Source organism: Pongo pygmaeus, chromosome 13 (assembly GCF_028885625.2).
Source record: "Pongo pygmaeus isolate AG05252 chromosome 13, NHGRI_mPonPyg2-v2.0_pri, whole genome shotgun sequence".
NCBI classification, from domain to species: Eukaryota; Metazoa; Chordata; class Mammalia; order Primates; family Hominidae; genus Pongo; species Pongo pygmaeus.
Genome location: NC_072386.2, coordinates 16,749,187 through 16,883,089, shown reverse-complemented (window position 1 = coordinate 16,883,089; position 133,903 = coordinate 16,749,187). Strand labels below are relative to the sequence as shown.

The window sequence follows — 133,903 nt, the reverse complement described above, 5'->3', positions numbered from 1 at the left end:
CAAAGTGGGGACTATCAAAAGTAGATTGAGTTAATCATGCATAATGCAAAACGTAAATCAAGGCTCTGCTTGTTTCATGGTAGTATGAAAGATAGTATAAAAGTTACAATTTTTAAAGATAAACACAAAGTAAACGACAAACAAACAAAGCTCAGAGGTTGGAAAGTTTTCTGTGAACCAGAATTAGTAGAACTTGTCCTAAATGTGAACTCCGGACCTCCTCATAAGTAACTTAGTCACGCAACAACTGTGCTGAAGATAAACAAGCATAAATGTTGAGAATTGTTTGGTTTTCAAATGCAGAATCAAATTAGCTGTAAAGTCATTTCATTATGTAAGCTACGCTGTGTCTCTCCCTATGGTAGTGTATATATATGATATTATGGTGAAAGGAAATGGAATAGAGCAGCCTTAAAACCCTTGATTGAATCCAACAAGTCTGGGACAATTACCTCATTCCTCAAATATTTTATTTAATGTCCTGGTGGTATTCACACTCTCATCCCCTAATGTAATTCTGTTTTATAATCAGTATTATCAATGATAAATTGGTATCTTTAATCATAATGAGAATTGTAGGCAAATCTTCTCCGTGCTTCAATAAGAAATCTAATTTTTCTTTTAGAAAACAAAGGATGTTTTCCCCTAGTGATACATATAACTACACTTATTAAATAATTTCAGCTCTCTTGTGTTTTCTAAGCTTTCATTTTGCAGTTCAATAGTACTTAAGATAGGATTGAGTCCCACATCTGTGTTAGCATGCTGGTGCCGCCAAAGTACCACAAACTGGAGGCTCCAGACAACAAAAATGTATTAACTCACAAGTTCTAGAGCCAGAAGTCCAAAATCAAGGCTTTGGCAGTGCTGGATTCTTCCTGGAGGTTCGGAGGGTGGCTCTGTTCCCTGCCTCTCTCCCGGTGCTTCCCAGCAATCCTTGGCCTACAGCTGCACGAGTGCAGTCTCTGAGCCGTGGTCCATCATGCTTTTCCCTTAGTATCTCTGTGTCTCTTCCTATGAAGACAGGAGTGATCGGAGGAGGGCCCACACTGATCCAGGATGAGCTCATCTTAACTTGATTTTTCTGGCAAAAACCCTATTTCTCAATAAGGTCCTAAGCTGAGCTTCCAGCTGAACAGGAGCTTTGGAGGGACACTATTCAACCCACACGACCTCCCTCTTCTGAAACCAATTTTTAAATAACCTTTCTTGTTATATTTTCCATTGATTTCTGGTTTCTTGCTTCAGTCCATCCGTGTGGTGGTGGATGAACAGCAGTGGCCGAACAGTTTCCATGATCCTGTTAGCACTTGTTCTTGTTACACTCCCTGTCCCTTTCTCTTTCATAGCCTTTGCCATTGTTCAACAGTCAGAGGACCGATGCTAGGTGGACCACCAATACAGCCTGTCCACCAAACCTCAGTGGTCCATCCAGATGAGCAGGGGCGAACTAGAACCCTTACCTGGGACTTAATCTTAGAATTACACAGAAAAGCCTTTTTTCTCTCATCAAAAAGCCTCAACACTTCAGCTGCTATGGCATCAGCCTTATGAAGAAGCTGACCTGGGAGAATAAAGCCAGCACAAGAGAGAATCATATATGAAAGATAAGAGAGTCCCAACAGCACCCATGTTCCTAACTTCACACATTAAAGCCAGTTTGAAATGACCTAAGATCTATCCACTTTTTTTCTTAGTATTTGCTAATTGCAACCAAAGAATTCTGACTAAAATAGACATCGGAGGTGTTGTGTTATGTTTTTCCAGGGTTGCCACAACATATTATCATAAACTAGGTGGCATGTAAACAGAAATTTATTGGCTTACAATTCCAGAAGATCAAAGCCTGAAGTCAGGTGACAGCAGGGCCATGCTCCCCCTGAAGGCTCCAGCGGGAAATCCTTCCTGCATCTTCCTGGCTTCAGGTGGTTGCCAGCAATTCTCAGCTCACAGCTGCATCACTCCAATCTCTCCCTTCATCATTGCATGGCCTTCCACCCTCTCCATGTCTCTCTGTCTTTCTGTGTCTCCAAATCTCCGTCTCCTTGTAAGGACACCAGTCACTTCATTTGGGGCCCACCCTAATCCGATATGACTTCATCTTAACTTCATTACATCTACAAAGACCCTATTTCCAAATAAAGACACAATTCCAGGTTTTGTGTCTATTACATTTACAAATGACGAACACGAAAATTTGACCTTGGCTGATTCAAGCTGTGACAGAGAACCTTGAATAGGCTCAAGGAGGCAAAACTACTTTGCTGCTTAGTGCACTGTGCATTAAGCTCTTCCCTTTTGTCACTTGGGAGTCAATCCCCCTGCATTCTGAAATGATTTAGGGGATCTTGCAGAAAGTCAGTGCAGTCAATTGTGTCAACTACTTCCTAAGAAATTCAGTAAGACGCAATGGAAGCTTTAGAGAAAAGAAGCCACAGGCTCAGTCAACCTGCCTAGACACAGAAATGGAACAGGTGAGCAAACACGCATGGGGAGTAGCATTTAGCCCATGTCCAAATAGCCAACACCATTTAAGGACAATCATGCAATGACCAGGAATGAGGACACTCAGGAAGCAGCAGAGTGGACTCCCTTAGGCAAAGGGCAATGCAGCTGCTGCTGTCAAGGGGCAGAAAAATCCCAGGCCAGTCCAGACTCAAGATGTGGTTTGTGTACTCTCCTTGCTGTGGGAGACTGGATTATGGTCTATCAAAGATTCACTCTATTCTCTTTAACATCCATGACAGGAGCATACTTCTCTCCCCATTGATGTTGGGGATATGGCCATATGACTTGCTTTGGCCAATGAGCATTAACAGACTTCACCCGAGCAGGGGCTTGAAATGCTCATGAAATGCCTGTCCCTTGTGCTTCTGCCATTGCCCCAAGGAGAGCACATGCTAAGCAGCATGGCACAGGAACAGCTACATGAAGCTGACTTGAAACCCACCTGCAGCCTGGAGCCAAGCCCAGCCCTGACTTAATCAGCTTAACTCCAAGCAACCTGCTGATGTGCGAGCAAGAAATCAATAGTTGTTGCCATAATCCATTGAGTTTGGGGGTGGTTTGTTATGCAGCATATTTGTGAGAATAGCTAACTAATAGAATAGCTAATAGAGGTCTGCTCCCCAGATAAAATGGATAGACAACTGATTAGAGCATTAGAAATTGTATCTTTTTCCAATCCTGGCAAACAGGAATTCAAACCTTATTGTAATTATATTTGCTGAGCCAGAAACATTTCTCTGCCAAAAAATAAGTTTAAAAATGAATATTCTTAGCGATCCCTGGCCCAAATAAAGCATGATACACATGCTGAGCTAAGTTGCATGTTCTTTACACATTGCTAAATAAGAATTTTCATTATCCTGTTTTTCCTCTACTGTTTCATTTCAGATGGTTGGGTAGCTCAATTTGATATGTGGCAGGATCCCATGAAGCTATTCATCCAGAACTGACCCAGAAAACAAACCTTGGCCACAGTTCTGAGTTCAGAGTTAGACCCGAAGCTGCCTCACTTTGACATTCATCCTTCCTCATCCTCAGCCTGCATGTTCCCTGGAGGGTGCTCCTGTGTGCCCTCCTTACGTGGTGCTTGCTTGCCCACCTGCACCCCAGCAGGAGCTCCCAGCTGGCCTGTTCCAGCCCCATGTCACCTCCTGCCAGATTCTGCCTGGGGCAACCCAGAGAACCTCCTCTCAAGCTGGTGAGCTGCAACCACACCTCCAATGAGGTCGGAGGCCCAGTCTTGGGGAGTGCGGCCCCTTTTCAAGTTTGTTTCTTCCTTGGGGACTCTCCCAGAGCCCAAATATTTTCTTCAGGTATCCCTTTATTGTTAACCCCATGTAACATTTGATATTATTTATATTGATTTTCCTTTCCAAATTACTATGTGGTTTCTGTTTCCTCATTGGATGTTGATTGATTCAATTGCAGAAACTGATACAAGTTTTTCCTAAATAAATATTAATTTTATTAGTGACAGTTACTATTCTCTGGAAACCTAAATGACTTAGTTTTCTTTATTAAAATGTTTTGTTTAACAGCCTAAGCTAGGTAGTTTCACGCTTACTAATTTTCACTACATTTTATTTCAAATACACACTGGTGTATGCAATCTCTCCATCTCAGACTCTATTTAGTTCTCCCAAGCTCCACCGGCCTCACTGTCTCCCTCTGTTTCTAAAGTGGCTAACTCACAGCACAATGTACACAGAGTTTGCGAACACCCTAACCATACTGATCTGAGGAGTAAAAGGAACTAACAAAATTTTTTTGATTTCTATATTGTTGTTTAATTTCTATAACAACTCTACATAATAAAGTTTTATTGTGAAAAAAACAGCTTCAGATTAATTTGCTCAGAATCATGTGATCATAAGCAAACCTCTATCCTTCAAAACATTTTTTCCACTGTCATGCAACTTTTAAATTAATATTATTTTTAATTGAAAAATCATCATTGTACACATGTATTGGGTACAAAGTGAAGTTCTGATATATGTACATGATGTGGAATGTTAAATCAAGTCAATTTAAATATTCATAATGTCACTTATTATTTTCTGTGGTGAGACATTTGAAGCTTACTCTTCGAGCATTTTGAAGTGTACTTTTAAAACGGTGGGATCATCATCTGTGACTATACAAGAAATCTGTCAGTATGGTTATAGTTTCATAGAATTCCTTATATGTGCACCAAGCAAAGAGATGGGAACAGAGTATTATTAAACTGGTGACTAGCACATAGTAGATTCACAATAAATACTTATTGAATAAATAAAAAAAACAGAAGAGTACAAAGTGAATCTTAGAAGTTACAAAAAAGGTAGCAAATTTGGTCTGGAATCCAAGCAGCAGAGGAACAGGTGGATAATACGCATTGTTAATTTCAGTATCTGAAACTCAAGGAATAACGAAAGCAATAAAAACAAAAATGGCTGCCACTTATTGAGGCTTTACATGTGCCAGATCTCTGTCATATTATTTAACCTTCAATGAAAACTTATTGGAACATAGCCTGTTATTATTCCCAGCCTGCAGATGAGAAAATTGCAGGACATGACCTACCTGGAGACTCAGATTAAGTGGCAAAGTCATGACTGAATCAAAATTCAAACGTTTGGCCAGGTGTGGTGGCTCATGCCTATAATCCCAGCACTTTGGGAGGCCGAAGTGGGTGGATCACCTGAAGTCAGGAGTTCGAGACCATCCTGGCCAACATGGTGAAAACTTGTCTCCACTAAAAATACAAAATTAGCCAGGCGTAGTGGCACATGCCTGTTATCCCAGCTACTCGGGAGGCTGAGGCAGGAGAATTGCTTGAACCCAGGAGGTGGAGGTTCCAGTGAGCCAAGATGATGCTCCATCCAGCCTGGGCAACAAGAGCAAAACTCCATAAAAAAAAAAAAAAAATCCAAACTCTTAGCTACTGCCCTTATACTAATTGTCAATAAAGAAGAAAACACAACCCAAATTCTTGAAAGGAACAGGGTGTGGGCAGCCACGGAGTGCTCCCAGGTGTGTGGGCCCAGCGGCACCAGACTCTGCACACAGGAGTGCCTCCTTTCCACCCAGGCCTGGTTTCATGGAATGCCTGCTTCACCTGCCAGCATTTGCCTCAGACACATAAACTTCCCATGGAGTATATGAGTAAGCTCTGACAGCTCCATTGTTGGTGAGCTACTGGATAGCAGGAATTATAACCCAATTAAATTCAATACTCTATGGAGAAGGAAAAGGCAATGCAGTCCATCTTACTGATAGACAATTTTAGAATAGGTGTCTGTGATAGAACACACACATTATTTAATCACCAAATAAGGGTAAAGTTGTAAAAGACAGTAAACCATAGCAGGCTCAGATATTATCTCTAAAGATTTTATTTCATATCCAGGATCCAAGAATGAAAAACATCCAACAATTATGAAACCAGCTTTTGCAGTGGCTATCATCACCCAGGAAAAGGCATTGTTTAAAAATCCAAAGAAAATGGAGCAATGTTAAAACCAATTAAGCATTCAAGAACAGGTAAGAGATTAAATAAATAATGGTGAATCCATGTTATGAAATACTGGAGCTGAGCAAATGATATTTCAAGTAATCTTTATGACATGGGGAATATTTTCACTGTATAATGTCATCTGAAAAAACATGCGTAACGCCAATCTGTTTACACAATTTCATCTCAATTATTGAAAAGAACACATATCTATAAGAAAAAAAACCTAAAGGAAGAGGCAGATTCCCGTGGAGGGCAGTCGTGCCAAGCAGAGGCATGGCCTGATGGGCTCATTGGCACCACAGACATTACTCTGTGGTGGGAAGAGGAGGCTGGAGGGCCAAATTCTATGATGTATGGCTCTCTGCATATACAGCTATGCTCACGCACACACACACACACACACACACACACACACAGGATTTTCAACAGAGATGCAATCTACAAACTTCCTAGTGACAGGTATCATGTGGTGAGTAAACCCCCAAAAGGTTCTTATGCCCATGAGACAGGAAATTACAGATTTATCAAACTTTCCCAATTATCTGTATGTGTCCCTGACCCTTTCCTCCCCTGTGCAGAGGATGTCTCATGCTTGTCTTCTCAAAAAATGACAGTTTTGGAAAGGCCCAATGGCTTCATCCGTGAGTCACTAAGGTGCCAGAAACCTTGCAGAATTTCCCGTGGTCTTCTGCTTTTTCAGTCTCTTTGAGTTCGTATTTAGGGGCAGAAAAGCAGGAGAGCCTGAACTTGACGCCCTGGAGCTGCTGTCAGTAAACCTGGAGAGAAGGGCTGTGTGTCTACACTCCGAGGTGCTAGATCATTATCCCCTTCAGTCTGGGTGTCTGAGAAGCTTGGTCTATTAGTCTAGCAGAACAGACTGAAGATTCCACAGGAACTCAAGGGGAACTGACTCCCGTCCTCCCTCCAGCGCCCAAGCGTGAGAGGGCATCACTAAGTCCTCCTCGGGCTCTGGCTAGAGTTCATCTGCGAGGTCTTAGGAGACTTAATTTTTCCAAATTCTCCTTCTGCTTTTACAGAAAAATCCCAAAGTTGATTTTTTATTAAAGAAAAAAGATCTATATTATAAGGGTTCTTACATAATTATTACAAAGTTAGCCTATATAGTGCAGAAATTGGAATTTGATTAGTATAAATGCATTTTTATCTGAATTTTTGAAAAGCAAGTTCAATAAGCCAAGTTTGATTTGTTGATATTCAGTGTTTATAATTTTATGGAGACGTGTTTTAACTTTTACTCTATTTCTGTGCTCAGAGAGTTATTTGATAAGCCTGTGCAACTTGACTTCGGAGTTTTATTTCAAGCATATGTAGTTTTTATCAGGAAATCATATTTTTTTAGAATTATGTATTCATCATACAAAAATCCTTAATTAGCAGTAGTCAAGAAAAACTCTTAGACTGAAGACTGATCAGCCTAGCCTCCAGAGGAAATGTACGTTAGTGGGACAATGTCCTCTAATAAAGGAACATTCAAGTCAGAAATCGCAGCAAAACACCTTAAATTGTTAACTACGAAGGAAACAGCGCCTCCAAATTGATAAGGCATTTAGATCTGTCTAGGCGTTAGAGAAAGTTTCATAACTGCCCACACATATATTGCAAATATTGAATCATTAGCAATTACTTTAAATATGTTCTTTGCATTTAAAGTGAGAAGAATGCTTTCTCCCTGTGGCATGCTTACCCTGGGTTCTTGGAGAACTTTAGATCAATGATGTGGCCAGCGAGCCCCAGCCCAAATCATGAAATTCAAAGACGTGAGTGTATGCTGGCACTTACTGCGTGCTGGGAGGGTCTCTCAAAAGCAGAAGGAACTCAGTGGTCACCTGCGGAATCTTACACACAGCAGCTCTTGTGTGCAAAGAGAACATAGCGCCACTGTTTATTTACTACACTGATTTTTTAATTTTTATTTATTTTTAATTTTTGCAGAGCTGCCCTTGCTGATTATAAAGGAAAATTATCTATTAAGATTTAAAATATTAAACTCATAATTTAAACTGGTTTCTCAGTTAACGCTCAGTATCCTGTAGGAAAAAAACCAGTCTGCCAATGTTCTAGGTTACCCAGCCTCCCTGTGACTAGTCAAGAGGGCATCAGAAAGGCATCATAGCTCACCAATAGCAAATGTGTGTGTGTGTGTGTGTGTGTATGTGTGTGTGTGTGTGTATATGTGTGTGTGTGTATGTGTGTGTGTGTATGTGTGTGTGTATGTGTGTGTGTGTGTGTGTGTGTGTGTGTGTGTGTGTGTATGTGTGTGTATATGTGTGTGTGTGTGTGTGTATGTGTGTGTGTGTATGTGTGTGTGTGTGTATGTGTGTGTGTGTGTGTGTGTGTCCACTCTGTTCCTAGGCACTGGGGACACTATTGGAAACAAAATGTCAAACTCTTTGTTCTCACACAGCTCATATTTTAGTAGGGAGATGAAGAAAGAAAATAAACAAATACATGTGTCATATGGTGATAGGTGTTAAAAAGAAACACGGGACCAGGGGCTGTAGTGAAAGTAGTGCCGGGAGAATGATTTTAGAAGAGGTGGTCGGGGAAGCCACACTGATGTGGTGGTGACTGGGAGCAGAGATGTGAATGCAGTAATGGACTCAGCCACCTGGCTATCTAGGCTATGTGGGGAACACATTCCTACAGAGCAGAAGACATGATATCTGCAAAGACCCTGAGGTGTGAGGGCGCCCCCACCCCGGGTGTTTCACAGAAAATCTTCAGGGAAAGCAGTGGGGCTCATGGGATCTTCAAGCCAAGGGGGAGAGTCAGGATCCTGGGTTGCCACATCTGGGACAAAGGACCTCCCCATGTCATTGCTTCTTGCCTTGCTGACATTCTCTGCTAGGACAAGGCTGGATGCTGCTCATGATTTATTTCACTCTGGCCCAAAAACTCAGCAGCCTTCCTGGCTGGTGCAGCCCTACTCAGGTGCACCCTGGCCCTACATCTGATATCTGGCTGCACCTCCAGTTCGGATCTAGACCAGGTGGGCCACTCTTCAGCCTCTTCATTTCTGCCAGGGTGACCCCTCTTGATCCCATATGTGTCCAGGAGCCAAGAGAAGCTCAAGCCCTGCACCTCAGGGCATCTCACTTGTTGGCTGCGCTACACCACCTAAGGGCCTTGGCTGAGCCTGAGTTGGTGTGGGGGCTGCTTCAGGAGGCCAGTCTTTCCCCGAACCTGAAACATGAATGGGGCGAGGGCCACCCTCCCCACACCAGGACCACAAAGGAGTGGGCTTCCCTTGCACTTCCCCACATCACATCCTCCACTCTTACAGCACCAGCTCTGTGCTGAGAGCAAATGAAGATATTTTCTGCACACATTTGTAGAATGTGTAGGATCGGAGTCTTCCAGGCTTAGCCCACCCTCATCCAAAGGAGGCTTATTATACTGTGAAGCCTCAGCCAACAAATCAGAGGCCAAATATGACATTGTTCAGCTTCAGTTCCATTTGCAAAATATTTCTGCCTTTAGGCCGCACTGCCTAGTGAAGTGTGCCCCATTCCCTGCCTGTGGCACCTTTTGACTAATAGTCACACATGGACTGCTACATATTTTTTATTAGAGAAGTTACAGCCCCATTCTCACTGTTATTTTAAATTTCAAATTATTACTTCAATTTAAACCTTTACAAGAATTTTAGATATGGTCACATTGGTGAAACAGTGCAATAAACAATTGTGTAAGAAACACTGTAAGTATGTATACAATCTTAAGATTTTATATGTGTTGCATATAGTTGATTGTATCACTTAATGAACTCAACTGTTAAACTGAAATTTGCATATATATGATAAACGATAGAAAGATAAATGATAGAGAATAGGTTATATATGTGTGTGTACAAATATATATATATAGATAGATATATATAGAGAGAAATGTATATAATTCACTGAATGATTTCCTTCAGTTAGAAGGAATCTAGGCACATCTATTTTTTTCCATCTTGCATTAGATGGAAGTTGCATTTTTTCCTTAGGTGTCACCATAAAAGGATAAAAGGAGATCAAGGGAGGCCAGAAGGGAGAGTGTCTGTGGCTACATTCCCAATAAGTTCTTTCCAACTGCCACTTAGGCAATTGCTAGGCAAACTATCAGCAAAGAACGGGGCTTGCTTTGGCTTAAACTGTCAACACTAAGTTGTTTGGGTCCTCACGCTGATCTGTGCCAAGGTGCAATGCTTTATCAAGGCTGCAGACACCTTTCTAGTGGAAGCGCCACTTCAGCCTGGAGGAAGCAGCAGGGAGACACCAGGGCAGGACCTCAAATACCACAGCCATTCACAGGCCCTCAGGCAGCAGCCACCAGTCTCCCTTACTGAGAAATGACTTGCAGTTGTTTGCTTCTGTAATTCTGTCTTGGAAGCCACGTTGTGGTTCTTACTGGAGTCTGACTCATTTATATTCATGTTTTAAAGAAAAAAAAATTTTTTTTTGAGATGGAGTCTTGTCCTGTCCCTCAGGCTGGAGTGCAGAGGTGTGACCATGGCTCACTGCAACCTCCGTCTCCTGGGGTCAAGCAATTCTCCTGCCTCAGCCTCCCCAGTAGCTGGGATTACAGGCATCTGCTACCACACCTGGCTAATTTGTATATTTTTTTTCGTAGAGACGGGGTTTCACCATGTTGGCCAGGCTGGTCTGAGGAACACCTGACCTCAGGTGATCCGCCCGCCTCAGCCTCCCAAAGTGTTGGGATTACAGGCGTGATACACCGCACCTGGCCAGAAAACTTTTTTTAAGTATAGAAAAATGAAATCAACTGCCATGATTCAGGGTTGGAGGAACTGAGTCAGTTGCTTTGTTTTTAAAAGTCTTGTGTTACCACAAATGTGTAGGGAAAGCATCAGAATAAGAGGCCATTTCTATCCACTCAAGGATGAAACAGGGCAGATGTTCAGCGCCTGCTGCCTCCATTCCAATTCAGCAGCTGCCTGGGGTAACAAGGCCCATATTTCTTTATCTTCTAAATGAGAATAAACCTGCTTTGAGCACCGCAGATGACTTCTTCTTTTTTTTTTTTTTGAGACGGAGTGTCGCTCTGTCGCCCAGGCTGGAGTGCAGTGGCGCGATCTCTGCTCACTGCAACCTCCGCCTCCCGGGTTCACGCCATTCTCCTGTCTCAGCCTCCCGAGTAGCTGGGACTACAGGCGCCTGCCACCTCTCCCGGCTGATTTTTTTGTATTTTTAGTAGAGACGGGGTTTCACCTTATTAGCCAGGATGGTCTCTATCTCCTGACCTAGTGATCCGCCCGCCTCGGCCTCCCAAAGTGCTGGGATTACAGGTGTGAGTCACCGCACCTGGCCGAGCACCGCAGACTTCTAACCATGACTGGGCATTCTGAGCACTCATTCCCCAGCCTGACAAGAGGAACCAGGTGCGCCAAGCATGGGGGGGATGGTCACTATTGCTGACCGGTCTCCCTCGGGCGCTCCACTCTGGGCACCTGAGCACTCTGTGAGGAGATGGGGCAGAACCACCCCAGTGACCACACACTCCCACTCTGTTCCAGGCATAGCGTCCAGCCTCTCTGGGCTTCCTCTGGCAAAGCCCGTCTAATACTGCATGGGGCACAGATCCTGGGGCCACCTCTCTCTGCAAAGCCCTCTCTCCTTGTCACCTGAAGAAATCTGGAGAAATTTACGTAGACCTGAAACCCTGAAACCTACACTGGCCCCTCTGGGGTGCCAAGCTTATTTCTTCTCAGTGGCCTAATTTTTTCTTTAAATTCTCTTTACCACTTAAGAATGGGGAGAGGGAAGAGGAGGTTAAGGACAATCAGGATATCAACACCTTAATACCTGAGTGGACTCTCCTCACACTAGATTTACAAAGAAAAATTAAACTACTTTTTAGTGATAGGATCATTTTAACTTTTCTTCCTGTAACGTTTTCAAAAATGATATGTAAAAAACAAGGAGCTTATTTCAGGTGTTTTCTGCTGGCAGCCTGGGGAAGTAATTGTTATTCTACTATTTTTACTGTTATTTATACACCCCATAATATTTCAGGGAATCTGAGATGAAAGAAACTAGTTTATAAAAACCAATACACATTCTCATGATTCAAATAAACTGTTGGCCAGGCGTGGTGGCTCACACCTGTAATCCAAGCACTTCAGAAAGCCCAGGCAGGTGGATCACCTGAGGTCAGGAGTTCGAGACCAGCCTGGTGAACATGGCGAAACCCCGTCCCTACTAAAAATACAAAAATTAGCCGGGTGTGGTGGCACATGCCTGTAATCCAAGCTACCTGAGAGGCTGAGGCAGGAGAATCGCTTGAACCCGGAAGGCAGAGGTTGCACTGAGCCAAGATCATGCCATTGTATTCTAGCTTGGGCAACAAGAGTGAAACTCCATCTCAATAAATAAATAAATAAAAATTTTAAAATAAACTGTTATAAAATTTCTTATTCTAATAATTTAACTCAGCACAGTTACAATTAAATAGTGTAAAGATCTTTTGGATTTGGTTTTGGTTATTTTCCTCAGATCACTCTGGGTGGCTCCCTGTTGATGTTCAACCATGTCTGGTTTGGTGGAATATGTAAGTTGAATAGAATGGTATTGGTAGTGATTTTCTGTCAATTGGTAAGTTAAGAAATGATTTAATTATGCAAAAAGCAGACAGTGCTATGTTATGAAAAGATCTCCTTGAGGGCTTGAGGTCTTTTCTTTCTCAGCACTGCTGAAACAGTGGATACCTAACAAGCTTGGGTACAGTGTCCAGCTGAGGCTTCCAGGGCAAACCTTCCAGCTTACAGAGCAAACCTCACTGCTATGCCAGAGGCTTGTCGGGAGAAGAGCTTGGATCTGGGATACACAATTAAGAACTCATTTAAAAGAAAGATCCTGCAATGTTAAACATCAAAATATCTGTGCATTTGTATATACAGTTACATACTTAGTATGACACTGGTTACCAACTTGGCTGAGTCTGCTGAGATAGAACACAAACACACACAAGTCATGTACGTGGATTTATTACTTACAGATAGGCAGCAAGGGCCAACAGCACCTGGGATTCATGGCAAACTAGTCCTCCAAGGCTGGGGAAAGCTGCTCGGGGGAGGTGTAGTCCTGTCTGTGCATGCCACACTTGTACCTCAGCTAGGGACCCGCAGAAGCAGCCCACCCTGGGTTTTATACTCCAAGGTGAAGTTACCCCCTGGACAAAGCATTGAAAGACATTCAGTTTCCAAGGGAACTGGAACAGGACCTGGGCTGTTCTAGCCAGTCCTTTCTTCTCTCAGGATGTTGCATTCCCAGTACATTCTACAGTTATTCTTCAGAACTACAAAAGAGAAAGGGGAGAGAATTGGGTTGGTCCAAGGCCACCCAGAGAACTGTCCTGCACTTAGATTATTCTAACCTTTGCAATTAAGATAAATGCTGCTAATTAGTCAACCTTGTGTTATGATAATCATCCAAACATAGTCTTAAGTGCATTTATTATGTAACTAGAGAAATCAAAAACAAATAAACTGAGCATTCAACCCAAGAAGCTGGATGAAAATGCAAAAAAAAATAAGGGAAAGATATTAAAAACAAGTTTATAAAATAAAAAAGAAAAATTTTTCAATGACATTTTCTGATTTTTTTCATGTTCATATCATTTGAATATTTTTCTACATGAATATTTGTAGTTTTAGTACTGACTTGTAGGAGCTGTAAATGGCAATTTATTGTTATATAGGATACAAATGTTTTTCATGTATTTATTCACTTTTCTATAAAGTTTATTTACACCATTCTCACTGATAACATTTAAAATTATAACATAGAATTTAACATTCTTCAGATATACTCATCATAGCTAAATTTGATTATTCTCTTCTGTGTTATATAACCATCTTCTGAGTTCTCTGTTACTGGACATTTGGATAAATAGCTTCAAGGGCATGTGTTGGATATATTAAATAAATACTTACTGAGGTACATTGTTAACAAAAACAAAAGTTCAGTGGAGCTCATATTGACCAGCCAGTTTTCCACAGCAGTATCTTCATTCTGTGGATGAAATAAAATCTAATCCTCCAAAAATACTGTTGTGTTTTTCCCTACATGTTCGTTCCTGACTTTAATAAAGTGTTTAAATCCTTCTAAAAGATTCTGCCTTATATCAAATAATAGAAACAAATACCCAGATTCTTCTGTTTTTTTAAAGAGTTTAAAGTCAACTGCTTTTTATTTAATTTTTTTCAGAAATGAAAAGTAGGATGTTTTAAAAATACTTCTTAGGGCCGGGCATGGTGGCTCACACCTGTAATCCCAGCAATTTGGGAGGCCAAGGCAGGCAGATCACCAGGTCAGGAGATGGAGACCATCCTGGCTAACACAGTGAAACCCCATCTCTACTAAACATACAAAAAAAAAATTAGCCGGGCTTGGTGGCGGGCATCTGTAGTCCCAGCTACTCAGGAGGCTGAGGCAGGAGAATGGTGTGAACCCGGGAAGTGGAGCTTGCAGTGAGCCGAGATGGCACTGCACTCCAGCCTGGGCTAGAGAGGGAGGCTCCATCTCAAAAAAAAAAAAATACAAAACTTTATAGGATGAGACCACTACACTTTTTTCAAGTGAGATCACTAGATCATTCTTATCATTGTTTTTACTTAGCACTTTCCCACTGTTGGGATGTAGCCACTCTTAGATGATACGTGCCAATAGAGCAAATCATCAAAAATGGAAACTCATCTGTTTCACCAATATTTCAGTTTCACAATTAACTACTTTCTGATTTTAAGATGATGGCTGGTACAAAATAAACCCATTCCATTTTATTATACCATTTCCTTTTTGAGAGAAGTCAAGCATCAATGAAGATCTGTAAAACTTAGTTGAGTTTTCATTTCTCATACAGAAGAATTTCCAGGGCTTTATAAACTTAAGAGAGAGCATTCTACTAATCAGTCCACTAAAATATGCTTTGAAAGTAGTTCCAAAATACCTTTTATAAGATTATCTACTATAAGTTTATTCTGCATAAGTTTGTATATAACCTTTTTAAAAATTATTAAGAATATATCATCATATCTTTCTTTAAATTCATCTTGAACTGATCCACACTATATAATACAAAATGAGAAACAACTAAAGTTGACACAGACAAAAATCTGTATCCTTTGGTACTCCTTTTATTAACCAAAAAATGGAAAACAAAGAAATAAGTTATTTTATGAAATTAGGGATGCTATTATGAGGAAAATGTAGTAGTACTGGACCTGCCTGAGGTGAAAAGTTCAAAGAGAGAAACTTCCATCCACAAGCTAAAACCCAAAACGGCTACATAGCCAGTGTGTCAATCTCATTTCTGGAGTGCTGTAAGAAAATAACTGTCAGTCTAGAATTCTATATCCAGCACAAATATTCTTCAGGAATAAAGTGGAACATCAGGAGGAAAGAAAAAACAATAAAAGAGCAAAGCTTTGGGTAAATACAGGTTTTCCTTCTACTCTTGAATTTCCAAATTATGTTTGACTATTGATGTAAAAATTATAATAACATCTGATGTGATTCTCGATGTATGTAGAAAAAAATATTTAAGACCGTTATATTATTATTATTATCATTTATTTTTTTTGAAACAGAGTCTCCCTCTGTCACCCAGGCTGGAGTGCAGTGGCACAATCTTGGCTCACTGCAAGCTCTGCCTTCCAGGTTCATGCCATTCTCCTGCCTCAGCCTCCCGGGTAGCTGGGACTAAAGGCACCCGCCACCACGCCCAGCTCATTTTTTGTATTTTTTAGTAGAGACGGGGTTTCACCGTGTTAGCCAGGATGGTCTTGATCTCCTGACCTGGTGATCTTCCCGCTTTGGCCTCCCAAAGTGTTGGGATATACAGGCGTGGGCCACCGTGCCCAGCCAAGACCATTATATTATAAATGGAGGAGGGAAAGAGACACAAAAGGGGATATAATTTCTATACTTTAACCAAACTGGTAAAATATTGATACCAGCAGAATATGCTGTTATGTATGTATAATTTAATACCTAAAGGACTCCCAAAAAGCTATACAGAGAGATATACCCAGCAACACTAGAGATAACAAAAAAATGGAATTCAAAAAAAAAAAATGAAGTAGCCCACAGTGAAACAGGAGAAAGAAAAACATAGATGTAAGAAACAAAGAATAGACACAAAACAAAAAAAGGAGACTTAAAGTCTAAAATATCAATAATTACATTAAATGTAAATAGTGTAATTTAGAAGATTCTCATAAAAAAACCCACAAAAAAAGTACACAAATGAAGAAGAAATTTGAGCTTTCAAGGGATAGGAATCATGGAGGTAGGAAGGTGACAATAAGGGGTTGCATGAGGGAGATCTCTGTGGTGAGGGAGATCTCTGTGGTGAGGGAGATCTCTGTGGTGTGGGAGATCTCTGTGATGATGGAGTATTTCTGTATTTTAATTGCTGTGGTGGTTACACAAATCTACACATGATAAAATGACAAAGCTATACAAATCATATTATGCCATTGTCAAAATCCAAACTTTGACATCGTGCTACAGTTATGTAAGATACATCTATTAGGGGAACTGAGTGAAGGGTATGAGGAAACTGTTATCTGTGAAATTTTCTGCAAACCTATAATTATTTCCAAGTAGAAGTTTAAAAGACTCCTACAAAGAAACACAGAGATAAAAATATCAATGATTCAATAAAAGGATGGCAAATATACTCTCAGATAAACAAAACTAGGAAAATTTTGCCATGATCATATTATTCTACATCACTAAAGGAATTTCTTATAAAAAGAAGGGAAGTGACAACAGATGGATGTTCCAGAATGCAAGAATAATTAAAGCACTGAGACTGATAAATATAGGAGTTAATCTAAGTGAACGTTGGCAATTGAAAAGCAATAGCATTTTACACACCTAGTAACAGATCCTCAAAATAGATGAAAGAAAAGTTGACATAACTGAAAAGATAAATATGCAATTCTACAATAATAATAATTGGAGACTTCAACACCACACATTCAATAAGAAATATATAACAAACAGAAGATATGTAAGAAAATGGAGGACTTGAACAACACTATAAACCAAGTGGATCTAAGAGGCATACACAGAATACTCTACCCAACAACAACAGCAAACAAATTCTTAAAGGCACATGAGACATTTCTCCAAGACAGACCATATGTTAGGCCACAAATTAAATCTCAATAGATTTTAGAAGATAGTTGCCATACAAATGGTATCTTCTCAGACCACAACAGGATGAAGTTAGATATCAATAACAGAAAGCAAACAAAAAAAAAATGGAGATGTGCTATTACATGAAATGGACACTGCATTTCAAAAACTTAGTGTAATGGGAAAAGTTTCCTTATCCCCCAGCAGGGTGTGTGATGGGGGTGTGGCTCACTTCTTTGGTGCCCTGCTACTCGTACCTCTAGGGGAACCATGCAGACAGGCAGGTCATGGGAAGTGCTGGCACCATGGCAGCCTCTAGAGTTGAGTGTTTACAACTTCTGAAGCCCCAATGGGCATATATTACAGTTAACTCTTTCAGTTTTGCGGTCTGCACGTGGCTTGTGTTAATTAGCTCAATTAGACGCTGTGCCTTATTTCAAGGACAGAGGGCTTTTTGTATCCTGGGTTCTTGCCTTGGTGTACCAAAAAAATTAGATCACACGTGGGTTTGGAGAATGAGTGCAAGGTTTTATTGAGTGGAAGTAGCTCTCAGCAGATGGAGGGGAGCCAGAGGGGGGATGGAGTGGGAAGGTGGTTTTCCCCTGGAGTGGAGCCGCTCAGTGGCCAGACTCTCTGACTGAATTCCCCTCAGCGTTTCGTCATTCCACTGGTGTCTGCCAAAGTGTTCTTCTGCCTGTGTGTTCCTCTCAATGTCCAGCCATTTGAGTGTTCCTCCACTGGTTTGTGTTCCTCTTGATGTCCAGCTTCCGTGTCTCTGCCCGCTAAGGTCTCAGGGTTTTATAAGCACAGGATGAGGGCATGGCAGGCCAAGGTGGTCTTGAAAAATGCAACACATGGGAACAAAAGCAGAAATACCTGTCCTCACCTAGGCCCATGGGCATGGGCCTGAGGGTGGAGCCCTAGCCAGGGACCTTACCCTTCTCTACCCAGCACTGCCCTGCCCCCCTCCTGTATCATTAGTACAAAAGAAAGAATGTAAGATATCTCGATATTAATTTCTTTCATTGATGATGTATTGGAATGGTATGATAATACTAAGAATATATTAAGCTAAATAGAGTATACTATTAAAAATATTTTTAAAGAAGGAAAACTAGAAAATTCAAAAATCTGTGGAAATTAAACAACACATTCTTAAACAACCAATGGATCAAAAAAGAAATTGCAAATGAAATTAGAAAAGAGATGAATGAAAATGAAAACACAACATATCAAAGCTTGTGGGATGCAGTGAAAGCTGTGCTCACAGGGAAATTTATAGCTATAAATAACTATATTGAAAAGGACATTCCAAATCAGTAACTTAACTTTCCACCTTAAAGAATGAGGAAATAAAGAACAAATTAAACTCAAATCTAGAAGGAAATAAACAATAAAGATTAGAGCAGAGAAAAACAAAATGGAGAATAGAAAAACAATAGAGAAAAAGCAATAAAATCAAAAGTTGGTTTTTTGTAAAGATCAACCAAATTGACAAACTTACCTAGAAAGACTAAGAAGAAAAGGGAAAACATGCAAATGACAAATATTAGACATGAGAATGGGGACAATACTAGTGATGTTATAGAAATAAAGAATTAAGAGTACTGTGAGCAATTGTATGCCAAACAAATAACCTAAAATAAATGCATAAATTTCTTAAAACACACAAATTATCTAAACTGACTAAAAAGAAGAAACCAAAGTGATTAACAAATATAAATTTTAACAGATATAACAAATAAAGAAAGAGAGAGAGAATTCTGGAATGGCAAATTAAGAAGCACCAGGAAACTGTCTCCCCCAACTAGACACAATTGCATTGATAGAATATGTCTGATGTAATTCTTTTTTTTTTTTTGAGACAGAGTCTTCACTCTGTCAACCAGGCTGGCATTCAGTGGCACGACCTCGGCTCACTGCAAGCTCCGCCTCCTGGGATCATGCCATTCTCTTGCCTCAGCCTCCCGAGTAGCTGGGACTACAGGTGCCTGCCACCACACCTGGCTAATTTTTTGTATTTTTTAGTAGAGACGGGGTTTCACGGTGTTAGCCAGGATGTTCTTGATCTCCTGACCTGGTGATCCACCTGCCTTGGCCTCCCAAAGTGTTGGGGTTACAGGCGTGAGCCACTGCACCCAGCCTGATGTAACTCTTTTGGAACTCTAGAGTCTGTCAAAGGTTTGCAACTTCCAGGGAAATGTTGGATGGTAAATTGCATTAATTTTGTCAATTTCAGCTCTTAGCACAGTAGCAACTATCCATCCCTTACCTCCAGTCACATGGCAGGTAGCTGTGCATGCATTCCAATAGCAGTTTCCATTCAGCTTGCAGAGGCAGGGTGGCCAAATAGTATCCTGTCCTCCAAATATCAGAGACCTATTCTCTGACTGCTAATTGCTGCTTCTGATCTCAGATATTCTGATAAAGGATTAATATTCAGACTATATGAAGAACTCTTAGATCAGAATATCTCAGACATTCTGATAAGGGATTAATATCCAGACTATATGAAGAACTCTTAATACTTGATATGGTTTGGCTCTGTGTCTCCACCCAAATCTTATGTTGAATTGTAATCCTCACATGTCGGGAGGACCTGGTGGGAGGTGACTGAATCATGGCGGTGGACTTCCCTCTTGCTGTTCTCATGCTAATGAGTGAGTTCTCACAAGATCTGGTTGTTTGAAAGTGTGTGGCACTTCCCCCTTCACTCTCTCTTTCTCTCCTACCACCATGTGAAGAAAGTCCTTGCTTCCCCTTCACCTTCCGCCATGATTGTAAGTTTCCTGAGGCCTCTCAGTCATGCTTCCTGTTAAGCATGCAGAACTGTGAGTCAATTAAACCTCCTTCTTCATAAATTACCCAGTTTCGGGTAGTTCTTTATAGCAGTGTGAAAACAGACTAATGCAATACTCAGCAACAAAAAACAAACAAACAAACATTTAAAAATGGGCAGACAACTTGAATAAACATTTCTCCAAAGAAGACCTACAAATAGTCAATAAATACATAAAGAGATGTCCAACATCATTAGTAGATAGAAAAATACAAATCAAAACCACAACAAGATACCAAGTCACACCTACAAAGATGGCTATACAATTAATAATAATAATCATAATTGAAAAATAATAAATACTCGTGAGAATGTGGAGAAATTGGAACCCTTGTGCATTAAGGGTGGAAATGTAAAATGGGGTGCAACTGCTTTGTAAGATAATTTGGCAGTTTCTCAAATAGTTAATCTAAAGACTACCAAACGACTCAGCAATCCCTCTCCTAAGTATGTATAGAAAACAATGGAAATCAAGGACTAAAGCGGGTATTTGTGTACTAATGTTCATAGCGGCATTATTCCTAACATCCAAAAGGTGGAAGCAATCCAAGTGTCCATCAACAGATGAATAGATAAAGAATATGTGGCATTGTGATGGAATACTATTCAGGTATAAAAAGAAATAAAATTTTTATATTTGCTACAACATGAATGAACCTTGAAAATATTATGCTTTGTTTAATAAGGCAGATATAGCAGGACAAATATCGTACAATGCCATGTATATAAGGTACCTAGAGTACGCAAATTTACAGACAGAAAGTAGAATCAAGCTTACTAGAGGATAAGGAGTGGGGAAATGGGTACTTATTGATTAATGAGTACAAAGTTCATGTTGAGGATAATAAAAATTTTTGGTGTAGGGGACAAGCACGGTGGCTCACGCCTGTAATCCCAGCACTTTGGGAGGCCGAGGCAGGCGGATCACGAGGTCAGGAGATCGAGACCATCCTGGCTAACACGGTGAAACCCTGTCTCTACTAAAAATACAAAAAATTAGCCGGGCGTGGTGGCGGGAGCCTGTAGTCCCAGCTACTCCGGAGGCTGAGGCAGGAGAATGGTGTGAACCTGGCAGGTGGAGCTTGCAGTGAGCCGAGATGGTGCCACTGCACTCCAGCTCGGGCGACAGAGCGAGACTCCGTCTCAAAAAAAAAAAAAAATTTTGGAGTAGATAGTAGGAACAATAGTTCTATAACATTGTAAATATATTTAATGCTACTGAACTGCATACTCACAAATGGTTACAATGATAAAAAGTATGTTATGCATATTTTACCACAATAAAAAATGTAAAAACAGGCATCACCTTGTAGAATGTTTAAGATAAAAAATGAAATTTTATTAACAGCAGAATAAAAAGAGAGGAAGGAAAATAAAGTAAAAGAGTCTTCTAATGCTCTTTTATCATTTGGTATGAGGTCTAGATACAAATTAACTGAGACACTGATCAATTAAGTGCTGTAGCGCTCAATTTTATGTGTTCAACTTTATTGGGTCACATGGTACCCAGACATTTGGCCAAACATTATTCTGGAGGTGTCTGTGAGAGTATTTCTGGATTAAATTAACATTTGAATCAGTAGACTGAGTAAGGCAGATTGTGCTCCCCAATGAGAATGGGCCTCATTCAATCAGTTGAAGGCCTAAACAGAACAAAAAAGCTGAACTTTTTTTTCATGCCTGACTGTTGGAGCTGGGATATGAGTCTTTTACTGCCTTCAGACTTGAACTGAAAAATGGATTCTTCTTGGGTCTCAAGACTGCTGGCTTTCAGACTGTGTGTGTGTGTCCTGTTGGTTCTGTTGTTCTGAACAATATGGATATTAATATAGTATCTATGTTATAATTATTACAATAAAAATAAAAATAGTATACAACTTCTAAATTATAAGGGGGGAAATTAGATAAGAAAATATAAACAACCTAAGATAAAAGGAAATGGAACACGGATAAACTACGAACACAGATATAATGGAAAATACACACCTATATATATCAGTAACTGTTTTAAACATAAATTGACTAAACTATTTATTTTAAAGTAAAAATGAACTGACTATAACACAAAACCCAATTTGCTACTGTTTTCACAAGATATATATAAAACATTAGGATACAGAAAGGTTAATGATTTAAAAAGTAAAAAGGCATACCAGGAAAATATTAACCATAAAAGCTAATATAGACATGTTACTATTAGGAAGATACAACAATTATAATATATATACATCTAATTACCTAGCGTCAACACGCATAAATAAAAACATCCCTAGAACTACAAAGAAAATCCTCTACTCTGATTATTTTTATTTTTAACACATTTTTATCACTAATTAATAGAAGAAACTAAGAGGATTTAGAAGATTTGAACCTCATAAAACTGTCACTCAATCAAATGCTGCCAAAATACACATCATTTTCAAGCACATACAGAACACTTATTTAAAAAGAAGCATACACTGAGCCATAAATAAAATCTCAACAAATTTCAAATGATGGAAAATCTACAGATATTTTCTGACAAGGAAGCCATTAATCTGGAGAAAAATAAAAACAACATCAAAAATATCTAGAAAAATATGGAAATTAATAAACATGTGCTTCATTTCCCCATAAGTCAGAAAGAAATCTAAAAAGTAGAAAATATACAGATGTCTATAAGAATAATTAGTTCAAAATTACTGTAGGAAAATGTATATGGTACATCTCGCTAATAAAAAAATGTACAATAAAAATCCCCTCCAAGGGATGGGCCAGCCAAGATAGTCAAAAATAACAAAAGATATCCAGATTGAAAAAGAAGAAGTAAAAGTATCTCTACTTATACATGACCTAAGTTTTGTATACAGATAATTCAAAAGAACACCCCAGAAAACTATTAGAACTACTGAGTTCAGCAAGTTTGAAGGATAAAAATCAATATTAAAAATTAATTTTATTTTTATATATTAACAATGAACATTCAGTGAATGAAATTAAGAAAACAATTTCATTTGACATGTGAAGTAATTCAGGAATGGAAAACCAAATACCATATGTTCTCACTTATAAGCTAAGCTATGGGTAGGCAAAAGCATACAGAATGGTATGATGAACATTGGAGACTCAGAAGGAGAAGGGATAAAAAACTGCTTATTGGGTACCATGTACACTCCTCAGGTGGCAGGTGTACTAAAATCTCAGACTTCACCACTACACAATCATCCATGTATCCAAAAACCACTTCTACCCCTAAAGCTACTGAAGTAAAAAATATATATATACACAATTCCATTTGAAATGACATCAAAAAGAATAAAATACTAAGCTATAATTTAACAAAAGAATTGCAAGATTTGTATTCTAAAAACTACAAACCAGTTTCAAAAGAAATTAAAGATCTAAATAAATGGAAAGATATTACCTAGACTTAATATTGTTTTTGTTGTTGTTGTTGTTTGTTTGTTTGTTTTGAGGCAGAGTTTCACTCTTGTTGCTCAGGCTGGAGTGCAATGGCACAATCTCGGCTCACTGAAACCTCCCCCGCCTCCCGAGTTCAAGCGATTCTCCTGCCTCAGCCTCCCAAAGACTTAATATTGTTAAATGACCATACTTTGTAAGCTGATCTACAGATTCAACACAATCTCTATCAAAATCTTAGCTAGCTCTTTTTCAGAAACTGACAAACTGATCTTAAAAGTTCTGAAAATTCAGGGACCAAGAATCCCCAAAACAATTTTGAAAAAGAATAAATTTAAAGGATTCACGTTTAATGATTTTAAAACATAACACAAATCTATAATAATAAAAACAGTGTAGTATGGCCATAAGAATAGACACATAGATCAGTAGAACAGAATTGAGAATCTAAAAATAAATTGTTATATTTATAGCCAATGAATTTTTCAGAAGGGTTCTAATAAAAGTGATTGGAGAAAGAAGAGCCTTTTCAACAAATGTGGCTAGATAACTCAATGCCCTACCTCACACCATACACAAAAAGTTTATTCAAAAAGATTAAAAACCTAAGTATAAGCATAAAAATCTGTAAAACTTTTAGAAGAAAATAGAGGAGTGAAATTTTCTGACCTTGGGTTTAGGCAAAGATTTTTAAGGTACAACAGCAAAAGCATGAGCAATGAAATAAAAAATAAATTTGACTTCACCAAAATTTAAAAGTTTTGTGCTACAAACAATACCATCAAAAAAAGACAAAACTTGCAGAAATGAATAAACTATTTGCATGCCATATATCTGATAAGGGTCTTATATCCAGAATATAAAGGAATCATACCACTCTCAATAGTAGCAAGGCAAATAATCCAAATACAATATAGGCAAAGGATTTAAATAGGCATCTCTCCAAAGAAGATGTACAAATATCCACAAACATATGAAAACTGGCTCAACATCACTATTCATTACGGAAATGTGAATCAAAATCACGTCTACAAAGACAGCTATAATCGAAAAGGCAGACAGTGAAAACTTTTGGCAAGGATTTGAAGACATTTAAACCCTCATACACTGTTGATAAATATGTGAAATGATGCAGCCATTGTGGAAAACTGACAATTCCTCAAAAAATTAAAGATAGAATTACAATACGATTCAATAATTCCACCATTAGGTGTGAAACATGTTCACACACACACAAACGAGTACATAGGCCGGGCATGGTGGCTCACACCTGTAATCCTAGCACTTTGGGAGGCCAAGACGGGCAGATCATGAGGTCAGGAGTTTGAGAGCAGCCTGGCCAATATGGTGAAACCCCATCTCTACTAAAAATACAAAAATTAGCCAGGCATGGTGGCACGTGCCTGTAGTCCCAGCTATTCGGGAGGCTGAGGCAGAAGAATCACTTGAACCCAGGAGGCAGAGGTTTGCAGTGAGCGGAGATCATGCCACTGCATTCCAGCCTGGGCGACACAGCAAGACTCTCTCAAAAAAAAAAAAAGTGCCCATGAATGTTCATAGCAGCCAGAAGTGGAAACAACCCAATGTCCAAAATGCCCATTTATCCTGATGAATGGATAAATAAAATGTGGTACATAAATACAATGAAAGATTATTCTGTCTTAAAAATAAAAGAAGTATTGATATAGGCTACCACATAGATGAAACTTGAAAGCATTATACAAAGTAAAAGAAGCCAGCCACAAAAGACCATATATTGCATGGTTCCATTCTATTAAATGCCCAGAATAAGCAGGTAGATTAGTGGTTACTTCGGGTAGAGAGGTGAGGAGTTGGTGAAGTGGGGAAGGAGAGGAGAATAGCAAGTGACTGCTAATGGGGATGGGGTTTCTTTTAAGGGAAATAAAAGTATTCTAAAGTTGAATAATGGTAATGGCTTTACAAAACTGTGAATATAGTAAAAAATATTAAATTACATACTTTAAATGGGTGAATATTATGGAATGTAAAATTATATCTCAATAAAACTGTTTTTTTAAAAAACCTTTTCTTATAGAACATATCTTCCCACCTTTCATTATAAAAACTCAGTGCTTAGGCAGGAACTAAAAGGAACTCTGTGTTTGTTTAATGTGTGATTGGGCTTAGGGAAAAGTATTGAATGAGCACAACAGATTGTAACATCAGTTACTTACAGATTACCCAAATTTTGTATACATATAATCCAAAAGAATACCCCAGAAAACGATTAGACCTAATAAATGAGTTCAGCAATTTTGAGGGATAAAAATCAATATTAAACAATTAATTGTATTTCTATACACTCGCAGTGAGCACTAAGTGAATGAAGTTAAGAAAACAATTCCATTTGAAATGTGAAGTAACTCAGAATAGAAAACCAAAACCACATATTCTCACTTATAAGCTAATATGAGTAGGTAAAGGTACAGCGTGGTATAAAGGACACTGGAGACTCAGAAGCAGGAGGGGAGAGCTGATGTAAAAACAGGAAATAGGATAGAAGAGGGGTGTAGAATAATTTTTGTTTGTTTGTTTTTTGAGACGGAGTCTCCTTCTATCGCCCAGGCTGGAGTGCAGTGGCGCGATCTCAGCTCACTGCAAGCTCCGCCTCCCGGGTTCACGCCATTCTCCTGCCTCAGCCTCCCGAGTAGCTGGGACTACAGGCTCCCGCCACCACGCCCGGCTAATTTTTTGTATTTTTAGTAGAGATGGGGTTTCACCGTGTTAGCCAAGATGGTCTCGGTCTCCTGACCTCGTGATCCACCTGCCTCGGCCTCCCAAAGTGCTGGGATTACAGGCGTGAGCCACTGCGCCCGGCCTAATAACATTTTTTTAATCATGTAGAAAAGAGAAGATATAAACAGAATATTAACTGAACAGGAAGAATATAAAATTCCGTGTATAATATCTGCAAGTGTAAAAATGTGCAGAAACAAAAAGCATACAGTGTACGCCCTATTAAAATAATTATATAGCAAGTTGGCTGGTTTTGTTTGGTTAAAATTCAATAATTAGCTTGACAAAAACTGAGTTTTTTTGGCCTATTCATGTAAGATCTTTTTTAAGAGGCATATACCACTGAAGTTTTTTTCTCTAAAAAGGTTTAAAACCCAAAAGAGTATATGTAGATTCAAGAGAGTAGATAGGAAGCATGCCTTTCATTCGACTTACCCCTGAAATGCCACTAAGATGACAATAAGGGGGTTGTCTTTGTAAAAAACATAATAAACCCATAAGGATGAAAGAAGAGAAAACAGGAACTTGGGGATCTAGAAAAAAAGATGGATATATGCCGTTGACTTAGTAGTTATATCACGTGTAGAAGAGGTGTGAATTATACGAAATGGTCCCACTCCCAAAGTTCAGGAATTGATGACATTAGGTACACTTGAGAGAAAGGGCCGTGTAAAGGACATTGCCAGGAGTCACATTACCAGGTCCCCCTCCCAGCTCTAGATAGCTGCCTTTCCCCCAACATGTGTCCCATCTCAGGTCCTCTCAACCCCCTTTGACTTCAGCCATGGCTGCACTACCCTGAATGCTTTCTGCAATGAGCTTTACTGAAATTTCTCAGGACACAGCACTCAGGCCTGCATAACCTGGGAGTTGAGAGGCATTAACTCCAAAGAAACAACCTGCTTCTGTTGGAATACAGTAGCCATCAAGAGGATGCATTTCATGTAGTTCCTCAAACAGTTCCAGCAGTATTCAGCCCTATCTGCAGAGGTGAACCCCTATGTATTTTTTTTTTTTTTTGAGACAGAGTCTTGCTCTGTTGCCAGGCTGGAGTGCAGTGGCGCAATCTCGGCTCACTGTAATCTTCTCCTCCTGGGGTCAAGCAATTCTCCTGCCTCAGCCTCCCAAGTAGCTGGGATTACAGGCACCTGCCACTACACCCGGCTGATTTTTGTATTTTTAGTAAAGATGGGGCTTCACCATGTTGGCCAGGATGGTCTCGATCTCCTGACCCTGTGTATTTTTTAATTGGCTTTTCCTTCTCTCTGTCATGTTCTCCAGGCCCTCATATTACTGTATCCTACAGTCACTTCCCAAATAAAATAAAATGCCTACATACCTTTGTACTAGGCTCTGCTTTTAGAGAAAACCCAGGTTAAGAGAAATTTGGTTTAAATATTAGTAATAATGTATAAAAAGAAAGTATAGCCCCCCCAAACAAGCAATCATTAATCCCAAAGGAAAGAAAATGCTGTTCTTGAAAGGAAGAGTAATCATAGTACCACACACAGCTAAACTTAAAGTAGCAGGTGGGCAGTCATCACAACAAAGGCTGAATGGTAATCTTACTTCACTGTTGTATGAGAAGATTCGATTGCTGCAAGAATGCGGATGAGAAGTGTGGATGACTGTTGTATGGTACAATAAGAAACATATCATACCTGTAAGATTAATGATGGCCATAAAGCGCACTCAAACATCTCATGGGACCTACACTATGTGTCACTTAGCAGTATGATATAACCTGGCCTGGGGATTTCCAGCCCTGGCTGGGGGATGATTACTGGGTCCCCATGAAAATAAGACCTAAAAACCCTGATTGCCTAGGCCTCCTCAGCACATATGCCACTTTCATGAACCCTAAAACAAAGCTTACCCTTATACCATTAAAATTCCTCTATGAAAGAAACACCTAATGACTGAACCCAGATTAAATACAGGAATAAAAAAGGAGGAAGAATCCCCCAAACACTGAGAAGGGTCTGTGGATGAAGATCCTCCCCATCAGGTGGTCATCTGACCCTGACTCTATCTGGCCTGTCCTGCTCCCACTATCCATCTTATAAGAGCACTGCCAGAATAAATTGCTGGAGCATCAGACAGTGCTGAAGACTCACCTTGGATGCTGAATGGACAAAAGGTGAACAGCTGCGTCTGGAGAAGCTGGTTAACTAGGACCACCTGAGACTACTGAAGGTGATAACTGGATACAAGAATGAGATTTGTGCAAGCAAATGAGTAACCACACCCATTCTCATGGGAAAAGTAGGAGGGTAGAAAGGTGAAAACAAAAATAAAACTTTAAGAAATACCCAAAATTAAGATGTGTTAACAGGTTGCCATTGCTTCATTGTCCGGAGTTGGGGCAAGTCATTTATCCATGATCCCAACTTTTCTCCTGGAATATAAAAAGAGTAATTATTGGCTGGGCACGGTGGCTCATGCCTGTAATCCCAGCACTTTGGGAGGCCAAGGTGGGTGAAGTGCGAGGTCAAGAGATGGAGACCAGCCTGGCCAACATGGTGAAACCTCATCTCTACTAAAAATACTAAAATTAGTTGGGCGTGGTGGTGGGTGCCTGTAGTCCCAGCTACTCGGGAGGCTGAGGCAGGAGAATGGCGAGAACCCAGGAGGCAGAGCTTGCAGTGAGCCTAGATTGCACCACTGCACTCCAGCCTGGCGACAGAGCAAGATTCCGTGAAAAAAGAAAGAAGAAGGAAGAAGAAAGAAGAAGAAGAAAGAAGAAAAAGAAAGAAGAAGAAAGAAGAAGAAGAAGAAGAAGAAGAAGAAGAAGAAGAAGAAGAAGAAGAAGAAGAAGAAGAAGGAAGAAGAAGAAAGAAGAAGAAGGAAGAAGAAGAAGAGGAAGAAGAAGAAGAAGAGGAAGAGGAAGAAGAGGAGGAGGAAGAGGAGGAAGAAGAAGGAGAAGAAGAAGAAGAGGAAGAAGAATTATTATTGTGAAAAGGTTATATTGTGAATATAAACAGAGTAATTATTTTGAAAATATTTTCTCACTTTCCATTTTATCTTTTAACTCTCTGCAAGAAAGAAGAAAATGGCACAGACCTAAATCATTCTATCTACTCTCCATCATCTATCTACTCTCCACATCACTCAAGAGTACTGCTTCAAGCCTTTTAAAATTCTGTATTCCAAAGAGAACCAGCTACCAAAATATGAGTGATTAGGTCCTCTGAGTCTTGTTTGACATTTGACAACATCGGATACATTCCTCCAATGGCAACAGACAAGTAGAATCTTTTTAGGAAAAATAATCCATGTCTATTTTTGTTGTAGCTGAATTTTTGCATCCTCTTTTTTACCAGAAAAGGGATGTTGATACAAACCCCAAGAGAGTGTTCTTGGATCTCACACAGGAAAGAATTCAAGGTGAGTTGTAGAATAAAGTGGGAGGGGAGAGTTTATTGAAAGCCTCTAGGTTATGGAGTAAGGTACCCTCAGAAAGCAAGAACAGGAATGCCCCATCTTTGTTTTAAGTTTTTCTTACATAGACGTCTTCTTTATGTAAAGAATAAACTAAGCTGTGCCTATGTGCAGGTGGGCTGACAGAATGACAAAATTTATTATTCTATTGATTTAAAGAAAATGATCCTTGACATTTTAGTGTATGAGTACATCAAAGCATAACTATAATTATCTTGAAAGCATATATTGTTATGGGCATTGGGACATCTGGACTGCCTGTTATTGTAGGAGTTTGTCCTTGCAGGCATTACCAAGCTCTTTCCTTAGCTGTAAACATGTCAGGACCATGAGTCATGACTGGCAAGGAATGTACCTTGCTAACTTAAAGATGGAGTTGATGTTAAAATAGTGTCACTCTGGCTCTCCTAGGCTTCCGCTTCCCTAACGCTCTTGAGGTGACTATTTTATTCTTGAGTATAAACTGTCAAATGCAAAAATAAATGAAAGCATTTTCTGAAAACAGGATCCACTCTGTGGAATACACCCAAGTCATTTTCCTTCCTCATTCCCATGACCCTGATTCTAAAGTTCCCACAGCAGAGCTGCCTGGACACTGGTCCTTCTAAGTCCACCTTCATTGATCTTTTTTATTTTTTATTTTTATTTTTTACAACCATTGAATAGCCTCACACCTCACATTTTCAGGCAGTGAGCTCTGCTTTTTTGCATCTAGTAGGGGTTGATTTCCCATCTCAACATTAATCCCAAACTTTGTAAAGTACCTTTGTAAGGTGAGGCAGAAAGGACAATTTCATCAGTTAGCCCAGGTAATCAAAGAAAATGTAGGCATTTATTTCTAAAATGATTGTATATGTTTAGGAAGATAACTTTTGGATACAGTTACTGTCAACCTCAAACAATACTTGCCTGAAATCTCATTGCATATTGGCTAGAGGGAATCAGACACTCCAAAGTTTGGGAGATGATGGTCCTGAACTCTCACAGGAATGATTTAGGTTGATGTCATTTTCTGTCTTTGTTGCAGACAGTTAAAAGCTAAAATGGGCTGGGTGCGGTGGCTCACACCTGTAATCCCAGCACTTTGGGAGCCCAAGGCAGGTGGATCAGGAGGTCAAGAGAATGAGACCATGCTGGCCAACACGGTGAAACCCCGTCTCTACCAAACACACACACACACACACACGCACACACACACACTAGCTGGGCGTGGTGGCACACACATGTAGTCCCAGCTACTTGGGAGGCTGAGGCAGGAGAATTGCTTGAACCTAGGAGGCAGAGGTTGCAGTGAGCCGAGATTGTGCCACTGCACTCCAGCCTGGTGACAGAGCGAGACTCCATCTCAAATAATAATAATAATAAATAAATAATAAAATAGAAAGTAAGAAAATATTTTCAAAAGGTTATATTTTCTAGCAAACAATAAATGGATTACTTGAACTCTCCAGAGTTACAAAAGGAAGGGAGCTCTCCATTGTTGAATGTGTTCCAGAAGAGGCTGGAAACTGAATAGAAAATTCATGAATCGACTGGGTGCAGTGGCTCATGCCTGTAATCCCAGCACTTTGGGAGGCTGAGGTGGGCAGATCACGAGGTCAGGAGATCGAGACCATCCTGACTAACACGGTGAAACCCCATCTCTACTAAAAAAATACAAAAAAAAATTTAGCCGGGCGTGGTGGCAGGCGCCTGTAGTCCCAGCTACTCAGGAGGCTGAGGCAGGAGAATGGCTGAACCCAGGAGACGGAGCTTGCAGTGAGCCAAGATCGTGCTACTGCACTCCAGCCTGGGCGACAAAGCAAGACTCTGTCTCAAAAAAAAAAAAAAAAAAAAAAAATTCATGAATCAAAAGTGCAGTTGCGCTTCCAGCACATTAAAGCCTCTTCTAATCTCAAGACTGAAAAGTTAACAAAACCCTCTAACAATTTCATAGGTGAGAAACAAGCGACTCCTATGAGAAAGTAGTTGGTAAAGTGGGGAGAGCCATGCAAATAAAACATACTCTTGTCACCATTCAAGGGCACTCCAAACCATAAGCCTATTCTGGAGGCTCCTGGATTAACTACAGAAATTAAAAATGGACAAATGCTTTCCCCACCTACATGCACAGATTAAATAGAGTGTTTTGATGCACCAAAGAGGCATTTCTTTCTCTTTCCTGTTTTTGTTTTTGGCATCAGCCTCCATTCTCCCTACTTTTCCAGCCATGTTCCTCAAGCAGGAACTCAGGAAGAGGCCTCCTCCCTTTGGTTGATGAGTGTGATGAATGTGATGGGGTGACTCCTACTCAACCCCAACATGATTGTCTTTGATTACAGGCTTCCACTGCTTTTTTAAAAGGGGGAGCCAAAAAATTGAATACACTTTCCTTGTTATCCAAAAACATCAGAATGGGCAAGAACAGCAGAGCTGCCCCATGAGGTGAGGCCAATCTTCCCACCTTATCTGTCAGCCGCTTTTCTTATCAGAAGCACTGATTGTCTTAGGAGTGCAGGCTTATTTCCTCCTGGGTTATGACCTCTTCAACCTGACAATCTTCAGGAGATTTCTTAAGAACCTAATTGATTTACTGAACATGACCCGTAAAATTTAACAGCCCAAATAACCAAAACGTTTTTGTGAGCTAAGCAGGATAATATCTTTTTTTAAAAAAATGTCTGGTTATAGTACTTCTTATTGTAAAAAAACAGTTGACATATGCTGTTTTTTATATTTCAAAGCAATGTTGTTTTAAAGAGACATTTAATATGTCTTCCATGAAGAATGATACTGCAGGGATGGGGAGAGGAAACTGGAGAAGGAAAGCAAAGTTGAGAAGTTTATTCAGTTTATTCAATACAGAAGCTAACACATGGTTTTATTATTTCACATACGGGTATGATAATGGCAAGAATTCCAGGATGCGGTGGCTGGACTGCCTGCTCAGTCTCACAAGGCTGAAATAAAGATGTAAGTTAATGTTTTCTTCCCTAGACCCCAGGCTCCTCTTCCAAGTTTACTCCTGCTATTGGCAGGATAAAGTTCCTGACATTGGAGGACTGAGGTCCTGGTTTCCTTGTTGGCTGCCAGCCAGGACCTGCCTTGTACCCTTCAGGCCACCCTCATTCCTGCTGTCTTGTCTCCCTCTGTTTCTGAACAGCAGTACACACTGAGTCATTCTCATACTCTGAATCTCTCTGACTTCTTCTACCAGTCAAAAAAAAACACTCTTCTCCTAAATTGTGTGATGACATTAGGCCCACCAGATAGTCTCCCTACTCTACAGTGAACTGTGCCATATGACTCAACATAGTCATGGGATTCCCTGTTCTCATGGGCTCTGGGGGATTCGGGTGTGAAATCATGGGGTTACATTGCGAATTCTGTCTACCACACATATGTAGAGAAAATATTTATCGGTTCACTTTATTTCTTATCAGATTTTTCTTTCTTCTCAATGAAATGAATCCTCAGTATTTACTGTGCAATTGTGATACACCCCGCATGGATCAAGGGCTCTGCAGGAAAATCCCCACTGACGTATTTTACTGCCACCACCACAGTACGTACTCACAGATCACAAAATAGACCTCAGCAAATGTATTATAAAATGTGACCCAACAGTCTGGGCGCGATGGCTCACGCCTGTAATCCCAGCACTTTGGGAGGCTGAGGTGGGCGGATCACGAGGTCAGGAGATCCAGACCATCCTGGCTAACACGGTGAAATACTGTCTCTACTAAAAATACAAAAAATTAGCCGGGTATGGTGGCGGGTGCCTGTAGTCCCAGCTACTCGGGAGGCTGAGGCAGGAGAATGGCATGAACCCAGGAAGCGGAGCTTGCAGTGAGCCGAGATCCAGCCTCTGCACTCCATCCTGGGAGACAGAGCGAGGCTCCGTCTCAAAAAAAAAAAAAAAAAAAAAGCAGAACTGCTCACAGCTGTCCTAAATCCTCCTCATTGCCCATCAAAGCCTCCACATGTGCCTCCACCAGGAGAGTGTGTTCTTTCCACATGCTTGCTGATATCACAGACAAGCTTCAACCTCAGGCTCTGAGGTTCACCCTGTCCTTCATCTTCATTTCACTGATCAACTCATGTCTCTCCTTTACTCCTGTATGTAGAGTCCTATATGTGGAGTCCTATCATGACACACGTTCCCATGTGTCATGATAGGACTCCACAGGACATGAGAGCTGTTTAACAAGACTGTGCTGGGCAGGCTGGGCATGGTGGCTCACACCTGCAATCCCAGCACTTTGGGAGGCCAAGGCAGGCAGGTCATGAGGTCAGGAGATGGAGATCATCCTGGCTAACACGGTGAAACCCCGTCTCTACTACAAAAAATACAAAAACAAAATTAGCTGGGTGTGGTGGTGGGCTACTCGGGAGGCTGAGGCAGGAGAATGGCATGAACTCAGGAGGTGTAGCTTGCAGTGAGCTGAGATGGCACCAATGCACTCCAGCCTGGGTGACAGAGCGAGACTCTGTCTTAAAAAAAAAAAAAAAAAAAAAAAAAAAGACTCTGCTGGGCAGTAGTGATGCTTGTGCATAGGCAAGCCTGTATTTCCCAGCCCTTAACATTATGCAGGGCCTCATGACTAGTTCTGATCAATGAAATGTGAGCAAAAGTGAGGCCGATGCTGTCAAAGTCCCAGTGTGGTTCTCTGTTCTCTTTCTCCTGCTGCAGCGACCAGAAAGGCCACAAATTCCACCAGAAGCAGTGACAAGAGGATGGAGCCGTTGTCAGCCTAGACTCCTGAGTGTCAGTGTGAAACAGAGCTCCCCATTCACCCTCACTGGACATCTAGCATGAATGAGAAATAATCCTTTTTTTTTCTTTTTTCTTTTTTTTTTTTTTGAGACGGAGTCTTGCTCTGTCACCCAGGCTAGAGTGCAGCAGCACAATCTCAGCTCACTGCAACCTCTGTTTCCCAGGTTCAAGCAATTTTCCTGCCTCAGCCTTCCAAGTAGCTGGGATTACAGGCACCCGCCACCACACCCGGCTAATTTTTGTATTTTTAGTAGAGAAGTTTCACCATGTTGGCCAGGCTGGTCTCAAACTCCTGACCTCATGATCTACCCACCTCGGCCTCCCAAAGTGCTGGGATTACAGGCATGAGTCACTGTGCCTAGCCCCTTTGTTGTTTTCACCTACAGAAATTTTGAAATTGCTTTACCAGTGCTTAATGTAAATTGTCCCCATTAAAATAAAAACTAAAGAACAGTAATTATTTAAATGTGACATAATCAAGCATTCTCTTTTACCTATGGAAATATTTTAAGTGAATTTTGATAATCCACAATTCATGTAATGCTTTAAATTTTAAATTTCACATTTTGTTTCACACTTCTCTGATATACTTTTTTTCTCCATAGCTCAGCATACTGATTTTCACAAAGACATGTAATGTATACAGTAACATTTTAAACGTGGCTTTGAGAGATGAGATGAGAGGTGAAGCAGAGAGGTGCTAACGGCTCCAGTCACTGAGGGGCAGTGAGAAAGTAGATTGAAGGGAGGAGGATGAGTGTGACGGTTACCATCATGTGTCAACTTGACTGGGCCACAGGATGCCCAGATAGTGGGTTAAACATTTCTGGGCATGTCTGCGAGGGTGTTTTCAAAAGAAGTATATATCTCTTTAAATTTTTAATTGGAGTACTGAGTAAGGCAGATTGCCCTCCTCAATGTGAGTGGGCCCCATCCAATCCACTGAGGACTTGAATAGAACAAAAATGTCAGAGGAAGTGAGAATCCTGCCTCTCTCTTTCCCCACCTGACTGCTTGATCCAGGACATTGCTTGGTTTCTGTCCTTGAACTCAGACTTACACCATCAGTGCTCCTGATTCTCAGGCTTTCGGACTCAGACTGGAACTATACCACCAACTTTCCTGGGTCTCTGTCTTACAGACACAAGACAGAAGATTCTCAGCCTCCACAATTACAGAACTGCCCCCAGTGAGTGCTGGAAATCTCTGATCAAGCGATTTCGGAGTGGTATACTGCCTAAGACTTCGTTGTGTTGGAAAACCACTCACCATTACCCCTAGCAACTCAGTAGCAAATGTTGACTTCCTGTTTTCACAATCTTATGCTCTACTATAGAGGGTATAGTAACTACCTAGAGGTTATAGTAACAGAGGGATGAATGCTCCCACTAGGAGACGCAAGAATGATTCTACTGAACTGGAAGTTAAGAATGTCACCTGGCCACTTTGGGTTACTCATGCCTCTGAATCAACCGGCAAAGAAGGGAGTTATTGTGCTGGTTGGGGTGATTAATCCTGACTACCAAGAGAAAATTGGACTACTATTCCACAATGGAGATAAAGAAGAGTATGTCTGCAACACAGGAGGTCCCTCGAGGCACCTTTCAATATTATCATGCCTGGTGGTTAAGGTTGATGGAAAACTACAACAAACCAATCCAGGCAGGAACACTCATGGCCTAGACCCTTCAGGAATGAAGGTTTGGGCCACCACATAAAGCAAAGAGCCATGTAGTGCTGGAGGGCTTACTGGAGGAAACAGAAATACTGAACTGGTAAAGGAAGAAGCTAATTATAAACACTAACTACAGCCACAAGACAAATTATAGAAATGAGGACTTTGTCACATGTATATCTTTCTTTCTTTCTTTCTTTTTTTTTTGAGATGGAGTCTTGCTCTGTAGCACAGGATGGAGTGCAGGGGTGCGATCTCGGCTCACTGCAAGCTCCGCCTCCCAGGTTCACGCCATTCTCCTGCCTCAGCCTCCCAAGTAGCTGGGACTACAGGTGCCCACTACCATGTCCAGCTAATTTTTTTTGTATTTTTAGTAGAGACAGGGTTTCACCGTGTTAGCCAGGATGGTCTCGATCTCCTGACCTCGTGATCTGCCCTCCTCGGCCTCCCAAAGTGCTGGGATTACAGGCGTGAGCCACCGCGCCCGGCTGTCATATGTATATATTTCTTATTTAATTATAAATACATTTGTGTGTGTGTGTGCAGGTGTGTGCGTGTGTGCATGTGTGTCCTATTGGCTCTGTTTCTCTGGGAAGTTCTAACTGGGTAATATGATAATATTGTGCCACTGGTAAGTGGTACAAACATCAGAGGCACCAGGCTTTTCAAAGGTAGAAAAAGAAGAATTGATTTGGAAGTCGTAATGAGGCCTATGGAATTGGAGGGGGGATGATGACTAGAGAGAGGCCAATTTTCAATTAAGGCAAGAAATGGGAGAGAGGGTTTAAGTAAAGGATGTCTATATGGAAACTATACTGATCAGGAATTCCAGAGAGCACAGAGAAAGGGTTTGAAGAGGAGAAGACTGATGGAAGATGGAGTCAGATTGAGGAACATTCACAAAAGAGGTGAAGGGTAGGGGTGAGAGAGGGAAATTCCAGGAGCCTGTGACAGCAGTAGGTGGGGAGGTGAGGGTCCAGATCTGTTTTCATGGGGAAAGAGCGTAATAGGTTTATCATTAATGTAAGTACTCAGCCTGCTGGTGTGGCTGCCTTATGGTAACTGTGCCCTCTAAAACACCACGTCTCTAATAAGCACCAAGAGTGTTTTGAACATGGTAGGCAAAAACTATGAGTGTGTTAATTTGAATTTAATTTCTTAGCAAACTTTGTGAAAAGATGAAGATGATTAATTCCACTTTTTTGTATTTTCTTGTGGGAGGGAAGATCCTCCCAACTGCATATCCTGCTGCAGTATTTCCTCCCACTGTGAGCTCACAGGCTTCTCGGTGTAATAGAATGACTCTGTTACAATTCTGTTGGCTGGAGGTTTCACCTGAGTTTCACAGGGAAGGCCAGGAGGAACTTTTAGTCAAAGCAGCAGATGTTTTTCTTTCCTGTATGTAAGTGGGAGTTTGAGTGGATCTTGGGACCTCATTGCACAAATGAAGCCAACTGAGACACTTAAATATATATAAACATATGCCAGATGATTTTAACTTTTTCCACACTGGGCCAGGAGACCTCCAAATCAAGGTAGCACAGCAAGTTCATGCTTCAAAATTTCCCCTTCTTTGCAAACAACAATAAATAAATCAAAAGAGGACACTGTCAAACAGATAGCAGGTCCAAAATGCAAAATAAAATGCCTGTGCCTTGGGATAGATGTGTGGAGAAGGAAGGGAAAGAAGAGAGAAAAAGAAATGCCCAAAACACTTACCAATTAAAATCCATTTATATGGTATTAGCCAACCAAATATAGTATGGGTATTTTTTTAGAACTCAATAAACAGAGACCCCTAGAGGTATTTTTTCCTTGGTAGGTCCTTCATAGTTTTATGACAACAGTGTCCCTCCGTACCCCGCCAGTCCTAACTCACCTCAAAAATGACTAAATATTTTCATGAACAAAGTACCTAATTTTGGCCATACCACTAATTTTATTTGCTTGCTTTTACATTTCTGGGCCTCGGTTTCTTTCTCTAAATGAGGATATTGGACTAGAATTTTTAAATATTTTTTGAGCACTCTAATTTTATCTTTCTACATTCATAATGATATTAAAATATTTCAAATATGCTTGAGATTCTCGTGGTTGTTATTTATATGTATTGGTTTAAGTAAGAAGAAATATGGTAAAAGTATTAAATATACTACAATAAAATGATTGTTTTAGTATTCCCAAACAGACAACAAACATAATTACACTGCAAGAAACTCAAGTGAAATACAGATTTGAAATTCTTATTACTAATCACATCCAAATTGAGATTAACTTCTTAAACAAGTAGAGGAAAATCTCAATCTATCCAAATAAATAATATGCCTCTAGCAAGAAGAAAGACTTCATTTTGGGTTGAGTTTTACAGATTCTTCCCTTACTTCTCCTTAGTCAATACGTATTTAAAGCAGATGCATCTGACTCATTTAAAGTATCCAGTCAGAAATATGAAGGCCAAATCCATATCTTCCAAGCATGAAGCAAGCAAATAAAGTATAATGATTTTCTGTCAATGAAGCTCATGCATGAAATAAAACTGGGACTCACCATGTAGACTCAAAGCACACAATGACCAAAGGGCCAGAGATCGATCCAAGGTGACTACAACACAGCCCACAATGAAAGTCAGGAAAGTGCCTCCATAAATCCATGCAAAGAATGAGAAAAATAGAAGGTAAAACAAAACTGATGAGTAATAGTATTAAACTTTGCACAAGTCCTGGAAATACAGCACAGTACAACCATGGATCCAATTAGGGGCATCTGGGCTTTTCTTTCCTCTTGAGTTAGAATCAGTTAGAACAGTATTGGTTCACAAAAATTGCATACCTGGCCAAAAAAAGTAGCTCTTGGTAATTATTTCCAAATGGCTGGAGAAAAGAAAGAGGTAACATAAAACATGTGATTGAAGAGTACTGCAGCCTTGGGGCAGAAGGCTGTAAGCAAGATGGTGAGTAGGACTTTCTAGCTCTTGTTCCCCTGCAGAAACATCAATTGGAACAACTATCCATGCATAAAACCACCTTCACAAGAACTAAGGAAACCAGGTAGGAGATTACAGAAAGGATGCACTAAAGAGATAGAAAGGACAGTTGGGGTAGTAGCCCGACCATAGCTGATCAGTAGCCCCAGACTTTGGACTAACCCCAACTCCAGGTTATCCCCCACAGACTCAGGCTCCAGGCCCACCCCAGGGCCAGGGAGCCAAAGGCTCTGGACTGCTTGCAGCACCAGGCTGGTCCCCATGGCCCGAGGATTCAGACCTACCCAAGAACCAGGCCAACCCCTACAGCTCTCATCTCCAAACAGGCACCCACAGACCCACTCTTCAGATTTTCCCCTGCAGCCACACATTACAGCAGACCCACAGCCCAGTCCCTTCCTGGTAGACTCCAGCACTGGATTAGCCCCCATGGACCCAGGCTCCAAGATGACCTCTGTAGACTCAGGTTTCAGGCCAGCACCTGGAGCCCCCAGACAGAGGTCAACCCTAATGTTCCTAGCCTCCAGGCCAACACCCACACATCTAGCCCCTAGGACAAGATTGTTTAAAGAAATAATCACTAAAAAATTCTTAAACCTGGGGAATGATATCAAGGTATAAGGACCAAATGTCTCCAACCAGATTCTATCCAAACAAGACTATAACAAAATGTATTATAATCAAACTATCAAAAATCAAAGACAAAGAGAGAATCCTAAAAGCAGCAAGAGAATAGAAATAAATCACATATATGAGAGTTCCAATAAGGCTAGCAGCATATTTCTTAGCAAAAACCTTACATGGCAGGAGAGAGCAAGATGATATATTCAAAGCCCCAAAGAAAAAAAATCTGCCAACTAAGAATACTGTACTTGCCAAAGCTGTTCTTCACAAATAAAAGTGAGATAAAGACTTTTCCAGACAAATAAAAGCTGACTTGTCTCACAAGAAATCCTAAAGGAAGCTCTTCAGGCTGAAAGAAAGAAAAGAATGCTCATTGTTGTCATGGAAACATGAGAAAGTATAAAACTCACTGCTAAAAGTAAGTACACAGTCAAATTCAGAATATTCTAATACTGCAGTGATGGTATGTAAATCATCTGTGTCTTTAGTATGAAGATTAAATAAATAAGTATTAAAAACAATAGCTATAATAATTTGCTAAGGGATATAGAATTAAAAATATAAATTATGACATCAAAACATAAAATGGGGGCAAGGGGATGGAGTAAAAGTGGAGACTTTTTTCTATGTGATCAAAGTTAAGTTGTTACCAAGTATAAATAGTCTGTTATAAGAGGTTTTATGTAAGCCTAATGGTAGCTACAAAACAAAAACTTATAGTAGTTACACAAAGCAAAAATAAACAAAGTCAAAAATTGTTACAAGAAATGAATTAAGGTCATTATATATTGATAACTCGTAAATTTATCAAGAATATAAAATACTTATAACTGTATAGATACCAAAAATCAGAACTCCAAAATACATGAAACAAACATCAATAGGCTTGAAGGAAGAAGCAGATAGTACTACGATAATTGTTGGAGACTTCAATACCCCACTGCATTTGGCAAATTATATGCCTCATATCGTTTGAATGTGGTTTGGCTTTGCCAAGGCTCATGTGGAAACTTGATCCTCCATGTAACAGTGCTAAACGGGGGAGCCCACTGGGAGGTATTTGGGTCAGTGGATGGATCTCTCTCTCTCTCGCTTTCTTTTTCACCACATGATCTCTTTGCACATGCCCACACCCCATCCACTTTCTGCCATGAGTGGAAGCAGCATGAGGGAGGTCCTCACTAGATGCAGCTGCTCAATCTTGAACCTTGAAGTCACCAGAATCATGGGCCAAGTAAACCTCTTCTCTTTATAAATTACCCAGTCACAGGTAGTCTGTTACAGCAACACTAAATGGACTTAAACACTCACTTTCAATAATAGATAGAACATCTAGACAGAAGATCAATAAAGAAATAGAGGACTTGAAAAACACTGTAAATCAACAAGACCTAACAGACATATAGAAAATACTCCACCGAGGCCGGGCGCAGTGGCTCACACCTGTAATCCCAGCACTTTGGAAGGCCGAGGCGGGCTGATCACGAGGTCAGGACATTGAGACCATCCTGGCTAACACAGTGAAACCCCGTCTCCACTAAAAAATACAAAAAAAAAAAAATTAGCCAGGCGTGGTGGCGGGCGCCTGTAGTCCCAGCTACTTTGGAGTCTGAGGCAGGAGAATGGCGTGAACCCGGGAGGCGGAGCTTGCAGTGAGCCGAGATCTGCGCCACTGCACTCCAGCCTGGGCGACGGAGCGAGACTCCATCTCAAAAAGAAAAAAAAAAGAAAATACTCCACCGAACAATTGCAAAATACACAAAGCACGTGGATCATGTGTCAGGGTAGGCCATAAAACAAGTTTCAATAAATGTAAAAAGATAAAGTTATGTAAATTGTAAATTATCTTCTCTGACAAATACAGAATGAAACTAAAAATCAATAACAGAAGAAAAACTGGAAAATTTACAAATATGTAGAAATTAACACAATCTTAAGCAGCCTATAGGTCAAATAAAAAATTACAAGGGATATTAGAAAATATTTTGAGCCAAATGAAAATGAAAACATGATATACCCAAATTATGAATGTAGTCAAATCACTGCTCAGGCCAGGCATGGTGACTCATGCCTGTAATCCCAGCACTTTGGGAGGCCAAGAAGGGCAGATCACCTGAGGTCAGGAGATTGAGACCAGCCTGGCCAACATGGTGAAACCCCGCCTCTACTGAAAATACAAAAATTAGCCGGGTGTGGTGGCAGGAGCCTGTAATCCCAGTTACTTGGGAGGCTGAGGCAGGAGAATCTCTTGAACTTGGGAGGCAGAGGCTGGAGTGAGCCGAGATTGCGCCACTGCACTCCAGCCTGGGTGACAGAGCAAGACTCCGTCTCAAAAAAAAAAAAAATTACAAACTATTTTATGCCAACAAGTTAGATAACCTAGATGAAATCAGTAAATTCCTAGAAACACACATCTATCAAAATTGACTCGAGAATAGAAAATCTGAATAGACCTATAACAAGTGAAGTAATTCAATCAGTAATCAAAACTTACCACCACCAACAAAAAAGTTCAGGACCAGATAGCTTCTCTGATTAATTCTACCAAACATTTAAAGAAGGATTCACACCTAATGATATAATCATATAGTTTTTGTTTAATTTTGTTTATGTGATTTATCACATTTATTGACTTGTGTATGTTAAATCATCCTTGCATCCCTGATATAAAACCCACTTGATCATGATGCATTATCTTTTTCATATGCTGTTGGATTCAGTTAGCTAGTATTTTGTTGGGGATTTTTGCATCTATATTCAGGGATATTGATTTGTAGTTTGTTTGTTTTCTTATGTCATCTCCTTTTGGTATTAGGGTGATACTGGCTTCATAGACTGATTTATGGAGGATTCCCTCTTTCTCTATCTTTTGGAATAGTTTCAGTAGGATTGATACCAGTTCTTCTTTGAATGTCTGATAGATTTCAGCTGTTAATCCATCTGGTTCTGGATTCTTTTTTTGTTGGCAGTGTTTTTTTTTTTTTTTTATCACTGATCAATCTTGCTGCTTGTTATTGGTCTGCTCAGGGTTTCTATTTCTTCCTGATTTAGTCTAGGAGGGTTGTATATTTCCAGGAGTTTATCCATCTCCTCTAGACTTTCTAGTCTGTGCATGTAAAGGTGTTTATAGTAGCCTTGAATGACCTTGTGTATTTCTGTGGTATTGGTTGTACTATCTCCAGTTTCATTTCTACTTGAGCTTATATGAATCTTTTCTCTTCTTGGTTAATCTCACTAATGGTTATCAACTTTGTTTATCTTTTCAAAGAACCAGCTTTTCATTTCATTTATCTTTTGTATTTTTTGTTTCATTTAGTTCTCTTCCATCTTTGTTATTTCTTTTCTTCTGGTGGGTTTCAGTTTAGTTTGTTCTTGTTTCTCTAGTTCCTTCAGGTATGACATTAGGTTTTCTATTTGTGCTCTTTCAGACTTTTGACGTAGGCATTTAATGCTATAAACTTTCCTCTTAGCACCAGTTTTGCTGTATTCCAGAAGTTTTGATAAGTTGTGCCATTGTTCTCATTCATTTCAAAGAATTTTTAATTCCTATCTTGATTTCATTGTTAACCACCAAATCATTCGAGAACAGATTATGTAATTATCATGTATTTATATCATTTTAAGTGTTCTTTCTGGAGTTGCTTTCCAGTTTTATTCCACTATGGTCTGAGAAAATACTTGATATGATTTCAATTTCGTTAAATTTGTTGAGACTTGTTTTGTAACCTATCATAGGTTATCTTGGAGAATGTTCCATGTGCTGGTGAAAAAAAAAGTATATCCTGCAGTTGTTGGGAAGAATGTTTTGCAATTATCTGTTAAGTCCATTTGTTCTAGGGTATAGTTTAAGTCCATTATTTCTTTGTTGACTTTCTGTCTTGATGATCTGTCTAGTGCTGTAAGTGGAGTATTGAAGTCCCCCACTATATTTGTACTGCTGTTTATCTCATTTCTTAGGTCTAGTAGTAATTGTTTTACAAATTTGGAAGCTCCAGTGTTAGGTGCATATAAATTTAGGATCATAATATCTTCCTGTTTGACTAATCCTTTTATCATTATATATAAATCCAGCATTCCTTTATAATAAAAACCTTCAACAAAATAAGCATAGAAGGGACATATCTTAAAGTAATAAAAGCCATATATGACAAACCCATACTCAACATCATATTGAATAGGGAAAAGCTGAAAGCATTCCCCCTGAGAACAGGAACAAGACAAGGATGCCCACTTTTACTGCTTCTACTTAACATAGTACTGGAAGTGCTGGCCAGAGCAATCAGACAAGAGAAAGAAATAAAGGGCATCCAAACTGGAAAAGAGGAAGTCAAACTGTTGCTGTTCACTGATGATATAATTCTATACCTAGAAAACCTTAAAGACTCATCTGAAAAGCTCCTAGACCTAACAAATGAATTCAATAAAGTCTCAGGATACAAAATAAATGTACATAAATCAGTAACATTGCTATATACCAAGAGTGACCAAGCTAAGAATCAAATTAAGAATTCAATTCAGCCAGGCACGGTGGCTCGTGTCCACAATCCTCAGCACTTTGGGAGGCTGAGGCGGGTAGATCACCTAAGGTCGTGAGTTTGAAACCAGCCTGGCCAACATGGCAAAACCCACTCTTTACTAAAAATACAAAAATTAGCCGGGCACATTGGTGGGCACCTGTAATCCCACCTACTCAGGAGGCTAAGGCAGGAGAATCACTTGAACCTGGGAGGCAGAGGTTGCAGTGAGCTGAGATTGCGCCATTGCACTCCAGCCTGGGTGACAGAATGAGACTCTGTCTCAAAAAAAAAAAAAAAAAATTCAACCCCTTTTACAACTGCAAAAGTAAAACAAAATACTTAGGAATATATTTAACCAAGGAGGTGAAAGATCTCTACAAGGAAAACTACAAAACACTACTGAAAGATTCATAGATGACATGAACAAATGGAAACACATCCCACACTCACGGATGGGTAGAATAAATATTGTGAAAATGACCATACTGTCCAAAGCAATCTACAGATTCAATGCAATTCCCAACAAAATACCATCATCATTCTTTATAGAACCAGAAAAAGCAATCCTGAAATTCATATGGAACCAAAAAAGAACCTGCATAGCCAAAGCAATACTAAGCAAAAGGAACAAATCTGGAGGCATCACATTACCCAACTTCAAATTATACTACAAGGCTAAAGTCACCAAAACAGCATGGTACTGGTATAAAAGTAGGCACATAGACCAATGGAATAGAACAGAGAACACATAAATAAAGCCAACATACTTACAGCCAACTGATCTTCAACAACACAAACAAAAACATAAATTGGGGAAAGGACACTCTATTCAATAAGTGGTGCCGGGAAAACTGGCAAGCCACACGTAGAAGAATGAAACTGAATCCTCATCTCTGACTTATACAAAAGTCAACTCAAAATGGCTTAAATCTAAGAAAACTTAGACTTAAATCTAAGACATGAAACCATAAAAATTTTATGAATGAAACTGAATCATCATCTCTCACTTATACAAAAGTCAACTCAAAATGGCTTACATCTAAGAAAACTTAGACTTAAATCTAAGACCTGAAGCCATAAAAATTTTAGAAGATAACATCAGAAAAAGTCTTCTAGACATTGGCTTAAGCAAAGAATTCTTAACTATGACCCCAAAAGCAATGCAACAAAAACAAAAATAAATACATGGCACCTAATTAAACTAAAAAGCTTCTACAAAGTGAAAGAAATAATCAGCAGAGTAAACAGACAACCCACAGATTGGGAGAAAGTATTTGCAAATTATGCTTTTGACAAAGGACTAATATCCAAAATCTACAAGAACTCAAACAAATCAACAGTAAAAAATAATAATAATTCCATGAAAAAGTGGGCAAAGGACATGAATAGACAATTCTCAAAAGAAGATATACAAACATCCAACAAAGTGAAAAAAATGCTCAACATCACTAATTATCAGGGAAATACAAATTAAAACCACAATGAGATATCACCTTTCTCTTGCAAGAATAGCCATAATTAAAAAGTCAAAATACAATAGATGTTGGCATGGATGTAGTGGAAAGGTAACACATCTACACTGCTGGTAGGAATGTAAACTAGTACAACCACTATGGAAAACAGTATGGAAAAACTAGTTTTCCACTGTGGAAAACACAGGTTTTTTGTTTTTTTTTGTTTTTGTTTTTTAATTTTATTTATTTATTTATTTATTTGTTGAGACAGAGTCTCACTCTGTTGCCCAGGCTAGAGTGCAGTGGCACCATCTTGGCTCACTGCAAGCTCCACCTCCCAGGGTGAACGCCATTCTCCTGCCTCAGCCTCCTGAGTAGCTGGGACTACAGGCACCCGCCACCATGCCCAGCTAATTTTTTGTATTTTTTAGTAGAGACAGGGTTTCACCGTGTTAGCCATGATGGTCTTGATCTCCTGACCTCATGATCTGCCTGCCTTGGCCTCCCAAAGTGCTGGGATTACAGGCGTGAGCCACTGTGCCAGGCTGGAAAACAGTTTTAAAGGACCAAAAGTAGAACTACCATTCGATCCAGCAATCCTGCTATTGGGTAACTACCCAAAGGGAAATAAGTCACTATATGAAAAAAGATACATGCACACACATGCATATTGATAGCAGCACAATTTGCAATTGCAAAGATATGGAATCAACCTAAGTGCCCATCAACCAATGAGTGAATAAAGAAAACGTAGTATATATACACCATGGAATACTACTCAGACATAAAAAGGAATAAAATAATGTCTTTTGCAGCAACTTGGGTGGAGTTGGGGGCCATTATTTTAAGTGAAGTAACTCAAGAATGGAAAATCAAATATCATATGTTCTCCCTTATAAGTGGGAGTTAAGATATGAGGATGCAAATGAATAAGAATGATATAATGGACTTTGGGGACTCAGAGGGGAAGAGTGGGAGAGGCATAAGTGATAAAAGACCACATGTTGGGTACAGTGTACACTGCTCAGGTGACAGGTACACCAAAATCTCAGAAATTACCACTAAAGAATTTATCCATGTAAGCAAAAACTACCCGTACCTCCAAAACTATTGAAATAAAAATACAAATTGAAAAACAATTAATATCTATCCTTCTCAAGCTTTTCCAAAAAATTGAAGAGGAGGGAACACTTTCTAACTTATTCTATAAGGACAGCATTACCCTGATATGAAAACCAGGCAAAGATATTCTAAGAAAAGAAAGCTACAGACCAATATCCCTTATGAATAAAGATGCAAAAATCCACAACAAAATGCTAGCAAATGAAATCCAACAGCATATTAAAAGGATTTTATACCATATCTAAGTGGAATTCATCCCAGGAAAGCAAGGATGGTCCAACATTAGAAACTCAATGTATTATATGACATTAATAGGATATAGGTGTGTGGGGGCGAGGAGAAATTCAGGATCATCTCAACTGCAGAAAATGCATTCAACAAAATCTGCCACACTTTCATGATAAAAATCCTCAGGCCAGGCGTGGTGGCTCACACCTGTAATCCCAGCACTTTGGGAGCCTGAGGTGGGTGGATCACGAGGTCAGGGGTTCTAGACCTCCTGAGACCAGGCTGGTCAACATGGTGAAACCCCGTCTCTATGAAAAAAAAAAAAAAAATTAGCCGGGCGTGGTGGCAGGTGCCTGTAGTCCCAGCTACTCAGGAGGCTGAGACAGAAGAATCACTTGAATCCGAGACGTGGAGGTTGCAGTAAGCCAAGATCGAGCCATTGCACTCCAGCCTGGGTGACAAAGCTAGACTTTGTCTCAAAAGAAAAAAAAATCCTCATATAAAATTACAAATTGAAGGGGAATTCCTTAACATAAAATAAGGGCATTTATGAAAAACCCATAGTCAAAATCATATTCACTGGTTAAAGACTAAAACTTTCTCCTAAGATCAGGAACAAAACAAGGAGGACCCCTTTTACCACTTTCATTTAACATTGTACTGGAAGTTCTAGCCAGAGAAATCAGAAATGAAAAATAAATAAGAAGCATCGAAAGATCTGTATTCACTGACAACCCTAGATATAGACAATCCCAGAGAAACCACTACTACAGCTGATAAACAAATTCAGCAAAGGTACAAGCTGAACACAAAAATCACATGTGTTCTTAGAAAGGTGCAGTGAATAATTTAAAAACTAAATTAAGACAATTCCATTTATAATAGCATAAAAATGGTAAAAAAAAAAAAACACCTCAAATTAAATGTTATCAAGGAAGTGAAAGTATTACACAATGAAAACTACAAACCATTGCTGAAAGAAATTAAAGAATACCTAAATAAATGGAAATATGCCTTGTGTTCATGGATTGGAAGACTTGATATTGCCACAGTGGCAATACTTAAACAGATCTAGTTTCAATACAATCTATGTCAAAATTTGAATAGTCTTTTTGCAGAAATGGAAAAGCTAATTATCAAATATGTAAGGAATTGCAAAAGATCTCGAACAGCTAAGACAGTATTATTGAAAAAGAAGAGTAAAGTTGTAGGACTCACACTTTCCAATTTCAAAACTTATTACAAAGTTAACAATAATCAAAACAGTGTGGCCCTGTTTATCCTTATGGATAAACATATAGATGAGAAAAATAGAATTGTGATTCCAGAAATAAGCCCATGCATTTGTGGTGATTAATTTTTGACAGGGTGCAAAGACCATTCAATGGGGAAAGAATAGTCTCTTCAACAGATAGTGCTTGGACAAGCAAATAGCCATGTGCAAAAGAATGAAGGTGAACCCTTATTTCATACCATATAGAAAAACTGACTCAAAATGTATCAAAGACCTAAATGCAAGAGCTAAATATACAAAACTCTTAGAAGAAAACCTATGGTTAAATCTTCCTGATCTTGAATCTGAGATTAGGTTCTCAGATACAGATTAGGTACATACATGTTCTTAGACATGACCCGAAAAGCATGAACAACAAATTAAGAAATATATAAATTGGGCTCCATCAAAATTTAAAACTTTTGTACACCAAATGATATTATTAAGAAAGTTTAAAAATAACCTACAGAATGGGAGAAAAAAATTGCAAATCTCTAAATGATGTGTCTATATAAAGAACTTTAACTACTCAACAATAGAAAGACAAACAACCCAATTAAAATAAAATGGTCAAAGAAATTATATAGGTATTTCTGCAAAGAAGACCTACAAATGGCCAAGAAGCACATGAAAAGATGTTCAATACTATTAGTTATTAGAGAAATACAAATCAAAACCACGATGAGATACCACTTCACTACCAGGATGGCTATAATTAAAAAAAAAATTAAACACCAAGTGTTGATGAAGACGTGGAGTAAATCATACATGGCTAGTGATGATGATGTTTGTGGAAAGCAGTTTGGCAGTGGTCAAAAAGTTGAACATAGAATTACTATATGACCCAGCAATTTCACTCCTAGGTATATACCCCAAAGAAATGAAAACAAGTTCTCAAACAAATACATGTACATACATCTTCAAAAGAGCTCTCTTCAAAATAGCCAAAAGTTGGAAACAACCCAGATGTCCGTCAACAGAGGAATGTATAAACAAATTATGATATACACATATAGTGGAATATTATGCAGCCATAAAAAGAAGTGGAGTACTGATAAATGTTATAACATGAATGAACCTCAAAAACATTATGCTAAATGAAAGAAGTCAGGCCCACAAAAAATTATACAGGGTTATTGTATAATTTCATTTATATGAAATATCCGGGACAGGTAAACCCATAAAACAGATTGGTGGTTGACAGAGACAGAACGAGAGGACAGGTGGGATTTGACTGCTTACATGGTTTTATTTTGTAGTGATGAAAATATTTTGAAACTAAACAGAGGTGGTACTTCTATAACATTGTAAATATGCTCAGTGCCACCGAATTGTTCACTGTAAAATGGTTAACTTTATGTTATGTGAATTTTACCTCAATTTTTTTATAAAAGCAAGACAAAATTATTTGCTTTATTATAAACATAAAAAATTCAAAAGAGTTTGCTTTTTAAAAAAAGTCACCATTTACTGGTACCAAAATGGATATATAGACCAATGGAACAGAACAGAAGCGTCAGAAATAATGTCACACATCTATAACCATCTGATCTTTGACAAACCGGACAAAAACAAGCAATGGGGAAAGGATTCCCTATTTAATAAATGGTGTTGGGAAAACTGGCTAGCCATATGCAGAAAACCAAAACTGGACCCCTTCCTTACACCTTCTACAAAAATTAACTCAAGATGGATTAAAGACTTAAATGTAAGACATAAAACCCTAAAAACCCTAGAAGAAAACCTAGGCAATACCATTCACAACATAGGCATGAGCAAAGACTTCATGACTAAAACACCAAAAGCAATGGCAACAAAAGCCAAAATTGACAAATGGGACTTAATTAAACTAAAGAGCTTCTGCAGAGCAAAAGAAACTGTCATCAGACTGAACAGGCAACCTACAGAATGGGAGAAAATTTTTGCAATCTATCCTTCTGACAAAGGGCTAATATCCAGAATCTACAAGGAACTTAAACAAATTTACAAGTAAAAAAACAAACAACCCCATCAAAAAGTGGGCAAAGGATATGAACAGACACTTCTCAAAAGAAGACATTTATGTGGCCAAAAAACATATGAAAAAAAGCTCATCATCACTGGTCATTAGAGAAATGTGAATCAAAACCACAATGAGATACCAAAACCATAATGAGATTGCCAGCTAGAATGGCAATCATTAAAAAGTCAGGAAACAAGAGATGCTGGAGAGGATGTGGAAAAATAGGGATGCTTTTACACTGTTGGTAGAAGTGTGAATTAGTTCAACCATTGTGGAAGACAGTGTAGCGATTCCTCAAGGATCCAGAAGCAGAAATACCATTTGACCCAGCCATCCCATTACTGGGTATATACCCAAAGGATTATAAATCATTTTACTATAAAGACATATGGAAATGTATGTTTATTGCAGCACTGTTCACAATAGCAAAGACTTGGAACCAACCCAAATGCCCATCAGTGACAGACTGGATAAAGAAAATGTGGTATATATACACCATGGAATACTATGCAGTCATAAAAAAGGATGAGTTCACATCCTTTGCAGGGACATGGATGAAGCTAGAAACCATCATTCTCAGCAAACTTACACAGGAACAGAAAATGAAACACCCCATGTTCTCAGTCATTAAGTGGGAGTTGAACAATGAGAACACATGGACACAGGGAGGGCAACATCACACACTAGGGCCTGTCAGTGGGGGTGGGGGGCTAGGGGAGGGATAGCATTAGGAGAAATACCTAATGTTGATGATGGGGTGATGGGTGCAGCAAACCACCATGGCACGTGTATACCTATGTAACAAACCTGCACGTTCTGCATACGTATCTCAGAACTTAAAGTATATATATATATATGTCTGTGTGTGTGTGTGTGTATATATACAGTCACCATTGAAACTAATAAGAAAATTTTATCGCGTGGCTAGAAACAGGTAAATTTTACAGAGCAACTTTCCTTTATGATGGAAATAATCAACCAGAAAATTGAAATAAGGAAAAAGATTCTATTTGCAATGTCAGAAAAACAAGAAAATACCTAGGAATAAACATAATAAGATGGGTTCAAGGTCTGGATGAATGTGATGTCATGTTCCCGATTGAGGAAAAATCAAACAAAAGTTGAGGAAGCCGTGGGGAGGCAGTGGGTACACAGGGCCAGTCCCTCCTCCTGCCCCCACAGAGAACCTGCTCTGTGTTCTCCTCCTTGGGGAGATATACCTCAGCATCATTTATACTTTACTATGTTCCTGGCTAAGTGAAATGTTTCAAGTGATTCCAACAGCAAATGTGTCAGACCCTATTCAAGGCACTGGGATGCACCAACTCTGACCACACAGAGCAGGGGGTGGGGATATGGAGTTGTCGGGAGGGTGAGAGGATTACATTTTAAACGTAGGTCAAGGTATGTGAAGGAAAAATACAAAATCCCATTTATTTGCATGTATTATTTTATTCCTCTCATTCAAAACAGTAATAGTCAAAAGAGTACTCTATATATATATTTTTTTATGAAACTTAAGAAATACTGGTCAGGGCCAGGCGTGGTGGCTCATGCCTGTAATCCCAGCACTTTGGGAGGCAGAGGCGGGTGGATCACGAGGTCAGGAGATCGAGACCATCCTGGCTAACACAGTGAAACCCCGTCTCTACTAAAAATACAAAACCAAAATTAGATGGGCGTGATGGCAGGCACCTGTAGTCCCAGCTACTTGGGAGACTGAGGCAGGAGAATGGTGTAAACCGCAGAGCTTGCAGTGAGCCGAGGTCACACCACTGCACTCCAGCCTGGGCAACAGAGCGAGATTCCATCTAAAAAAAAAAAAAAACTAATAAATAAAAGTTTAAAAGTTAGCCATGTTACCATCCCCTAGAAATGGTTATAAAGCATCATATATTTTTTTCTCAAAAATGTCCTAACAAAAGTGCTTTTGAGGCTGATTTTGGGGGAGTCCTTTGTATAAAACTTGAGCCAGTTCATAATTTCTCTTGGGTGAAATTTAAAAGAGGTGACAATTGAGGAAGTTGCTGTTCCCATAAGGATCACATGAGGACAATCCCAGGAAGCCGGGCTGCGAAACCAGAGACATTGGGTACAGCCCACTGGAGCATCAGCCTCACCACCGGGGACACTGGTCTCCAGGGATAGGAAGTGTGTGGAGGGGGTGGGAAGGAGGAATAGCAGTGCCCACAGGGTTTCCAGGGCCAAGGGGAGGCCCTCAAGGGGCCTGGGATGAGGACTGTTTACCAACCAATATTAAAGTATTTTAATATTTTAATAACCAGTGCAACCACACCAGTACATGTCAGCTAAACATCAGCCGTGGCCACAACAGTATTATTTCAATAATTAGGATGTCCACTTCCATGCAATAGTCAAAACTTTGATTTTCTCTACTTCCCCACCTCAGACCTGCTTCAAACTGGGAAGGAAGCTCACTGAGTATGTCTATCTGGGGGAAGAAAGGCATGAAAGAGAGAAGAAGAACAGAAAAGGCCCTATTTAATCTGATGTTACAGAATGTTCACAACCGGCTCGATCCCTGAAAGATTCCTATTGAGAGATCCATAGTGATTTCCCATTTTGCACACCCAGTTATGTCTCAAGATACAAGCAATGTGACTCTCCCTGCTGACTCCTTTCAGGCACCACTTCCAGCATCTGCCCCTGGAGGTACAACCCACAGCCTCTCCGCTGGTGCCCCTCAACTCTTGGTCAGGGTCCCTTCAGCACAGCTCCACCTCAATTACCTCCTAGACTGTACTTGACTCATGGGACCCCCTTGTCATGCAAATGATGAAAAGTGTAGGCACCCACACCTCTTTCCTCTCTTCTTACCAAGGTTCCTGGTTCCTCTCAGTGTCTTGGACCTGTGGTTTTCACAGGCAGCGGTCCAACATTTGCTTCTTAATTTGCTCCTAGAATCCAGGGAGATGATACAAGCTCACAGAATAGTCTCCTTACAGGCCCTGCTGCCAGGCAGGGATGTGGGAGAGTAAATATTCAACCGCACCCAACAACATTCTCCTGAGAAATCTCCCTATTCAACCATTCAATGCAAGTGTCTTATATCCTTGAATGGATCTTGAACCAGAGTTCTGTCACAAAACTATTCACCAATTCATCTGCAAAATCCAAGAAGATGATTAAGCATCATTTTTATAATGACTAAGGACTTGACATCTTTTGTTTCATTCTTTTTTTTTTTTTTTTTGAGACGGAGTCTCGCTCTGTCGCCCAAGCTGGAGTGCAGTGGCGCTATCTCGGCTCACTGCAAGCTCCGCCTCCCAAGTTCACGCCATTCTCCTGCCTCAGCCTCCCGAGTAGCTGGGATTACAGGCGCCGGCCACCACGCCCAGCTAATTTTTGTATTTTTAGTAGAGACGGGGTTTCACCATGTTAGCCAGGATGGTCTCGATCTCCTGACCTCGTGATCCGCCCGCTTCGGCCTCCCAAAGTGCTGGGATTATAAGCCTGAGTCACAGCACCAGCCTGTTTTGTTCTTAAAATAGAAGTCATCACATGTCATTAAATATTCCACAATATTCTGTTTAGGGTTGAGTATTATTCTAGTCCCCTTTTGATGGACATTTAGATTGCTTCCAGTTTGAGGTTATTAGAAATAAGCTGTGACAGTTTTATAGCCAGGTATTTCTGTATATTTACTTTTTTTTCTTTTTTGAGACGTAGTCTTGCTCTGTCGCCCAGGCTGGAGTGCAGTGGCGCGATCTCGGCTCACAGCAAGCTCTGTCTCCCGGGTTCACGCCATTCTCCTGCCTCAGTCTCCTGAGTAGCTGGGACTACAGGCGCCCACCACCACGCCCGTCTAATTTTGTTTTTGTATTTTTAGTACAGACGGGGTTTCACCATGTTAGCCAGAATGGTCTTGATCTCCTCACCTCGTGATCTGCCCGCCTCGGTCTCCCAAAGTGCTGGGATTACAGGCGTGAGCCACCGCACAGGGCCTGTATATTTACTCTGTTAGGGGAAATTCCTAGATATCTAATTTCTACCAAATTTTCAATGGGTATAAAAGACACTTGAAAATGTACTGCTTATTGTCATATTGTCCTCTGTTCCTCTGTGAAGATTTAGATATTTATATTAACAACAGCACTATATGAGTGATTGATTCCCCAGAAACCGGGATTTTTATTTTTCACTTTTTTTTTTTTTTTGATATGGAGTCTCGCTCTGTCGCCCAGGCTGGAGTGCAGTGGCGCGATCTCGGCTCACTGCAAGCTCCGCCTCTGGGTTCACGCCATTCTCCTGCCTCAGCCTCCCGAGTAGCTGGGACTGCAGGCGGCTGCCACCACGCCTGGCTAATTTTTTGTATTTTTTAGTAGAGACGGGGTTTCACCGTGTTAGCCAGGATGGTCTTGATCTCCTGATCTCATGATCCGCCCGCCTCGGCCTCCCAAAGTGCTGGGATTACAGGTGTGAGCCACAGCGCCCAGCCTATTTTTCACTTTTTAAAAAATCATGACAGGCAAGAGAGATATCTCATCGTGCTTTCCAATTTGCACATGAAAAATGTGTAACCCCAATGATAGAATGGTCTTGATGTCACCTAAAATAAAACTAAAACAAAGTTAGCAAGACAAGCAAATCACCCTCACATGCAAACTGGCATGTGAGATACAACAGACATCTTGATATGGGAGGTGGCTTAGAGTTACCAGCCTCAGGAGAGAGGAGCTCTATTGCACACCATTAAGTAGGAAATATTGACTCTAACAAGCAGAATTTTAAAGTGGGATATTTTATGCCTTAACATCTTTAATAGTTTACTTTAGGCTCAAGAGTTATCTATTATTAGTATTCTGTCCATTTACCTAGGCTGTTAGAAAAACTCAGGTTTTATCAGTCATACTTGGTAATAGCCTATTCTTTCATAATCCTAGAAGCAATTAATGTTACTCCAGAAATGAATGATTTGCATAATAACAGTTGTCTGTTTGTCACTTTCATTTTTCTAAAATTTATTTTGCTCGCTTTATTCAATAAAACAAAAATACTCAGAGTTTATCAGTATCATAATTTCTAGGCTCTAGAACAGTGTTTTTGATTGGTAAAATCTGCCTTAATACAAAAATCAAACATACAGTCATCCATTAATATTTGGTCAATAGTTCCAATAAGGTCTCATTTGTGAAACAATTCTAAGAAGCATAATAGTTGCAACTTTTTCCTAATGGTATTCACATCACAGTAAAAATACCTGCAAGCTATGGTGTTTAATTTCGAATAAGGGAAATGAAAGATGCCCTCTATTGTTGCTACAGGCTGAACATCATGCAGGTAAGTGAATTTTTAAAGGAAATGCTCTTCATGAGCTAGATTAGTGAAATTTATCACAACAAAACCATAAAAATACATGAAATTTGTTACAGTTCTCATTATTTTGCTCTATCCTGTTGTTTCATGGTAAAATTTGCAGGTTGACTGTTCAACAAGTAATTACTAAACACAGAAAATTTATTTGGAAGACAGCAGTAAAAAAAGGAAACTTCAAGTATCACCCGCTATTCCCATAGCCTGAGCAATCAAGGATGCCTATGTCATCATCCCCAGGCTCACTTATATTCCATTATCACCTAAGCAAGGGTATTTTTTTAAAATTATTCTTTAAAAACTTTTTGACCCTATTTTGATTTTGAAATTATAAAACATATACCAAAAGTTGTATAAGAATTCATTTTGCAGAGCTCTTCATACCTCATCAAATCCCGCAAGCTTCACCCACTTGGAATTTTCTAAACATTTCTTTGCAGGCTGCTTACTTCTCCTTTGTTTTTCTCTTGTTTAAATCCTTCACAGAAATCTCGCATGGCTGGAACTATGGACACAAAGAGAAAGAAAGAGCCCTTGAATATCAAAAGCTTTCCTTACTACTTCTCAGGAAGAGATTACCAGTACAAAGAGAGAGTAAAATTCAATACATTTTATTCATATTTGCTGAGAAATACATTGAAGACTCGGAAGGATCACCGGTAAATTCAAAGCCCATAACAATCAGGGACCTAGACAATGCTTCCTTATCCCACTTAGGAATAATCTGCTTACCTGGGGTTTACTTGACTGGGTTCCCCAAAGTCTACAGAGTACGGACCACTCGGTAAAATAACACTAATCCACACTAACCCATTCTGGAACCTCAAGTCTGTCCCTGAGGTCAGTGTGACTAGTGGTGTTACTGATTGAGAGACAGTGTTAAGTGTGAAAGGCAGACCACAAGGTACTCTGATTCGTTCTAACACGTTGGTGAGGTATTCCCTGTTTCTTTTTTACAATTTGAAAAGTATTTATTCAGTTCCTACTCCATGGAAGACATTATCAGCAATTAATACAGTAGAGTAATATATACCTCCTGACAGATCGAGACTATGGTGGCTAACACGGTGAAACTCCATCTCTACAAAAAAAAAAAAAAAAAAAATACAAAAAAAAAATTAGCCAGGCGTGGTGGTGAGCGCCTGTAGTCCCAGCTACTCCGGAGGCTGAGGCAGGAGAATGGCGTGAACCCGGAGGCGGAGCTTGCTGTGAGCCAAGATCGTGCCACTGCACTCACTCCAGAGGGAGACTCTGTCTCAAAAAAAAAAAAAAAAAAAAAAAGATCTACCTCCCTAAGGAACTTGAAATCTAAGTGGGGGTAGGAGGGTTGGAGAGTGGGTTGAGGCGAAGATGCAGTGGATTCGGCAAGCCCATAATAACCACCTAACCAGACCTCAAAGCCGCAACAAAAGGAGACGGTTCACAATACGGGAGGAAGCATGGCCAGGTCGGCTGTCCCGGAAACTGCACAAATCTGATGACACCAAAATTGATGCCTAAGAGGGCCAATTATGTTGTCACAAGGATGAACCAAACAAGAGGTTATCCTAACTGTTCTGCTCGTGGTATTCATCAGTCTTGGAACCTGGGTCAAGCTCTGTGGTCTGGCCGGTCTCAGCTTCCTGAAGTTCTCTCCAGGTAGAGAAAATGGGGAAAGTACTCTTTTCAGAAGGAACAATGTTAAGTACACGTTTGGGAATTGAATATGAAGACCACTTTGGAAAAAATCTTGAAATTTGGCCATTATTTCTATCAGCTGTACTCAACCAAGGGAAATTTTGCCGCCTCGGGACATTCAGCAATGTCTGGAGACATTTTTATTTGTTACAACTTTTGGGGGGAGGTGGTGCAGAAGGTCTGAAGAAGAGAATGGAGAGAAAGTATGTGTAATACAGAAATAAATTGATGGAGAGATAATATGTCCTTAGATATCCTATCAACTGGACATACTCTACTAGACAATGATAGAAAACTTAAAAATTTAAGAATGATGAACTAATAAATCAGAGACTTTAAGAACTTTAATTTTCAGGAAATTACCTAATTAGAAACCACTTAAAAATTAGAAGAAAATAAAAGGCTGTTACATGTTCAAATTTCTCTTTGTCAATAAATGCCCCAGTTACAATTTGGGCAGATTAAAAGTCAGAACCTGGAAGAAAAGAAACCAAGAACAGACTCTCCTGTGCATAAGGAATGAAGCTGAAGTGTGGCTCGGAAAGAAGAAAAGATAGAAATCACAAAAGTATTTTGGAGGAAATATAAATAAGACAGATCTGGAGAATCTGTTAAAGAGCCAAGAGAGAAAAATACAGGTTTACATCCCAGTAATATGCTTCACTTTAAAGGCAATGGGATTCCCAAGTAAGGATAGCATTATACTTTATTTTCAACAAAATACCTTTATTCTGTTTACACCATTTCTTTAAATGCTCTGGTTTTCATATAGAATGTCCGAACATCTGGTGTGCCTGGGACTGAGGTTATACTCAGGGTGCAGGACTATCGGCAGTAAGATCTGGACAGTGCCAGACAAGCTGGGAGTAAGCAAACTCACTGTATCTTCGTGGGCTTCGATGCTTCACTTTCTTATATGCTAAGCATTTCTTATTTTCATTTATTTTTTAATTTCTCATTGTGATTTTAAAAACACATACAGGCCAGGCGTGGTGGCTCACGCGGTAATCCCAGCACTTTGGGAGGCCGAGGTGGGCGGATCACCTGAGGTCACGAGTTCGAGACCAGCCTGGCTAACACGGTGAAAAACCCCATCTCTACTAAAAACTACAAAAAATTAGCTGGGCGTGGTGGCAGGCACCTGTAGTCCCAGCTACTCGGGAGGCTGAGGCAGGAGAATGGCGTGAACCCAGGCAGCAGAGCTTGCAGTGAGCCGAGATCGCACCACTGCACTCCAGCCCAGGCAACAGAGTGAGACTGTCTCAAAAAAATTTTAAAAATATTAAAAATTAAAAAAATATATATTTTAAAACACATATAAAATTTACCATTTCAACCACTTTTTAAGTGCACAGTTTAGTAGTGTTCACTGTATGCACATTGTTGTGTAACAAATTCCCAGAACTTTTTAATCTTGCAAACCTGAAACTAAACCAGTTGAACAACATCTCCCCATTTCTCCATGTCCCCAGTCTCTGGCAATCACCATTTTAGTTTCTGTTTCTGTGAGTTTGTCTATTTTTGAAACCGCATATAAATGTAATCATACAATACTTGTCTTTTTGTGATTGGCTTATTTCACTTAGTACAATATTCTCAAGGTTCATTCATGTCGTAGCATGTGACAGAATTTTCTTCTTTGTTAAGGTCAAATAGCATTCCATTGTATGTATAGTCCGCATTTTCTTTATTCATCTTTTAATAGACATTTGGGTTGCTTCCAACTCTTGGTTTTTGTGAATAATGCTGCAATTAACACGGGTATGCAGATAACTCTTTGACATAATTATTTTAGTTCTTTTGCATACATATCCAGAAGTGAGATTCCTGGATCATATAGTAGTTCTATTTTTAATTATTTGGGGAACCTCAGATCATTTTTCCATAGCAGCTGCACCATTTTTTCATTCCTACCAACAGTGCACAAGGGTTCCAGTTTCTCCTCCTCCTTCCAATATTTTTTGTTTGCTGTTTTTTTGTAGTAACCATCCTAATGGGCAGGAGATCACTCATTGTAGTTTTAATTTGATTAAAGGCACTGAACATGTTTTTTTATGTTTGTACTTCTTCTTGTGAGGAATGTCTATTCAAGTTCTTGGCCCATTTTTTTAACAGATTGTCTTTTGTTGTTGATTTGTAGTGGTTCTCTATAGACAAGTATTCTGGATATTAACCCCTTTTAGATATAATTTGCAAATATTTTCTCTCATTTCACAGGTTGCTTTGTCACTGCTTCTTTGATGTGCAAAAATTTTTAAGTTTGTTGTAGTCCTATTTGTCTACCTTTTTCTTTTGTTTCCTATTCTTTTGGTATCATATTCAAGAAATCATTACCAAATTCAGTGTCATGAAGCTTTTCTTACACTTTTCTCCTAGGCATTTTATAGTTGTAGGTCTCATGTCTAGGTCTTTAAATAATTTTAAGTTAATTTTTATATATGATATAAGGTTAAGTTTCAACTTCATTCTTTTGCATGTGGATATCTAGTGTTTACAACACCAGTTATTGAAGAGACTGTCCTTTCCCCATTGTTTTGTCTTGGTACCCTTGTTGAAGATCATATATGTGAGAGTTTAATTCTGAACTTCCTGTTCTGTTTCATTGGTCTATATATGTGTCTTTATGCCAGTGTTACACTGTCTTTAATTACTCTAGCTTCAAAATATTTTTAAAATCAAAAGTGTGAACACTGTAACTTCATTCTTCTTTTTTAAGATTGTTTTGGCTATGCAGGGTCCCTTGAGATTCTATGTAAATTATAGAATGGTTTTATTCCATTTCTGCAAAAATGTCATTTGCATTTTGATAAGAATTGCATTGAATCAGTAAATCACTTTGGATACATGGATATCTTAACACTAAGTCTTTCAGTTCATGAGTACAGTATGTCTTTCTATTTATTTACATCTTCTTTAATTTCTTTCAGCAATGTCTTGTAGGTTTTTTGTGTTTTGCTGTGTTTTGTTTTGTTTTGTTGAGACAGGGTCTCACTCTGTTTGCCCAGGCTGGAGTGCAGTGGCATGATCTCGGCTCACTGCAGCCTCAACCTCCTGAGCTCAGGTGATTCTCCCACCTCAGCCTCCTGAGTAGCTGGGACTACAGGCACGTGCCACCATGCCTGGCTATTTTTTGTATTTTTAGTAGAGAGAGCGTTTTGCCATGCTGCCCAACTTGGTCTTGAACTCCTGGACTCAAGCAATCCACCCACCTTGGCCTCCCAAAGTACTGGGATTATAGGTGTAAGCCACTGCACCCAGCCTGTTTCGTAGCTTCCAGTGTGCAAGGTTTTCCCATCCTTGGTTAAGTTTATTCCAAAGTATCTTATTCTTCTTGTTACTATTGTTTATGCTGTTATAAGTTCTTGATGGGATTGTTTTCTTAAATGCGTTTTTTGATTACTGACTGTTAGTGTATAAATATGCAATTACTTTTTGTTCACTTTGGATGATAAAATTTTGTTGAATTTATTAGTTCTAACAGTTTTTAGTGCTTTCTACACATAAGATTATGTCATCTGTAAACAGAGATCATTTTACTTCTTGTTTTCCATTTTGGATACCTGTTATTTCTTTCTCGTATCTAATTTCCCAGGCTAAGACTGTCACTACTATGTTGAATAGAAGTGGTCAGTATGGGCCAGGCGTGGTGGTTCACGCCTGTAATCCCAGCACTTTGGGAGGCTGAGGCAGGTGGATCATGAGGTAAGGAGATCGAGACCATTCTGGCTAACATGGTGAAACTCCGTCTCTACTAAAAAAAGACAAAAAAAAAAATTAGCCGGGCGTGGTGGCGGGCGCCTGTAGTCCCAGCTACTCAGGAGGCTGAGGCAGGAGAATGGCTGAACCCAGGAGGTGGAGCTTGCAGTGAGCCGAGATCGTGCCCCTGCACTCCAGCCTGGGGAACAGAGCGAGACTCCGTCTCAAAAAAAGGAAAAAAAAAAAAAAGAAGTGGTCAGTATGGACATTCCTGCCTTGTTCTTTTTATTATTATTATTATACTTTAAGTTCTAGAGTACATGTGCACAAAATGCAAGTTTGATACATATGTATACATGTGCCATGTTGGTGTGCTGCACCCATTAACTCGTCATTTAGCATTAGGTATATCTCCTAATGCTATCCCTCCCCCCTCCCCCGACCCCACAACAGGCCCCGGTGTGTGATATTCCCCTTCCTGTGTCCAAGTGTTCTCATTGTTCAATTCCCACCTGTGAGTGAGAACATGCAGTGTTTGGTTTTTTGTCCTTGCGATAGTTTGCTGAGAATGATGGTTTCCAGCTTCATCCATGTCCCCACAAAGGACATGAACTCATCCTTTTTTATGGCCGCATAGTATTCCATGGTGTATATGTGCCACATTTTCTTAATCCAGTCTATCGTTGATTGACATTTTGGTTGGTTCCAAGTCTTTGCTATTGTGAATAGTGCCACAATAAACATACGTGTGCATGTGTCTTTATAGCAGCATGATTTATAATCCTTTGGGTATATACCCAGTAATGGGATGGCTGGGTCAAATGGTATTTCTAGTTCTAGATCCTTGAGGAATTGCCACACTGTCTTCCACAATGGTTGATCTAGTTTACAGTCCCACCAACAGTGTAAAAGTGTTCCTATTTCTCCACATCCTCTCAAGCACCTGTTGTTTTCTGACTTTTTAATGATCGCCATTGTAACTGGTGTGCCATGGTATCTCATTGTGGTTTTGATTTGCATTTCTCTGATGGCCAGTGATGATGAGCATTTTTTCATGTGTCTGTTGGCTGCATAAATGTCTTCTTTTGAGAAGTGTCTGTTCATATCCTTTGCCCACTTTTTGATGGGGTTGTTTGTTTTTTTCTTGTAAATTTATTTGAGTTCTTTGTAGATTCTGGATATTAGCCCTTTGTCAGATGAGTAGATTGCAAAAATTTTCTCCCATTCTGTAGGTTGCCTGTTCACTCTCATGGTAGTTTCTTTTGCTGTGCAGAAGCTCTTTAGTTTAATTAGATCCTATTTGTCAGTTTTGGCTTTTGTTGCCATTGCTTTTGATGTTTTAGACACGAAGTCTTTGCCCATGCCTATGTCCTGAATGGTATTGCCTAGGTTTTCTCCTAGGGTTTTTATGGTTTTAGGTCTAACATTTAAGTCTTTAATCCATCTTGAATTAATTTTTGTATAAAGTGTAAGGAAGGGATCCAGTTTCAGCTTTCTACATATGGCTAGCCAGTTTTCCCAGCACTATTTGTTAAATAGGGAATCCTTTCCCCATTTCTTGTTTTTGTCAGGTTTGTCAAAGATCAGATGGTTGTAGATGTGTAGTATTATTTCTGAGGGCTCTCTTCTCGTCCATTGGTCTATATCTCTGTTTCGGTAACAGTATCATGCTGTTTTGGTTACTATAGCCTTGTAGTATAGTTTGAAGTCAGGTAGCGTGTTGCCTCCAGCTTTGTTCTTTTGCCTTAGGATTGTCTTGGCAATGTGGGCCCTTTTTTGGTTCCTTTGAACTTTAAAGTCGTTTTTTTGAATTCTGTGAAGAAAGTCATTGGTAGCTTGATGGGGATGACATTGAATCTATAAATTACCTTGGGCAGTATGGCCATTTTCATGATATTGATTCTTCCTATCCATGAGCATGGAATGTTCTTCCATTTGTTTGTGTCCTCTTTTATTTCGTTGAGCAGTGGTTTGTAGTTCTCCTTGAAGAGGTCCTTCACATCTCTTGTAAGTTGGATTCCTAGTATTTTATTCTCTTTGGAAGCAATTGTGAATGGGAGTTCACTCATGATTTGGTTCCCTGTCTGTTATTGGTGTATAAGAATGCTTGTGATTTTTGCACATTGATTTTGTATCCTGAGACTTTGCTGAAGTTGCTTATCAGCTTAAGGAGATTTTGGGCTGAGATGATGGGGTTTTCTAAATATACAATCATGTCATCTGCAAACAGGGACAATTTGACTTCCTCTTTTCCTAATTGAATACCCTTTATTTCTTTCTCCTGCCTGATTACCCTGGCCAGAACTTCCAACGCTATGTTGAATAGGAGTGGTGAGAGAGGGCATCCCTGTCTTGAGCCAGTTTTCAAAGGGAATGCTTCCAGTTTTTGCCCATTCAGTATGATATTGGCTGTGTGTTTGTCATAAATAGCTCTTACTATTTTGAGATACATCCCATCAATACCTAATTTATTGAGAGTTTTTAGCATGAAGGGCTGTTGAATTTTGTCAAAGGCCTTTTCTGCATCTATTGAGATAATCATGTGTTTTTTGGTCTTTGGTTCTGTTTATATGCTGGATTACATTTATTAATTTGCATATGTTGAACTAGCCTTGCATCCCAGGGATGAAGCCCGCTTGATCATGGTGGATAAGCTTTTTGATGTGCTGCTGGGTTCGGTTTGTCAGTATTTTATTGAAGATTTCTGCATCAATGTTCATCAGGGATATTGGTCTAAAATGCTCTTTTTTTGTTGTTGTGTCTCTGCCAGGCTTTGTTATCAGGATGATGCTGGCCTCATAAAATGAGTTAGGAAGGATTCCCTCTTTTTCTATTGATTGGAATAGTTTCAGAAGGAATGGTACCAGCTCCTCCTTGTACCCTCTGGTAGAATTCTGCTGTGAATCCATCTGGTCCTGGACATTTTTTGGTTGGTAGGATATTAATTATTGCCTCAATTTCAGAGCCTGTTATTGGTCTATTCAGGGATTCAACTTCTTCCTGGTTTAGTCTTGTGAGGGTGTATGTGTCCAGGAATTTATCCATTTCTTCTAGATTTTCTAGTTTATTTGCATAGAGGTGTTTATAGTATTCTCTGATGGTAGATTGTATTTCTGTGGGATCGGTGGTGATATCCCCTTTATCATTTTTTATTGTGTCTAATGCTTCTCTCTTTTCTTCTTTATTAGCCTTGCTAGCAGTCTATCAATTTTGTGGATCATTTCGAAAAACCAGCTACTGGATTCATTGATTTTTTGAAGGGTTTTTTGTGTCTCTATCTCCTTCAGTTCTGCTCTGATCTTAGTTATTTCTTGCCTTCTGCTAGCTTTTGAATGTGTTTGCTCTTGCTTCTCTAGTTCTTTTAATTGTGGTGTTAGAGTGCCAATTTTAGATCTTTTCTGTTTTCTCTTGTGGGCATTTAGTGCTATACATTTCCCTCTGCACACTACTTTAAATGTGTCCCAGAGATTCTGGTATGTTGTGTCTTTGTTCTCGTTGGTTTCAAAGAACATGTTTATTTCTGCCTTCATTTCATTATGTACCCAGTAGTCATTCAGGAGCAGGTTCTTCATTTTCCACGTAGTTGAGTGGTTTTGAGTGAGTTTCTTAATCCTGAGTTCTAGTTTGATTGCACTGTGGTCTGAGAGACCGTTTGTTATAATTTCTGTTATTTTACATTTGCTGAGGAGTGCTTTACTTCCAGCTATGTGGTCAATTTTGGAATAAGTGTGATGTGGTGCTGAGAAGAGTGTATATTCTGTTGATTTGGGGTAGAGAGTTCTGTAGATGTCTATTAGTCTGCTTGGTGCAGAGCTGCATTCAATTCCTGGATATCCTTGTTAACTTTCTCTCTCATTGATCTGTCTAATGTTGACAGTGGGGTGTTAATGTCTCCCATTATTATTGTGTGGGAGTCTAAGTCTCTTTGTAGGTCTCTAAGGACTTGCTTTATGAATCTGGGTGTTCTTGTGTTGGGTGCATATATATTTAGGATAGTTAGCTCTTCTTGTTGAATTGGTCCCTTTACCATTATGTAATGGCCTTCTTTGTGTCTTCTGATCTTTGTTGGTTTAAAGTCTGTTTTATCAGAGACTAGGATCACAACCCCTGCCTTTTTTAGTTTTCCATTTTCTTGGTAGATCTTCCTCCATCCCTTTATTTTGAGCCTATGTGTGTCTCTGCACATGAGATGGGTCTCCTGAATACAGCACACTGATGGGTCTTGACTCTTTATCCAATTTGCCACTCTGTGTCTTTTAATTGGAGCATTCAGCCCATTTACATTTAATGTTAATATTGTTATGTGTGAATTTGATCCTGTCATTATGATGTTAGCTGGTTATTTTGTTCATTAGTTGATGCAGTTTCTTCCTAGCATCGATAGCCTTTACAATCTGGCATATTTTTGCAGTGGCTTGTACTGGTTGTTCCTTTCCATGTTTAGTGCTTCTTTCAAGAGCTCTTGTAGGGCAGGCCTGGTAGTGACAAAAATCTCTCAGCATTTGCTTGTCTGTAAAGCATTTTATTTCTCCTTCACTTATGAAGCTTAGTTTGGCTGGATATGAAATTCTGGGTTGAAAATTCTTTTCTTTAAGAATGTTGAATATTGGCCCCCACTCTCTTCTGGCTTGTAGAGTTTCTGCTGAGAGATCCTCTGTTAGTCTGATGGGCTTCCCTTTGTGGGTAACCTGACCTTTCTCTCTGGCTGCCCTTAAAATTTTTTCCTTCATTTCAACTTTGATGAATCTGACAATTATGTATCTTGGAGTTGCTCTTCTCAAGGAGTAACTTTGTGGCATTCTCTGTATTTCCTGAATTTGAATGTTGGCCTGCCTTGCTAGTTTGGGAAAGTTCTCCTGGATAATATCCTGCAAGTGTTTTCCAACTGGATTCCATTCTCCCTGTCACTTTCAGGTACACCAATCAGACATAGATTTGGTCTTTTCACACAGTCCCATATTTCTTGGAGGCTTTGTTCATTTCTTTTTACTCTTTTTTTCTCTAAAGTGAGAAGATAACTTCTCTTCTCACTTCATTTCATTCATCTGATCTTCAACCACTGATCGAATTGGCTACTGAAGCTTGTGCGTTTGTCACATAGTTCTTGTGCCACGGTTTTCAGCTCTATCAGGTCATTTAAGGACTTCTCTACACTGGTTATTCTAGTTAGCCATTCGTCTAATCTGTTTTCAAGGTTTTTAGCTTCTTTGCGATGGGCTCGAACTTCCTCCTTTAGCTCAGAGAAGTTTGATTGTCTGAAGCTTTCTTCTCTTGTCAAAGTCATTGTCTGTCCAGCTTTGTTCCATTGCTGGCGAGGAGCTGTGTTCCTTTGGAGGGGGAGAGGCACTCTGATTTTTAGAATTTTCAGCTTTTCTGCTCTGTTTTTTCCCCATCTTTGTGGTTTTATCTACCTTTGGTCTTTGATGATGGTGACGTACAGATGGGGTTTTGGTGTGGATGTCCTTTCTGTTTGTTAGTTTTCCTTCTAAGAGTCAGGACCCTCAGCTGCAGGTCTGTTGGAGTTTGCTGGAGTTCCACTCCAGCCCGTTTGCCTGGGTATCAGCAGCGGAGGCTGCAGAACAGCGAATATTGCTGAACAGCAAATGTTGCTGCCTGATCGCTCCTCTGGAAGCTTTGTCTCAACGGGGTACCTGGCCATGTGAGGTGTCAGTCTGCCCCTACTGGATGGTGCCACCCAGTTAGGCTACTCAGGGGTCAGGGACCCACTTGAGGAGGCAGTCTGTCCGTTCTCAGATCTCAAACTCCGTGCTGGGAGAACCACTACTCTCTTCAAAGCTGTCAGACAGGGACATTTAAGTCTACAGAGGTTTCTGCTGCCTTTTGTTTGGCTATGCCCTGTCCCCAGAGGTGGAGTCTACAGAGGCAGGCAGGCCTCCTTGAGCTGTGATGGGCTCCACCCAGTTCGAGCTTCCAAGCCACTTTGTTTACCTACTCAAGCCTCAGCAATGGCGGGTGCCCCTCCCCCAGCCTCACTGCTGCCTTGCAGTTCAATTTCAGACTGCTGTGCTAGCAATAAGCGAGGCTCCGTGGGCATGGGACCCTCCGAGCCAGGCACGGGATATAATCTCCTGGTGTGCTGTTTGCTAAGACCATTGGAAAAGTGCAGTATTAGGGTGGGAGTGACCCGATTTTCTGGGTGTCGTCTGTCACCGCTTCCCTTGGCTAGGAAAGGGAATTCCCTGACCCCTTGCGCTTCCCAGGTGAGGCAATGCCTTGCCCTGCTTTGGCTCATGTTCAGTGGGCTGCACCCACTGTCCTGCACCCACTGTCCTGCCCCCCCAGTGAGATGAAGCCAGTACCTCAGTTGGAAATGCAGAAATCTCCCATCTTCTGTGTCACTTATGCTGGGAGCTTAGACTGGAGCTCTTCCTATTCAGCCATCTTGGAACCACCCCGCCTTGTTCTTGATCTTAGGGAAAGTTTTCAGATTTTCATCATTGCGTATGGTGTTAGCCCTGTATGTGTGCACACATATTACATTTACATAACATATATGTGTCTACCTATACATATACATACATACTTATTCAAACCCACACATAACATTTATTATGTTGAGGTAATTTTCTTCTATTCTTAGTTTCTTGAGTAATTTTGTCATGAAAGGGTGTTCAATTTTGTCACATGCTTTTTCTGAATCAATTAAGATGATTGTGTGCTTTTTGTCTGTTATTCTGTTAATGCAATGTATTACACTGATTTTCATATATTGAACTATCCTTGCATTAGGAGGAATAAAACCTGGTCACAATATATAGTTCTTTGAATGTACTGTTAATTTCAGTTTGCAAATATTTTGTTGAGGATTTTTCATTAATATTCATCAGGTATAATAATCTATAGTTTTCTTGTATCTTTGTCTAGGTTTGGTATCAGGGTAATGTTGCCCTTATAAAATAAGTTTAGAAGTGTTTTCTCTCTGAGATTTTTTTGGAAGAGGTTAAGGATAATTATTAATTTTTCTTTAAATGTTTGGTAGATTCTCCAGTGAAATCATATGGGTCTGGTCCATTTTTTTTGGGAGATTTTTGAATACTGATTTATTCTCCTTACTAGTTATACATCTGTTCGGATTTCTTTATTTCTTCATGATTCCATCTTGGTAAGTTGTATCTTACCAGGAATTCACCCATTTCTTCTAGTTTGCCTAACTCGTTGCTCGTTGGCTTATAATTGTTCTTAGTAGTCCCTTATAATCCTTTCTATTTCTGTGGTATCAGTTATAATATCTGATAAAAAATGAATGAGGCATTCATTTCTGATTTTAGTTATTTGAGTATTCTCTCTTTTTCTTAATCTAGCTAAAGGATTTTCAATTTTGTTGATATTTTTTAAATCTAACTTTTGTAAAATTTATTCTTTATTCCATTTATTCCTACTCTAATCTTTATGTTCTTCCTTCTGCTAACTTTGGATTTAGTTTGTTCTTCTTTTACTGGTTCCTTTGTGTATAAAATTAACTTGTTGATTTGAGACCTTTCTTTTTCTTTTTTTTGAGACAGAGTCTTGCTCTGTTGCCCAGGCTGGAGTGCAGTGGCGCCATCTCAGCTCACTGCAAGCTCTGCCTCCCAGGTTCACACCATACTCCTGCCTCAGCCTCCTGTAGTTGGAACTCCAGGCACCCGCCACCATGCCGAGCTAATATTTTGTATTTTTAGTAGAGATGGGGTTTCACCGTGTTAGCCAGGATGGTCTCAATCTCCTGAACTTGTGATCCGCCCACCTCAGCCTCCCAAAGTGGTGCGATTACAGGCGTGAGACACTGCGCCCTGCCCAGAGACCTTTCTTTTTTTAATGGCATATTCCACTATAAAAATCTCTCTTAGTATTGCTTTTGCTGCTTCTGTAAGTTTTAGTGTGTTGTATTTTTGTTTCCTTTTTACAAATTATTTTGCAATTTTCCTTGTGATTCCTTCTTTGATTCATTGGTTATTTAAGAGTGTGTTGATTAAATTCTGCATATTCATGAATTTTCCAGTTTTTCTTCTGCTATTGATTTCTAGTTTCATTCTATTGTACTGGGAAAAATACTTGATATTATTTCAATCTGCTTAAAACTGTTAAGACTTGTTTTATGGTCTAATATGTGGTCTTTCTTGCAGAATGTTCCAACTGTGCTTGAGAAGAATATGTATTCTGCCATTGTTGGGTGAAATGTTGTATGGATGTGTGTTTGGTCCATTTGGTCTATGATGTTATTCATGTCCTCTGTCTCATTATTGATCTTCTGCTGGCTGTTCTACCCATTATTGAAAGCGGAGTATTGAATCCTACTACTATTGTATGCTGTTTATTTCTCCCTTGAATCCTGTCAATGTCTGCTTCATGTATTTGAGAACACTGACGTTAGGTGTGTATATATTTATAATTATTATATTTTCCTGGTAAATGGACCAGGTTATTATATATTGTTCTTTGTACCTTGTGATATTTTTTACTTAATGACTATTTTTTTCTGGTATAAATGTAGCCATCTATACTCTCTTTTTGTTACAATTTGCAGGGAGTATCTTTTCTATTCCTTTACTGTCACCTTATATGTCTTCTTAGATTTAAAGTGAGTCTCTTGTAGACAGCATATAGTAGAATTTTTTAATCCATTCAGCCAACCTGTCTTTTTATTGGGGAAACTAGTCTATTTACATGGAAGATATTACTAATATGGAAGAGCTGCTATTGACATTTTATTCATTGTGTTTTTGTATGCCTTGTAGCTATTTTATACCTCTTTCTCTCTGGCATCCTTCCTTTTTCATTGATTTTCTTTTTGGTAGTATATGCCTTGATTTCTTTTTCATTTTCTTTTGTGTATTTTCATTAGCTATTTTCTTTGTGGTTACTGAAAGGATCACATTTTCTTTTGTGTACATTCATAAGCTGTTCTCTTTGTGGTTACCATGGGGATCACAAAAAACTTCTTAAAGTTTCAACAATATATTTTAAACTGGTAACAACTTCAATCACATGCAAAAACTCTACTTCTTTACGTCTTGCCTCCCCACTGTGTGTTTCTGATATTCCAAGTTCTCTCTTGAGCATACTGTGCTGTGCACACTAGGTGAAGGGGGTATCGCAAGTAAATATAATACACTTTCTTATCCGCTTCAATACAGCTCTTCTTGGCTTTGGATTTACCTGGGGTGCTGCAACATAAGTTGTTTCTAGAGTTCTAAAAAAGGTAATTTGTTCCATATATTGTTGTTAAGTTGCTGTCTCTATTGGGGAACAAGGCCTAGGGCTCCCTATTCCACCATTTTGGTAACAACACTATTATCATAGTTTTAACTGAAGACATGAATTGTCCTCCTGACCAAGCCAAGAATTGTTTCAAAATTTCTTTTCCATCTTTTGAAGGGTGATTTCACAATTAATCATTAAAATGTGTCTTAAATATCTGTCTTTAGTCTTGATGCTTAATTTAAGAACTTTTTTTGTTTCTCTTTTATCATTTAATTCCATGAAGAAACAGGTAAAAGTTAAACAAAAGACTAGATAATACTATACACTTTCCCTTCTCAGTCATTTCTTGGATGAGACAAATCAAAGTTAGGCAAGTAGTCTAGGAAATTAATAGTACAATGTTATCTGTGCCTCCAAATTAAGTCCTTTTTATCTCCAAACTGGATTCTGGCAGGCCATAGTCAAGGGCCTATTTATTTGTTTTTCCCTGAATTTTTTGTTCAGATGCTGTAATTTAAAAGACTCATGTTCTTACAGATTCAAGAACAGCCAAGTATTTTACTTGAAAATATCTATCAGGCCAACATTTTATTTGGGAGCAGGAGTGAAAACTTCTGATCATGATTCTGTGACATGTAGATATCATGTAGTATAATTTAATTGTATCTTTCTGAGATTTTGTACTTACAAGTTTCATAGAAATCCATTTACAAAAGAAAGGTTTTAAATTTGGAAACTTTTATTGGTTACCACTTTGAGTCAATTAAACAAACTAAAGAACCATGGAAACATGAAGTCTACACACTAAACTACTCAGTGGCCTACTAACTAAAAATGAAATTAAATTTTCTGGCAGCAGCAAATGGATTAAAATGAAAAAAGAAAAGCCTGGAACCTGATGATAGTTTTACTGCTGAATTTTACCAGACATTTAAAGAAGAACTAATACCAATCCTACTCAAACTATTCCAAAAAATTGAAGAGGAGGGAATACTTCCAAACTCATTCTACAAGGCCAGTATTACCTTTATGCCAAAGCCAGACAAATACACAACAGAAAATGAAAACTACAGGCCAATATCTCTGATTAATGTTGATGCAAAAATCCTCAACAAAATACTAGTAAATCAAATTTAACAACAATTTAAAAAATAATTTAATATGACCAAATGAAATTTATTCCAGGAATGTAAGGATGGTTCACCATATGCAAATCAATCAGTGTGATACAACATATCAACAGAGTGATACATCATATCAACAAAAACCATATGATAATTTCAAATAATTCTGAAAAAAATTCAATAAAAATCTACACCCTTCATGATAAAAAATACTCCCAAAAAGATTGGTAAAGAAGGAATGTATGTAAACATAATAAAGCCATATACAACAGTCTTACAGCTAGTAACATTCTGAATGGGAAAAAACTGAAAGCTTTTCCTCTAAGATCTGGAAGAAGACAAGGATGCCCACTTTCACTACTATTATTCATCATAGCACTGGAAGTCCTAGATAGAACAATAAGACAAGAGAAAGAAATAAATGGCATCCAGATTGGGACAGGAAAAGTCAAATTATTCTTGTTCACAGATGATATAATCTTATAATTTAGAAAAACCTAAGGACTCCACCAAAAAATTATTAGAGCTGATTAACAAATTCAGTAAAGTTGCAGGATACAAAATCAGTATACAAAAAACTGTAGCATTTCTATATGCCAACAGCAAACAATCTGTAAAAGAAATCAAGAATGTAACCCAATTTATAATTGCTACAAATAAAATAAAATACATAGAAATAAACTTAACCAAAGAAGTAAAAGATCTCTATAATAAAAACTGTAAAACACTGATGAAGGAAATTGAGGAGTACACAAAGAAATGGAAAGATATTTTATGTTTATGGGTTGGAAGAATCAATATTGTTACATCCATACTGCCCAAAGCAATCTACAGATTCAATGTAATCGCTATCAAAATACCAACAACATTCTTCACAGAAATAGAAAAAAATGATTCTAATATTTGCGTGGAACCACAAAAGACCCAGAATAGCCAAAGCCATCCTGAACAAAAAGAAGAAAACTGGAGGAATCAAATTACCTGACTTCAAATTATACTACAGAGCTATAGTAACCAAAACAGCATGATACTGGCCTAAAAGAAAGACATATAGACCAATGGAACAGAATGGAGAATCAGAAATTAACCCATACATCTACAGTGAACTCATTTTTTTTTGAGACAGAGTCTTGCTCTGTCGCCCAGGCTGGAATGCAGTGGTGTGATTTCAGCTCACTGCAAGCTCTGCCTCCTGGGTTCCCACCATTCTCCTGCCTCAGCCTCCCACGTAGCTGGGACTACAGGCTCCCGCCACCATGCCTGGCTAATATTTTTGTATTTTTAGTAGAGATGGGGTTTCACCGTGTTAGCCAGGATGGTCTCAATCTCCTGACCTCATCATCCACCTGCTTCGGCCTCCCAAAGTGCTGGGATTACAGGAGTGAGCCACCGTGCCCGGCCAGTGAACTCATTTTTTACAATGATGTCAAGAACATACATTAGGGAAATAGTTTCTTTAATACCTGGTGCTTGGAAAATGGGATATCCATATGCAGAAGAATGAAACGAGACCCTTATCTCTCACCATATACAAAAATTAAATCAAAATGAGTTAAAAACTTAAATACGAGACCTGAAACTATAAAACTTCTAAGAAAATTGGGGAAACTCTCCAGAACATTGATCTGGGCGAAGAATTCTTGATAATAACTGAAAAGCACAGGCAACCAATGCAAAAATGAACAAATGGGATTATATCAAGTTAAAAGGCTTCTGCACAGCCAAGGAAATAACAAAGTGAAGAGACAATCCACAGAATGGGAGAAAATATTTGCAAACTATCCATCTGACGGGTTTGATAACCAGAATATATAAGGAGCTCAAACAAGTCAATAGGAAAAAAACTAATAATCCAATTTTAAAATAGGCCAAAGATCTGAAGAGAAATTTCTCAAAATAAGACATACAAATGGCCAACAGGTATATGAAAAATGTTCAACATTATTAATCATCAGAAAAGTGCAAATAAAATATGAGATATCATCTAACCCTAGTTAAAATGGCTCTTATCCAAAAGATAGACAATAAAAAGTGCTTGTGAGGATGTGGAGAAAGAGGAACCCTCATACACTATTGGTGGGAATGTAAATTAGTACAGCCACTTTGGAGAAAAGTATGGAATTTTCTCAAAAAACTACAAATAGAACCACCATATGATCCCACTGTTAGGTATATACTCCAAAGAAAAGAATCAGTATATTGAAGAGATATCTGCACTCCCACGTTTATTGAAGCACTGTTCACAATAGCCAAGATTTGGAATCAACCTACGTGTCTAACTACAGATAAATGAATTTTTTAAGATGTGGTGCATATACAGAAGGGAATATTATTCATCCATAAAAACATGAAATCCTGTCATTTGCAACAGCATGGATGGAACTGGAGGACATTAAGTTAAGTGAAATAAGCTAGGCACAGAAAGACAAATTTTGCAATGTTTCACCCATATGTGGGTGCTAAAAATTAAAGCAATTGAACTCATGGAGATATACAGTAGAATGATGGTTACCAGAGGCTGAGAAGGGTAACAGGGAGTAGAGGGAAAAGTAGGGCTGGTTAAAGGGTAGGAAAACATAATGAGATAGAATAAAAAATACCTAGTATGTGATAGCGCAATAGGGTGACTATAGTCAACAATAATTTAGTGTATATTTTTATATAACTAAAAGAGTAGAATTGGAATATTCCTGCCACAAAGAAATGATTAATGGTTGAGATAATTACTACCCCAATTACGTTAATAGTGTGCCTGTATCAAATCATCACATGTACCCCATAAACATATGGACTATTTACCCATAAAAATTAAAAATTAAAAATGGAGAGAATAGTCACCCTGAGTCGAATTACCTGATGCTTCAGAACCACCAACTGCTGCTTCTAACTTATTCTAGTATCCACTTTCTTCCCCTGTTGCTGAAATTTACAGCTGAAATAAAATGAATCTGCTTAATTTTATGCCTGTTTTGCTTGATTCAGTTACCAGTGTGGATTATTTCTTTCCAATGGGAAGCTATTTGAGTGCACATAATTACTACACCACGTTTCTTATGTGGCCTCAGGTGATTTTCATCAGGAACAGCATTAAGCTAGTGAGGAGATAACAGTGTTCTCCTTTTCACTGCCTTCCTCTGGGGAAACTGATTTGCACACGACTAAATGGTTTTCCCTGGTTTCTCCATACAGACACTTTTCTACAAATTATGCATGGTGCTAGGTATAGTCCAAAACCAGACAAAAGCAGCAGGCTATAATTTGTTCACTCATAATTTGCATTTCACTGCATAAAGTGATTTCAACTGCATCAACATTTTTTCATTCAGAGTGAATAACTAGATTCTCGAAGATGAAATGCTTGAGCCCCTGATTCCAAGGAAATTGAACACCATTTCTTCAACTTTCAGTATTTTGACTTTTTTTTGTCTTTAAGCCTTAAATAGCAGCTTGATATGCAACAAAATAAGCATTTTATATTTATGCCCACCAAAAACAAACTGAAAGTATCTGAATTATGTCCAATCTTTCTCCTCCACCCCTCATTTTCTATACCGAGGTAGCAACATAAGGTGAGACTTTAAAGAACTAGAGATTGGACCAAGAAGAAAAGAAAAGGAAGCTGAATGCTCGAGTTTACTGTTTATAAACCACATGTTACCCTAATTTGGCATTTGGCAAGCACGTTGAATGCCCATTTCATTTGGCTTTTTCCATCCCTTTCTGCATGGATAAATCCACTTTCACCTTCAGGGTTTCTGTGTGTGTGTGTGTGTGTGTGTGTGTGTGTATATGTGCACATTAGCTGGAACTTCAGCTTTTTTCTCTCTTCTGACTGATTTTTCTCTTCCTACTCTATTCATAACTCTTACTTCTTACAATTTTTAGTTCAGAGACTAACAATAAGAAATCCTTGGAGATCTCTTAACCCTTTCATTTTGAAGATGAGAATATTGAATATTATTGATATGCCTGACTCAGTGAGAAATTTTATTTTTTTCTAAAAGGCCAATATCTGAAATGCTGCACTGAATAATACACTTCTCCCCTCATTGATACATGAAGCTTCTTTTATCAAATAGCCTACCTAGTCTGTTTTAAAACTCTCTATCTTGTTTTAATAAATTATCTATCTATCCTTGTTCCTTATCATACCATTTTAACAATAACATTTTAATTGCAGGAAACTTTTCCTCCAAACTTACCTGTGCAATTTATGCTTGCTGTTTACCTGGTAGGATATTTTCAAGTCAATTTTTTTAAGTAGTAAAAAAACATAAAGTCCAATTGAAATTATTATTGGAATCAAAATTAAATTACACATTAATTTTTAAAGAAATTCAATCTGGCCAGGCATGGTGGTGCACGCCTGTAATCCCATCACTTTGGGAGGCTGAGGTGGGCGGATCACCTGAGGTCAGAAGTTCAAGACCAGCCTGCCCAACATGGTGAAACCTCGACTCTACTAAAAATACAAAAATTAGCCAGGCTTGTTGGTGCATGCCTGTGATCCCGGCTACTTGGGAGGCTGAGGTAGGATAACTGCTTGAGCCCAGGAGGCAGAGGTTACAATGAGCAGAGATCACACCACTGCACTCCAGCCTGGGTGACAGAGCAAGACTATGTCTCAAAAAAAAAAAAAAAATTCAGTCTTTGCCATGTTTAGTTTTTCCATCAAAGATACAGAATGCCTACTCTATTATTCAAAGCTTCATTTACTTTTCACTCTCTCGTGTTAGTCTAACATAGTCTTCATGATTACCAATCCTATGTTTGTATTTTTTGGCAATATTATTTATGTTATCTATGTTTCCATTATATCTTTTAGTTAAGATTTTAGGCCGGGCGTGGTGGCTCACGTCTGTAATCCCAGCACTTGGGAGGCCGAGGCAGGCAGATCATGAGGTCAGGAGTTCGAGACCAGCCTGGCCAACATGGCAAAACCCTGTCTTTACTAAAAATACAAAAATTAGCAGGGCGTGCTGGCGAGCACCTGTAAATCCAGCTACTCGGGAGGCTGAGGCAGGGAGAATCGCTTCAACCTGGGAGGCAGAGGTTGCAGTGAACCTTGATTGCACCACTGCACTGCAGCCTGGGGGACACAGCGAGACTCTGTTGCAAAAAATAAAAAATAAATAAATAAAGATTTTATTGATACAGGTATGCAAGTTCTTATTTTTTGTGCAAACTTGTTTCTAGTCACTTTACCAAACTTATTGCTGGATAGAGGTTTTCATTAGCTAATTCTCTTGGATTTCTGATCTTTAAAGTTATATTATTTGAAAAAACTTAAATTATCTACACAAAAGTTCTGGAATCTTCACCATCTTGCTTTGTCCTGCAAGGCCTGCCTCTGCCCTCCAGAATAAAAGGGCCCTGGGAGTTATGTTGGAAGAGTTTCACCACCCTTCACCCAAAATGGGCCTCTGGTCCATGGAATATTCCTGGAGGGGACATTTGTGGAGGCCTGTGGAAAACAGCGGACCAGTGAACAGTGTAGGAATGAAGGTAAAATAAGTTATATTTCCAAAATAGTTTTTAATATAGCATCATGTACTTCCACAACAATAATGAATTGGTCTCTTTGTTTTAATAGTTAAACGTTTATTTCTGCTGTTTCATGTTTTATCACAAGGACCAAAAGACCCAGAATGATTTGAATGTAGAACTGAGAACACAGGGCGCCTATAGGAAAATGCCCCCAAATGAACAGGTGGCTAAAGGCAAATGCCTCTCCTGACACATCAGAGCTGGGGCAGTCCCAAATGAGAGCTCCCTGGGGAGGCCCCAGGCTGTGGGGTGACCACCTCTGGAGTGTGGATTCCCCAGGAACTCAGAGGAGAGGTAAGGGGGAGGCCTTAAGGCCCCAGAGCTGAGATGATGGGAAACCAGAGTCTGTGCTGTCTCATGGAGCACCTGGGGGAATCTGGAGTGGGATCCTCTATCCCATGTCACCTATAAGAGAGATCATTGGCTTTCTTTCCAGAAGCTGGGAAATATTCCTTTTATTATATTTGCATTTATATTTCTCTTTGTTTTATTTTTGGCAGGTTTTTAGTTTTGTAAAGAGTGTTCTGAATGGTAGGGAGAGGAGGTGGTGTGTGGTGTTTCAGCTTGTACTCAAAGCTCCAGCACCTTATTCCGCCTGGGCTGCACCTACGGTGCTGAACCTTGACTGGCACAGCATTTGTCAGACTCCTCCTGGATGGACCTTCCACATCACTGACTGTAAATTTCAAAAGGCTCCACAGAAAACTTCACCACACCAGGGTCACATTCTCAGAATAGAAGCACTCTTCTAACAGTCACATGAAATGAACATCAATGTCCCAGATGTTCCTACGCACCCTTGAGTCACTTTCTATTAGAGGAATAATCACGATTTGCCTTCCTTGATGTCTGAATTTATTTATATTGTAATGTCACTTATCTACTCACTTCACAGGTGTGGATGAGTCACAAATGGCAGCTAGAATCTTGACTAACTGCCTCTCACTGATGAATAAAACGGCAAGCTTTTGTAGGTTGAACAAGGTTATTTGGAAGAGAAGTAATCTTTTTCTATGCAGGCAAAATGCATGTAGTTTGCCCAGCCTAAGAGAAAGTGAGAAACATTGAGAAAATTAAACATTTAGCTACAAAGCTAAGGAAATTAAACATTTAGCTACAAAGTTAAGGAAATAATTATGAGTTATTAGTTAATTCCAGTAGGGAAACCCCAATTGGCTTGATGTCATCATTATGACAGTAAACCCAGTTTAAAAATTGTTATAGTAGTTTTATTCACAGGAGCCCAAAACTGCAAACAACCCAAATCAAAACTTGAATGGAATACTATATAGCAATGAAAAATAATGGATCACTGCCATTCACAAGAATATGAATGACTCTCACAGGCATAACGTTGAGAAAAATAACACAGATCTGGAGAGTATTGTAATTAGCACGGCATACAGCGTGGGGGAGGAGGTAATACATGCAATGGGCCCCTGGGGAACTTTCTAGGTGCTAGAAATGTTCTACATCTTTATATGAGAAGTGGTTGCATGCTGTACAAGTATGTAAAAGTTCATTGAATTGTACATGTAAGATTAGTGTACTTTCTTATACCCTGTGTAAGTTATACCGCATTAATAATAATAATGCCAGTCCTTGAGGAAATGGTTAATTCCAGGTTTGGGCAATAGAAGTAGTCGGTGAACAGTTACCTTGTTATGTCAGAAATCAAGGGAGCACTGAAAGCACAAGAGGGCTGTGCCAGAGCAACACGAGAGCCTGCTTGAAGAGGTTCACGTGGGAGTGCATGGGTTTTTCTCAGAGAGAAGAGGAGGATAACTTCTTCAGTCATCCTCTGAAATACTAGTTCTTCTGAGAAATCTTCTCTGACACCCATCGTCAACAGCTACTCTCCATCTCACTACCAGCTTCAACTTCCCTCACAGCACTTACCACAGTCTGGCATTATACTATGTATCTACATCTATGGATTGTCCTAACTTGTCTTGTTTAGCTCCCCAAAGAGAATATGAGCTCCATGAGGGCAGCAACTTTGTCTGGTTCTCTAAGGTATCACCAAAACCTAAAACAGCACCTGTCACATGGGAGGCACTGGATAAAAGTTTGCTGAGTGAATAAGAGCAGAAAAGGAATTCTAAGCCACAGCATCATATCCACAAGATGTTTAAAAGTTGACCTCTACACGTTTTGCAGTTTACATACTATGCTAGATGATTTGTCCTTGTCTTTGTTTTTCTTTCCCTTAATCGTCTCTGCTCAATAAGACTGGCCTGGAGGGCAGCCTCCAAGTGTTTTGTTTGTTTGTTTTTTTGAGACGAGTCTTGCTCTGTCGCCCAGGCTGGAGTGCAGTGCCGCGATCTCGGCTCACTGCAAGCTCGGCCTCCCTGGTTCACGCCATTCTCCTGCCTCAGCCTCCTGAGTAGCTGGGACTACAGGTGCCCACCACCACACCCGGCTACTAATTTTTTGCATTTTTAGTAGAGACGGGTTTCACCATGGTAGCCAGCATGGTCTCGATCTGACCTCGTGATCCTCCCGCCTCAGCCTCCCAAAGTGCTGGGATTACACGTGTGAGCCACCACGTCCGGTCTCCAAGTGTTATTATTATCCTGCATCCTGCACTGCACCTAGCCCAGTGGTTTTCAACCAGGGGCATTTTCCCCCTGGGAGCATTTGGCAGTGTCTGGAGATTTTTTTTGTTGCCCACCTGGAGGTGGAGGTTGCTACTGGCCCCTAGTTAGTTGAGGCCAAGAATGCTGCAGAACTCCTAGGAACAGGACAGCCCCCCACAACACAGTACCGAGCAGCCCAAAGTGTAAATACTCCTGCGGCAGAGAAACCCTCTCTCTAGACCAGTACCAGACATAATGTGAGTGCCTAAATAGCTGTTCATTGAATAAGAAACTCTAATTTAATATCTTTAACATGACAATTTTCCTTTCATCTTTCTAAATAAGCAGCAATTTCTTCAATGCTCTTGAGTCTGAGGTTTTAGACAGAGTTTTGCAGTATGTGACACCTGAGTTATAAAATTGTATGTTTCATTGGAAATATCAGAGAAACTAAAACAATATCTATTGGGTCTCATGATTTCATCTTACATATGTTTCAATAACAAGTGTATTCCTTCTTTGAATATACCAAGATCTTTTCCAACTCAAACAAAAACTACCATCTTATTACTTCCTCCTCCAGGGTCTGCAACCTAATTCCCAGTGAATTAGGTGCACTCTGATGATGCCCAACCAATCTCCCACCGGTTTTTTATTTCCATGGGCCTAGGGACAGCTCAAGGATTAATTGTGCTTTTAAAATGCTGGATTAATTTTTATTTTTAAATGTTTCAGTAATACTCTGTTTTACCTGAATGGCATGAAAATAGTAGTGACTGACCAAAGGAGGTAGAAGTACTCACCACCGCTTTTCTAATCTGCGTAATACAAAACCTTATCTCATTTTCGTCACAGTGAGAAAAAGTTCAGGCTGTCTGTCAATTTCTTTTTTTTCCTTTTTTTTTTTTGAGATGGAGTCTCACTCTGTCACCCAGGCTGGAGTGCAGTGGCACGATCTCGACTCAATGCAAGCTCTGCCTCCCGGATTCACGCCATTCTCCTGCCTCAGCCTCCCAAGTAGCTGGGACTACAGACGCCCGCCACCAAACCTGGCTAATTTTTTTTTATTTTTAGTAGAGACGGGGTTTCACCGTGTTAGCCAGGATGGTCTTGATCTCCTGGCGTCATGATCCGCCCGCCTCAGCCTCCCAAACTGCTGGGATTACATGCGTGAGCCCGGCGCCCGGCCGGCTGTCTGTCAATTTCCATAATTGTCATCACCACACCTCCACTCTGCACTTTGACTGTCTTACAGCTGCGAGGCAAAGTTGAAAAATTATAACCTGAACCACTTTGTGAAAATTTAGCTGTGAAACAAAAAATAGCTGAAAACCCTCCGGCTACTCCTGTGTTTATTATTCTTGCCCTGCTAGCAGATAGCCTCTGTAGCTAAGGTTTCTCCCCCTTTTATTTAGAGTCTGTCAGAATTTATATCTTCTCCTCCAGGAGAGGATCCTGACCTGAATTAATGTAGTGTGAAATGAGAGGGGGAGAAACAGATTAGAATGCATTTGGAACTATTCATTCTAGCTGCCCACAGGAGTTTTGTATTAGGAAAGGATGAAGATATATTCCAAACATTCTAAGCTAATAACTCCAATGGTGCCCAAGGAGTGTTGAAGATCAACTACTCAAAGCATTATAGGAAGCAGCATTTCCAAAAATGATTCTAAGAACATTTCTCTTTTTATATACTATGAATCCAATAAGAAAAAATGTTTCACAGAGTGTCTTAACCAGGGTTTCTCAGAAAGCAGAGCTTAAAGAACAGGCTTATTGGTACTCTTTTGTAACAATGTGCAATCCAGGCTGCAAAAGCTAGGGGCAAGGGCAGTGAGGTGGAAAGAAGGGAGATTCACATAAGGAGGAGGCAATACTGAGCTGCCCACGCCAAAATGCAACCAACAGATTCTTGACTGTGTGGGGCCTTTTCCTGAGATGCCAATAAGCCCAGTCTCGGAAGTCAGTGAGGAGATGGAAAGAAAGAGAACACATCCAGCAGTTTGTCTCTCCCACAAGCTAAACCTTCGCCCAGGGGGCATGGCCTCCCCTGCACTCCTAGATTACTCCTAGGTGGACACCAAGTGGGGTCTGGCAGCATACAAGACCTCCAACCCACTGTGTATTAGTCCATTTACACACTGCTATAAAGAACTGCCTGAGACCGGATAATGATGAAGAAAAGAGGTTTAATTGACTCACAGTTCCATGGGCTTAACAAGAAGAGTGGCAGGGAGGCCTCTGAAAACTTACCATCATGGTGGAAGGTGAACAGCAAGCAAGGACCTTCTTCTCACGGTGGCAGGAGAGAGAGAGCAAGGTGGGGAAGTGCCACACTTTTAAACCATCAGATCTCGTGAGAACTCACTCACTGTCACAAGAACAGCAAGGGGGAAATCTGCCTCTATGACCCAATCACCTCTCACCAGGCCCCTCCTCTGACACGTGGGGATTACAATTCGGCATGAGATTTGGGCGGGGACACAGAAACAAACCATATTTCACTGGGAACCCAGTATGGTTTTCAGTGATTCTTAGCTGACTTGTTTTCGCCCCATCTCAGTACACCTCCTACCTCTCCACATGCATGGTGATGAAAAAAAATTTTAACTAGAAAATTTTCACGTTGGCAAATGTCTGAAAAATCACCTACTCTGGGTCTTCCTTGTACAGATGAGGAACCTCAGATTCAGACAACATCTGTATCTGCAGAATCTGGACATGTTGTTCAAGTAACTACGTGTAATTTAGAAATGTCTGGGGACTAGTTTATAAAGTATGCTAGGCCGGGCACAGTGGCTCACGCCTATAATCCCAGCATTTTAGGAGGCCGAGGTGGGCGGATCACAATGTCAGGAGTTCGAGACCAGCCAGGCCAACATGGTGAAACCCCACCTCCACTAAAAATACAAAAATTAGCTGGGTGCCTGCAATCCCAGCTACTCAGGAGGCTGAGGCAAGAGAATCACTTGGACCTGGGAGGCAGAGGTTGCAGTGAGCTGAGATCACACCACTGCACTCCAGCCTGGCTACAGAGCAAGACTCCATCTCAAAAAAAAAAAAAAGGGCCGGGTGCGGTGGCTCATGCCTGTAATCCCAGCACTTCGGGAGGCCGAGACAGCCAGATCACAACATCAGGAGATCGAGACCATCCTGGTTAATACAGTGAAACCCCATATCTACTAAAAAGACAAAAAAATTAGCTGGACGTGGTGGTGGGCGCCTGTATTCCCAGCTACTCGGGAGGCTGAGAAAGGAAGGAGAATGGCGTGAACCCGGGAGGCAGAGCTTGCAGTGAGCCGAGATCGCACCACTGCACTCCAGCCTGGGTGACAGAGCCAGACTCTGTCTCAAAAAAATAAATACATACATACATAAATAATAATAAAAATAAATAAATATATATATTTTTTAAAGTGAAAGTGAGGCATTTATTGCAGGGGCCAAGCAAGGAGAATTGGGCAGGTCATGTTTAAGACCTGAACTCCCCAATGGCTTAAAATAAGGGCTTTTAAAGATGGGGAGGCAGAAGTTACAGACGAAGTCGTAAATCAATACATGGAGTCTTTACATTGGTTTGGACCCCAAAAGCCAAGACATCGTCAAGCAGGTGGTGGGAGGGCCACAGGTCATAAGTGGATCCAAAGATGTTCTCCTCTGTGGATGGTTAACAGGTGATGCTTTGTCTAAAACTCTGGGGTCAGTAGAAAAGAATGTTAGCTCTGGCCAGCAGACCCCTCAGGAAAAAATTTTTAACAAAGAAGAGTCAGAGTTCAGTCCCCAGTTCCATCTTATCTGAGGTCCAAGAGCCATGGATGGCCTTTTTCATTTGGTGGGGGTCCAGGTTTCTGAAAAACAACTCAGGGACACAGATTTAGATGTTTTCTTTAGTTTCTATAAGGGACCAAATATTTTGTGGCTGTAACTTCCTTGGGTATTGTTTGAAGCCATTATTACTTTCTTGCTTACCAAGTTGCTCGTCTACTCCTTAGGACTAGCTGGGTGCCTCAACTTTCCCTTGAAGGAACTCAAGACTTTCCTTCATTTCCATGCTTGGGGGACCCAGCAGAACCCTAAGAGGGATCCCTGCTCTGTCTTAAATGACAGAAAGTCTTCAAATTTCGTACATCAAAATGACAATTAGCTAAAGTGAACTTGACAAGGGCTTCATATATGGAAACAGTATTTTCAAAAATAAAATAGACCAAAAACAGCAACAACAATTTTAAAAGATCACATCTTTCTATATTAGAAGCAGGTAATGTTAGATTCTGAGACAGGGCAAGGGCTAGTTACTATTTCATTAGGCAAGAGGGCCGACAGCTCTGTGGCTGAAGCACATTGGAATGAAGGCCCCAGCCCCGCCCAGCCCCTCTCTGGAGACAGCCAGGCAGCTGTTTGCACAGTGTCTGCCAAACAGCACATCAGTGTACAGCTCACCACGAAAAGATGCCAAGCAGGTCCAGCGGGGAGATTGAAATTGGGGTTTTGGCAGCTTCAGAATTCTTATTGCTTGAAACAGTCTAATAGATGTGCAAATTGAATTGAATCTCTCAGATGGGTCTGTGTCTGCAGAGAATCTGCAAGCTCCTAAAAGGGGATTAAATTATATCAGTCAGAACTAGTTACTTATCTAATATGTTGGTTTTTAGTGGCAGTGGGTCCATGGCCAAATAAAATGGCACACTTGTTTTTTTTGAAGGTGTTACAATTAATTGCCAGCAATATAGCCTTTTTTAAAAAGTGAGACTTCTGGTTTTAGTTGCAACATGTAAGGAATTTAAAAGTTGTCACTACTGCCCTTACAGTAAGAAAAAAGCTGAAAAAAATAGAAATTAATTACTTTTCTTGGACTCATCAGAGAATTGAGGTCACAGAGAGTGACCATAACCCCAGAATCCGGAGAGACAGACAAAATCACAGCTGAGATCAGCTTCCCGGGAGCAGAGCCTACTGGAGCTGTAAACTAGCAGGAATACTAAAACGGTAATTGTGATGAATTGCTGCTGGCTGACTGTGGACCAGAGTGTGGGGGAGAAAACCCTGAAGGCTACAACACTGAGATGACCTCACTGCTTCTGTGGGCTTTACCTCCAGAAACCCCACCAGGTTCTCACAGTAAAAAGCAAAGAAACATCACTTCCTGCCTCTGTCAGTGGGAGGGAAAAAGTAGTGGCTTTGAAATATGTCCAGAGCATTCTCCATAACAAAGGCCTAGTCTCCAGCAGAAAAGATGTCACCAGAGCCTTATCTCACCTAGGGAGAAGGGCCTTTCCCCCACTTGAGCCCCCTTTAGCTTTCCTGTCTCATCAAGGGTGAGGGGTTGGAGTGGGGGACACAAAAAACTTGTGAAGATCACATCCAGGGTCAGGAGTTACATAAAACTAAGATTTGATCCTCAGATTATAAACACTTTCCCTCACTTTCTCTCCCCTACACCTTATCATTAATCAACAGGACTCCATTACAATAATAGTGGATAACAGCTGAAAAGACCACAAAGCACAATTCTTAGGAAAAACTAAAGACAATAGGAGAGAAAAACAAGGACACCAGAGAAATCTGAAGCCTCAGCTACAGCTACAGCAGGCACTAAACTCAGCAGGCTGTCAGCCAGATTAATAGAAAACCTCACACTACAGGCCTCTTTCCTTTGGTTCCTTTTGTCCGATATATCAAATGTGGCTTTCAACAAAAAATTATAGGGTTACTAGAAGTTAAGAAAAAACAGTCTGAAGAGACAAAGCAAGCATCAGAAGCAGACTTAGATATGACACAGGTTTTGGAATTATTAGACAGGGAATTTAAAATAATAGGCTCTGATGATAAAAGTAGACAACATGCAAGAAAAGATGGGTAATGTAATCATAGAGATGGAAAATCTAAGAAACAATCAAAAGGAAATTATAGAAATAAAATAACCACTAATAGAAGTGAAGCTGCCTTTGATGGGCTCATCAGTAGACTAGATGTGGCCAAGGATAGATCAGAAATCTTGAAGACATGTCAATAAAATCTCACCAAACTAAAATGAAGAGAAGAAAAGAACGAAAAACACAAACAGAAAATAATATTCAACAACCGTGAGAAGATTCCAAATGGTAAAACCTAGCATAATTAAAATAATAGAGAAAAAAGAGAGAACATTTTCCAAAATTAATGACAGACACCAAATCACAGATCTGGGAAGCTTAGAGAATACCAAGCAGGATTTAAAAAAAAACCAAAAACCTATGCCTAGGTATATCATGTTCAAACTTCAGAAAACCAAAACAAAGAGAAAATATTGAAAGATGCCAGAGGAAAAACACCTGACTCATAGAAGTACAAGGATAACAATTACAGTGAACTTCTGGTCAGAAATATGGGAGTAAGAGAAGAGTGGAAGTGAAATATTAAGGTAAAGTAAAAATAAAGAGGTGGAGAAAGATATACCATGATAACACTAACCAAAAGACAACTGGAGTAGCTGTACTAATTTCAGACAAAGCAGTCTTTAGAGAAAGGAAAATTATCAGGTTTAAAGACGAACATTGCAAAATGATAAATGATTCCATTCTCTAAGAAGGCATAACAATGCTTAATATGTATGCACGTCACAACAAAGTACAAAATACATACGTCAAAGCATGATAGAACTGCAAGAACAAACAGGCAAGTCCACTATTAGAGTTAAAGCTTTCAACACCCCTCATTCCGTAATGATAGATGCAGCAGACAGAAAATCAATAAGATTATAGTTGACCTGAATAATATTATCAATAAATTTGACCCAATTGACATTTATAAAATAATCTCTTCAATAACAGCAAAATACACAATCTTTTCAAGCTTACATGGGACATTCACCAAGACCATTGTCTATAAAACAGACCTCAACAAGTTTAAGAGGCCAGAAATCATACAAAGTATTTTCTCAGGCCATGATGAAATTAAACTAGAAATCAATAACAGAAAAAGAGCTGGAATCCTCAAATATTTAGCGATTAAACAGCACACTTCTAAATAACACAAAGGTCAAAGAAGAAATCTCAAGAGAAATTAAAAAATATTTTGAATAAATGAAAATATACAACTTATCACAATTTGTGAGATCCAGTAAAAGCAGTTTTTAGAGAAAAAAATTATACATTGAATGCATAGTTCAAAAAAGAAGAAAGATCCAAAACATTTTTCTTAATCTAAGCATCTACTATAGGGACTAGAGAAGGAAGAGTAATTTAAGCCTGAAGCAACCATGACAATGAAAATAATAACAATTAGAGCAGAAATCAATAAAATTAAAAACAGAAAAATAATAAAGATCAGGTCGGGTGTGGTGGCTCATGCCTGTAATCCCAGCACTTTGTGAGGCCGAGGTGGGTGGATCATGAGGTCACGCATTCAAGACCAGCCTGGCCAACATAGTGAAACCCTGTCTCTACTAAAAATACAAAAATTAGCTGGCCATGGTGGCGTGTGCCTGTAATCTCAGCTACTTGGGAGGCTGAGGCAGGAGAATCACTTGAACTTGTGAGGCAGAGGTTGCAGTGAGCCTAGATTGTGCCACTGCACTCCAGCTTGGGTGACAGAGTGAGACTCTGTCTCAAAAATAGTAACAATAAAATAATAATAAAGATCAGTGAAACCAAAAGTTCTTTGAAAAGAAAAAGAAAATTGATAAACCTCTCACTAACATAGCAAAGAAAAAAGAAGACACAAATTACTAACATCAGAAATGAAAGACTTACCACTTCTGACCAAATATTAAATATATATATTATCAAAAACTCTATACCCACAAATGTGTTAACTTAGGTAAAGTGGCTGAGTTCCTTAAAAATACAAACTACCAAGACTCACACACTAGAAATAGATACTCTGAATAGGTCTATATATGTTAAGAAATTGAATTAATAACTAATAATGGCTTACTAAAAGAGAAAGAACTAGGACTAGATTTTGCCACTGGTGAATTCTACAATACATTTAAGGAAGAACGTATACCAATTCTCTACAATCTCTTCCCAAAAATAGAAGCAGAGGGAATACTTTCTAACTCATTCTATGAGGTCAGCATTACCCTGCTGATTTTGATATTTTATCAAATTCAAATAAATAAACAGGAAGGAAAATTTCACAAAAATTAACTCAAAATGGATTATGTACCTTAAAGTAAAACACAAAACTATGAAGCTAGAAAAACAATTGGAGAACATCTGAGTGTCCTTGGGGTTAGCTTTGAGTTCTTAGATACAACACCAAAAGCACAGGCCATGAATTAAAAAATGGATAAGTTGGACTTAATTAAAATTAAAAATGTCTGCTCTGTGAAAGACACTGTTTCTTGTTTTTTGTTTTTAAGACAGAGTCTCGCTCTGTCACTCAGGCTGGAGTGCAGTGGTGTGATCTTGGCTGCCTCCTGGGTTCAAGCGATTCTCTTGCCTCAGCCTCCCAAGTAGCTGGGACCACAGGCGCCCACCACCACGCCCGGCTAATTTTTGTATGTTTAGTAGCTATTGAGCTTTCACCATGTTGGCCAGGCTGGTCTTGAACTCTTGATCTCAGGCTATCTGCCAGCCTCGGCCTCCCAAAGTGCTGGGATTACATACATGAGCCATGGCACCCAGCCAACACTGTTAATAAAAATAGCCACAGATCTGTAGCTGCCATCAGTTTCAAAATGAAGATTAGCTCAATCTTTAAACATTTTCAGAGATTCATGATATTATTAAACTTGAGTCAATCCAGACAATTGAGTAAATACCCATGGCCACAATAGTCATTTTATTATATCGATGACATACTTTTTAAAATTACAACCTTTCCCTTGTTAGATGTAAGAATTTTTGCTATAGTTTTCATATTTTGCTCTCACTTTTAGAAGTACTTGATTAATATCTAACATTATATTAGCAAAATTATAAGCATTTTTGTGAGCTCTCGGTGAGAAAATAACACTGGAAATACAGTGATGTAATCTGAATTCAACTCCTACTTTGTCATTTCCCAGCCATGTGACACTCAGAGATCCATTTCTTCTTACTGGCTCTTTGCACTTCACCTATGCAACGGTGGTGAGAAATGCAATGATATGCAAGGTCTCCACTATCCCAAACACCCTATGATTCTATTCATCACATCATTTTTATAAATGTAATTGACATGTATATGAGTTGTTCAGAAATGGTAACCATTATTAGAAAAACCACTGTCACTCATTCAATCCAGACTTACTGTGAATGAGTTATTGTTCTGGGCACTGAAGTGATGGAATGATGTTGAGTAAACAAGGTATGCTGCCTGACCCCACAAAGCTTACACTCTATTGGGCATATCATACTCGAGTAATGAAAACACAAGACCAGACATTTTGAATGGAAACAGCCATAGGTAGGACAGGAGCACAGAAGAGTTCATTCCAACTAGATGGAATGTAAGGGAAAGGGTACACAGAGAAATCCATTTCTCTAATACCAAGTATTTGCAAAATGATTTATGAACACTGATAGTAACAACATTGTATGCATAGTAAGGCTTTTAACTTATTAAAATACTTACTTCTGATCATTGTTCCCTCATAACAGTGTCTTAAAATAGAGAAGGCAGCCATGGTCAGCACCATTTGAAATATGCAGAAACCGAGACTAAAGACAGTTAAATACATGACATGATTTTATAATTACTGGCTAAAGTGAGGTCTGAAACTTAAGATCCAGCTATGGCCACTGCTCACCCCTTCCCTTTGTAGAGAGACATTATCCCAGATGAGACTCAGTCCCCTTGGGAGCTTGATGAAGTTTCCACTTCAATTGGATGAAGTGCCCACCTTGAGCACAGCTGACTCATGCTCATAACTAAACCATCCTTATTGTAGTATAAAGTAATGAGCTGCTAATATGTAATTTATCTCTTACAACTACTATGCAAACTTAGTTTCATTATTGCCATTTTAAACATGAAAGAACTAAACTCAGACAAATGATGCAACTTGCCAAAGCCCCTCATGCAGCATGGAGCAGAGCTGGCTCCGTCCACCTCTGTGACTCATTGCTCTCTCTAGGGCCTCTGCCCAGCTTATCACATGCGCTCTGCCTTCAAGACCCTCGACAAAGCCACGGGATCAGTGGGCAGGAATTCACGGGCAGAGGGGATTGAGGGAGGATACTCCCAAGGACAGGCCCAAAGCTAACTCCTGCCATGTATGCTAAACCGAAAAGGTGCAGAGAGGCTTTTAGAAAAAAATGTCGCCTTACAATTATTTGAGTGTTTCTAGTGTGAATTCCGGATGCATAAATAATAGTAATAATCATAATAACAATTTGAGTTCTGACATGAACAAAATGGAACTGTACTGGTCGGAAGGAATTCCTGGAGATTATTTTGAATTCTAAGGAAATATGAATCCATGAGTTTAATATCATTAAATGTAACGTACATATAGACTACATTTTCTTTGTCCATTAGTCTGTAGATGGACATTTAGTTTGTTTCTGTTTCTTGATCATTGATCTCATGTTAAATGAAAAAACAAGTAATATAATTTAGCATTTTGTTAAATTTAAGGAAGATTCATTTAAATTGTCATCAGTGAAGCAATAGAACCTATACTGCTTGCCTTAAATATCACTCAGCAGTGCTGATATGAAGGCTAGAATCATAACAGATAGGTAATAGAGAAAAGATTCTATCAGCCTCAGGAATGTTAATGTAAAAGTCAGGGCTTGATTTCTTATCAGAGCTGATGCTGTTCAAAAGTCTTGCAGATGTTCAGCCTCTCTGATTAACTTCTTCCCCTTCTGATGTGGATCATTTTGTTCTGCACTCCATTTTCACTCTAGGTGTGTGTTACAATATCATCCATCTGTATATTTGTCAGTTTATAACAGCTTTGCAAAAAGCATGTGAATTGCCTCAAGGCTAGTAACAAAAAATCTTTCCAACTTCCTGTGGATTTTTATATGTGCTTCACAGTTTCCTATACAAAATAATTGGGGGAAAAAATCTTCACTGTTCAAAATTGCTCTTTAACTTGCTTCCTTTTCCTTCTTTTATTCATTCACTTTTCATTTCTCTTACCTTTACAATGATCATCGAAAATAAAATCCAAAATCTTATTCTTAAAATGCAAGATTTTGAAAAGGCTTATTTCAGCTGGCTTTCAGCTTAATCTAAAGGAAGATTTATTGATGGTCTGTCAGGTGGAGTTTCACTATCTATTTTTTTCCTATAGAATCTTCCATTAAGACCCGTTCTTTGAACCAGAGTGATCAATAAGGGCTGGAAACATGGGCAGATACTGAGTTGAGTTCCCATAAAAAGAGAAGCTAAATGGTTAGCACATAGGTGACAAATGGATTCTGCAGTTCAATCATGCCAGCCATGCAGAAGTGCCAATGTGTCTTGGAAAGACTTCATTTTATCTACTGTTATTAGAAATACTGAGGGGCAGGACGGCTTTTGCCAAGAAGAAGTGTCCCATATATGCCTCAGAAATATAAAGTCGTTCATGATTCCATGTCTAATTACAGTTTACCAGTGGAGATTTTTCTCACATATTACTTTCACTGCCATCTCTGTAGATTTTCTGTAATCTTTGGCCAAGCTGCTTGGGAAATTGACAAACTCCTCCATGAGAAATACTTTCAACATATTCCCAGGTTTTTCCTTTCTTGAGAACTGGCTATATTAATGTTTAATTTATAGACAGTTCTTGATTACCTGACATTCCAAGGAGAAAATTGGTATTTTATTTTCCAATAAAATGCTGTATATATTTTTTCAATTCTATGTTTTGCTTCTGTTACTCAATACATGTTTGTTTGAATGGAGGGAGGGAGGGAGGGCAGGCAAAATCTCATTTGCTTGATGCTTTGGAAGAAGGTGGTTGTTAGGCTAAGTGGAAAGTCCCCTGGTGCAAGAGAACCACTGTCTGTCCTGGCCTCTGCCCCACACCCCATCTCAGTCTGCACCTCTTGGGAGCAGGGCCATCTTTCACCACGTGCACAGCACCAGCTTGAGCTAAGTTCTCCCTAAGGATAACATCTCTAGGCCGGGCGCAGTGGCTCATGCCTGTAATCCCACACTTTGGGAGGCCGAGGTGGGCGGATCACAAGGTCAGGAGATCGAGACCATCCTGGACAAAGTGAAACCCCGTCTCTACTAAAAAATACAAAAAATTAGCCGGCCGTGGTGGCGGGCGCCTGTAGTCCCAGATACTCGGGAGGCTGAGGTAGGAGAATGGCATGAACCCAGGAGGCGGAGCTTGCAGTGAGCCAAGATCGCACCACTGCACTCCAACCTGGGTGACAGAGTGAGACTCCATCTCAAAAAAAAAAAAAAAAAAAAAAATCTCTCAGCTCACCTTTTCCTAGAGCTCAGGAGAGATCATTGACAGCATTGAGTGTCCTTGCCCTAGATCCTATCAGACTCACTGACACAGGAAAAAATAAATTTAAGTGGTTAGTAAATATTGGGAAAGGAGCTGGGTTGTAAGAAAAGTTAACAAAAAGTGGTGAAATACGAAGCAACCCACATGAAAATTGGGAGTAGAGAAGGTGATATATCCACTGGCAAATAAGTTTGTCCAGTTTGATATAAAATATGGCCTATATCAAGTCAGAGAAAATAGCTAACTTTTAAATACCACCACCAAAAGCTAAGACACATGTCGGGGCAGGGGTGGGTGGGGAGCGGGACGACTCCCTCTGTGGGCTACATTTATGGTTTTGTCTGTGCTTGGGAGCGCAAAGCTACAAACAAAGATGGACACTGCTGGACAGTTAGATTCTAGAGAGGCATTGAGAAGACTATTTGATCCCAGGGAAAATTGTGGCTGTAAATCCAAAGAAACAGAGGGAAAACTGAGCTTGGATTCTACTGTCCCATGATATCATTTTTGCTGTAAATGAGAATGACTTGGAGTCGCCGCCCTGGAGTTAGCCCTCTTGCAGTAGTGCAGTGTCTGTGCTTGTGCGCATCCCTGCGGAAATGTAGTTGAATGAATGTAGATCACTCCAGCCCACATCTCTTTCGGTTATTTTCATCTCAAGTTGGGCCCTGTGAGGCTGCTTCCTCACTCATCATACACCCGTTTTCTTCTTCTTCACCTTCAATCTTTTTGACCCTGCCATGTTGAAGTGAGTCCCATTCCTCCACTCCCAACCTTCCCATGAGCTCCCTCAAAAATCCCCCTTCCAAGCCCTGGCCTTTCCCCACCTGTCCAATGGACTCTTTTGCACGTCAGGCAGGGGAGAAGAGCAGAAACTCCTGCTTAAACTTTGGCTAGTGGGGAAAAATCAAGAAGAAAGACATCTTGTTTCTGCCTACATATGGGAGAGAAGAGAAAAGAACATCTCTCTTTTGGTGGGAAAGAGAGAAGGTGGTTCCAAGACAGGGAATATGATGGAGGAAGTATTCTATTCCAGGAACTAAGACCGCTGCTAAGTGATTTGTGATTCACCATCCTCAATTCCTGGCAATAAAGTAGAAAATTTACTGTATTTCAGATATATGTTGGATTAAGCAGGTTTCTGATGCTTAACAACTATTTATTACATCCTTTCACTGGGGAAATGTGTTCCAGATTTTATACAAAATGCTAATAAATCAGGGACTTCCACACTGACAAAACTGGTGCAATAAACACACCAACCAGCCCCGTCATTCATCAGCCACATTGTGAAAGTTTACTCCTACCAATAAACCAGTTATTCATAAATCTGAAGTTAAATCCGGCTGGTAGAGGGCTTATTGCTCCTTACTACAGCATCACTCTTTAGAAACTTATTACTGTTTATGTGGCATGTTGTTATTTGGCTTTTCCCATTTATGGCTCAGCTGCTCATCTAGCTCATGAGCACTTGAAGGCAATGGACCACAGCTCCACTGCAAGGTCCCTGCAGCTTCCAGGACAGTGCCTTGCCTCTAGTGCAGCTGTCTATTCACTTATGAATTAATTTCTTCTTGAAGCCTTTAATCCGTCCATGTTATATGTGGTGCAAAAACAAAATTCCTAGCAGTTCCTTGTCTAGGCTCCCAGGTACTCAGTCTGCATATTGGGACAAAATGTAGTTATCCCCCACAGAGCAGAACTCAGATGCAGGCCAGGCTGGCGCAGCCCTTCCAGACCCAGATAATCCCAACTCCAGAACTATGTACCTGCAGCCAACCAGGAGACAACACAAAACCAACTTGCGCAGATGCCAACCAGGGTCCCTGCAGGAACCAGGGCAGCACAAAACACTAGAGAAATCATGGTAGGGTCGGACTGAGCATGGAAGTTCCAGCCATTGACTGAAACAACCTGGGCAGGTACTCAGGTTACACAGCAATGCTCAGGGATTCTTGGAGGAGTCTAAGGAGTCTGGAGTGATGTGATGGGAACCTGTGCGGTGGGAATCTGGGAGCTGGTCATGGTGACTGGCCATTTTTGAGAATCTAGGCAGGTGGGAAGCACAGTGCAGGAAGCCCCAGGCACCCAACATGAGGTCCGCAGAGAGCATTCATGTGTTTCAGAAGTTCAGTGATGGCACACCAAGGGGAGAATGGCAGTGCCAGCCTTTGCCTCATCATCCATTCTGGCATTGTTGATGCTCAGGGCTCAGCAGGCCGTGTTCATGCAGCCATTAATGCTCACCTGGTCATAGATTTATTGGCTTCCAAGCCTGCATATCTTTTTCACCTACTGGGCTTTCAGCCCTGGTTCTTGGCTTACATTAATCACAAATGCCTGTCTAATTAGATATTGCTGGTCCAGCAATGATTCTCAACCTTGGCTGCACATTGGAAACACCTGGGGAGCACTTTCAACATTCTGATCCCAGGCTGCACCAATTAAATCAGAATCTCTGGTGGAATGATCCAGACACCGATATATTTTTTTCATCTTCCCAAATAATGCATGTAGGGTTGCCATATTTAGTAAAGAAGAAAACGGAATGCCAAGTTAAATTTGAATTTCAAATGAACAGAATAAGTAATTTTTTGTACAAGTATATCCTGCGCACTATTTCAGTTTTTCCAAGGTTTAGATGTTTTTCTCATAATTACACTATGCTTATATGCTTTGGGAAGGAAGACCACAGAAGTATATCCCTTGCACTATTTGGGACATATTTATACTAAAAATATTATTTATTGTTTATCTGAAATTTAATTTACATAGGATTACAGCATTTTATCTGCAAACCCTATAACAAACAGCCAAATAGGAGAGTCACTGGAATCAAGGAGAGAGAGCAAGAGCAGAGATTAGAGGGATTAAGCTGCCCAGAAGCACCGCAGAAGACCTAGAGCTCAACAACTGTTTTTTCTCAACATTTTACCAAACAGCACCTGAAGATATCCAAGGATTTAGAGCTGTAATGCACATTGAAAAAAAAAATCCTAGTAAAATGCTTTGTAGTCTGAATTTTTCAATGAATCAAAAGTTTGTTGATTTATATACTTAACAACACAACACACCTAGGACACATTTTTTTTTTTTTTTTTTTGAGATGGAGTCTCACTCTGTTGCCCAGCCTGGAGTGCCGTGGTGCGATCTCGGCTCACTGCAAGCTCCGCCTCTCAAGTTCATGCCATTCTACTGCCTCAGCCTCCCAAGTAGCTGGGACTACAGGCGCCCACCACCACACCCGGATAATTTTTTTTGTATTTTTAGTACAGACGGGGTTTCACCGTGTTAGCAAGGATGGTCTCTATCTCCTGACTTCGTGATCTGCCTGCCTTGGCCTCCCAAAGTGCTGGGATTACAGGCATGAGCCACCACGCCCAGCCATCTAGGACACAATTTAATGTCAATATTTAGGAAGAAGAAATCCAGAATCTTTGCCCAAGGGAGCTGAATTTGGGAGCTCTGACTCGCTGAGCAGGGGAGGAGCAGGGGAGAACAGAGGGAGTGTCAGGGACTATCGATAATTCTGTAATGCCTGGCATACCTTACAAACTTTATGAAAACACACACAAACACAGAGACATATGTGTCTTCATAAAGACATATATATAATACACATATATGTGTGTGTATATATATATATATATATCTTCCTCTTTTGAACTTATGAAACATCAGCATAATTTTTTTTCCTGTGAGTTTGAAGCAGTTGTAGAGAGTTGGGTAAACTCCTCACAAATCTAGAGAGGATGTTGAATAGGAAAACCAACTCAACAATTCAACCTAACAAAAATCTATTTGATAAGATAAAGTATAAGATAAATATCTGTAAGTCCATGCTGATATAAATAAATGATTGAGTAAATAAATGGAGAAGAACAGGCAAGTGTTCCATTCAGAAGAATTACAAATGGTTTGTATAGATGTGTACCCTCAAGAAGGACAAGCATAATTCCCACTCCTTAAGGGTGAGTTCTTCAAAATAACTTCCTTCTGAAAGCACAGTAAGGAAAGGGGAAACAACAGTAACGTTATAGGGGAGAAATCTGCCAATGCCGTATCAGCCGGGTTAACATCACTAAGGTTACCATCCATAGTGCTGAAGTCCTGTTGATAGTGTGACCCTGTAAAGTGATGGGATGAGAATGATGCTTTACCCCGAGGTCTTCCTCCCCAAAATTCATAACCCTTATCTAGTAATGAGAAAAATCTCAGACAAATTCCAATAGAGGGGTGTCCTACAAAATTCCTGACCAGTACTCCTCAAAACATGACAGTCATCAAAACCAAAGAATGTCTGAGAACCACAGCCAAGAGGAGTCTTAAATGTAAGGAACTATCCTGGAAAAGATCTTGGAGCAGAAAAACGACATTAGGTAAAAACTAAGGAAATCTGAATAAAGTATAGACTTCGATGATGTTTCAATGTTGGATCATTAATTACAGCAAATGTACCATGCCAATATCAGATAATAAAAGAGGAAAATGGGTACAGGGTAGATGCATACTCTCTGTACTATCTTTACAACTTTTCTGTAAACCTAAAACTATTCTACAAGCTAAAAGCTTATTTTAAAAAATCTATTCGGCACATAGTATATGCTTATCCTGCTCTACTTCTGTCCTCTCATTGACTAATGAATTTGCTATTTCCAGAGAATAAGTCAACTGTATTGATGTCACTCTGGAAACAAAGGTCCCCTTGCACAGTGGAGCCACAGGACATGACTGGGAGGGGAGAGTAGACAGGTACACAGAGCACACAGGGAGAACATGGCCAAGAATATAACCAAGTACAAGTCCCTGTGGGAACACAGAGAAAAAGAGAAGAATTCTGGCTGTGCGGACCAGGGAGGAGCCCATGGAGGAGATGACCAGCATTTTCACTGCATCTGGGAGAATTGGTGTGATTTCAGCAGGCAGAGTTGGGCATCTGAATATCATTTAACCTAAGGAATAGTTGAAGAAACCAGAGGTATTAGATACAAGTGAAGATCTGAAATTGAGCAGTGACCTAAGAGCTGGCTTTGAATAATTGTGGGATGCTCAAATGGAGGAAGAAAGCATATCTGTGTGTCACTGCATTAAAAGAGAATAACAGAATGGACCAGAGAATAATTTCAGAAGGCAGATTTGAGCTTCACAAAAGAAAGATGTTTACAACAATTTAGCACCTAACTGAATTTTATTTGAAAAGAAAAAGAAACCCTCCCTTTGAAAAATCAGCATGGATCCAACAGACCGATGAGAAATATAGCGTGTCTATACTGAACCACAGATCTTACTACATTTACACTCTTTAAAAACATGATGACTAAGTCAGAATTTTAAATGTTTCAATGAATATTTTAATTATAAAAATATTAAGTATAAACGGTGCATTATAGGCTATAAAAACAATATATGATGTTTCTTCTCAATGAGCAAGTGAAACATATGGAAAAGAAATTCAGCCAAAATGTATTCCAATAAGCATCAATCAATTGTGAAGTCTCATAAAAGAATAATGAGAAGGAAACCGAAGTTGGATGAATAACAACAGAATGGCCCACTGCTTTGATGACAAACTCCGTAAAAGCATGTCATGTAGTCATATGAGAATCCTGAGAGCAAGTCTGGCAGAGCAATTTAATGTCCATGTAAGTCAGTACATTCTACAGAGATCTTAGGGAACAATATCTCATGGCCATCCAGTTAAGTACCATTGACAGGCATATTTCATATGGATGACAAAGTCATTGATATGGGGGCAAAATGTATTGTGTCTTAGCCATTGTGTCACGGTAAGGCTGTGATGTATTTAAGCACAGGTCTTGCCACCGCTCCTTGCACAAAAGGCACTAACTCATTTTTCCAATGAATTAACACAGAGTCCCTCTCCCAGAAATAGTGTAAATCTGCTGGCTTCTACATCCAGCTCATTTATCTCCTTCCCTTTCCTACAGGAGGGAAGGGAAGAGTTGGACACTGTTCCCCAGGCCAACTGCCTTGGGCCTCTGAGTCTAGTGAGTTCCATGAGGTTGTCAGTTCCAAGGAGCAGGGAAGGTCTGGACATGTCAAGGTCCACTTACAGTTCAGTGTGATGAAGAACAAGATGTAATTGTTTGTTAGAAAATCTTGAAGAAAGAAGACATAATTCTAGAATTACCTATGCCCATGTGAGTTGAAGAAAATTGGTGTACAGCAGTGGTTCCCCACCAGGGGTGATTTTGCCTCCTTGGGAACATGGAGCAATGCTTGGTTTGCCACACCTTGAAGGAAGGAGTGTCGCTCCTGGCATCTGAGTAGAGGTGAGGGGTGCTGCAAAACATCCTACAATGCACAGGACCCCCCAGCACAATTATCCAACCTAAAATATCAATGACACGGAGGCTGGGGGATGCTGCTTATAAGACAAACATCCTACAATGCACAGGACCTCCCAGCACAATTATCCAACTGAAAATATCAACGACACTGAGGCTAGGGGACGCTGCTTATAGGACAAACATCCTACAATGCACAGGACCTCCCAGCACAATTATCCAGCTGAAAATATCATTGACACTGAGGCTGGGAACGCTGCTTATAGGATAAACATCCTACAATGCACAGGATCCCCCAGCACAATTATCCAACCTAAAACATCAATGATGCTGAGGCTGGGAATGCTGCTTATAGGACATCTCGGGTGTGGGCTTGAAAGCCAAACAAAAAGTATAGTTTCTCTGGACACTACTTTCTGCAAGTCACATGCTAAGCAGCTGTTTATTATTACATGGGTGTTTCCTTATTCCTCAGATTCAGGGAAGTTCTTTCCTGGCGCAGCAACTTCCGTTCCCACCAGCCACGGCCCCCTGCTCCATCTAGCAGGCAGCACCTGGGTGATGTTCCTCCAAGTGTGATCTGACTCAACCCCCGCCCATGCGAGCAGCACTTCCACCACCACGTCTCAGCCCCATGGCATGACCAGACTGTGGGTCCAGGGTAGGAAACACGGCGTGAGAACATCAGAAAATGAAAGATGTCAGTGAGCCCCCTCTGTCTCCAGAAAGGAACACTGTTGTGTTAAGTCCTGGAGACAAGACAGGAAAGATGAGTCTCAGATGCCAGACTGAGAAGCTCATGCTGTATCATGTAAATACTGCGAAGCCATGAGTCATTTCCAACAGGGGGAATAATATGGAGAAAAATGGCAATTTTATGAAGAGTAACTAAGATAGATTTATACTGTTTTGGGTCACACTTCCTTCCACCCACCCTCTCCTATTAACAAATATCCCAGGGAGATACAAATTATGTCTTTCCTTTAGTAACACTGAAATTTCAAATTTTAAAAGTTAAGAAAGAATATAGATTGATTTCTTTTTGTTTTTATTCATGGGAATTCATTAAAACAAATATATTTTCTTCTCTTTATAGTTCATCATCATAATAACTAAATATGAAGTTTTCCCTTGTATCCAATTTAATAAAACTGCATTAGGAAATGCAACATGTGAAATAGTGCCGTTAGAGTTGTGGTGATTAAATCACTCGTGGTACAAATAAAATGCCTCGCCTTAGGGAACAAATGTGCAGTCACAGGGCCCTGGTGATAACTAAACCAGATTTTCCCATTTGATGGGAGACCCTCATTTTTAGTCAATGTTCAGTCACTTCTCTAATTTCTCTCTCTTAAATCATCTTATTTAATTCAGTTGAAATTACATTCCTTAACACCAATTATAATTTTTAATGTTGATATCTATTTCACAGATCACTTTTGAGCAGAAAATGTTAAGACTACATACAACTGAAAGAGCATAAAATTATTTCAAAATGAAAGGAGGATCAGAGCAAGCTAAAAGTTTTGATTTATTTCAACAAACCCCTTTCCACCCATTGTCCAGGCATCTATCAGTTTCCAATGCATTAACATAGGAAACAAACCCACAGAATCTAATGTTCTCATCGTAATAATTATGACTTTTATTCAGGAATTATCTGGTGGGAGATGATATGCATGATCCTGACATTCTGCATGCCAGGGAGTCCATATCACACCCGGGCTCCCTACATGGAGGGAAGGAGAACCTCAAATTACCTGGTGAGCCTCGAAAGTGGAAGCCAGGTGCCAATCTCATGCATTAAATCAGGATGGCATTTTATTTATCTTAGTCCTCTGTGCTATGCCGAAGTGTCTGAAACAGATCAGTTCCTCAATAAGTACAGATATATCAGAAAAATAAAATATTTATGACTTAAGAAATGATTTGTATATGCACCTATTTTTTCCTCAAATTGTAAGTTCCTCAAGGCTATGTGGCCATCTCCCGTAGTGTTTGCTTAAGTGATCTGAATTTTAACCAAAAACTAATCCTTGAATAGAATAGAGTCTCGTTAATAAGGGCAACCTCTTACAACAGAGCTGAAAACTCAACAAGCCAGAAGCTCACATAAGTGGGTATTATGATTTCTTCTGACCGGAAATCCAGAGATGGCACCAGAAAACTCACTTTTCTTTTTTTTTTTTTTTCAGATGGAGTCTGGCTCTGTCGCCCAGGCTGGAGTGCAGTGGTGCAATCTCGGGTCACTGTAAGCTCCGCCTCCCGGGTTCACGCCATTGTCCCGCCTCTGTCTCCTGAGTAGCTGGGACTACAGGCGCCCGCCACCATGCTCGTTTAATTTTTTGCATTTTTAGTAGAGAAGGGTTTCACCGTGTTAGCCAAGATGGTCTCGATCTCCTGACCTCGTGATCCACCCACCTCGGCCTCCCAAAGTGCTGGGATTACAGGCGTGAGCCACCGCGCCCGGCTTTTTTTTTTTTTTTTTCTTTGAGACAGAGTCTCGCTCTGTGGCCCAGGCCGGAGTCCAGTGGCACAATCTTGGTTCACTGCAAGCTCCGCCTCCCAGGTTCACACCACTCTCCTGCCTCAGCCTCCCGAGTAGCTGGGACTCCAGGTGCCCACCACCACGCCTGGCTAATTTTTTTGTATTTTTAGTGGAGACGGGGTTTCACTGTTAGCCAGGATGGTCTCGATCTCCTGACCTCGTGATCCACCCACCTCGGCCTCCCAAAGTGCTGGGATTACAGGCGTGAGCCACCGCGCCTGGCCAAAAACTCGCTTTTTTAATCCTAGTTGAAACTGTTTCTAAATGTGCGCTTGCAGTCTCCTTGCAGATTTAAGTCTGGAGGAGCCTAATTGTGTCTTTCTTTGGTAACACGTCTGCACAGTAATGTTCTTCAAGACAAGAGAGCAGATATTTCTCTGTTCTCCTCCACCCTCTCTCCTCCTTCTAGCTGACACAACATGAAGAAAGCTTTAACTGGGAAATGGGAAGGAGCAGATGGGTGAGGAATCCTATGAATTCAGGTGAAACACAGTAATAATAGAGTTTTAAAGTTCCCACGACAGCCAACTGTGTTCAGCATTTTCCAAACTGAAATAAAGGTATCTTGTTGGATGGCATTGGTGATTAGCGGACAGAGTGAATTTCATTATTCATGGAGGTGGCTTCAGATCTGTGGATTGAGATGAAGTAAGATTTTTCTCGGCCTAAATTTGGGACTTGTGATCTGAAAAAGTCAAGTATAAATACAAGGACATCGGTTCTCTTCCCTGAGTATAGAAGCATTCTCAAGCCTATACATATATAGACGTATTTATAAATACCTAGGCCAAAAATAAAAAGTCTCTCTGCACCCTGGAATTTCTTTTGGGTTTATCTTCTGTCACCTACCTATAAACTTTCTGGAAGAGTAGTCTAGTTCAGAGGTTTGGGTATTCCCTGAGAGAATTTCCAACAGCTATAATCTCTCTTACATGGTTTTAATATCTGAAAAATTTCATTACAAATTAAAATAGTTACAAAGAATATAATTTCTTCTGGTCATATTGACATTTATAAATAAACTATATATCACTCTTTTAAATGTATCCAATTAAACATAAATACCATATGGAATTCATGTTTACCTTCTTCTATTTAAAAAAAGGTATGAACAAGCCCTTTCACAATTAAAATACCAGTTCTTTTTTATTGATAAATAATAGCAGTACGCATTTTCTGTGATAATTTAATACATTCATATAATCAAATCAAAGTAATTGGGATATCCATCACCTTAAATATTTATCTTTTCTTTATGATAGGGACATTTAGATTATTCTATTCTACAATCGATTAATGTCAACTCTAGTCACCCTATTGATCTGAAATTGTATTTTCGTTCCATTTCCTACATGGCATTTAACATTAATGTAATTTACTTTTATGCTTGAAAGTCTTTTATTTATAGCCCTATCATACTCCTCTGCAACAAATATATAAAGTAGACAGAAGTTGAAATGTATTGATTTTATTTTCTGTGACCATGGGCTCTAAGTGTTAAGAACTTTCCTTCTGGATTACATTAATATTACATGTATGATTAGACCATAATCAATCAGTCTGAACAACATAAACACAATCTACATTGCAACTAGCAGTTGTTAAACATAAAAAGTAAGTATTTATTGGGAACACATCTCAATGAAGTGCATGGTGACTGCACTAAAGGAGATGTCAAATTTCCTTTGGTTGCCAGGAAGATTTTGTAGGCTGGGGCAATGTTCCACCGGAAGACTCTGGATGGGTCAGGGGGATTAGGAAAGTGGAGTAGGAAAGAAGAACCTTCAACCAGAAGTACCTTCTTTTGCAGGTGACTATTAAAAGGTATCAATTTTAGTACCTGCAGAAATTGAGGATAGGGAAGTTAATTTCCTGCAAATGATTTGTTCCTGTGTCTCCCATGAAAAGCCTCTGCAGATCCCCAGGGGATGCATATCCCAGTTTGAGGACAACTGGTCTAAACCAAGGAATCTCAAGCAGCACGAGGTTTTCAATCCAATGCATTCTAGGAACAACATATTAGAACTTCTAGTTGAATTTATTTTTATCAAAAAATGAGATGGTAATTTTACTTTACTAATATTTGATATATTAGGATTGACACTGGCTCTATATGTTGGAAGGACTCTGGTTTCCTGAAGAAAGAATGGAATTCCCACCACTTGTTCACTCTTAGCATTTTAACATAGTTGGCCTGTGCCCAATTAAGTGGATTAATACATCTTATTATTTAATTTAACTAAAAATGAACATGAATAAGTAAGCTTAAAGAGATAGTTGAAAAGGAACCAAGGATTGAAGATAATTCTCGTAAGGCAAGCACAAGCAACTAACAAGAAGACGAAGCAGTAATGTTTCCCTGCCCTTGAAGCCCTGAGACTGTGCCAAGCCCAATTTCCCATCCATCTGCTCTTTACTAATTCCCAGTCCAAAAGCTCATCATCTCTTGTCAGGCTAACAGGAAAGCAGCTTAAGTGATTTCTACCTTCACATCCAGCTAGTTCACACCATCCCTAACACCAGACTCAGGTCCCTGACTCCGATCACTCACTTCCCTGTTCCACTACAGCATTTGGTGGCTCCTAGCACAGAAAAGAGCATGTTACCTTCTCACCCTACCCAGGGGCCTCTGCAACCTGGTCACAGGTGATATTCCTAGAAGGAGGTCTCTTCCAACTGCCTAGGAATCACACTACCTGACCCAAGTGTGCTCACTGGCCCCTCTGCTGGATGGGCATTTTGTCATTTCTCCTCTGTCTGCAATTCTCCAGCTCCTCCTACCCATTCTCAAATTCAGCTCAGGGCGTTACGTCCTAATCATTCAGCACACTTCAGTCATCAGAAGAGGATGTGCACATATTCCCTGCTTCCCATCTGCACCCACATGTGCTGCCTTCCTGCTGGTCACTGCAGATGGAGTCCCCATGCTGCAATCTAAAGTCAGCCCTGCCCCTGTGCCCTAGATCCCATTTTTTTCTTGCCTACTCAAGTACAGTCATCCACTGTATAACAATATGTCAGTCAAAAATGGACTTCATATATGACAGTGGTCCCGTAAGATCATTATCCGTTATATTTACTGTACCTTTTCTATGTTTAGATACACAAGTACTTACTATTGTGTTATAATTGCCTATAGTATTCAACATGCTAGATAGATTTATAGCCTAGGAGCAGTAGGCTGTACCACACAGCCTAGGTGTGTAGTAGGCTATGCCATCTAGGTTTGTGTAAGTCTACTCCGTGATGTTCCCACAATGAAGAAGTCGCCTAACAATGCATTTCTCAGAATATGTCTCTGGGCTAAGTGATGCACGACTATATATTCTTCTAGCAATTTCTATCTCTCTCTCCTCCTTATGTCCTACACACACACACAGACACACATACACACAAACACACACACACACACAACCATTGCCATCAACGAAGATGCCCTTCATTTTTCCGATTATTTTTTGAAAAGTTTCACTGGGTTTGGAACGGATGCTGTTGGCCCTCTGCCCTTACCTCTTCAGCGCACATGGACCCCAATTCCACCTGTCAGCAACTATTCTTTGGCCTAAGGCTTTCTTTCTTCTGCCTCAATTTTGCCTCAGCCCACCCACAGCAGGCCAAAAGTGCCAGTAAATTCACATTATCTGGAACACCCTCCAACCAACAACTGACAGGTGTTGGTATATAAACACCACATCTCCAATTCCCCTCTGCTGGGACAACACGGCAGGCGTTGGGGGTGTCCTATTCCCAAAGCTTCCCTACAGGATTGAGCACCATCACCCAAAATGAAAGCTGGTGTGGTAAATCCTCTTTATAAAGAATGCTGCTTCCCTACTCCAACTCCCCACTCCTCTGCCCATGTGCCCTGAACATCTCAAATGAACCCAGACAGGGATAGAATCCCAGTTCCCTCTCCAGATACTGTTCCAATTTCCCATTCCCCTTTACAACGAAACTCCTCAAAAGCATGGTCTCTTGTTGGTGCCTACAATTCCTGTCTTCCCACTCTCTCTTAAACCCACAGCAACCAGGCTTTCCCTTTCACGTCCCACTGAAATGGTTCTTGTTGAGGTAACAATGGCCGCCATGTTGCTGAATGCAGTGGTCCAATCTCAGGCCTCATCTTAGCTGGCCAGTCAGCAGCATGTGACTTAGATGATTCTTCCCAAAGCATTTTGTTCACTTGGCTTCCTAGACACCAGGGCTCCTGGTTTGCTGCTGTCCTCACCAGACACATGTCCTCAGTCTTTTTTGTTGGTTGCTCATCTTGCTGACCTCTTAGCATTGGAACCCCCAGGGCTCAGTCCTCAGTCTTCTTTTCTCTACCTATACGTCTACCTTTAAGTCTTTAAATACATTCTAAACTCTGAAGACTCCCAGAATTTATATCTTCAGACATGATTCCCACTCGACATCCACATGGATCTCCAATAGATATCTCGAACATAACAGTTCCAAAACCGAACCAGTCTTCCAGCCCACCTGTAGTCTTTCCCACCTCAGCAGACGATAGCTCCCTCTCTTCCCAAAGCCTACACTAAAGCTCTTTGATTCAACTTTGGATTATGCCTTTTCTTACATGGAACAAATCCTGATCAGTCCTTCAGAATATATACAAAATGTGACCCCTTCCAATTCACCATTATTCATTACCTGGATTATTCCAGCAGCCTCCTAAGCAGTTTCTCTACATCCACCCTGGCCTCCTTAAAGTCTTGTCTCAACACAGAAGCCAGAATGATCTATTTATACTTAAGTCAGATCATGCCACTCTTCTGCTCAAAAACCGTCCAACAGCTCCTCTCCTCATTCAGAAGAAAAGCCAAAACCCTATAATGGTCTTCGAGGCTCAACATAATTGAGCCTCTCTGATGTAATCTCCAGCTACTGTCATGCGCTTGAACTTCATTCTAGCCACTGACCACCTTCTTTCTGTGAACACAACAGCCTGCTCCTGCCCCAAGGGTCTGCATTTTCTGTTCTTTCTGCCAGAGATGCTCTTCTATTTGATTTTGCTTCTCTTATACTATCGTATTTACTTATTTATTCTGTTTACAATCTCTCTCCTGACTAGAATGTTCGTTTGTGTTTTCACAGCTACAGGAGAGCACCTGGAAAAAGATCTGATACAGAGCTGATATTCAATAATAAGAATATGGAGTGAATGACTTTCTCACCCTTTTTATTCCCAAACATCCCAATTTCTGGTTAAAATATATTACTCCACTGCCTCAAACATGCCCTCAACCTGTTTACACTCTTGCCTTCGCTCATGTAATTTTCTTTTTTTTTTTTTTTGAGATGGAGTCTTGCTCTGTCACCCAGGCTGGAGTGCACTGGCGCGATCTCGGCTAACTGCAACCTCTGCCTCCCAGGTTCAAGCGATTCTCCTGCCTCAGCCTCCCAAGTAGCTGGGACTACAGGCACCCACCACCACGCCCAGCTAATTTTTTGTATTTTTTAGTAGAGACGGGGTTTCAGCGTGATAGCCAGGATGGTCTCGATCTCCTGACCTCGTGATCTGCCAGCCTTGGCCTCCCAAAGTGCTGGGATTACAGGCATGAGCCACTGTGCCTGGCCCTCACTCATGTAATTTTCACTGTTGCTGAAAACCATCTCCTCGTTAATATAGAATCCAAGTTCACATCCTTTGTGAAGGCCAGGCAGAAGTCATCTCTCTCCTTTTGGTTTCTAAAGTCCTTTTACTTTGTCTTTCTATTATGTATAACAATCATTTATAACTGTTGTAAAGTCCTTAACAGCCTTATTTGCTGTGGCTTGAGTGTGTGTGTAGTTTTTGTTTGTTTTGTACACGCACCTAGAGCAGGTTCTAGTCTCTAGAAGGTATTAACAGATGTTTGAAGAAGCAGGGGCTCAGAAACTTAAGTGGCTTGCCCAATATCACTGAGCTACTTCAGACAGTTTTGAGACCTCTGGTTGAGTGTCCTAACCCTACATTCAGTGGCCTTTTTACCTCCCGCAGCTTACATATCTTATTACCTTCAAAAACGTAACACATCACTAAAACATTTCCATTGCACAGGATGTCAGTAACCATCATCTGGACCTCTCCAGTAGAAGAAAAGGACCTGAATTTTTTCTGTTTAACCTCAGAGAACTCATGAATACCAAAGAACTTCCCAGAATTCCCAAACTTTAATATGCATACAAATCACCTGGGCATTTGTTAAACCGCAGAATCTGCAGTAGATCTGGGACAGGGCCTAAGAAGCTACAAGTTCATAGTTAATGTCAACGCTGTTGATGAGAGTGAAGTTATATACAACCATTCGTTAAGCTCAATTCCCCAGTTTCCCTAAGGGAGAAAGAAATTAAGGCAATGATTTACCATCTTGGCCATGTGTTGGAATTACAAGGAAGCTTTAAAAAAACCCACTGATGTCTGAGTTCTGCCTCCTCAGATTCCAGTTTAGTTGGTCTGGGAAGCAGTCTGGACATTGGAATTTTTTAAAACTCTCAGATGAATCTAGTCTGCAGCAAGGCTAAAGACCACTGTTATAAGTGATCTGCTTTATGATTGCAGTGGGAATGCTGAGGACAGACATTCAGGCCACATATTCACTGGCTAGTGCCCACCTGAGACCAGGGTGGACTCAACTTCACAGCTGCTACTGCTCTGCCAACAGTGATGATAATTAAAAAAAAAAAGCTCTCTTGTACAGCTGCTACGTATCAGGCAGTGTTTTGAACACTTTATAAATATTATTTTATTAACCCCTCACAACATGCTGTAAAACTATTATTATCCTCATTTCACAGGTGAGGAAACTGAGGGAAGGAGAGATCAATTAATTTGCCTAAGAACATAATTCAAGATTCCAACCCAAGTAATATGGCTCTTGGGCCCATGCATTTAACCAGGAAGCTCTACTTGCTCCCCACCAAGAATATTCCACAGGTCCTGTTAAAAGCTGAACTGTGGCCAGGCACGGTGGCTCACGCCTGCAATCCCAGCACTTTGGGAGGCCGAGGCGGGTGGATCACGAGGTCAGCAGATTGAGACTATCTTGGCTAACACAGTGAAACCCCATCTCTACTAAAAATACAAAAAATTAGCCGGGTGTGGTGGCGGGCGCCTGTAGTCCCAGCTACTCGGGAGGCTGAAGCAGGAGAATGGCATGAACCTGGGAGGTGGAGCTTGCAGTGAGCGGAGATTGCGCCACTGCACTCCAGCCTGGGCTACAGAGTGAGACTCCGTCTCTCAAAAAAAAAACAAAACAAAACAAAAAAAGTTATATGGCTGACGTAATAACGGAATCAGCCTCTTTTTTTCCACATGCATCAGGCAGAGTGCAGAAGTACTGTAGATATCCCAAGTGTTCCACAACCCCCATCTGATCACTGACCTGCTGGGCTATTTGAAGAGGCTCTGATTGGTATCCCAAGCCCAGCCTTCTCTCCTCCAATTTTCCCTTCTCTCAGGGCTGATGGTGTCACCCTTCTTTTACAAATCTCTTATGGGTTCCCATGGCTACAGAGTATATGTGATGCCATAGCTCGACATCCAAGGTCTTCACAATGTGGCTGACCCCTTTTATGCCTCCTCTCCTCCCCAACTCTTCCCCACTATCCTCCCTTCATCTACTCCCAAATGCAGACTCCGAGTTCCAGCTCACTGCCCACCACCATCCTAGAGTGCTCCTCCACAACCTCTTCTCTTTAGTCAAAATCCCACTCTTCTTGCAAGACCCAACTCACACATGCCCCACCACATGAAACACAGAGCACTGTATCTCATCAGCATCACTCTCTCCTCCCCTGTCCTCCAAGGCACCCTGTAGAGACCTCATGACCACACCTGTCACAGAGAGGCTTGGGATTCTAACAGTTGTTACATGTGAGCTCTCTAGGGACAAGGAAGCATCATATTTCTCTCTGCTTCCTGGGCACCTGGAGCAGTGCCTCACACAGGTGTTTGGTAAAGTTTTATGGACCCAAATTTGCTAGGTAAAATGCACGATTATGTCCCTGAAACACTGTCCTGCTGGAATGCCTGCAGAATGCTCAATGTAGCCTTTAATGAGAGTTGTATGAGCTATTTACTGTTTCACTAATCAAATCTCAAAAATTACTAAAGCAGCCAAAACACAAGATAAGGATATAAGCAAATTATACAATAACCAAGACTTTTCCTCTCACTCTTGTAAGAGCTCTGAATTGATTATGGCACATCTCTTTTAGAATCTACAAACTGGCCCAAGGGGACAATGAACCCATTAAAAAATAGGAGAAAGGCAAGTGTTTGTAAAGCCATTCCAGCACAGGGCTGGACACATTTCACACCATGAATGCAAAATGTGTTCTCTCTAGAGATCATGCCATTTCTGAGTGTAGCCAAGGCTTGAATCCCTGCTTCCCTCTTTTCTTTGCATTTTCTCAATTTCAGGCCATTAAGAGCTGAGAAAGGGGTTCAAATATCACCAAATACAAAATGTACTGAAGAAGCGATTTACAACGATTTACATTCTCAAGAAACCCGGCCTCTGCTTTCCAAGGGACTTCTTCCAGGGTATTTGTCTGTCTGGCGCCCTCCAGATTCCTTGGCCTTGACTAAATTAGTGCTGGCTGCCTGGAAGTGACCCCTCCCTCCCTGGCATTTCAGCAACTATAGCCAATTTTACCTTCTCGCTTTACCATGAGCTATTGTGTTTTTGACCTATCACAGAGGACAGGACAGCCTTAGAGATCTTTATGGTCCCCTCTGTGTTTAGCATCTAGTAACTAGTGAATATTTGTTGAATTTAAAAGGAAAGAATGTATCTAGATGAGAAAGAGTTCTAAATTGTCACCATGCCTGTAAGTCAAAAATCAGACCTTCCCCATGCTGACAGGGCTCTGTTTCTTCAAACAGGCCAAAGAGCCAAGCCAGAGACTAGGATCAGCAACAGGAGTGATTATTAGAACATGTGTCAATGCACATTGCTTGTATATGATGGCTACTTAAAAAAATCAATCAGTTTCCAAAATCTCAATGGTAGCTTTGAATATTTTGGTGGGACTTTGCCTTTATTTCCTCAGTGATAACTTTGAGCTCAGCAGAGAGGAAGGGAAAAAGGATTTTGTTGGTTTTTTTGGCTCTCAGAAGTTTTTTTAGATCCCATACTCTTCTCAATCACTATGTAGTTCCGAAAGCAAAGTTAAACCATGATACACTATTTTTTTTTTCAATTTCTCCCAAATACTACAGGTGAATTTATACTTAGGCAAAAGGAAGTCAACAAGTGCCAGAAACTGTGCTGGGTTCTGGGGAAAGAGTTGGAAGGCTAGTGTCTGGAGTTTTCCAGGGGACAGAGGAGGAGAAAAGCAATGAACATGAGGAAATGCTTTATAATCTAGTTGAAAAGTACAGTGAAAAGGGGCAAAAAGAAGTGCAGATAAGCTCTCTTAGTCCAGTGGGAGAGAGGAGAGTGAAAGAAGTGTCAGGAAGGGGATTCCTCAAGGAAATGATATCTGGGCAGAGGGAAAGATAATTCTATGTTCAAGTTCACTAGATCATCTGGCCAAGCCATTAAAAGAGAAATACAAAGAGAGAATAAACATGGGGAAAACAATTAATTATACTGACAAATGTCAATCAAAGTTTCAACAATATATTATTTATTTCAAATATGATAGTAACAAAAATGAAGCTCTTCAGTGATAACCAGAGTTCCTGTGGATATGAGAAATGAACCCTCCTATACATTGGCAGTCAGGGTTTACATTAGACAAACTGTTGTCAAGAATCATATGGTAATTTTCTGTTTCTGGCATTTGTTGTCTTTCTGGGGTAATGGATTAACAAGAGTGTGGGTTACATGGGTATATGTGTTTGTCAGACTCATCAAACTGTATACATAAGATGTGTGCATTTCACTGCTTATAAAGTAAACTTCAGGCGGGGCACAGTGGCTCACACCTGTTATCCTAGCACTTTGGGAGGCCAAAGCGGGCAGATCACAAGGTCAGGGGATTGAGACCATTCTGGCCAACATGGTGAAACTCCTTCCCTACTAAAAATAGAAAAATTAGCTGGGCATGGTGCTGTGCGCCCTTAGTCCCAGCTACTCAGGAGGCTGAGGCAGGAGAATGGTTTGAACCTGGGAGGTGGAGGTTGCAGTGAGCTGATATTGCACCACTGCACTCCAGCCTGGTGACAGAACGAGACTCCATCTCAAAAAAAGAAAAAGGGTACTTCAATAATAAAAAATAAATAAATCATAAATTAATGAATTCACCAAGCTAAATGTACTTGGGCATTCACTACCACACTACTTGTAATAGCCAAAAGGTGCAGATAACTCAGGTGTTGGCAAATATGGACCTAGTAGAATAAATATGATGTACCTATTGAATGAAATATTAGGCAGTCAGTTAAAAGAATGGCAACTAGGAGGGTACACATAAACATCAAGCAGAGTAGTGTCTCTCAAGTGTAGCATGCATCAAATCTCCCAGAGTGCTTGTTAAAAACACGGATTGCTGGGCCCCATCCCTAGAATGTCTCACTCAGTACGTTTATGATGGGACCCAGGAATTTGCATTTCCAATAAGTACCCAAGTGATACTGATGCTGTGGGTCCAGGGAGCACATTTTGAGAACTACCCAGTTAGAGAAATTCCTACTGGGTGTTACTTCCCCAGAATAGGCTCATAAAGCCTTCCTCCTCTCTCACTCCCTCTTCTTCCTCCTCATTATCCCATTCATCATCATCATCATCATCACTGCCATCATCGCCATCGCTATAGAGCAGGTGCAGGGAGAAGGCTTGTGCATACTAGCTGTGGCTCATGCACACACCCCTCTAATGGGAAGCCTTATCTGTCTCTTTCACAATCCCAAATGACTTTGTTTCTAACTAAGCTCTGAAATTACCTGTCTGTGCATAGCTTCCCTTTTGCATTGTAAATATCTTGAGTGTATGAATCTATTCTTTGTAACCATAGACATGTGGCAAGTACAGAGTCAACTGCCCTTTCTAGGAGACCTGCGCCCCAGCCAGTTGCCTGACAACCTGTCAGTCACTCCTTCCTGTGCCTAGAATGCAAGACCCACAGCTCTAACCTGACCAACGGGACCCTTCAGGGAGGGGCAGCCCCCTTAACAGCTTCTCCACTGGACTCAATGTGAGCTGCTCACCACACCCATCTCCCCTCAGAGCTTCCAGGGCTGCACGTTCTCATCTCCCCTTGGACAGTAATAACTGCCAGGCAGGGACCCTCCTTCCTGCCCTAGTCCTTCACTTTCATGTCTTAGCTTTAGACTTCAACTCCTCCAGGAGGCCTCCCGTGATTGAGCCTCACTCTCCCACATATGCACATGCTAGTCCCCCTCTTGCAAAAAGGTCTCATCGTATCACTTGACACGCTAAATGTTACTTCAATTTGTGTGTCTGTCTGTCTTTCCCAGTAAAACATAAACTCCATGAGGGCAAAGATCCCATCTTTTAGCTCACCATAGTATCCCAAGAGCTCAGTACTGATGTTCCACAGCCCTTTTTTAAAAAATAAGATAGAATAAATGCTTCCTCTTTTTTTGAGATGGGATCTTACTCTGTTGCCAAAGCTGGAGTACAGTGGTGTGACCACAGCTCACTGCAGCCTCAACCTCCCAGTTTCTCAAGTGATCCTCCCACCTCAGCTTCCCAAGTGGCTGGAACTACAGGTGGATGCCATTGTACCTGACTAATTTTTGTATTTTATTGTTATTATTATTATTATTTTTGTAGAGCTGGAGTCTCACCATGTTGCCCAGGCTGGTCTCGAACTCCTGGGCTCAAGTGACCCACCCACCTCAACCTCCCAAAGTGCTGGGATTACAGGCGTGAGGCATAGCACCCAGCCAAGAAATATTTCAAGAATAAAAATCTGGCAATGAAATAAAAAACACATTAAAATCTTCAAATCATGCCTAAGGATTCCTGATTAAGAGCCTACTTTCTACCTCTCCTGTAATCTTGATTCACAATTTGATAAGAGTATTTTTACAGACCAAAAATTCCAATCTTTTGATTATTGATTAACGTTAAGAAGCTTTGGCTGGTCAGTGTTGCAGGCTTTAACAGGCATCACAATAAAGTCTAAGTCTTTTTCATTATCCCACAATGTATTTCAGACCCCTGGACAGTAGGACTGAGGAGATTCAATCTGGAATTTCCACGCCTTTGTTTTCACTCCCATCTCTTTGGTGCTTGAGCATCACGTAGGGCCACCAAGCTCCTGCAGTCTGTGCACCTTGGATTCCTTCCTCTTCAAACGTCTGGTTTTAGATCAGAGGAACTAGAATCCCCCAAAACACTGCAGCAATTTACAAGGTCATACCACGAAGTAGGAACAGAGCAGATCAACTGCAGCCCCAGTCATCTGAATGGCAGTTTCTCTGCAACGTGTTCCCTGTCTCCTACCTTCCGGTGAAAATTTCTGAAAAAAGAAAATATCTAATTTGATATGTTCTGTATTACATTTCCATTTTCCTTTCATACAATGCAATTTACTTTCCTTTGGTATTTAATGCCAATGTTTAATTCTTATAAATGCATTCTAATGGTTTTTTCCCCCACTAAATGATTAACAGCTGTGAGCTCTAGAGGGATACGCTGTACATAGACACCACATTTTGTTTATCCATTCACCCATACAGAGTTGGAGACTTGATTGGCTTCCACCTTTTGGCTATTGTGAATAGTGCTGCTATGAACGTGGGTCAAAGTATTATTTTTAAACTGCTAATTTCCACCAAGGCAGGTAAGAATCAATGCACATCCATTTCAGTTGGGGATTTCAAGACAAGAGAAACACCTGATTGCCAAAGACTGCATTTTAGATGGAAAAGACTTCAAAAGGTTTCTCCCTTCCCGTGACTCCCTTTAGATGGCTCCACCCTTCCTCACATTCCAGCCTCCTGCGTACACCCCAATAACTGTGGGTTCCACCTTTTCCTCCGGCTCCCTCACACCTTCTATCAGAACTGTTCATTAAGGAATCTGTATTTCTGAAACCTAGACAGCCTCAGCTCCAGTGGGGCCTGAGGTGATGTAAGCAGTGGGGACGGCAGTGCCCAGAAGCTTTCAGACACAGCTGAGCAGTCACAGCTCCTGTGACTGCTGACACAGCCCAGGGCTCCTGTGTCATCTGTCCCTGCCTGGCTCCTGACACTCACTTACTTCCAGTTAACTCCAACTAACTGATGACATCCAGTATCCAGTGACTAGGAATAACCTGAGCTACGAATTGGAAGCCAAGCAAAGGCTGTGTTTGTGTGGGGAGAGAGTGGTTCCCTGGAGAGGAAAAGCTATTGGGTGGCTTTTATTAAATTTCTTCTATTTTAGGAATAGAAAGATTAAAGGAAATAAATCATGACCTTCACAAAATCCTTCCTTATTATGTCGACATCCTATAATCCTATTACAAATTACAAATGAGGTGTTTGGGTGCAGAGCAGGCCTGGGCCCAGATCTGTGGATGGCGATGCTCAGCTGCATCCCACAGTAGAGGCAGAGAGCAGCTTGTGTCTGGGCTCCTGGCCTTTTCCCTCTTGTTTCTGGATGACTTGACCCCAGAGTGTAGTGCAAAGAGAACTTCAGATACAAGAAATGTTTGGATGCAACTGTCTTGGAAATCTTTCCTCAAATGCGCTGATGAAAGGAAAAAAATATATCTCATACTGCAATGGCTGTGGGAACACGTCCTGGAGTCGCCACATCAGCTGAAGAACCGAGGTCATGCGGCTAGTGGGGGCCACGTGCAGTTGTAAAACTGGATTGCAACACGCTCATCAGTGTTCCTCGGAACTGAAGAAAATGTGTAATTTTTTTCTATCTCATTGATAAATATTTCTAACACTTTCAACGTTAAATAGAATTGACAAGTGATGAGTGGAGTATGCGCTTCCATTAGTTTTAATATTTTTTGAAGATAAGTTTTATGCCTATGTGAATTGCTGCTAATATATTTATTTTAGGTTGTGAACTTCAGTCGTAAAAAAATAATAAAAATTGTTATTTCCCAGGCTTCTGTTTATGATGAATTTGTCATTTATAGAAGACCCACTGGGAAACTGTAAGAGATATTTTATTTAGATTTTTGTGGAGGTATTACATATTCTTAAAATATTTTGGTCCTCAATCATTTTCAGGCTCCATAATTTTTTTAAAGCCAGCAGGAAAAGAAATGCAAAGATGCTGAAGGAAAAATCAGCAATACTATGGCCCAAAAGCTCCAGCAGAAATCCCCCACCTGGGCCTCAGATATGGTCATTGATATGGATGGGAGCTGGGGCTGGAAAGTCACCCCCTTCCAAGGCCTGGGGGCTGGACACTGTCCCTTGTGCAGAGAGGGTCCCAGTGCAGCCTGGGGAAGCTGTTCCATGAAAGACAGTGAGTCTCATCCAAGCTCAGGATCTGAAAGGTTTATGGGTTTAAAAATAAAAATGAGAAACTGAATAGACAATATTTTGTCATTATTTTCAAATGGATATAAACTATAAAGAAGAGAATATTGCCTAGAGGCATTTAGGGGAAAAAGAGGAGTTTTAATTTCTTGGGAGAAACATCTTATTTGTTCCGAAATGGGATTTTTTTCCTGGGGGCCAGGCAAATATTGTGATTAAATTGTAATTTTTTAAAAAAACAGGCAAAACAGCTTGGCGCAGTGGCTTACGCCTGTAATCCCAGCACTTTGGGAGGCCAAGGTGGGCAGATCACGAGGTCAGGAGATCGAGACCATCCTGACTAACAAGGTGAAACCCTGTCTCTACTAAAAATACAAAAATTAGCCGGCGTCGTGGCGGGCGCCTGTAGTACCAGCTACTCAGGAGGCTGAGGCAGGAGAATGGCGTGAACCCGGGAGGTAGAGCTTGCAGTGAGCTGAGATTGCACCACTGCACTCCAGCCTGGTTGACAGAGCAAGACTCTGTCTCAGAAAAACAAAAAACAAAACAATACAAAACAAAAACACAAAACAAAAAAAAAGGCAAAACAATCATAATAGCAGATTCCTGTTTGGTTGTAACACACTTTCAAATAAGAGATACTTTCTTGGCATCTGTTACATGTCACAGCCCCTGGAAATGCTCTTTTTCCTGATGAAACTAGCCCTTTAAAACATTTGCATTAGGCCAGGCGTGGTTGCTCACGCCTGTAATCCCAGCACTTTGGGAGGCTGAGGCGGGCTGATCACAATGTCAAAAGATTGAGACCATCTTGGCCAACATGGTGAAACCCCATCTCTACTAAAAATACAAAAAATTAGCTGGGCGTGGTGGTGTGTGCCTGTAGTCCCAGCTACTTGGGAGGCTGAGGCAGGAGAATCACTGGAACCCGGGAGGCAGAGGTTGCAGTGAGCCGAGATTGCGCCACTACACTACAGCCTGGGCGACAGAGCGAGACTCTGTCTCAAAAAAATAAAACAAAACAAAAAAACACTTGCATTAAACCTTTTGTTAAACCATGATTTTTGGAGTTGAAATCACACAGAAGGAAGAAAAGAAGGAAGGGAGGGAGGGAAGGTGGGAAGAAGAAAGGAAGTAAGGAAGTAAGGGAGGAAGGGAGGAAGGGAGGGAGGGAGGAAGGGAGGTCTCTGACTATAAGCTTTAAAATTCTTCCTACAGGGTTTAAGGCTCACATTGTGACCAGCCAGTTTCCCTGGTAGTTTATCTTTTAAGCTCTAAATAAACAAATGAGATTTAACTAAGCAACACTATTAACACTATCAGGCTCCAAGACCATAAGATTGTAGCCTCTAAGATCTCATGGCAATTTAGAGATGATGGGCAGGAGGCAGCAAGGATCTGGGCACGGCTATTCTTGGTCACAGCATCACTGACTGGGTCCTCGAAGATGCCAGCAGGAGCAGGCCCTGTGTCCTTGGGCAGTTTCTAGTCTGCCCAGCCCACATCACCAGCCAGGGCCATGAGCACCATATGTCAGGGAGATGAGAGAGGGAGGTCGTGAGCCTTTCTGGAGTAGGACACGGAGATGTGTTGGTCCCAGAACTAATGCCTGTGTCCTCAGGAGCTGTGGGGTCTGTGTGCAAGGAGGCTGAAGCCACAGGGATGGTGACTCTGGAGGTGTGTGTAGTTCCCTGCACCATTTCCAGGCTGGCTGCATAGCACCTGTGCTCCAAGGACCTCCCTGGGATTGTCTATCATTATCTGACAAACTCATGCCATGGCCGTTATTTTATTATTTGCCTATTCAACAAACATTTACAGAGCACCTGCTAAGTAGTTAATAAAACAAAGTCCTTACCCATGAGGAGCCTTCATTAGTGAATGCATTCATGTTATTTTTGAAGTCATTACCATCATGATTATTACTGACACTCCCTAACCTGAGGATGCTGGTGCAAATTCTACACCTGAGTGAGGCGCTTGTGTGTCACTCACTGTTAAGTCAGAGGACGAGGAGCTCACGCACTCCTCCTAAGCAGGGCCAAGCCTCCACAGACAGCGGCTGTTTCCTCCATACCCACGGTACTTCCCGTTTCCTGTCTGTAAACCAGAGAGAAGGTGCTGGTCAGGGAGGCGCACAGGTTTCCCTCTGGTTTCGTGGGTAGAGTTTTCCGGCAGGGCTGTGGTGAGAGAGAAGCTCGGGCTACGCATCCAGCTTCTGTGGTCCAGCGTACTCCAGGACAGGATGACCTCAGAGGATCATTTGGTACTGTCTTCCATGAAGCTAGGGGAAATGTGTCACACCTCAGGCACAAACCCCAAATGTGAAGAGCCAGTGTAGAATTCACGAGGATTCAAAACACGAGGATCAGCCTTGGCCAATACACCCATGATAGAAGTTCATTAATTCCTCCCCTTTGTGAGGCAGCCCTGGAGAAGGCAGACCCTTCACAGTACTGAGTAAGCCAGCCAGAGAGGAGTGCAGATTCACAGCATCAGAAGCAAGGTTGGGACTTCCCTATTCCGGCTTTGGTAAGAGCTGAGAACCAACAGGCGGCCCCCTGGCTGAGTTGAGGCCTTTCTGCCAGGCGGCTGGTCAGCAGGACCACTCCTGCCCACCGCCCTTTCATCTTGGGTAGGACCAGCAGTGCTGGCCCTCGGGAGAGAAGGCGGGACCTTTAAATAGAGCATGTTGCAAAACAGTCCGTCCCCTGCTCCTACAGACATTACCCAAAGCTTCTCCTACTTGGGTGGTCCATGGGGTTGCAGCCTGCTGAACCTGTGATTCACTAGCTCCTGAGGCTGTACTGCCCTCAAATACAGCAAAGTCGGAGCACAACAAAGCTCCGCACAGCAGAGAAGGCATTCTCTGTAGCCCGTTTTTCTGCCACAGCAAGCAGCAGCCAGAGTTCAGGCATAGCAGAGATCGCGGTTTTGCACTAAGAAATGTGTGAACAAACCCCAACGCTTCCATCCCTCAGCAAGATCCAGGACTGGGATTGATGGGCCCCAAAAGACCTGAAATCTGCAACCCTGCTAACAGCTGCTCCAGACCCCAGGGTGGCCAGGAGCACTCTCTAAGCAATCTGCCTCTGCTCCGCTGGCTGGGTGCAGAGGGTATAAATCAGCACAGTCTTTCACAAGCAGTTTCAAGTGCATATCAAGCACTCTCGTGCTCCTCGAAGGCCCAAGAATGATACAATGGACTCTGGGGACTCGAGGGGAAGAGTAGGAGGGGGTTAAGGGATAAAAGACTACAAATATGGCGCAGTGTATACTGCTTAGGTGATATGTGCACCAAAACTGCCACTAAAGAACTTACTCATGTGACCAGATACCACCAGTACCCCAATAACTTACGGAAAAATTAGAAAATAATAGTAATTTTAATTTTTTTTTTGAGACAGAGTCTCACTCTGTCGCCCAGGCTGGAGTGCAGTGGCACGATCTCGGCTCACTGAAAGCTCCGCTTCCCGGGTTCATGTCATCCTCCTCCCTCAGCCTCCTGAGTAGCTGGGACTACAGAAGCCTGGCTAACTTTCATATTTTTACACGTCATTCTCCCGCCTCAGCCTCCCGAGTAGCTGGGACTACAGGCACCCGCCACCGCGCCTGGCTAAATTTTTGTATTTTTAGTAAAGACAGGGTTTCACCGTGTTAGCCAGGATGGTCTCAATCGCCTGACCTCATGATCCACCCGCCTCAGCCTCTCAAAGTGCTGGGATTACAGGCGTCAGCCACTGCACCCGGCCAAAATTTTTTAAACATTTTTTTATTATACTTTAAGTTCTGGGATACATGTGCAGAATTTGCAGGTTTGTTACATAGGTATACACATGCCATGGTCGTTTGCTGCACATATCAACCCATCATCTACATTAGGTATTTCTCCTAATGCTATCCCTCCCCTAGCCCCCCACCCCCACTGACAGGCCCTAGTGTGTGATGTTCCCCTCCCTGTGTCCATGTGTTCTCATTGTTCAACTCCCACTTATGAGTGAGAACATGAGGTGTTTGGTTTTCTGTTCTTGTGTCAGTTTGCTGAGAATGATGGTTTCCAGCTTCATCCATGCTCCTGCAAAGGACATGAACTCATCCTTTTTTATGGCTGCATAGTATTCCATAATTTTTTTTTAAAAGGGCTATCTTGCTTCTGTGCCCCTCAGCCCAGTGACCCCACTGGAGGGATGGTGAGGATGGTGGAGTGCGCTGCTGAGTGTGCAGTGACCATCCTTCCCCGGTTCTTACCATGAGTCATGACTTACATACACCCAGCCACTAGCTTGCTTCTCACTCGGGACCTTGTATGTAAAGCTTTATTTAATTGAAATTATGGCTTTTCACATTGCTTAGTTTAGCCTAAATTAAGTGTTCCTGGGCAGTGGGTCTCATCAGGGGATGATGCCCTTTAGAATCACCAGGGAAGCTTTTAAAATATTTCTTTTCCTGGAACCCATTCTCCTAGAGATGATCATTCAATTTGGCTGGAGATGGGACCCAGGAATGTGAATTTTAAAAGCTCCCCAAGTATTCTGTGTAGCCAGGACTGAGTCCTTGTTTCATCTACAGTCAAGCAGCTGTGTTAAGGGCATTGGGGTCAGATCTAAGGAATGAGGCTCTGTGAGGCGAGCATCAATTTTCTCAACTATGAAGGGGAAAGAAATGGAAATGGTGGCATCCAGATCCTAGGGTCATTGTGAGAGTGACATTAAATAATGCCTGTGCATTGCTGAGCTCAGTGCCCATCTTATAGGAAGTGTTCAGTAAAGGCTTGACAAATAATTACAATTTCTACTTAGGAACATGAGTCATTTCTTTAGGGATAAGTTTAATAAGGATATTTCTATTCATAGAAACATTATCAGGACTAACTGAAGGTAAGGTTGTTTGACCTTCCCAGGGGCAGATGGTTCCTGAATGTGAACTGTTCTTTCTCAGAGCTGCCCACTGTGGATGGCCAAGTGATTGCAGTTGCTCTCTCTTTAAAATATGGTTGTTTTCTGTCAAAGCTACACACTGGAAACAACTTGAGTGTCTTTAAAATAATGATAATAAAGTGGGCACTGCCCAAACAGTGGAGTCAGGAGCTCATCAAATCCTCTCCCCAAAAAACAATAATGAAACTTCACAAAATTGTCAAAAAAGTATCATTTGAGGAGCCTGAAAATCAGCCAACATCGATCAAATTGAGAAGCATTTATTCAAGAAAAACTACTAAATTTGAGGAACGGACAGTGGGAATCTGTGATCTTCTGCAGCTCTACCCACGCAGAGCGTTTGGTGGAAACCAGCAATTTTGCTGCCAGAGGGCACTGCCTTGATTTCAAGTGGAGCTCAGAAAATTCAAAACAGAAGCAATCTTGGCTTCAAATTAGCAGGGAAGACCAACAGTACAACTAGACTGAGATTGCAGCTCTGGGAGGGGCAAACAAAAGAATGGCAGACTAGGAAGAAATTAACAGTGAGATCCAGGAACGTGCCAGCCATAGGGGACTTTAGTGAGCTCAGACAGTCCCCAATGGTCTGGAGGCATGCACATAGCTGGGTCCCTGATCAGGAAACCAGAAAGAATACTAGCTGTCCACTTATCCATGGCTCACGCTGAGGCCATGTGGATACCCAAAAGAGATATGAGGAATGTGGCAAAAATCAAAAGCTGGAGAACATTTGTGGACTGCTTAAATTTTGAATGCATTCTTCAACCACACACATAGCCATCAACAAACAGTGGAAAACTTACTGGCTCAAGATGTTTGAGCACAAACCATCACCTATCATTGGTTGCCCACTAAGCTGAGCAGACAGAAGGGCAACCCCTATAAAGCCAGGCTTAAAAATAAAAGCAAGAATGAAAATTGAAAACTGAGCCTAGGCATTTGCAGTCACACACCATAAGAAAGAAAGACTCTACAGATTAGCCCAAGCTAGTTACTAAACAAACAAGAACACGGTTTCAGCCAGGTGGGGTGTGGTGGCTCACACCTGTACTTCCAGCACTTTGGGAGGCTGAGGGGGGGAGGATTGCTTGAGGCTAGGAGTTTGAGACCAGCCTGGGCAATGTATTGAGACCTCATCTCTACAAAAAAAAAATTAGTTTAAAAAAATTGGCCAGGGGGCCGGCTGCAGTGGCTCACGCCTGTAATCCCAGCACTTTGGGAGGCCCAGGCGGGCAGATCATGAGGTCAGGAGATTGAGATCATCCTGGCTAACACGGTGAAACCCTGTCTCTACTAAAAATACAAAACATTAGCTAGGCGTGGTGATGGGTGCCTGTAGGCCCAGCTACTTGGGAGGCTGAGGCAGGACAATGGCATGAACCCAGGAGGTGGAGCTTGAAGTGAGCCAAGAACACGCCACTGCACTTCAGCCTGGGCAATGGAGTAAGACTCCGTCTCCAAAAAAAAAAAAAAAAAAAAAAAAAAAATTAGCCTGCTGTGGTGATATGCCCCTGTAGTCCTAGCTACTTGGGAGGCTGAGGTGAAAGAATCACTTGAGCCCAGTAGGTAGAGGCTGCAGTGAGGTATGATTGTGCCACTGCACACCAGCCTGGGCAACTTGAGTGAGACCCTGTATCTAAAAATAAATAATTAAAAAAAAATTTTTTTTTTTTTTAGAGAAGTCTCCCTCTGTCACCCAGGCTGGAGCACAGTGGCATGATATCGACTCACTGCAACTTCCGCCTCCTGGATTTAAGCGATTCTCCTGCCTCAGCCTCCCGGGGCAGGAGATTACAGGCTTGGATTACAGGCACTGGCCACCACCCCCATCTAATTTTTGTATTTTTAGTAGAGACAGGGTTTCACCATGTTGGCCAGGCTGGTCTTGAGCTCCTGACCTCAAGTGATCCGCCTGCCTCGGCCTCCCAAAGTGGTGGGATTCAGGCATGAGCCACCATGCCTGGCCTAAAAATAAATAAATTTTAACTAAAGAACACAATTTTATTACTCCCCATGTTAATGTTGGGGACAGAGATCCTGCATCCTCAGAACCCAGCACAGTGCCCAGCACAATGCAGGTCTACAGAGAAAATGTTTGTTTAATAAAAATGAAATCATAAATACTTCATCCCCAACATCCACTCCACCAGGCAGCAGTTCCATTTAAGACTTGACCACCTCCCCTCTTCTCCAAGACCAGACCTGAGACTGCCTTCTTTTCTTCAGCATCTCTCCCTCCCACACTCTTCTTTCAAATCCAGATAATTTATGGTTTTCATTTCCCTGCTTCTATTCAATTTTCCCTTAGAGTATGTCACCTCTGATTAATAATCCCTATTTGTCATCATTATTACCCATCTTACAAGATCCATTTCTCAACCATCACTTCTCATCCTCTTCATCTTGTCCTGCTTGAGAACACTTTCCTGATTTAAAAGCCATTTATTTACAAGATTTCATTTACAATTTTCTTCAGGTAGGGCAATGGGTATGCACACTCTGAGGATCTACATGTCCAGAAGTATGCATCTTTTGCCTTGACGGGCATAGGATTTCTGGATCCTGGTTCATTTCCCTCAGTGAGCTAAAAAGTCTAGCCAGATTTCTTTTTTCTTCTAAGTAACCTGTTCTTTCTCTTCAGAATCTTAGCCAATTTTTTCCTTTGTTCTTATAATTCAGAAATTTCACCAGGATATTTCCAGGTGAGTTTCTTTGGTTTTGTTTTTCATTAATTCTGCCCTCGGGATCAGTGGTTTTATTCAATCTAAATCAAGATTTTCTTAGGTTAGAAAAAGTTGCTCCTGGCCAGGTGCGGTGGCTCGTGCCTGTAATCCCAGCACTTTGGGAGGCCTAGGCAGGTGGATCACAAGATCAGGAGATCGAGACCATACACGGTGAAACCCCATCTCTACTAAAAATACAAAAAATTAGCCGGGCGTGGTGGCAGGCGCCTGTAGTCCCAGCTACTTGGGAGGCTTAGGCAGGAGAATGGCGTGAACCCAGGAGGCAGAGCTTGCAGTGAGCGGAGATGGCACCATTGCACTCTAGCCTGGGCGACACAGCGAGACTGTGTCTCCAGAAAAAAAAGGGAAAAAGAAAAAGAAAATGTTGCTCCTAATATATGCTGAACGATCGCTTTTCGTCCATCTGTTCCTTTTTCACCTTCTGACTCTCCGACTACTCACAGGGTATCAAGGATCTAAGTTTTCACTCACGCTTTCCTTCTCATCATGCCTCAGTTTCACCCTCCAGAATAGCTCTTTGGACCTCCTCAGTTACCACGCTCTTTATTTGGTTTGTATACTAATTTCTTTATGACTCCAGAAATAATGCTTTGTAAATGCCAGATGTCTTCTGCAGTTGTGTCTCCTTGAGCGGTCTTGTTACTCTTTTGCACAGAGTCTCCTCAGACTCTGGTAGCTGGCCACCTGTCCCATGGACAGGTGGCTTCACTATGTCTGTGTCAGAATTGACTAGCAGCAGCTGTAGTTAGCAAGGAATGGTTGGGATTTGCATTTAAAACGCATTTTCACAACAAGCACACAGCTCTTACCCAGCTTGGATGCTGGGGGCGATAACAGCAGCGGGCTGAAGTTGGGACAACCTTTGGCAGGGTTGCTGAATGGGCTTGCTCAGCTTCGTCTTCCTCCCACAAGCTGCTGAGTCCATTTGAATAGGCTGCTACTTCATTTGGTGGACTAGTTCTCCACCTCTACAAACACCAGGCTATTTGTGCCCCAGAATGTAGCAGACCAACGCTGCCTTCTGGTGGCTTCGTGGCCCAGGAACCATGGATTTATCCAACCCTGACAACCCCCCTTACCCCAGCATCACTGACGTCCAGCCAGTCCTTGGGTTGATGGGGTCCACTCACCTGGGAATATCTCATTTGCCCCTATTTTTTCTTACATGCCTTCAGGGATATGAAATATAACTGAAAATTGTACACTATCATCTCTCTAAAAATCTTTTATTAACTTATGTGTTCACAGCCTAATGTGGTAGCATTTTTCATTGATTCATTTATTTATTTATTTTGAGATGGAGTCTTGCTCTGTCACCCAGGCTGGAGTGCAGTGGTGCGATCTCGGCTCACTGCAAGCTCCGCCTCCCGGGTTCACGCCATTCTCCTGCCTCAGCCTCCTGAGCCGCTGGGACTACAGGAACCCACCACCACGCCCGGCTGATGTTTTTGTATTTTAGTAGAGACGGGGTCTCACCGTGTTAGCCAGGATCATTTATTTCTTTCTAGGGTCAAAGCTATGGACTTTTTTCCCTCTTTCTCTTTATTGTTTTTCCAATCACAAAAGCAATATATGCCTAAGAAAAGACAAAGCAATACACCTTTTTACAAAGAAGATATTAAAATTCTCCTATTTGCCCATACCTTTGAGATAATCATCATTAACAAACTTGGAATAGAAACATTAACTTTCGCCAGGTGCGGTGGCTCACGCCTGTAATCCCAGCACTTTGGGAGGCTGAGGCAGGAGGATCACGAGGTCAGGAGACTGAGACCATCCTAGCTAACACGGTGAAACCCCGTCTCTGCTAAAAATACAAAAAGTTAGCCAGGTGTGGTGGTGGGCGCCTGTAGTCCCAGCTACTCAGGAGGCTGAGGCAGGAGAATGGCTTGAACTTGGGAGGCGGAGCTTGCATTGAGCCAAGATCACACCACTGCACTCCAGCCTGGGCAACAGAGCAAGACTCCGTCTCAAAAAAAAAAAAAAAAAAGAAATATTAACTTTCAATTTTTATACAGATATATACACATTTCATATATACATATATAATATATATATCATTCATATTGATGTGCATATAAATATTTTCGTTTTACCAAGGCAAGTTCATTCAACTCATATACACATGAATATTCTACGACTTTTATTTTTAGTTGAGAAGTAATAATTGTACATATTTATGGGATGTAGAGTGATATTACACATGTATACAATGTGTAATGATCAAATCAGGGCAATTAGCATATCTATCACCTTGAATATTTATCACTTCTGTATGTTGTGAACATTCAAAATCCCCCCAAAATAAGATGTTTTATTTGGTAATCACTAAGCCTCTTCTAGTCCTAAGGTAATAATTCTATCATGTTGTTGCCCTAAAGTCTGTGTAAGGGTGATGGGAATAAGTAAGGTAATAGGAATAATAAGCCAAATGGTTCTTACTCACAGAAGGGGCTGATCCTGCGTCTTTCCAGCCGTAGAGCTGGGCCAAACCACTGGGAGGGTCTGGGTGCCAAATAGAACCCTCAAGTTGATACTATGAAATCTGTTTTCTATCACCCTCTTCCTAGGTCTCATCTGTTAGGGAAACGTGAAAGTCAGTGCCAGTGAGACTCAGAGGCAGCTGGGAGTTGTGGAGCTACAAGCATTAAACTTTGAACTGTTTTATGGCCTTAAACATACCCCTTAGTGGCCGGGCGCGGTGGCTCATGCCTGTAATCCCAGCACTTTGGTAGGTGGATCACGAGGTCAGGAGATGAAGACCATCCTGGCTAACACGGTGAAACTCCATCTCTACTGAAAATACAGAAAAATTAGCCAGGCGTGGTGGTGGGTGCTTGTAGTCCCAGCTACTTGGGAGGCTGAGGCAGGAGAATGGCGTGAACCTGGGAGGCAGAGCTTGCAGTGAGCGGAGATTGTGCCACTGCACTCCAGCTGGGCGACAGAGTGAGACTCCGTCTCAAAAAAAAAAAAAAAAAAATACCGCTTAGCTACAGGCCCACTTGACATGTCTGATCTTTCTATATCAACACACTGTAAGTCTGCATAATTCCTTTCACCAATGTCCTGTCATTAGACATCGGTTGGTTTCCAATTCTTTGCTATGATGAACAGTGCTGTTCTGACCACCCTTAGACCTACAACTATATCCACTTATTGATCAGTTCTGTAGGATCAATTGCTGGCGATGAGACTCCAATGTTAACTTGCTATGTAAAATATGGATACATATTGCCAAGTTACCCTCTGAAAAATAGTTTCTTTAATTACAAAAGAGTGAAAGAATAATGGGCTATGGCCTTTCTGGAGGGCCATCTGATGTCATTGCCCAAAATGTGAGGGGCCACTCTCATTGACGAGGCAATTCCACTTTGGGGAGTTGGTCCTACAGAAATAATTGCACCAGAAACTGTTTGCTGAGGAACTACTGACACTGAAGCTTCGGGGCCACTCACTTGTATGAACCTGTTAAAAGAAAAAACTTCAGACAAATTAAATTTAATACAGTTTAATTGAGCAAAGAATGATTCACAGATGGCACAGCTCCCCCACCACTCCCTACAAGTCCCTCCGAACCAGAATAGGTTCAGAGCAGCTGCGGTGCTGCGCATGGTCAAAGAGGATTTATGGACAGAAAGTGGAAGCGAAGTACAGAAACAGCTGGATTGGTTACAGCTTGGTGTTTGCCTTACTTGAACATGGTTTGAACAGTTGGCCGTCTGTGATTTGCCGAAACAAAGTGATTGGTACAAGAGTAGTTCACAATCTGTTCACACACCCAGTTAGTAAACAGGTCACTGTCTATGAAGAAATATTTAGGTCCAATTTAAAATAAGTAAGGAGACAGCTGTAGACTAAACTTATTTTTAACACATCACAGCTACTTTATATTTTTTATAACCAAAAGAATGACACTGTCATATATACTACAACATGAATGAACCTTGAAAATATTCTGCTAAGCAAAAGAAGCCAGAAACTAAAGGTCACATGTTTGATGATTCCATGTATATGAAATATCCAGAACAGGCAAATCCACACAGACAGAAGGCAGATTCGTGATTGCCGGGGACTGGGGGGAGAAGGGAATGGAGGCTGACTGTTTAATGGGTGCAGGGCTCCCTTTGGGGATGAAGGAAATGGTGGGGAATCATATAGTGATGCTAGTTACACAACATTGTGAATGTATCAAACACCACTGAATTGTACACTTTAAAATGGATAAAATGGTGAATTTTATGTTATGCGTATATGGACACAGTAAAAGTAATTGATTAATTAATTTTTTTGAGACGGAGTCTCATTCTGTCTCCAGGCTGGAGTGCAATGGCTCGATCTCTGCTCACTGCAACCTCTGCCTCATGGGTTCAAGCAATTCTCCTGCCTCAACCTCCCGAGTATCTGGGATTACAGGCATGTGCCACCACACCCAGCTAATTTTTGTATTTTTAGTAGAGACAGGGTTTCACCATGTTGGACAGGATGGTCTTGATCTCTTGACCTCGTGATCTGCCCGCCTCGGCCTCCCAAAGTGCTGGGATAACAGGCGTGAGCCACCGCACCCGGATGATTAATTCATATTTTAGAAAGGGCAGTGGACCAGATTTGGCCTGAGGGCCACAGTTGCTGCTTCCAGGTCTGTAGCCACACTGCTGATCTTTGTGACGGCAGGTTCCTTAGTCTCGCTGTGCCTCAGAAGGTTGTGTGAGGATGAGAAGAGTTAATACTTACAAAGGGCTTAGTGTTTGGAACATAGGACATATGCCAGAGATGCTCGGTGTTACCATTACTGTTGTTGTTAATAGTACACCTCTTAGAGTCACTAAGCCCTTTGAGGATTTAAGGAAAATTATGAACCTTCTAAGAAAAAACAGTGCGCCTATGCACACATGAGAAAGTTCCACAAGGTTACAAGCCCAGGCAGAGCCAGGGGCCTAACTTCAAACACCTAGATATCTGTGTCACCCAGCTGACACTATCAACAGGATTTAGTGGCTGAAAGAGAAAAGAGGCCCCAGGAGTCTCCACCTGGGAAGGCACAGCGATCAGGAGGAGGCCAGAGGAAACAGAAATGAAGGCTGAGGCGGTGCCTGAGAAGAGAGCGGGAGCGTCTCAGAGTCAGACTCTGCCCAGGTGGCGGTTTATCTAGACACTGCTATGGCCAGGTTCCCATGACCATTCACAGTGGCCTGCTGCATCCAGGACACAGCAGGCTGGGGGGCAGGGCTGCTGGCACCCTTTGCCTTAGACAGAGCTAGCATGACAGTGAGGTGACAGCGATATGGAAATGCCATCCAGGAGGGACTTCCAGCTGTTATCCAGACCGCATCAACTCTAATGTCTTATTTTCCATATTCTGTATGCACTGGCATTTGGAGCCCTGATCCTGGAGAACCTGACCCTCCAGGGCAAGCTAATTCCTGGAGATAGCACGTGACTCCCTGCAAGCACCCCTGTGATATGCAAGTCAACCAGTCCAGAGCCCACACCCCACTGTCTCATTCCCTAAACTCTCCACACCAAGCCAGTATTTCCTTTAAGCCACCCAGGACCAGGAACCAGGCAATAAAGACCACCCTATGGCCCAGAGCCCACCAAAGTTATTCAAACTTGTCGATCCTAAGGTCACCATACCCATCCCTTCCTGCAAAAACCCCAAAAAAGGCTCCGGGCCACACTGTCCCCTCTCGCCTCTCTCTGCCTCCTGACCAACCCTGGTGCTTGCCGCATGCCCCTGCATGGCACGATGGCCGTACCTCTTCTTCCTAGGGATTTGTAAATATGAACTTCTTCCCTCATGATAGTCATTTCCGCATCTGCATGTCTTACTACACTTGATTAAAACAAATCCCAGGTACAGATTTTAATACACATACCTCACAGCTATACTGGAACTGGTCATCACACACACAAAGGAATTGGACCTCAGACTAGCTCCATGATGATGGGAATAAAGGGCTGGATGGTCAAGTGCTATCCACATATCACATGTGTCCAGGCCATGGCCAATAAGCAACTGGTATTATATCTTGCAATGCAAGATGTGAAAACAGGAAGTTTGGAATGAAACATCCAGCAAGAGACCTCCAATTCTCTACTTACTAGTTCCTGTTTCTTCCCTCCCCACACAGGCCTGCAGGTACATCATTGTCACCCCCTTCTCCCCCCCCCCCCCAGACCCTCTGCTCCCAGAAGGAATCTTCCTGGGGCTCATCTGTGAATGTAGATTGGAGCTGGAAATTCCTAGGACTCTGTACTCAGGAGAAGGGTTAGGTTTCTAGTATACAGCAGTGCCTTTCACTGGGGAGGCTTTCCTGGGCCTGTTTGGCAGATAATGTTTTTAAATAAATATTAACCTGATTGTCTTCTACAAGATATTTTGTCTGTCTGTGCTGTTTCTTTTTTTCTCTCATTTACATCTAATCTTTTGGGTCCCAGGGTCCAGTTGGTATGTACACCTCTACTAAGTGTACAAGATGCTCAGTAACCCCTGGGGCTCCCCTTCTCTTTTGGGGGGCAACATCAGGAAGGAAAAAAAAAAATTCAAAAAGTGAAGTGGCATAAATTCCCTGTTTCAAAATAAGGAGAAAGAAGAAATGCTCGGGGTAGTAATGACTATAATGATGATAATGGTAGTAATAGCTTCCATTGAGTAAGTGTGCTTTTGTCCTAAAAGCTATGCGGGGGGGGGCATCCCTGCTTAAATTCTTGAAACCAGCTCCCCTTACCTGGGTTCCCTGCTCTGCTCCTGCACCCATTGGGACCCTGGGCCACGGGCAGCTCTTGCAGCCTCTGCTCCTCCTTCCAGAAGTAGGGTCTTGCAGGGGCTCTGACCTGAACACATGTTCTATTGTCTCTCCCTCTTTCAGATAAACTCCTTGTATTGGTAGGGGAATGAATAGTGGAAGTGCTTGGGGCTTGGGCAGAGACATGTGCTGAACATCTGACTTTAGTAAGAGCTTGAGTCGGACAGCCTGGGTTCAAATCCTAATTCTGCCACTTCCTAGCCATGCGGCCTCTGTCTTCCCAATCAAATCAAAGATAAAGTCAAGATCAAAATGTGGACATCCCTATACTTATAGATTAAAACCTTAGTTGAACTAGGAAGAGCATAAATGCTCATTCCTTAAAGTGGAACAAATTGTTAATTGTGCAAGATTCTATATTAGTAGATTAAGTAAGTGTTTACAGAATTGCTATAAGCCAAGTGGAGTAACACCACATAAGAAATAGTTTGATAACCTTTCTCTTGGAGTCTTGCTAATGGCTTCAATAAAGGCTGAGGCATCACATGTAGCCAAAATAACTTTCACAGGAGAGAAAGAAAAGGTGGAAAGAGGGAGGAAGGGAGGGAGGTAAATAAGGAGGAAGGGAGGAAGGAAGGAAGGAAGGAAGGAAGGGAGGGAGGGAGGGAGGGACGAAGGAAGGGAAACTAACACCTAGTGATCTGTTAGCTGCTAATTATTCAAGTTTCTCTGTATTTTCTTAAGTGGAAATATACAAATATGTATATAACTTCACTTCTGTGATTTCAGTATACTCCTTAGAAACATTTTTGTTGAGTTTTTTCTCTCTAAATTGTTGATTTTATATAGGCGGGACCCTGCATGATAGTTTCAGAATTAACTCCTCTCTTTCCTTACCAAAAAAAAAAATTCATCTATAAAATTTGGTTCTGCTATTAAATAAGGCATCCAGCTTAATGTAAATGGGCTTATTAAAACACTTTCACAGACTCAACATTAAATATCACTTCAGCAGGATAACATCTGAACATCAATATTAGATGAGGTTGTCATGTATAATGTAAGTTATAAATTTATACTCCACTGAACCAAGTAATGGGTGTGCAACTAGTAGCATAGTTAAAGGATTTGATAAAAACCAAAGCTATTTTTGTTATCAGATGAATGAGGATTCTAAATGTTTTTCCTAAGGACAAAATGTGCTCCTCCATCATGGGATAAGAGCCACTCTAAAATGAGAAGTTGATCTCACTTGGATGCATTTTATTGGAAAACACTCACCAGGGTCAATTCCTGCTCCAACTGGTAGAGAACTCAGCAGACCGTGATATGTCATCACCAGATTCCATTCAAGGATTAATGGCTCCAAAGAACCAGATGCCTCTCTAAGTCTTCCTGTAATGTTACACCCAAATGTGACTCGTCCCACCATTCCAGTCCCCTTTACACAGCAAGGTGCAGAGACTGGCTTTTCACAAGTCACAGGGGAACACGGCACATGGATAATCCAGCCTATGCTCTAAATCATCTCTCTTGGTTCGGGCCAAGTCATAGTACTCGTGGGACCTGCCAAAACAGAAGCTCGCCTTCTCTGGGGAGGGTGGGGTAGTAAGAGATGAGATTTGTTTAGAGCCATCTCTCACCATGAGGGAAGGCTACAATGTCCCTGGAAAGATATTGTCTGGTTCTGGTACTAATTTGGCTCAAATGACCTTGAAAGGTTAAGGGATTTCTGTAACTCCTCCACTCCATATATAAGGGCTGCAACAATGTGATTTCAGGACAGCATCTGTGGCCTTCCCGAGCCGGACCTGAGGAATCAAGAGCAGGCCCGGGAGTCTTGCCCTCCTTTGCACCCTAGCGGGGTATCTGTCCACCTGCAAATTCATCTTTAAGGTACAGTACGTTGCGCTTGTGTTGTCAAGTGTGGGAACATCTCGCAACTTGGGCTGAAAACGGAAACAGACATCACCCCTTATATGTGTGTCCTTTGTTGACCACTTGAATTCATTTTCTCTTCACCTTGAACACCTACGCTGTACCAGTTGGGAATAACAGATGGGCCAGTAGATTTTTTTCCATCTCTGATGTTTTTCCATCTTTTCCTAAATGTCAAGGATGCAGAAATTTCATGTTAAAGAGTGTGGAAAAAGCAAGAAATTCGGGTAAATCTCACAGAGCAACGCTCTTTGGAGATTAACCAAAATAAAGATATGTCTCATGTTGGTTGATGGAAAATTTAGTCCCAAGGAAATGTTCATTGTAGATGCTGGATCATGGAAGCTTCTCAGGAAGCTGATGGTGGGGGGATTAATCATGAATTTGGGGTTTTTACTTGACTAACCTGAGACCTGGGAAATTCAACTGTAGAATTCCCTTTCATCTGAGTTGATACAGTTGACTCTTCCCTAGCCCCTCATCAGATAGACTCAAGTGCATGAGCCTCACACAAAGTCAAGCTTCAATAAATGTTATTTGATTAAATTGATATTTAATTTAAATTTTATTATAAAAGTGAGTTCTAGCACTCTTTAAGTGTAAGTTAATTAGAAAAGTAAACTTAAGAACTGCCACTGGAATTATGACTTTTCCAAATTGGTAACATTTTACTGAAAATATAACTAATCGTCTCAATAGATGTACACTGTAGAAAAAACTACTTTTGCTGGGGGTGGTGGGGGGATAAAGAGAAACAGAATTGCTTATTTATCAAAGAACAGTCTCCTTTTGCTAAAGCCTATCTAATTATTGATATTTGCCCTTCACATATGTGCAAAGCAACTAGATACCCTCATTTGAAGGTGAAAAAACTGAAACACAAAGCCCCTGTAATTTTTAAGATACAGATTATTCCTTTGAACTTGAGGCTGATGATTTTTTCCTATTAGAGCCAGACGGACCTCAGTGAATCTGTAGATCAAACACCTCAACTCACAGATGAGGAGAGTTACGTATCTTTTCCAAACTCTTAAAAAAAAAAAAAAAAACTTTTCAAAAAAGTGAATGAAATTCATAAAATAAAAAGCATCAAACATGTATTTTAGAAATAACTGTATGTTAGTATTAATATGGTAACTCTAAGCCAAATAGCATTCAAAGCAAATAAGAGAAACAAATTTTAATTGACCATTTAAAATAACTATTTACAGTTAGGACTTTGAACTTTTTTTTTTTACTTATCTCAAACTATGTATATGTCCTATTAGCATAAGAATGCAATGAAACTGATTAATGTTTATGTTTATTTAAATTATAATTATTTTTTATTTTTGATGCAAAATTGAACTGAGAAATGTATTGGTTACTTAGCTCTATGGGCCCTGCCATGACTCATCAATTCATTAATTCAGCACATATTTTTTGAGTTAGAAAAGCCAATTGCTTTCCAGGGTCTGTCTTAAGGTGGTCCATTCAGATATGTTCTCCTGAGTCCAAGACCTAAACCTGTGCTTGTCTTTTCATTAAGAGGTGAATACATTGACAGCCCATACTTTCATGCCGTTGAGACTGGAAGGACCTCTACAGAAGAAGTTCTGCTAAGTCCACAAACATTCCAACACTCCTGTGACAGCAGAGGGCAATATGGAATTATGCTGTAAACATTTCAGGGTACATGGACTTTGACCTGCAATTATACTTCTAGGAGTTTATGCTACAGATATACTTACAGATGTGAAGAAAACATGATTTACTCTGGAATTTTTTGTAATAGACCCAAGCAGGAATTAATTCAAATGTCCATCCATACTAGAATGGTTAATTATGGCATATCCATAAACAGATTACTACACAGCCATGAAAAACAATGTATGCTGGCAAGGAAATATTTTCTTAGTTGAAAAAGGCAAAATGCAAAACAGTGTTTATTGTATGGCTCTGCTTGCAAAAACAATGTTTTGTACACATACATATGCATATATATGCTTCCAATAAGATGGAAATACAAATATGAGATCATTAACAGTGGGTGTCTTTGGGAAGTGTTGCTGACTGCAGCAAAGTAAAACGGGAAACACTTCTTTATTTCATATCCTTCAGTGTTTTTTGAAATATTTTACCATGTGCACAAAACGACATTCACATTTTTAAAAACAGAGTCTTAAAGGAGCATCTTTGCTAACAGTGTAAAACTTTGTAACTCTTGGCCGGGAGCAGTGGTTCACGCCTGTAATCCCAGCACTTTGGGAGGCCGAGGTGGGCGGATCACGAGGTCAGGAGATCGAGACCATCCTGGCTAACACGGTGAAACCCCGTCTCTACTAAAAATGCAAAAAATTAGCCGGGCGTGGTGGTGGGCGCCTGTAGTCCCAGCTACTAGGGAGGCTGAGGCAGGAGAATGGCGTGAACCCGGGAGGCGGAGCTTGCAGTGAACCGAGATGGCGCCACTGCACTCCAGCCTGGGTGACACAGCGAGACTCCTTCTCAAAAAAAAAAAAAAAAAATCTATTCAGGGTGAGA

The 133,903-nt window shown here is 40.7% G+C and overlaps 1 protein-coding gene and 1 long non-coding RNA gene across 3 annotated transcripts in view; one reads left to right on the top strand and one right to left on the bottom strand.

Moving 5' to 3' along the window:
* Positions 1 to 12,998: 12,998 nt before the first annotated feature.
* On the bottom strand, positions 12,999 to 57,015 carry LOC129044582 (uncharacterized). 2 transcript variants are annotated; one of them, XR_008504708.1, is made up of 5 exons: positions 56,613 to 56,993; positions 55,964 to 56,084; positions 39,898 to 39,998; positions 13,962 to 14,040; positions 12,999 to 13,324 (listed from the first exon to the last, which is right to left on the bottom strand). It is a non-coding gene; the product is annotated as an uncharacterized LOC129044582 (long non-coding RNA). The 2 variants fall into 2 exon arrangements; XR_008504709.1 differs by lacking the exon at positions 13,962 to 14,040 and having other exon boundaries at positions 56,613 to 57,015.
* A 74,203-nt stretch (positions 57,016 to 131,218) lies between these two features.
* The window catches only part of LOC129044581 (protein FAM240B), a 25,898-nt gene continuing 23,213 nt past the window's right edge, over positions 131,219 to 133,903 (top strand). The window contains exon 1 of the mRNA XM_054502589.2: positions 131,219 to 131,341. The gene's annotated coding sequence lies outside the window, so the exon portion shown is untranslated. The remainder of the gene's footprint in view (positions 131,342 to 133,903) is intronic.